Here is a 144,179-nt window from a genome sequence, read left to right as displayed (position 1 = left end):
ATTGGATGTGGCAGGTCTCATGGCCTCTTGAACTAATAGCTAATTCAGAGGCAATCAAGAAGTATAATCAGGTACTATTTGGTTTAAGGTGCTATCATCTAATCCAAAAATATGCAAGTTTCTCAAATGTTTTATGCTCAATGTAGGTCATGGCATTCTTGCTGAAGGTCAAGCGGGCAAAGTTTGCACTCGATAAAGCTCGGAGATGGTTGTGGAAGGTTTTCTTTTTTTTTTTTTTTAATAAATTTTTGGTCAGAGTGCTCTTCTATCATATAATCATTGTTTTCTTCCCAGGGGTGCACATTCACAAAGAACACATAGAGATTTTATTGTAAGAACCAATCATGCTGATGTCACTATTTCTGTGATGCATAACCTTATTCTATGATTATTCCATTTCCAGGACAAAGGCACCGTAAGAAACAACCGCAAGCGCCACTGGTTAGTGGAGCAAAAACTCCTTCATTTTGTGGATGCTTTTCACCAATACGTAATGGACAGAGTAAGAGTTTTGTTTGTTTGAAAATTGACAGAGCAAGAGTTTGTTTATGCTAATATTAGGTTGTTTTTAGAAGTTATTTTTCTGTATTTCTTTTGCAATTGAACATGTTTTAAAACTTGTATCTGCATTTAGAAAAGAAATTCAATGTCCCTATAATTACTCCTTTTTTTTTTTTTTACTCTTTTCCTTTTTGTTTCTCCTCTAAGTTCTTCTGCTCTTTGATTCTCTGGGAGACATTATGGAGGATTCCCAGTAATTACACGAACAAAAAATGAAAAGAAAGGACAATTAGCAAGCATCTTAGTAAATTAAAAATATGCTGTGAAACAGTGTGTTTACAAATAGCACATGGCATAACTTGAATGTCCATAATAAGGGATGAGTACATCTAAGACTGAGCTGTAGCTCCTGAAGTATTAAGGTATTAGCAACTTAGCAGATGTAGAACTTTAGAAACAACATATAAGCTGAAAAGGTGGATAATGTCACTTCATAGGCTAAAGGGAGTTGCAATCTTTAACTTTCATCCTTGTAGAATCACAACGCCACACTTAGCATGCTTACCTCACTCTTTAGATCAAAATATCACTTTTCAAAATTTCCTCAAACAAACTATTAAAATCCATTTTTGCATGGAGTTTTGAATTAAATATAGGTTAATAAAATTTTGAACTCCAGACTTGATAAATAATTGAATTTCTATGGCTCACAGAATAACTGGAATATGTCAAGATGTCACTACATCAAGAAAATCTAGTAAGGAAGTATAGCTGTTACTATGGTATAATATCTGATTGTAGAATTGTCTTTGCTTGGCCATATGCCTCAGTTGTTTGGTGATTTTATAGCTAGACGTGGTTACTGTGATTTGTCCATGGATCTCTTCTCTATGGACAGATGAGCTAACTCATCTCATTTGTGGCCTGAAAGAGGCTGAGAAAATGGAATTTGCAAGCAATGTTTAGCAGACCTCTCCCATAGTGGGGATCCATCTGTTTTATCCTAATACAAAGAAATTTGCTTGTGTTGTTGCATGTCTATTGGGTTCCATTCCTAGGAATTGTACTTTTACAGCATGAATAAATAATTGTAAACCTGAATGCGTGCATTAAACTTTCGGGTTTCAATTAAGTTTTGTATGATTTCATAAAACTATTGATACCTTCACTTGACCAAGTTTATATATTCCATGTCTGGTGTGTAGGTTGGGACATGTTGAGATATCTAATGTTGTGGTGCTCTTTTGGCTGAGAAGATGACTTTTCATGTCATAGCAGCTGGTTTCCATGCATAGAAAAGTTTGAATGAATTATAAAATATAACTGTGTTAGGGTTGCATTTTTTTGTAAACAAATCTTGTTATTAGATCAATTTCCATTGCATCATTGTGCAGAAATGGAAACAACTGTTATACTAAGCTTTGCTTCGGGAGAGAGAAATTTAATGTGGTGGAATCATATGATAAAATAAGTAAGAAAAATACTGAACTTTAATTGGCAGAGTGCAACTTATTAGCTCTATAGTACAAACTTTTGAAGTCATTGACTTGTAAACAAGAATGCTCTATCTCATAGTTTGCTGATCATACTAACTTTTGTGGCTTCTCTTTGAACATCACTTTTATTTTTAAGTATATATACATATATGTATACATAAGATCCTTCAAGTATTATTATGATTGCTTTGTCGCCGATGATAACAGGTTTAAAAAATGTGCTTATGTTTGGGAAAACATGTATTTACTGTTTTTCTGACAATTAACATAATTAGGCGTTTGGGCCATTCAATTTAAATGCCTTTATGTACCTTTATGGATTTTAGTGGTATGGCAGACTTTGGTGGCTTCTTTTGCATATAAAGGGTAAACTCTAAGCCTTTCAGATCTCTGACTAGCTTTTGGTAATCAGGTGTATCATAGTGCATGGCGTGAACTTTGTGAAGGAATGGCAGCAGCTGGGTCTCTGGATGAGGTTATAGAAGTACACGAGGCCTACTTATTAACAATTCATCGGCAGTGCTTTGTGGCTCCAGATAAGCTGGTAGGATCTCCATATATTTTCATATTTGTGATCTTTAAAAAATCTTGTGTACTCTTTGTAGGTTGAAAAGTTGGGGTGTTATGTTTAATTATTGCTTGATGATCTCATTGATTTTCAGTGGGCTCTGATTGCAAGCCGAATCAACAGCATTCTTGGACTAGCTCTGGACTTCTATTCCCTACAGCAGACTTTAAGCAGTGGTGGAGCAATTTCTGCAATCAAGGCCAGATGTGAAATGGAAGTGGACCGGATTGAGAAGCAATTCGATGATTGCATTGCTTTCCTCCTTAGAGTAGTCTCTAACCCTGCCTGGTTGCATTAGCCTTTTATTTAGATTCATAGTTTTTATAGTTTGCATCTCATTCAGTGTCTGCTGAGAATGTGAAATATGCATGTATAGATATAAATATGTATCCTTATATGCATAGAATATGCTTTTTTTACCCTAAGGGCAAAAAGAATTTTTAATTTAAGAGGCCAACAGTAATGTGCCCTGTTGGTAGTTATTGGACTCTTAGTTCCAGTGATAAGGGGTCAAACTCTGACTCCATCAATTATAAAAAAAAAAAAAAAATTAATTTAAGGGGTCATAGATATAATATCCTAAATTGGATTCTCTAATTGGAAGGCTTTGTCTTGACAACACAGGTCCTGTCTTTCAAGCTCAATGTGGGTCACTTTCCTCATTTGGCTGATCTGGTCACGAGAATTAACTATAACAATTTCTACATGTCTGATGGTGGACATTTGATGACTGCCCCTAGCTCTGAAAGTGCTACTGCAAGACTGGGAAAGGCCTTTGCAAGTTAAACAGACTTAATACCGTTGATTTCTGTTACTTATGGTGCCCTATCTGTAAACCAGGTATGATCAAGGCAGTTTGATTGATAGTCTCTAAAGCTGCTCTGACGTATGATCATTGAGTTTGTGAAAGACAAGGTGAGTTTGATGAAATCAGTTAGTTTGGCAGCAGGTATGATCTTTGCATCAAGATTTGGAGTTGATCAACAGTCTGCCTTTAGAGTCCAATTGTACAGTTTGGTTATCCAAATCCTGGTATGGAAAGTACACAGTTCCATTAGATTTTAGGTTTTTGATGATGTGCAAATCATAATGTGGTGTGTGGTTGATATAGGCAGTCGGCAGCATGTTGATATTAGTTCCTGCTTTTTACTTTCTCTTACATGTTCATGATAATCAATGCTTACTGTAATTGTTCATGGCATCATGAACGTTCTATCTTGGAAGTTCACTGGAAGTTGGTCTTGTGACTGAAAATTTGGTGAATGTCATGTTGGGAGATACAGTGAGAATATTGCCACCTTTGAGAATATATATATATGGAAGGGATCAACTTACTCCAAAAAGTTTCACTCTTTTTTAACCGAAGAGATGAGATTGAACTCATTTTTTCTCATTTTCATTAATCTCTCGTCTCTTGAATTTATTGAAATCAATGGTTAAAAAATATTTACATGACTAATATGGTTCAGATTGTTAATTATGGAAGCTTATTACTTCCAATTATTATATTACAATTAATTAATCACAATTCAAAATTGTATATGATCCATCAAAATATCATGTAATTTTATTTTTAGTGATTGGATAATTGCATGGTTGTAATGTAATGATTGTAGATAAAATGCGTATCATGTATACTTTTGTGAAGCATTGATGTATGAATGGATTTAGAATAAATCAAATTTCAAATTTAAATGAAATTTGTCATATGTACAACCATTAAAGCATCATTTGACAAATTTCACATGGGTTCAAATGATAATTTGAAACTCTGAACCATATTGTTGTCTACTCTTCATCAAGTCTCTTCTTCACTCTTCTCCAATTCCTAAACATATTAGACTGTATTAAACTTTTATACAGCGTGTCAAAAGTTACTTTTTAAGGAAGTAAACCCTTCTCAGTAATCTCAAGCAAAATGTTGCTATGGCTCTCCATTTCTGTATAATTCATTTAATCAACTATATATGAAAATTCAAATTGGGTTAAAATCGAATTTTAGTTGAGTTAATTTATGCAATTATTTTTATAAGTGTGAAATTTAAATTTTATCGATTATTTTTAAAAAATTATATTTAATAATTTTAAATTTTAAATTTTCAACACAAGCAATTCCTTCTCTTGATCCAAATTACAATCTTTTTGTAAATAAGAAAAATCAACTCGCATAATTTATCCTTTGTAGTCCCATACAAATTCAAAGCACCATTCGCATCCTTTATACTCCTTGGAGAAACAATTATAAGTTGCAGTTGAAGGATTGACTCCATTACTCACCGTCTCACCAAGCAACTTCCCGGCCTCCTCGAGCATTCTACACGATCAAAGACGCTTGATGAATGAAATAGCTACACCCGAGCAAAAATGCCGTTCTCCTTCACATACTTCAACTTATCAAGTGTTAACTCAGGCTTATGTGCCCTGCTGTACTCATGTAAAACGATTGAAACTGGTTATGTCAGGCTCAATCCCTCGTGCATTCCTTGTTGTTCTATCAAGCCTCTTATCAGGGTGTAAACTAACTCTTCTACCAATCCCGTTTCACATCGCTGTGTAGGTGACAACATTAGGTGTAGAGACCCGCACTCAGTTTGTGAGGTATTATTCACTTTGAACCGAAAGTTTCACGATTTTATCCTATAAAAGACGCCTCACAAGTTTGAGATTAAGTCTCTACATATATATCATTCCTTATCCATACATCCTACTGATGTGGGACGAAAAGCGAAAAAAGCAAAAAAAACGGAATCTTTGTCTAAAGAAAAAATGGTGGATGTATAGAAGAGATAGTACTTTTTCAATTCTCTCAAAATGGAAGCTATTACAAATATATTTACCATGATTCTTTACTTTGACAAGGTACAAATATCTAACTTTTTTATTTTTAGATACTTTTGAAGACGTATTGTCGATACTATGTAGCAGTAAATTTGTATCCCGTTTTTATGATATTATGGATGAATTATATATATCATGGCAAATTTTTCAGAAAAAATTGTGTCTTCCATAAAGGAATCTGATAAGTGAGATTTCGAGTAAGTGTTTACATAATTTTCTTCTGTGCGAAGAAATGATTCCGCGAAATAATGAGTTACCATTGATATTGACACATCTGAGATCGCCAAAAATGTTCAGGAGTTCTTCTATTCAATCATTTTCCTTCTTCTTGTTGCTGGATATCTCGTTTATACACATCTTTTTTTTTTTTTTCCGAGCCTACAGTGAGTTAGAGACAGAGTTCGAAAAGGTCAAATTTGATGATTCCATCTATCCTACATCTGAACTGAATTCTTTCTGGTTAACGAATCTTCTTCGAGTTCTTATGGAACAATTAGTATATTCTCATTCCTTATCCACACATCTTATTGATGTGGGATTGGGGACGTTACTCTCCCTACTTTTAATGCTTGACGTCTCTATCAAGTTGAGTCCATCCACAGGACCAAGATCACACCAAACTATCGTGTAACACTTAATGACTTCCACAATTGCGGACTGGTGACCGCTCTGATACCATTTGTGGAGATCCGCACCCAACCTGCGAGGTATTGTCCGTTTTGAACCGAAGGTCTCACGATTTTGTCCTACAAAAGGCCCCTCACAAATTTGAGATTAAGTCTTTACATATATATCATTCCTTATCCACACATCCTATTGATGTGGGATTGAGGGCGTTACAATCTCCTCACCTTTAATGCTTGACGTCCTTGTCAAGTCGAGTCCATTCACAGGACCAAGATCACGTCAGAACAGACCATCGTGTAACATTTAGTGATTTCCACGACTGCGGATTTCGTGTAACATTTAGTGATTTCCACGACTGCGGATTGGTGACCGTTGCAAGGTATTGTCCGCTTTGATCCGAAAGTGTCACGATTTTATCCTACAAAAAATGCTTCACAAATTTGAGATTAAATTTCTACATTTATATCATTACTTATCCACACATCCTCCTGATGTGGGATTGTGAGTGTTCCATTAGGTTCCATTCTGTTTTCGATCATTTCCTTTAAAACATTTTTGATGAAGTTATTGTGCAAAGTTGGTAAAAAACATTTTTGATGAAGTTACTGTGCAAAGTTGGTAAAAAACTGAATTGACAGCAAGGGCCAAATTAGAGGCTACAGCTCAGAATGGAAAGGAATTAGCAGCAGAGACTAGAGAAGGGCGCCAAGTACTGGAGGAGATAGATTTTAGAAGAATGAATAAAGACCAAGGAGCTGGCAATACCGTTGGAGGCACTGAATGAGTTGTCATTACCGTTTTAGGTGCAATATTCGATAAAATTGTTAGCCATCTTAGTGAATTGTGATGTGACATATGAATGTATTTGATTAGTCCTTGAATTCAGTGCATAGACAAGTGATGTATTGAGCCTACAAAAAAAATCATTTGTAAAGAATTCAAGGTATGAAATGAAATCACACTTTTCCTTTCTATTTCTATTTTCTACTCTTCTTTCCTGGTTTTTCTAAATTCTATTTCCTATTCCTTTATCCATAATAATATTGGTATCAGAGCTTAATGATCCAACCAACTTGGGTAAAAATAGAAAGAATCAAGTGATGGCAAAAGGCATCAGGTTCAACAAAGTTCAGGAACAGGTCCAAACGTTGCAGAACCAGATGAAGGCAACTGATTCCACTATCTGAGCATCATAAGATCAGATGAAGAACGTGAAGGCTAGAATGGTTTGAGAGTCAAGACTCTATCAGTTAGGTGCTAGAGCTGTTGAATAAAAAAACAAACAACTCAAAATCAGTTCGACTTAGGAGGCGCCACTAGTAATTAGCTTGTTCAAGTCTCATCAACAAAGGATACAAGGCACCAGTGGAGGTAATTGCCATTGATGATCAGGGTAAGTATGCTTACAAAGTTAATCAACCTGGCCTATCATAAAAATATCGGCATGATAGTAATAGCTATCTACATCAGAACTCTATTGGTCAATTTAAGAACACTGCATATAATTCTGGGCAAGGTTATTCATTTATTGTTAATACTTTTTCACTGAGACCTAAGATTGTTTTGATGGTAGTAACCTCAGAGGATGGCTTAATTGCTGATCATCAAAAAATGGAAATAACAGCCATGTATTAGTTACGAAAGGCGGAGATATGGTTTGATGGTTATGTTATGCAAAAACCTAGGGTGACTTGGGAGGAATTTACTGTTGATCTTTGAAAAAGGTTTTGTGATAAAACAAGTTGGTTCAAAAGGGAACAGTGGAAGATTATCTGAAATGGTTTAAAGAGCTCAGGCGACACATGATCCAATATAATCCTTATCTAGTAGAGGGTTATTTGGTTTCTAGTTTTGTTAATGGACTGAAGGAAGAGTTGAGACTCAGGGTTAAGGCTAATGATCTTGATAGTCTAGATTCTCTCTGGATTGGGAAGCTAAGAGATTAAGATAACCCAGCAGGCCTAGTGTTGTTACTAGCAGTGTTCCAAGTGCTTAGCTAGTCAATTATTCCTTTGGCCAGGCTTAACGCAGTTCAGCAGTATCTTCCCCAAATATAAGCAAGCAAGCCCCCATGGAGCAGAGAAAAGCATAAAACCTGTGTTTTTGCCATGGAGAAAAGTTTACATCAGGACAAATATGTAAGGCCAAACAGTTGAATTTGATTATTATGGAAGAATACAGTGTTGAAATAGAAGCTATGGGGAATGAACAAAGTAACGCAGAATCAGACGTGATGAAGGAATCTGAAAAGAATGAAAACAGCTTGGAAATTTCTATCAATGCTTTCACAAGCAATGCTGGCCATAGCACTCTAAGGATTCAAGGAAGCATTAATGGTAAGCCCTAAGTGTGCTTATTAATAGTGGCAGCACTCATAGCTTTGTTATACCAAGATTGGCCAAAGATGGGGTTGAATTAGATTATATGAACCCTTTAACCATTATAGTTGCCAATGGAGACAAACTTTACAGCACTGCTAAATGTAAACAGCTCGAATGGATCATTCAAGGTCATCGTTTTTCACATGATTTGAGGGTTCTGTCCATGGGAGGTTGTGATATGGTGTTGGAAGTGGATTGATAAGGAAATACAATCCATTGGTCTCTGGCTTCAATGACTATCTGTATCCTTTCAAAAGGACGAAAAACAAGTCAATCTTAAGGCTGAACAGTCAACTGCAACCCACAAAATCATTTCTAGCAAGAAGTTAGAGAAAATGGCTGCTAAGGATTTGGATTTGATAAGAGAAATGTATATGTTGAGTACTGATAGAGATGATTATGTTATACCAACTGAGTTGCAAGTGCTTCTTAAAGCATATTCTGATATATTTGATGAACCAAAAGGGCTTCCACCAGCCAGAAAGCGTGACCATTGTATACCCTAGAAACCGTGGTCTCAACCGTTTAACCTAAGATCCTACAAATATCCTTAATATCAAAAGTCGGAGACAGAAAGGCAAATTTCAGAGCTGCTATTAGGTTTTATAATCCATCTAGCAAGAGTCCCTTTGCTTCACCTTGCCAATCAGTGAGCAACAAGGATGAAACATGGATATTATGCATAGATTACAAGCAACTGAATGAGAGGACTATGAAGGACAAGTTCCCTATTCTAATGCTGGAAGATTTATTGGATGAGCTTAAGGAAACTAATTTTTTTTTTCCAAGAGAGACTTGAGGTCAGGGCATTAGCAAATTAGAGTCAAGGAGAAGGACATTCCAAAGACAGCCTTTCAAACCCACCAAGTTCACTATGAGTTTAAGGTAATGCTCTTTGGACTTACTAATTCCCCAGCTACATTCCAATCATTGATGAATGATGTGTTTTCTTTGTATTTGAGGAAGTTTGTGCTTGTGTTCCTTGATGATATTCTTGTCTATAGTACTTATATGACAGAACATACTAAGCATTTACAATTGTTTTTGAATTGTTGAGACAACACAAGCTCTTTGCTAAAAGAACCAAGCGTTTCTGTGGCCAACCTCAAATAGAGAACCTTGGCCACATTATTTCTGCTTCTGGAGTTTCAAAAGATCCTGCTAAGATTGAGTCTATGAAAGACTAGCCATTGCCTATCAATCTGAAGTCCTTGAGAGGCTTTCTTGGGTTAACACGATACTATAGGAAATTCATCTAGCATTATGGAGAGATTAGTAAGCCTTTAACTGATATGTTAAAAAAAATGGATTCACTTGGCACCCTGAGGTTGTAACACCATTTCAGCAACCAAAGCAATCCATGATCACCGCCCCTGTGTTAGCCTCGCCTAACTTTTCTAAACCCTTTTGTATCAAAACCGATGCTAGTTAGAGTAGGGGTTGTTTTAACCCAAGACGGTAGACCAATTGCCTATCTCAACAAGGCATTGAGGCAAAGAGAGGTGGACCTATCAATCTATGAGAAAGACTATTTAGCCATACTAATGGCTGTTTCGAAATGGAAACAATATCTGGAAGGAGGGCCATTTGTGTTTAAGACTAATAATGAAGCTTTAAAGTACTTGCTTGAAAAAAGCGGACTACCACCATACAGAAAAAAGGTTTAACTAAATTGTTGGGGCTTGATTATTCCATTCAATATAGGAAGGGCAAGACAAACGAGGCTGCAGATGCTCTTTTGAGAAAGATTGAAGATGAGGGACAATGCCACAGCTTGTCATATATAACAATCGTACCCGAATGGGTAAGGAATGTTGAAAGCAGTTATGAAGATGATGTGCAAGCTTAAGAAAAGATAATTGCTCTGGTTGTTCAACAGGTTGCAGGCCCAAATTTTTTTATGCCAATGGGATTCTAAGATACAAAGGGAAGCTTTATATTGGTTACCATGGAAAATTAAAGAGCCAAATTCTTCAAATTTGGAATGATTCTCCTTAAGGCGGGCATTCTGGAATTCAGGCCACTTATTACAAATTAAATTCTTACTTTTACTGGCCAAAAATGTTGCATCAAGTACAACAGTATATTCAGCAATGTGATCTGTGCCAGAAGAACAAAAGTGGGCATGTAGCTTATCTAGGAAAATTGCAGCCAATTCCTATTCCTAAACATAGCTGAGAGGTGATTTCTATGGACTTCATTGAGGCTTTGCTAAATTCTCAAAGGTATAATAGTATACTAGTTATCATAAATAAGTTTACTAAGTATGGCCAATTTTTGCTTGTCTCACATCCTTATACAGCCTTGGATGTCACCAAAATATACTTAACTCAGGTCCATAAGCCACATGGCACACCTCAAACTCTGAATTTAGACATGGACAAGATTTTTACAAGCTTAATTTGGCAGGAGTTGATGAAGCTATTGGGCATCAGTGTTCATCTTAGCTCCACCTACCACCCTGAATCAGATGACTAAATTGAAAGACTTATCAATGCTTGGAATAGTTCCTAGGATGCACATGTTTTCTAAAGCCTAAAACCTGGGTTAACTGGTTGTCACTAGGTGAGTGGTGGTATAAAATCAGTCACCATACAGCCATAGAAATGACACCCTTCCAAGCTTTATATGGTTGTCAGCCTTCAGAATTCTTCTGGGATGCAAGTGCGAGTGTGAAGGTTTCTACTGTTGAGGAAATGCTTAGAGAAAGAACAGATGAGCAAGTTGATAGTTGATCAGTTACAAAAAGCCCAACATAGGATGAAGTACAACACAGATAAGAGAGCAGGAGTTTCAGGGGGGAGATGAGGCCTACTTGAAAATTCAACCCTATAAGCAGACTTCCTTCACTTTTAGAAAAAATGTGAAACTTTCTTCCAGGTATTATGGACCATATCCTGTTTTAGCTAAGGTTACAAACTGCAACTACCAGTTTCTTCTAGAATTCATCCAGTCTTCTATGTCAGTCTACTTAAAAAGAAAGTTTGGTTCTAATGTAGTATCGAGAATAGCACCTCCTGAAGTTAATGAAAATGGCCAACCGTTAACTTGTTGCTGTGTTGGACAAAAGAATTGTAAAGAAAGGTAATCAGGATATGACTTAACTCTTAGTGGAATGGATTAATCTCGGACCCAAGCATGCAACGTGGGAAGATTATTTAGTCCTAAATTCTCAATTTCCTGACTTTGATCCTTGGAGACAAAAATTGCTTGGAGAGAGGGGTGATGTGATAAGTTACTGTACATAGCTGGTAAAAAAACTGAATTCACAGCAAGAGGCAAATTGAAGGCTACAGCTCAGAATGGAAAGGAAATAGCAGCAGAGACCAAGGAACGGAGCCAAGTACCGGAGGAGGTAGATTTTAGAAGAACGAATGAAGAGAAAGGAGCTGACAATATGTTGAAGGTGTTGAATGAGTTGTCATTACCGTTATGGGTGCAATATTCGAATAAAATTATTAGCCAGCTTAATGAATTGTTATGTAACAGCTGAATGTATTTGATTGATCCTTAAATTCAGTACATAGAAAGTGATGTATTGAGCCTATAAATAAAGCTATTTGCAATGAACTGAAGATCTGAAATCACACTTTTCCTCTCTATATTTTCTACTCTTTTTTCCAAGTCTTTTCTAAATTCTATTTCATATTCCTTAATCCATAACAAACGTGTCTGACTTATCGATTCTGCAGTCTTCCACCACCCGCTTATTAAGATTGTATACATTTTGAATCAACCCGAAACCCAGATTTCCTTTCGTTGAAAATCTCAGAAAACCAACTTGACGTAGCTGTATTTACAGAGTGTGTCGAGCAAGAAACAGAAGCAAAATGAACCGTTTTGACTGTGGCTGTCAGTGCCGTTTTCAGCAGTGACGAAACATCCCATATCATCGTAGGCACGAATGGATTGACGGGGAAGGCCTACGGCTATTTAGCGACGGATTAAAATCATGAAAGTGGAGCAATCGGGGGGGGGGGGGGGGGGATATTTGATTGATCTATTTCGAGAACGAGTTGCCAAAAGACGTCGAATTGGCGGACCTACCTCTGTCCTCAAGCAAACGCCATATCTAGTTTGATGATGTTCGCTTTATGCGAAATAGAACAAAAATATAAATAAATAAAGGGTTGGTCCAATGCAATTTTGGCTAGCTGTTTACGTGGCAGCTGACTTTCATGAGGCGCAGCAGCACCCCACGTGGGTAAAGATGAAACCATATAGTATAGCTACAGAGCTCTGGAGCTTATCTATCATCAATGGCGACTGCTGCTTCTTCCACTTGCCAATTCTTGACTCAATTTTGGTATCCAAGACCCCATCCAATTATCTTCTCTCCCATCTTCAAACCAACCCATTTTCAGCCCTACTTTGCTCATGGTTACCTCCAAAACAACTCCTCTCCAACTCCAACAATCTCCTTGAATCCTCCATTTCCGGTAAAGGCCCAAGCTGCCACTCCTGGAGACAGACAACCCATGCTTCCTCCATACAACGTTCTTATAACTGGCTCAAGCAAAGGTTTTTCTTTTTCTTTTTGGCTGCAACTCAGCTTACTAGTGATATTTGTAAGCATAGGGCCTGGATTTCTTGTTTGGAATAAACTTGTGAAGATAATAAAATCAATTTTTTTTTGTTGGAATAAAAAAAAAAAGCTTCGGAAACAGCTTAAGTAGTCCAAAGTACGCGTATTTAAGTGAGTTATATATTTTTTTAACAAAGCTATAAAACAAAGTTGTTGGTTTCAGGAATAGGGTATGCATTGGTGAAAGAATTTCTGAAAGCAGGTGACAATATCATAATTTGTTCTAGATCTGGTAAGAATTCTACTGCTTATCTCAACTTTTATCAGCAAAGCTTTATGCTCCAAAGCAATGTGACAAAAGTATTAGAGTAGTGGGGTCTTGTTAAAAATATGTAATGAGAATGGAAGCAGTAGTATTTGGTTACCTCAAAGATATCAAATTAAAGGGTATCAGAAAGAATTGAATTCTTTTCGAGCATTTTTCCATGAATACATTGTGGAGGGAAATTAAAAATCTAGCTTCATCTTCTGGTGACTGACTGATAATATCCTTTTGTATTTTGTCTTTCTCTGTTGATCTTTCCATCCATTAGTTTTGTTTTTGGATTTTCTTAATCAAGAATAAGAGCTTGATTTAAAGTTCAATTAGAGTATAAAGTTTTTGAAGTTTGTTTAAAGATATTGAATTTGAGATGCAGTGTAATGTTTTTCTATTCTTGGATAATATATTTGATTATCTTTCCATCATTAAATTAGCATTGTAATACTGCTCGAAAATTTATGATGACTTTGCATCACTTTGTGTTTGTATGTTCATTAATTCATTTATTGCTCTATGTGATGAATTATCAGAAAGTGGAGCTTTGATCTGAAAGATAATTGGATTGACTGGTTAGATTTACACTTGCTCAACTGACATTTTGACAGCTGAACGGGTGAAATCTGCCGTTAAGAGCCTCAGAGAAGAATATGGGGAGCAGCGTGTGTGGGTACCTCCACAATGACATGTTTTTTTGACTTTTCAATTCATCTTGCATTCTTGCTTCTTCATTTTCCATACACATTTCTTTTTCTGGTTTAAGCTTGATGCTGCTTTGAATAATCTCATTTACAGGGCAGTCAGTGTGATGTCAGAGAAGCAGAGGATGTGAAGAATTTAGTTTTATTTGCACAAATGAACCTGGGATACATTGATATATGGGTATTTATGTCTTATCTTGGTCCCTCTACTTGTCTGTTTCATGTTTCATATGTATTTTGGTGGAAAATTTCTGTCTGGAGAATAATTCTGATATCTCTTGATACTGATTGTCACGTTAGTCAGATGATGATTTATGAGATCTGTTGGATGTTCTTGATGAGTAAGATTCAACAAGCGGCTACATAACATTAATGTTTATGAAGTGAAGAAAGTAGGAAGTATTTACAAAGCGAGCTGTGAGCATGTTATCTATTTGAACTTGTACTAAAACATAATGTTTGCTACTGAATTTGTTTATCATTTACCTCAACTCTGGGTTCCATATCGTGGCACCTGCTTGCGTGACCATATGTCTTAATCAATCCCAAAATGATTTCTTTCTCTTTTACATTTGTTGTCTTTTTTATTTTGATGGCTTGTATTTTTTTTTCCGTAGAAAGCTTTACCTATTACTCCAACAATGTTTCTCTTCCACTTTTATAATCTTACCCTATGTTGAGAATGATGCAGATTAATAATGCAGGATCAAATGCCTATAGTTATAAACCACTGGCAGAAGCATCAGACGAAGATCTTATGTGGGCTTCCATATTCCATCTTTCTTTCCCTTTTGTTTTGGCTCTGGTTTTGGTTCTTTATTTCATTGATTTGTAGTTTGGGTTGTCCTTATGCAGTGAAGTTGTTACTACAAACACCCTTGGGCTGATGATTTGCTGCCGAGAGGTGAAAAAATCATTTTCATTTTTCTTGCTTGGCAATGTTTAGTTCTATTTTGATGAATAGTTGTCTCTCAGGCCATTAAGATGATGTTGAAGCAGCCTCGAGGTGGTCATATTTTCAACATTGATGGAGCTGGTTCAGATGGAAGACCAACCCCTAGGTATTTCTCTTTTACTTGGTTATTGTACTGTTACCCAGATTGTTTGGGTGCTATTTTGTTTAATTGCTACTGAAGTCTTATCGGATAAGATGTAAAGCAATCTGTTGGAGGTTGTTCTATGTGGAAGCATCTACCCTTTAAAAGATATGAAAGTGAATATCTCTCTATCTTGCATTGCGCACTGCCATAATCTTCACTTTTAGTGGTAATTTTAAATTACCTGATGACTGTGCTCTGCTTTCGTACTGCCATATATAATGCCTTTTGTTTGCCATTATCTTGCTTTATCACAACTTCACAGCAGGATGTTGAATTTTATGCTTCATTTAAGTGATATTATTGGTCTAGCATGACATGTTTCATGCAGGATGGTATGAGTCTTGCATAGCCTGTAGCTTATAGGATAGGAATATTGTATTCAAGTATTCTGTTATGCTTTTGGTCATGATAATAGACTGCTCTATCTATTATTGCAGCTTAAGAACCTAGGTTGATGTATTAAATACGTTTAATGCATTAAATTTGGTATTTCAAATCCTTCAGTCTTATTATTGATTGGTTTTTTCTTTCTTTGGTTATCTGTCTTCCCTTTCTACAGATTTGCTGCATATGGAGCAACCAAACGTAGTGTAGTGCATTTGACAAAATCACTACAGGTACATGTTCAACTTGTTTTGCATAGTTCCTTGCAGTTAATTTCATATAGAAGAATTCAGTCTGCCATGACAGTTTTTTCATCTGACATGTTATTCTGTTGTTCAATTTGTTTACTTTTCTACTTTGTTAGGCATGCATTCTTTGAGTAGCATGCATTTATTTCAATAATTTCGTATGAGAAAACTAACTGAATTATTTCCATTCTTTCATGTTGACAATTGAGAGTTATTGTAAGCCACCTATAGTATATTTTGTCTATTTCTCCTTTCCGAAACAACATCTAGAGGTTCTTTTTTTTTTTTTTTTTTTATGGCATATTTTCTAATTGGGTACAGAAAGCTTACTGTCAAAAATCGGGTGTATGCGTGTGACAGTTTACAAAATAAGTGCAGTAGTGCTTTAAATCATAATAGTAAGTTTTTTCATGATATATGCTTCTCTTTGACATGAAACTATAATCATTCAAGTTTTAAGGAGAGGATCTTTGTTTTTCTTTTATAAGTAGTATGAAGAGGCTCATAATTCATCATGATCACTGTCAAAGTGGTTATAATAGGTGAGTGCGTGTGCATGCACCAATTCTGCATGAATATAGCAGAATTCTAGACATGGAAATTAAGTAGGACCTAGGTACTATTTAATGCTCTATTTTCCTCTTCAGCACTTTTATATGTGAATGACAAATCATATACCATCTGTATTTGGTGCATGGTGGCTGGCAGAAAAATGTGCCTCAACCTGACATAATGTCTTCTGCAAAAGAACTTTTTCATTACATCTTTCTCCCCCAAAATGATCATACTAAGTGAAGTGCAGTTTGGAATTTCTCGAGTTGAAAGAGGATTAGTTTAGTTTGACAATATGAGTATGATAGGCATCACATATGTATTCGGACAATTCAATATTTATAACACATTCTTGTCAGTAATTTATTCATTCTCTCTTATTTTTACCTCTAGTTTTTTGATATGGTCAGTCAGATCAATTAATATACACCATATTCTAAATGTTCTATTATGTTTAAAAATCTTCTTTGGTAAGCAATTTTTTTTTTTTTTTTTTTTTTTTTTGTGGAAGTTCAATTGTGATACTGGGTTTTTTTGACCTCTTCACAGGCTGAACTGCAGATGCAAGATGTTAAAAATGTAGTATTGCATAATCTATCGGTACGTCTTACATTAAACAATCATCTAATTTCCAACTCTTAATGTTAAGCCAGCCACATTGAATGATGCTTGCATATTTCTCTGCTTTTGTTATATTGTTTTTTTATCTTAAATCTGCCTGATACATTTGTGCTTTAGGCTAAATTTGTTGCTTTCATATTAGTTATTCTCAGATTTTCCTCTAGATAGGTGATGCACAACGAACAATCAAAATAGAATACAAAGAAAAATAAACGTTATAGGAAGATTTTTTTTTTTTTTTTGTGAAAATTTAATCTGAAATCTAAATCCAATTGCCAAACCTCAATTTTCAATATCAATATTTAGAACCTCACTGTGTGAATCATCAAAAGAAATCTTCAATAGTCTCGCTCTAACCTATTTAAATATGAAAAAATCCATGTAAACAAAGCCCAAATAGCATAAAACAAACTCAAACAAGAACAAGAACAAGAACTGTATTTTCTAAATTTCTTTTCAAAATTTGTATATGCCTCAAAAATTTAGATGTGGTCTTCCATCTCTCTCTTTCGGTCTGAAGGAACTCAGTTCCAGAGAAGTGATTGCAAATATCACTCAAGAGTTTTGGGTCCAAGGTATGAAACTAATTAGAACCAGCAATACAAGAAGCATGAAAAGATGATTGACCTTTCCATTCAAAAGGATACCAGTGGAACTGACTTCTAGCATAAAACATATTAACCACAATAATCATGGAATCATGACATCTAGAAGGCTTAGATACTCTCCAGACACTAGTTCAAGGTTCATGAGGCAATTGAAAAAAACCACTGCTTTGTTTCTTAGCTTACGCAACAAAGCTAGCAAGTATGACAGTAAGACACTGGCCCTTTTATATCCTTCCTGAGGGAATGTCCAATAGTACCTACTACCTAGCAGCTAACCTCAGCTAAAGTAATGGTTTTATCTCATCCAAAATGACCATCTAACCACCTACATGCATTTTGCTAGCTAAAACTTTCCACCTAATGCCTGCTGTTCATGGTCCTTTGAATAGGGCCTTCCATTCAGCCCTCAGAAGGTCACTGTTCTACCATGGAGTCATTCTATAGCTGAAATAATGTCCTTGATCCCAAATGTGCCTTGGTGGTTAGTTTAAATGCTACCACTGATGAGATAAAAACGGATCATGCTGATTAAGTATAAATTAGGCTTACTTCTCGAGACCTTTCTAGAGGAATTACAGTTCAGGCAACAAGTACAAAGTTTTATTTTGATTTGTAATGCTTGTGGGAATCAATGGCAGCCTGGTAAATGCAAGGAGGCTAATCAACTTTGTTAACAATCATCCTTTCAAGACCACTCTTAGCTTATTCAATCCTCATTTTGGGTCCCATTTTTGACCAAGCAGTGAATGGATAATGATTTGAGTTTTGAAATGCTTTTGCCAAGACTTTCCGTGCAACTCTTTAAGAGAGTGCTTGGTATGGGGTGATTCATTTAAAAAGCACAATGATCTACACTTAATAATTACATCACTTTGTTTGGTAGTAATTTAAAAATCTTACATGCCAGTGATTTCAAATCACTAGAGTGATAAGGTCACCACCTAGGGTAGTGATCTGATTCCTAACCTAAAAGATAGGAAAGTTTTATCACCATGGGAAAGTAATTTTCAATATTTTTTTTGGACTAATCTACTCTTGCGAAAAATATAGTTAACATTACTCCAAGAAGTTGGTTTCTAAAAATTTTAAAAAATCGGTTTTTTTAATTGCTTATTCTAAAAAAATGTTTTATGTTATAAATTTATGTTGACTAACAAAATAATGTATTTATTTAATAATTTTTTAGAAATTATTTGTATCAAAGTTGATTTATACTTTGTAGTTTTCTATAAATTAACATTTAATTATTTTATAAATTGTTGATTCAATAAGTATTAAATATTTTGCCTTTTTTTTTTTTCAAGGTTAATTTGGATATTTTGTACTATATGATTTATTATTTCATATAATAGCAAACACAATGATTAAAATGCATTAGTGATTTATAATATTGTACCAAACATGGTAATTTAAGATCACTGGTGATCAAATCACCTTGGTGATTTTATCACCATGATGATTAGATTACTGTAGTGATCTTGAAAATGATATCAAACGTTACCTAAAGGTGATAATACATGCATTTCTTATGAGAGCAGCCACCCATGTGTCATAAAATTGTTAAGTTAAACAATTTGTCATCAATTTAATATATCCCTTGAAGGGGAGGAAAGAACTTGCACCTCTCACCACTTTTTGGTGAATGGGCAACTGGAGTGACAAGGTGCTCTGGAGAAAAGGAATGAACAGAATAGTTTTAAGCTTTGTTGCATAATTTGGTTTTCAGTGCTACCTTGGAAGAAGTATATCTGTACTTTCTCATCGTCCTTTGGGAGTGTATCACCTCGATGTTTTTTAAAATCCATGTGTTTTAGCTATTTGCACTTTGACCTTTCTTTTTTCATTTGATTTTGCAAGTTTTAGAAAAGAAAATTTCTGGACCTTTTTTATGGGGCGCCAAAGGTGAGATGTCATCTGAAGTTCCCCATTGTAACTAATTATTAGAAATGCTTCCCCTTTCCACAAAAGGAAAATTGAAAAACAAAATACTATTTACATCTTTGCTAGGTTTTTTTTTTAAATATTTTTTCACATGAATTAGGGGTAACCCGAATTGAAGAGAAGATGAGAGAGGGCCGTTTGCAATGGTTTGGACACGTGAAACGTAGGTCTAGCTGTGCATCGGTTAGGAGAATTGAGTCTCTAGATCTAGGAGAGATCTAAACATCTAGAGGTAGACCACAAAAGATATGGATGTAAGTAATAAAAAATGATATGATGGTTAAGAATTAGATGAAAAGGTGGTTGTTGATAGAAATGAGTGGCACAAGAAGATTCAAACTACAACCTAATCTGATTCTCTTATTTGGTTTTTTATACAACTGACCCCATAGTATGGGATATAAGGTTTAGTGTGTTATTGTGGTTGTTGTAAATTTTTTCATATGATCATATGCTCTTTTGCGATTCAGCCAGGAATGGTTACAACTGATCTTCTCATGTGTGGTGCAACCACGAAGCAGGTCAACTATACATCTATCCTTCTTGTATTACTTGCTCTAATGCTAGTTCAGTTTGGAAAATAAAATTTCTAATATTTGGTTATTTCAGGCCAAGTTTTTCATCAATGTTTTAGCAGAACCAGCTGAAGTGGTAAGATATATGGTAGTGATGTACATGCTTCATCTATGGTTCTTTATTCCTATCTTTTAGTGTTGACATGTTGGATATCACGCTTGATCAAATTAAAGGAAAACCATAGGCTTGAAGTGTCTATTTAAATATGTCGAAGACCTGAGCTTAAAATGAGATTGCAAGTATCCTCATAAATTTGTTCAAATTTTGTCAATTATGGGATAGTTTTTTATAGATAGTGTGTCAATTGGTAAACTTGATCAATGTAGCTTTTCTTGATAAGAAGGTAGCTTTTTCTTTTCTATATTCATTTTCTTAGGGGTGTAAACGAATGTAATGTTCGATGAATAATTTGTGGTTTTTATTTATTTATTAAGTTTAATAAACGATCATAAACAATATTTCAGGGTTCGTTAATTAAATGAATAGGTCACGAACATAACAAAATTTGTTCATGTTCGGTTCGTTTACACCCTTACATTATCTACGGTTTCTTTCATTTTTTTTCTTGTTCTGCTTTTGTATTTTGTAATCTTGTAGATATATTTTATTTTGTTCTCTGTTTTGGGGGATTGGGTCCTGTGGTTCATAGGTTGCAGAATACCTCGTCCCAAACATCAGGTCGATCCCAGCAAATGGATCATGGAAGCCAACTTATATTCGGTTCCTCACTGGATTGAAAGCTTACTCTCAGATATTTTCAGTTAAGAAATGAAACAAAATTTCTCTTATTTTATCATTTTTGAACTTCTTGTCATCAAATATTTTACATGTACTGTAGTAAAATAGAAAGTTTTCACTTATTTTCTCTTCTTTTACCTGCCCATATGATGCAGAGACTAGCATTTGGTGCAAGAAGAAACAGATACGTGCCTGAAGACTGAAGAACATCCTGTCTGTGTAGTTTCTAAATCTTAACATCCCCACCCCATTATTCTATGCGAAATTAGTGTACTTTACGAGAAAAATCCCGTAATCCATCATAAACAAATCGTGTTAGACTTTGTTGGTCTTGGCAAATTTTCACCCGAAGGCTTGGCCCCACGTATTACGTTCAATAGCTCCATTTTTTAAAAAATATATAAAATATTAAAGTATTAAAATTTCAATATATCATTAAATATATTCAAAATCAAAATTAAATATTTTTTTTCAGGAATTTTTAAAAATTTTGGGACGGGCTTGATCTGACCTTGGCTTCCAAATATCTTGTTCAAAGCTAACTTGGACTATCTTGATTTTTAGATAAGTTTATTGAAAAAACAAAAAAAACATTTAGAGTGGACATCTATTTGAATTTTTTTAACAATTACTAATTTTAGTGTAATTTTAGTTATTAAAATTTTGAATAATTTTAAGATCAAATATATCTTTTATTAACCATTAGTTATTTATTTATCTATTTTAATTTTTTATTTTACTTAAGACATTTTAAAACTACAAAATTAAAATGACGAGAATTTAATTAGTTTTAAAATTATCTTTAAATGCTATTAAATTTAATTTTAGTTAAGTTAAAGTCTAATTCAAATACATGTTAATTAAATATTAAAAATACTTATTTAATACATATTTGATTTAGAATCTAATTTTTTGGCATCTTTGATTAGAATATAACTTAATTAAAATTTAAGATGACAGCAAATAAATATAATTTTAAAGCTAATTAGATTCTCATAAGAAAAAACTAATTAAACTAATTAGATTTTGCAAACAAAAAAATCTTAAGTAAAAGAAAGATAAAGATAAAGAAATAAATAATTGATAATTAAAAAAAGTCTCACTTTTTTTTTATCTTTTCTTATTCAAATATCTCAAAATTATATATATATATATATATATATATTTTTCATCTAAAATTCTTACCTTTTATACTTTAAAATTATTTTTTATGATTTTTTTTTAATTTTTTGACGTTAAAATCATGAAATTTTAATTCTACAAAAATTTAAAATTTAATATTCAATACATTAAAATCAAAACTTTAATAAAATTCTTTTCAAAGTTAATAACACTAAACAATTTGAGATTGAGTGAGTAAATTTGTCTTTTCATTTTAAATTAGTTAACTATTGACACTTAGGAAAGTTAATAAATTTTTTGCCAAACCTTAATTGCCCAAAGGCTGAGTGAGTTAGGGCAACTTTGGACATGATTTTTCAAACTCGAGCATGGTTTAACTCATAATATTATTAAATTAATAAAAAATTAATTTAATTTTAATTATAAATTATATTTAATATATTTTTTTTATTTTTGAGTTTTTAGATTTGATGAGTCGAGCTTTGGACAAGAATTTTCAAAAGCCAATCAAGTCTAGTTTAACATAATCTATACTGATTTGTAAATATCAACCTGACTTATAAATATTTCTAAGTCCTTACAAGAGAGTAAACGAATTTTATAAACATTATAAATAAAAGAAATTTCCCTTAAACCTTAAAGGGTTTATGTTGTTTTTTTTCTAGATTTTAGTACCATAAATTTCAATATACGAAAAACATATGTAAAAAATTAAACGTCTCCAAAATATTGTATTAAAATACCAAATTTGACAATGAAAAGAAAGCTTTACCTTTGATATCTATACCTATATTACTAAAATTATCCCTTAAAGAATATAATGGTGACTTGTGGTAAGACATGCGATAAATCCTTTGCTTGTCACATGTCATTTTTAATTTATTTTAATTTAAAAAAAATCTTTTAAAACTCTTTATTCTTGATGTGAAATTTTAAAATTAAAAAAAAACTTTTATTTAAAAAATATTTTTATTTACTTAATTATAATTATAATAAAAAAATTAAAAAAAACATAATAACAAAAACAATAATCAATTAAAAAATAATTTTCACAAAAATAATTGAAAAAACTTACCAAAGAATAATAACAAATTCTTTAAAAAATTGCTAGATATAGAATTTAATTTTTAAAAAAAATTAAAAAAAATTTAAAAAATAAAAGATCTTAAATTAAACAAAGGCAATTACACACAATCCGATTGTCTCATTTTTAGCAAGTAATAATCAGAAAACAAATACAATTCACATAGAAAAAGCCATAAATTTAGGCTAAAGAATAATAATTTAAATAAATTTTAATCCATTTTTTAATTTTATTTATTATTTATTTTATTTTTAATTTTGTTTATAAATTAAATTTATCAAATTATATATTTGTGAAAAGAGTAAGATTAAAAAATAATTGAATAAATTAAGATTAAAAAATAATTGAATAAATTAAATAATAAAAATATCATTTAAGAAATAAAAAAATAGCTTTTTTTTGAATAATTAAACACTTAAATAAAAAATTTATTAAATAAATTTTAATTTCAAAAAATTAAAACATAGATAAATATAGATGTATTATTTATCTATATTATTAAAAATGTAGATAAATAATTTAAGAAAACATAGATATTTTATTCATTAATTATTACACGTTTGTTAAAAATAATCAAAACTAAATCATTAAAGGTTCGGGTCCAATTAGGCCCATCAATGTTCGAGCCCAGTTAGGCCCATTTGGGTTAAGCCCTAAGTGGATAGCTTGTTTATTATTATTATTATTATTATTGTTATTAAATTTTCTTTTTCTGTTTTTTTTTCCTTTTTTGCTACTTTCTTTTTCTGTTTCAATCCACATGTGCACAATGAAATCGGGATTAGAATCCTTGGGTCAAACACAGATCAAATTACTAGGATTTTGGACCAGAAATCACACTAGACAGAATGCAATTGCAGGGATTGATTCTGTTTGTTTCCTAAAATCATTGTTAAAGTTGCTTATAACTTGGATTAATTTTTATAGAAAGAACACAAAAAAAGATACAAAAAATTTAACGAGAAAATTGTGAAGAAATTTCAAGAAATACTAGGTAGAAAAGGTTATGGCAGTTCAATTTTGGGTTTTGGAGCTCAATATGGAATTGTATGATTGATTTTAGGTTTTTGTGTTAGGATTAGGGCTAAGGACGATTCTGGGAGGTTTTGGGAGTAATCTAGGCGAAATTGAAAAAATATGAGAAAAATTCGAAGAAATTTGAGTTTACTGGGTTTTTCTGGCTTTTTTTGGAAAGAACATAAATTTTTTAGTGACCTTTTAAAGTTTTCGATAAGATTCCGGTGAGATTATAGAATTCGACTAGATTTTCAAAAATCGATAGGTTTCGGTTGAATTTTTCGATAACTTTTCCAAAAATTGATGGAATTCTGGTTTCCGGTTAAAGTTTTCGATGGGCAGCTCTAGAAAGAAGGTATAGAAAAGTTGGGGTAGAGAGAGAAGGAATAGAAGGGTTTTGAAGAAAAACGTTAAAGCTTAGCTTTTATACGATAGTCAAACGACATTGTTTCGGATAAACTAGGATCTGCACGTAGATCCAACGACCCGTGTGTTGACCCGCGACTTGACCCTACCCGATTACAGGTTTTTCTGTTTTTCATTTTATTTTTATTTTTTGATTTGATTTGATTTTTTAACTTATTTTCCTATTTTCTAGTTTTATTTAAAAAAACAAAAAAAGGTTATTTATGTCACTTTTATTTCCAAAAGAAAAAGGAGAAATAAAAAAAATTCAAAAATAAATAAAAATAAATGATAAATAAATAAAATAAAAAAATCCTTTCAACAAAAAATATATTTTTTCAAATAAACAAAAATAATTTTTATCCTCTAAATTATTAAAAGATTGCTTTGAAGTAAACCCTACCAAACTATTGTGAGGTTTTTTTTTTTTTTCTGGGATAAAATAAATAAATCCGATGATGGTGTCTCTTCAAAGTGGGATACTAGTTTTCATGAATACTCTCGAAGTGAGAGAATTATCTTAAATTGCTACCACACTATTGGAACAATTTTAAGGTTAATTTTCAATATTAAATTTTTTGATAAATTATCAAAATGATCAAGGCTTGGATAATTCAAAATCAAACTGGTGTCATCCTTTGAATGGGCGTTGTAAGGGTGCTACAAACTTCTCTATGCGTAATCGACTCTTGAACCTAATATCTATTTTGCAGATAAGATTCAATCAGGTGGTCAATCACATCTAACAAAAAAGATTGGTAGCGACTCCTTTTAATTCATGTCTAGCGGTAGGTCTACGGATCTATACATTATGACAGTTTGGCAACTCCACTGGGGACATTGAGAGTCAAGCCAGTAAATAATTCTTTATTATTCAAGCCTTGCATAATAAGTTCGAAATTATTTTTTTCCTTTTTATTGCTTATATTTACTTTATTATTTACCTTGTATATTTCTACTTATTTAGTTATTCATAGTTGCTTAAGTATTTATTATTTAAATACATATATATCTATCATTTATCAGCATGTGCATGACATAAGCCCTCCACCCGGGCTCTACTTTTAGGATGAAGTGAAGTATCTATGCCCTCGTGAGATTTCGTGTCTTCGTATGGGCTGGCGAAACACTCTCACTCAGATTGAACTATTTTCGCTTGTAGTCTATGATGGGTGAGTATTGGGGTGCCTTATTAGTCTGTAATGGACCATGATGTAGGGAATAATTTGGAAGCCTTTTAGAATTAACCCAAACAGCATATAGTCAACCTTAAAAGCCCAACCATAGATAGAGCCTTGTCTTTCTACCCTTTGTAAACAATCCAAAATTCTAGGTCATGTTGTTTATGTTTTATTGAAGTGATTAACTAACCTCTTTGTTTTCTTTATTTCTTTTCTTGCACATTCATGAACATTTTTATAGATTGCATAGTATTTTTACCCCAAAGTTATTTCAACAAAAACCCTTATGGATTCCACAGAACGTCAAGTTTATGCCTCATCTATGCTGTTCAAATGTGACTATCCCATAGAGGTGAGGATGGAATCAGAAAAGAAACAGCTAGAAGAAGGAGATTGTTTGCCACCTGGTCATGTCCCTACACTATTAGGAGAAGTTTGCCTACTCTTCAAACATAATGATTTGAAATACTTATTAGATATATGGAATGGTATGACCCCTTTAAGGCAAGAGATTTTTTGTAAAAAGTTTGGGCATATTGCACGTCTCATGTTAGTAGAGGTTGACTACTCACTTATCAGGATGATGGTATAATTTTGAGATCCTTTCTACTGATGTTTCATCTTTAATGAGGTTGATCTAGTACTGACTATAGAGGAGTATTCAATTCTAGTGGGTATGCATCTATTGTATCCAGACAGAATATACATGAAAAAACACAAATCAAAAAGTCGTAGGAAGTTAGGTCGGATGCTAGGAGTGGGAAAGGAAACCATAGCTTCATGCATTCGAGAGAAAAGAGATCACAAAGGTATTCCATGGAAGGTTCTTCAGGATTTCATTATCAAGCATCTAGATAATGATCAGAGAATGAATGCATTTGCTCTAACGTTATATGGGTTGGATATTTTTTCCAAGGTTTTAAGACATATTGAGATAAAAGTGGTGGATCTATTTGAGCAGATTGAAAAGGGGTATAATCTTTCACCAGCTATCTTGACGAAAACTATTAGATCTTTGAATTTTTGTAGGCAAATGGATAAAGCATGTTTCATAAGCTGCACACCCTTATTATTTGTATAGATGAAAAGCCATTTTGAATATAAGAAAAATGCTTTTATCAAACTTTATTTCTACATTTGAAATTCGATTAAGGATTCTACCAGAGCACTTGACCATAAGCAAAAACTCAAAAAGAATGAAAATGTCTATTACAAGGACTTATAGCTAGTTAAGTAAAATGGTTAGCTCCGTGGATGGATAGGGAACTTATGTTGTATCAATGTGGAGATGAGACAAGGTTCCACTTTTAGGCCTATGGGGGTCAACAAGTTATGCACCATTGATGGTAAAGAGATAGCATGGAGCTGAACAGTTTATTCCTATGACCTGCAAGCTTGGCCAGTTTGACTACTCATATAAGGAGCCTGGAGCTTTCTAGAAGATTGATGGCATGATTAAGGCATGAAAAAAGCCTAAGAGAGTAAGCCCATGGCCATTCATTGATCGAGTCACTTAGGGGTAAAAATAAGAGAGGTCAATAAATTACATTTATGCCTTAAGGTCATCACATACTGGTGGGCCAAAAGTCAGATAATAAGCTTTTTGAGTTAGAGCATGAAATGAAAAAGGAGAAATTAAAGCAAGAAATTTTGAAACTATAGGGAAAAAAAGACTAGTGGCAAAATAAAGCAAAAAAATTAAAAACCTAAGTCCACAGGATTTCCACAGAGTACAATAAGGCTCGAAAAGTTATTAAAGAATGGGATGATGCCTTTAAAAAGTTGAAAAAGCTACAGTAAGAGCATAAGAGGTTGCACATATAGGTACAAGCCAAAGAAATAAAAAACACATAGTTGGTTCGTGAAAATGAAGAGTTGAAAGAAGAGCGTGATCAAATAGAAAATGCTTTCATGAAAGTTAAGTAGGAGAATCAATGGCTTTCAAACTACATTCTGGCCTTAACATTAAAGTTGAATGAACAAAAAAATCATATCAGAATCCTCACAAAAAGGCACAGAGAGTTATCTTATCAGGTGTGGTGTGGTAAAAGAGAAGGGTTGGGAAGACAAAAATACATAGAGCACCTCACTGCTCATATAGGCAAGGCTGTGATCAAAGCAGGTGAGATGGCAGAAAACAATCACCACCTGTTTGCTCTCCAATGTCTATTATATAAAGATAACAACACAAACAAAAAGCGATGTCCTTCTCTATACTATATTTCAACCAAGTAACATAATCTTTGAATCACGTAGGAATAAATGACGTAATGTCTTTTCAATTTTTCTTTGGGAAAAATTATGTTCATAAGATTGACATGGACTTTTTTTGTAAATAAGCTCTTCGAACCTTATCTTTATTATTAGCATTATCGTTCAAAATTTTTTCTCATAAACCGGGATCCAAAGAAAGATAGTTTAAATTTAATTCAACATGAACTTGCTTTGTACAATGTTATATGCCACTAGTATTGATTCCAAATGATTCTTTAAAAATTAACTTCCTCTTAATAAGATATTTTTTCATAACTAATTAAATTAAATAGTTTAGTGTATGTAATTTATAAAAAATAAGAACATATATTCAAAATACAATTATGCATATTAATAAAGATCAACTGACCCTATATTTAAAATATATGAGTAGAAATGCAATTCACATATTGTAACTATACTGCTATGCAAGAATTTTGATAAAACTTCTAACTAATTTTATAATCTTCATATAAAAATTAATTTTTACCAAACTTAAAGTTATTAGTTGAATGAGTAATAATTTAAAAAATAAAGAAAAATATAAAGCATAAAAATTTCAAACTTGATAAAAAAATATAAATGCTATGAATAACATGAATACATGATCAAATTATTTCATCAATATAACAAATTTCAAATAGTAAATAAACACTATATATAAAAATATATAAAAAAAAACCAATTGACTAATTATAAAAATATATAAAAAAAATAACTTACTTGAATATCTTGTTAGAAAAAGAAGATAACCAACTTGTAATTTGTTTTTTTAGTTTAAAGACTTTTTTTTTCTTTTTTTACTTCTTTAATTTTCTTCTCTGGTTCTTCATGTTTTTGTTTGAAAACCTGAAAGTTGCAAAAGTGGGGAAGATGGAGGAAAATGAAAAATCGGTTACTTTTATTTATAATCAATTCTACTTTTTTTTTATAATAACTTTAAAATATTTTTTTATTCACAAACCTATCACTTCCAGTTAATGTAAGTTTGACTTTTACATATTATATATATATATATATATATATATATTTGAGTGGGGCATTATAAAGGAATTAAACTTTTTAAAAATTTTTATAATATATTTTTGAAGGGACAGAGATCTCAGTAAGGGCAACTGTGTCCAGTGCCCTTACTGTACATTCATCCATAAGGATATCAATGGGTAGGATATAAAACGGTTAGAGTATTCCCCATCCCCATTATTGAATTTTTATATTATACCTATCCCTATATTCATATTCAATGGGTATTTTAAATCTACTTTCATCCCATCTCCGCTAGTATTTAATGGTTCTGAGTAATTCACATACCCATAGTTTTTTTTTTTAATAAAAACTAAATTTTATTTTTTAAGATTTTTTTTATCTTGTATATTTATGTAATTTTTTTATAAATATTTATTAATATAATTTTAAATAAAAAATTAATTATAATTAATCTAAAATAATAATTTATATTATTTAATAGAAAATCTATTTACTAAATATATATAAACATATATAGGATACGAGTATATAATGAGTACTATATTATCCGTTCTCATTCTTATACTCAATAAAAATTTAGAATCATATACACCATCATTTCTATTCTCACAATGTAATACTCATCTACATCATCATTCAAGTAAAAAGTTGAATTTTCTATTAGATATGGATAAAATTGATATCTCTATTTGAGTCATTGATTCCAAGGTCACTGAGGATTTATTATAACAACTCTTCTATGATATTCTTTTATGAGAATGATAAAAGTATAAGTTGTAATAGATATAAAGTATATTGATGCTAGAGGTCATCTAAAGAGGCAAGAAGTGGATATTTAACACACTAGCACTTGATTAATAGTTGTAGTTGTAGTTGCAATTCGTATTTTTATGTAGTGTAAAACATTGATAATTTATATATTTATATTGTATTTTACACAAAAATTATATCAGAATTCATATCGACATAAAAAAACAAAATATTTTTTTTATTAAACCCGTATATAATTTTACTAAAATTTTAAATCGTATTACTTTTATATTTTTTTTCATATTATTTTCACATCATATCACCGTATCATATTTTATATTTTTTGTTTGTAAATCCCACGACTAAAGCATACGTAGAACAGTTAAAAGTCAAATGAATCATATGGGACTAATTAATTCTTGTTATGTTGATTTGGCTTCTTTGGCATGTTTAATTTGTTATTCTTAGAATTTATGAACATGTATCATTTGCCCACAAAGTTTACATGTTTGATCGGACCTTGAATGACTAGGAAAAATTCATTCATAAAGTATTGACTCATAAAGTGCATTTTTAGAGAGAATCATGCATTGTAATACATGGAAATTAGAATGCTACCGTCATGATTCGTGTTATAAGACTCTTTAATTGAGTGGGAGTTTGGCTATAATAACCTATGGCCATACTAGATTTGGATTGATTCATCACTATTAAGTTTTTGTTGAGTTACATGGGTCATCTGCGAGAATGTTAAAAAATAATTATCTAATTATTATTTAGGAGATATTATGGCGGTAAATCTTTTTCACATGAAAATATTCGAGTGATAGTGGACATAAAGATATCTGCCCGTTATCTAAATAATGGATAAAGGAAAGGGTTTCTTGATAATAGAAAACTCTCCCGTGACCGACTACCTTTTTAAAATCTGCAATGAAACTCACAAGTTGTTGGGTCCTCTCAATTATTGTTTGTAATTATTTGTTGGATCATTGCCAAGTGGCTTTTTCTAGTTCAAGCTTTGATTTGCATGCAAATGCTTCTCCTTTGTCTTTCTAACTTGTTATGGGAAATGGGAATTGGGATCTTCGGAGCAAATTTTGGTTCACGGAGTTCATGTCCCGTGAACTCATTGGGCCTACCTTCCTTCCTTCCGCTTTGACAATGACAATTGATAATCGGCTGTGTATTTAAAATATTTTTGGAAGTATTTATTTGTAATATATAAAAAGTTGTACATAAAATTTTAAAATATTACTATATTATTATAATTTTTAGGAGGAATTTTTATATCTTGAATAAAAAAAGAAAAAAAACTATATTATTGTCAATATTAACAATGTGTTTTTGAACTAACAATCTTTTAATCAAGAATAAAAAATTTTATTTTGTTAACCATTTTTTAATAATTTTTTTTATTTGAGATCTTTCGATATTCGATAATCATTTTAAATCTCGATTAATCTAAAATCGAATCAAATTGAATCTTATAAGAAGAATAATTTTTTTTAAATTTATTTTTTTATTCATAAAATTTAAAATTAAAATTTTACTTTAAAAAAATCAAATTTTTTATCACTTAAATTAACAAGTATTTAATAAATTTATTATTGAAAATTTTGAGATATCCAAGATAAAATTTTAGAAGTGTCTAATAAAATTTTTTTCTTCAAAAAAATATTTTTTTGTTTCCAAAATTTTGAAGGTATGACATTTTTGGGTAGATAGATTACTCACCAAGTTAAGAATGTTACGTCTTAAAAGGACAACAAATACTTCAAAATTGCACGTCTCTTTCTTGGGACAATGTCATGTCGTCATGCCAAGACAAACCTATATCTAAATGCCTGCCTGCCTATTTTTGTTTCTTCTTCTAATTATTTGTGCACTTTTCTCTTTTTTGTGAATCTTTTATTTTTATATTAATATTATAACTTTTTGTCTTTCTTCTTTTTATTTTAATAATATAATTATTGTTTGTCATTGTTACAGACTCTGATGTGCTTTGGACAATGCAAATGGTTCCTAAAATTAATTTTGCGGTGTTAGCCTCTTTTTTCCCGTACATTCACATACTGTCGTTTTTCTACAGTGTTTTTAGCTAGAGAATATAAATCATCCTTAAGCTCAATTTTTTTTTAAATAAGTTAATATTATAAATTAATTTTAAAGTGACAAAAAATTTAATTCTTTTAAACAAAATTTTAATTTAAAATCTTATAAATAAAAAAAATATATTTAAAAAATCTTACTCTTCTTTATAAGAACTAACTCAATTCAACTCCGAATTAATCAAAATCTAAAATAATTACCAAACATCAAAGGATTTCAAACAAAAAAATATTTAATTTGATAAAAAATTTTAAAAATTTTTTAATATGATATTTAAATTATGATTTTATTAATTAATATTTTATTTATTTTTAACATAATTAATTTTAAATAATAATATTAAATGAATAAAAAATAATTTAAATATTATATTAATTAATAAATTTATAATTCAAATATTATATTAAAAAAATTTTAAATTCAAATGTTGTAATATTTTTAACTATAATACAAAAAATCATTTATGAGATAAATCCTTTTTAAATAGGAACCTTGAAATGATAAGTCAAATTAGAGAAAAAAAAAAAAAAAACCATTACATACGTAAAAAGAGATGTGGTCGCAATTATCATAGAACATGGTTATGGTTAATCAACAGGGATATATTAGACAGCTTCATGAAAATAATGCATTACTTCAATATTAATTTATTCATTGACAAGTTGATTTAGTTAATGATTTAGGTTGAGTAACTTATTTTAATACTAATCAATAAAATATAATTTAAAAAATAAAATTTAAAATTAGTTTAATTGATTTATAATTATTTTTTTGAAAGATTTTTAATAAATTTGAAATTTTAATTTTAACACTTTCTTCTATCCTTAAACTATGATTTTCTTTGTAAAAAAAAAAATGTAATTTTCAATATTTGCATAACAATATTATAAATTAAAACAATCCATCTCAAATTTTATTAAAAACAAAAAAAAAAAAAAATTCTTATATGAATTTACATTCAAATAATTGTCAATATATTTACAGTGACAGTATATCATATGATACCATCTTATAAATAAAAAATAAATTTTTTATATTTTTATTTTAAGTAATTATAAAAATTTATATTTACTTATTAATAAGGTTTTACTGATTGTTTATAGAATTATACTCTTCCGTCAAATATAAACTCATTTATTATAGTGATTATGATAGAGTTACTTGAAGTGGAATAATATTATGAAAGTGTAGATTAATTAAAATGAACAATCCATGAGCTTATAGTAAGTCTATTGTTACAAAGGTAGAAATAAAACAGAGTTTTTGTTTGTATTACATAAGCATTTGCAAGATTAATAAAGGCAATTATTAGGAAAATGCATTGAAACAAGATTAATTTTTTTATATAAAAAAAATGTCGCTGCCTGAAAATAAAAAAAGAAATTACGAGTATTGAAATTTGAATTATAGATTTAGTGAATACCTCTTTTAAGGACAACTGCAAGAATTAACTGAAGTAAACTTTGGATAATAACGATTGAATTTGCTAGTTCTTAAAAGCCAGCTGCCAAGGTCTAAAACTTTTGGTGCTTTTACAGTTTTACTCTAACTGATTATATGTAACAGTCTGATAGAATAACCAGATAGAAGCAAGAGGAGATTAGTAAAGCATATTTGTTTGTTTTAAATAGGATTCTTGCTTTCTGTCATTAATTTGGTTTGGTCTCCCATGCTTCAATCTTTGTTCCAACTACTAAATGATCATCAGATAGTTTTGATGGCAAAGCCAGTTTACTGTACTCTACTACTTGTGTTAACTCTTTTTCATTCTGTTCATCTCTCACGCCAGCAGCTCCAATCATTTCAATCCAATGCCCTCAGGGAAATCCAGTGGCTTCTCAACTACCCATCAGTTCTTGGCAGCTTCAACAAAACTTGGGACTTTTGCAGCATTGAACCAACACCATCTTTATCTGTTGTTTGCTATGAAGATAATGTCACCCAGCTTCATATTATAGGAAACAATGGGGTTCCCCCCTTGCCTCAAAGCTTTTCCATTGATGCTTTGTTTTCAAGTCTTGTTGTTTTATCAAATTTGAAGGTCCTCTCCTTGGTTTCCCTAGGCTTGTGGGGGCCTATGCCTGGTAGTGTTGGTAAGCTGTCTTCCCTGGAAATACTCAATGTAAGTTCCAACTACTTCAATGGCTTCATTCCAGTGGAACTTTCATATTTGAGAAATTTGCAGACTCTCATGCTTGACCACAACCAGTTCACTGGCCAAGTTCCTGGTTGGCTTAGTTCTCTTCATGCTTTGGCTGTTTTGAGTCTGAAAAACAATTCACTCTTTGGGACACTGCCAAGTTCCATTTCAAGATTAGAAAATATTCGAATCCTTGTTACTGCGAATAATCACTTGTTTGGGGAAGTTCCTGATCTTGAGAACTTGACAAACCTTCAAGTCCTTGATTTAGAAAGCAATTATTTTGGACCTCACTTCCCTGCCTTGCACAACAAGTTGGTTACTCTCGTACTCAGGAATAACAGTTTTCAGTTTGGCTTCCCAGCTGAAATAGTCTCCTGTTATCAGCTTCAAAAGCTAGATATTTCATTGAATGGATTTGTTGGACCATTTTTGCCACCTTTGTTTGCATTGCCTTCAATGAATTATATCGATGTCTCTGGTAATAAACTTACAGGTAGGCTCTTCCAAAACATGTCCTGCAATAAAGAACTAGCGTTCGTAAATTTATCCTCAAATCTTTTGACTGGGGATTTGCCTGCATGTCTGCAACCAACCTTCAAGAACAGGACTGTTATGTATGCTAGAAATTGTTTATCTGACAAAGAACAACAGCAGCATCCTTCTAGTTTCTGCCATAATGAAGCATTGGCTGTAAAAGTTTGGCCTCAAAAGCTCAAGAGACATAATGCTAAGGCAGTTCTTGCATCAAGTATAATGGGAGGAATTGTTGGAATAGCATTAATTGTTGGTTTGAGTTTTTTTGTTATCCATAGAGGAAATAGCTGGGTTGCTGTGAAAACACCTTCCACAAGGTTAATAAAGGAGAAAGTGTCAACAGTAAACACAATCAAGCTATTGTCAGATGCAAGTAAGATCCTCATTTCCTTCTCTTTTCCATTTGCAAAGGCTTCACTATTTTAAACTAGAATAGTAAGAACGTGGAGTCTAAATAGGTTCATGCAGTCACACTTAAGAGGTGGCATCTAACTGGATTAGGATTCAAATCTCAGTATCTCAAAGCTACGGCCTACTTTGTAAAAAAAAAAAAAAACAAAGAAGAATTACGCCTGATGGCCAAAAAAAATTAGAATTACTCCTCTAACAAGACATTTAGCCCGTAACCATGTAATGTGAAAGTCTAACTTCCCTGTGGAATTGTAAGAACTATCATTTCCAATACAATAATCTCTAATAGGATGATTTTTTTTATAATTCTTGAATAAATTTTCAGAATGTAGTTGAAATTGTAAAGAAAAATGTATTATTGGAAAACAAATAAAAAAGAACAACAGAATTAGTAGGATTTTTCTTTTTTTTTGAAGTGTCAGCATATGGCATGTAACATTTAGTAATTCTTTTATTCGCAGGGTATATATCAGAAACAATGAAGCTGGGAGCAAATCTTCCTGCTTATCGTGCCTTTGCTTTGGAAGAGCTGAAGGAGGCCACTAATAATTTCACTCATTCAAGCATCATGGGTGAAGGTTCACGTGGCCAGGTATGAACTCATCTAGATTTTCTAGTTACATCTAAAATTCCTCATGATAAAATATTTCACTGACCTTAATCAAGCTCAAAATGTCTCATCTGCATATATATATATATATATATATATATATATATATATATATATTACAAAAGAGGCTGCAGTCTAGATATAGGAAATGAGGTTGCAGGTGCTGATATTTGAACTTCAAAGCTGCTGAATACTACCTTTTGAGGGTGGCTGTATGAACCAAATGAACTAAATTTCGGGTTCACTGGTTGCTATTTATTATTGTTAACTTTACATGATTCAGCAAATATAAAAATAACTGGATAGTTCAAGAGCAAACTTCTTACATCATGTAGAATGTCAGATTTACAGAGGGAAGCTTGGGGATGGAACTGTTGTTGCCATTAGAAGCTTAAAGATGAGAAAGAAGCATAACGCCCAGACATATACACACCATATTGAGATGATATCAAAACTCAGACATAACCACTTGGTTAGTGCCCTTGGACACTGTTTTGAGAGTTGCCCAGATGATTCAAGTGTCACCATCATATATCTCATATTCGAGTATGTTCCAAATGGCACCTTGAGAAGTTGCATCTCTGGTAAGGTTGCTTTCTTATTCAATCTTAAAAACAATTATATGTACCATGAGGCAAACCAACTTGAACTTAAAGAAAGACATGTTTTTTACCACTCTTTCAGCACTTAAAATGCCTTTGTTATGGGGATAGTTACTAGTATTCACTTGTATAATATATATATATATATATATATATATATGTATGTATGTATATATAAAATGCTGCTAACACATTTATTAATTTTGTCGACGAATTAATAGAGTTTCCAGAAAAAAATTTTGAAAGTGTTCAAAAGAAATTTTTCATTCAAATTTTTTTATTTTTCAATATTTAGGGGTGTCCATGAACATCTGACCTCAAAAGGTGGATCTGCCTATAGTTGCCTCTAGAAATTTTAGTTATTACAGTGTTCTGTGAATGGGAAATGAAAATAACAGTATTTTATGATGTAAGTATGCTGAATAGCACCTTCATCTGGTGTGTTGAGTTTGAAACTTTCATGCATCACTTCTCTAACAATTGAGATTTGGCAGAAGGATTACCAGGAAAAAGACTTAATTGGACACAAAGAATAGCAGCTGCAATTGAGGTAGCAAAGGGAATTCAGTTCCTCCATACAGGGATTCTACCAGGAGTATTTTCAAATAATCTGAAGATAACAGATGTCCTGTTGGATCAGAATCTTCATGTAAAGATCAGCAGTTATAACCTCCCTCTTTTAGCAGAAACTAGGGGAACGGTATGATGAACCTTTTGTCTTTTTTTTTTAAACAAATTAAAGATGTTGCAACTTGGGATTTGAACCCAAACTCATTTGATGCCATCTCTTAAGGGTGATTACATATGAGTCAACTGAATTATGTTCCGGATTCAAATAACATTTGCTTAGTTACATTTGCTTCAAATAACTTCTTTGAGTTGATGGCTTGATTTTAACTATTTCAGGGGGGTGCTGGAGTTTCTTCTCCTGGACTAAAATCAAATGTTCGAGGAAGGTGCATAGTTCATTCTATTGGACATTGTGGAGTTGCCTTATCAATAACTTTAATTCTTTTTTTCTTAATCCTGTACATGAACATTTTCTCATGTTCTGTATTTAAATTCAGGGCAAATCATGAGGATAAGGATGATGTCCATGACATAGGCGTAATCTTACTTGAAATTCTTGTCGGAAGGCCAATAATGTCCCAAAATGAAGTCATGGTCGTAAAAGATATCGTGAGTTGCTAGTGTTCCCATAACTTCTACTTTCTGTTCTTTGATTTCCATAAGTATCTGCAGCTTGACTCTTCAGACAAGGAATCACTTCACTATATTCTTTCTATATGATCCATAATACAAAATAAGAACACTGACCTTAGCTCAATTGGTTCATATAGCCACATTCAGCAGGTCTGAAATTTGAATCTCAGCATCTGCAACTCCTCTTATTCTTAATCTGTGGCTTCTTATGTACCAAAAAATAATACAAAATAAGAACCAATTTGAATCCGAACTTAGATTTTAATTTTCTTTAGGTTTAAGGCACATGAATTCTCCAAAAAAAAGAAATTGGGATACCAATGAACACAGTTTGCTGAGAAGTTTTAACCAGTGCAAACATGAAAGAGACCTATATATAAATAAAACTAAGGGTGATGCTTGGTCATTGTACCTTCTGCAGATACAAGTAAGTAATAAGATGGATGATACAGCTCGAAGAAGCATTGTGGATCCATCAATTATCAAGGAATGCTCAGCTGAATCCTTGAAGAGAGTGATGGAGATATGTCTGAGATGCCTGTCCAATGAGCCAACTGATAGGCCTTCTATTGAGGATGTCCTTTGGACTTTGCAGTTTGCAGCACAACTACAGGATCCATGGAGAATTGATTCTAACCATTTCAATCATCAGCTTACAGAATCATCGTCTTTAGAAATGTAGCTTTTGTATTTCGTGTTTATCTGTGAAGTTTTAGTCCATCAATTTATATACAGATAATAACACAATTAATCTATCCACGAAACAGATTCAACAGAAATCACTTCCAGGAAATTACTTTCAATATCATCGATCATCTATGTTAAAAATATATATATATATGAATTACAAAAGTATTAACAATAATCGATTAAAATATCCTTAAAATTTTGTTGAATTAATAATTTATATCTTTACAAATTTTATTTATTATTAAAAGTAATTTTTAAAGTGACAATCATAGTAGAATTAATTAATGTATTAATTAATTAAGATAGCTAAAATATTTTTGACAAACTTCCATTTAAACATAACTAATTTTAAATGAAAATAGAATTATTATTACCTTGGATAATAATGTCAAACAATGTGACAAAAAATTATTATTATTAGATTAGATAATAATGTGAAAGGTTATCCTCTATGAGTCTACTCTTTTTCTTTTATCATTAGAAAACTAAACAAGTCTTTAGTTGTTATAAAAAATAATGAATTATTAAAAATAATTGAATAAATATGCATTTCTTATCTAAAAATAGGTAATGAGATACAATAATTTGCAAACAAATTGAGCTGCTAATGATTTTTTTATATATTCAACCTATTTGGTGATTTTTAAATTTTTCTTTTTTTAACTTAAAGTTATTAATAAAATGTTTTAGTATTTTTAAATCTTTTCATTTTAGTTCAACCTCAATTAACATTATTGTTATTTTCATTATTAAAATACATAACAAATTTTAATTTGAGAATTGTAATATTTACATGTTAAGATATCCATATGACAAAACTTTTTAATATTCACTGAATTGATAAGTAATTCTAACATGTTTCCACAGAAACTTATATTTGTTTAGTCATGATTGAATCACTTATTTGTTTGATTTTATCACTGTAGTAACGTATTTGTCTGAAAATTCGATCATAAGATGTAAAATATTTTAAAAATCATGAAAAATTATGAGAAGTTACCACCAATCTTTTTTAGAGGTGTAATTGATCATTTAAAAAATTTATCTTTTTAATAAAAATAATAAGTTTATTAAAAAAATAGTTTTAGTCTACGAAAACAAAATTAAATTCGATAGTTCATTACGTGTGAGAAAAGATTAATACCCCTACAATGCTCATATAATTAGTACTAATTAATTAGGCACTATTTATAATTTTGGATGAAAATTATTTTTATATGAAATTTAATTACAATTCCCTTTATTTTGTGAGAAATAAAATTAATTAAAAAAATTTTATTTACAAATATTAAGGAAATCTTTAAATTAAAAAAATACATTCAAAGTCTTCGACAAAAAAGCAGAATTCGAAAATAGTTTATCTATTTAAGATTTATCATAACATTCCTTCTAAAAATAATAAAATAATATTTTTTATAAATGATAATTATTGATGACTCTTTAATATTTAAGTAGAATAACGATCAATTATATTTCATATAATGTTATTTTAATTTTATTTATTCAAAACTAAAAATTTTAAGAAAACTTTTGATATAAAAAAATGACATATAATATAATTAATATTAAACATCCATAACTAGAGCAAATATATATGCGTTATAAATGAAGACATTAATTTAAAAATGAAGCATATGCAAAATAATGATCAAGTGTGAAATTAAGAATCAAATTTTCAAATATAAAGAAATCACCTAGATTTTTCAACATTTAGGCAGAGTTTGGGTGCAAATTTTTATATTTAAAATCATCCAATTACTTTTTATTATTTTACATTTGTTAATTTAATAAATTTATTTTGAGTTGTGGAAATGTATAAAAATTTTTAATGAAATAAAATTTCCTAAATACCATAACATCTAGACAATTTTTGGAACAAATTATTACATAAAAAATTTTCATGCAATTTCTTAAAAATTTAAAATAGATTTAGGGTTTTATGAAATTATACACACGACAAGAACAAATTTCCTTAATGCCATTACTGAATGCATGATAAAAGCATGACATAAAAAAAAAAAAAAAACTAATTACAAGCCTATGCATTTACAAAACCAAATTACAAACAAGTTTCGTATGAAAATTCAAGAGAAAAAAATGTATCAAACATAACAAACTTTTGAAATTGGTTTGAATGTTTCACCATTTTGTTTTTTAAAAATCTAACCAAACAAACATAAAAATCAACCAAACAACTCATTCAACTATCATTTTTTCATTGAAAAATTAATCCAATACATTGAAAATTTAATAAACATGACAAACACAAAAATCAAATACATAAAATCAAGCAACATTTGGCCACAAATGAATGAGCAAGTTTCGATCAAGCAAGAAAACAACCTTGGTTGAATACTCTATGGCATTTCCCTAAGCAATCAACACTTCATTTCATTCAAATATCCATTGAACATCATAATTCTCATCATATGAAGGCATCTACAATACATGAGGAGTTTCAAGAAGCATATAACTAACTAAAAAGAAAAGAAAACGTAGAGTTAACATTTAAAGCCAAACAATATCCTCATATCACATTCTAGCTAAAATTTATGTGAACAACAAATAAACTTGTCATTTAATCATCACAAATAACTTTCAAAAGCAAGAAAAACATCAATGGAAGACCAAATAAGGTTCGACCAAAATAGTGGATTAAAAATTCTTTGTTGCCAGGTTTTCTTGTTTCAATCCAAACTACAAACTAGTTAGTAAGTCGATCCAAGCTTAGTAAAAAATAATCAAAGAGGAATTACGACTTTATTTAAAAAAAAAAGAAACAAAAAATTAAAAAAAAAAGTAGATGATATAGAAGATGTGATGCAATGTTATGAAATAGAAAGAAGAAGGAAAAAAAAAAAAGAAGAATTCTACATACTCAAAGCTTTTCATAGCTTTCTTTCTTTTTTTTTTTTTTTTTCTCTTTTTCCCAATTGCCTTCCCTTTTCCTAAAATTGTAGAAAACCCTCCCTCTTGCAAAGAAAAAGACCTTCAAAAATATATCTTTTTCTTTGTGAGTATAAGCCCTTGGATCAAATCTCATCCAAAGGCCAAAATTTTACATACTCCAAGCTTTTCATAACTTTCTTTCCTTTTTTTTTTTATTTTTTCTATTTTTTCCAATTGCCTTCCCTTTTTCTAAAATTGTAGAAAACCCTCCCTCTTGTAAAGAAGAAGACCTTCAAAAATATATCTTTTTCTTTGTGAGTATAACCCCTTGCATCAAATCTCATCCAAGGGCCAAAGTTCTTTTTTTTTTCCAAGGAGCAAATTTTAGCCATTAGATCAAGATTCAAGAGGAGATCTAATGGTCCACATTATTCACTACAAATTTTGGATTTTTATAGCATCTCTATCATATGAAAAGACTATTTTACCCATAGAATAAAGTTTTCAGTATTTAGGCTATTTTTTTTAGAAATCAATATTTTCATGTTTATTTTGGGAATTTTTTAGCACCAAAAGTCATGAAATATTATAAAATTCAGATTTGAAAAGTTTTGTGAAAATCCGAGCTCGAAAAGACTAAATTATGAAAATACCCCTAAGGGGTATTTTCGTAATTTCACACCTCTCGGGGGTACTGCTATGATTTCAAATGCACTAAAATTTATGAAATATTATAAAATTAAGATCTAAAAAGTTTCACAAAAATCAGAGCTCGAGAGGTCAAATTATGAAAATACCTTTTAAAGGGCATTTTAATAATTTTGTACTTCTCCAAGTGCAATACAAATTTTTAGTGTTTTAAAAATCTCCAAATTTATTTTTAAACCACATTGATTTTAATTAGGTTATGAATTTTGAGAATTAATAAGCTTTATCCATTTTGACCAAATTTTGTTTAATTTTGGCTTTGTTTGATCGGATTTTACCCAAGTTGACTTTAGGTCTCTAAATGAGCTAATTTTTAGGCTCTTTATAAGTTATAAATGGTCCTCCTAAATGGTTACTGTCCATGTTGGTAAATGAGCCCCAAATCAATTATGTTAAAATATGTTCCGAACAAAATTCGATGTTTACAACCACTTTTAAATTATATTTTATATTTGCCACAAGTTTTTTTAATCATATATGTCAATTTATTTAATAATTTAATAATAACTTCTTTACTTATAATTAACTAAATGGCACATATACACATATATGGGGATTAAAAAATTCACTAAAAAAAACTTTATAGAACTTTTAAATTTTTTTCTTTGAAAATTTTTTTAAAATAAATAAATATTTATGAGAATTGAAGCTAGCATTGAAATTTCACATTCAAGCTTTCTAGTATAAATTATGTTTTGTTGTCTTAATTTTGAGGAATGTTTCCTATTCCCAAACTTGAATGATAACATTATTTTTCAAAGTCATTTTACATGATAACTACAATTATACTTCTTATACACACACACACAAGCATGGTATTCATATTTTGTTAATTGTGCATATTTAGTAATAAAATTTTGGTAGGGATAAGTTTTGCCACTTTATGTTGTTTTTTAATTTCTTGAGAGTGGGTTAAGTTTAATTTTTTATATTTGTCTTAATTAAATTATGTAATTTTCATTTTATTTGAATCTCCTTATGAAAAACAAGAAATATACAAATGTGGGGCTTACTTGGTCAACCAAATGAATTAACTTTAGTTCAAGAGTCACCTCTTGGAAAGTATTATGATTCATGATATATTCTTTTCACTTTTTATTTTAATTTGGTTATTTTATGTGTTTAGAATTAAGTCAAAACTAGCAATTTTTTACTTTAGAGTTCCCGATCAATCTATACATGACTAATGTAAAAATAAAAATAACGTATAAGATATAATTTCAACTTATCAATGTAACTCTCATAAAAATTTTTAAAAGGTTTAAAAATGAAAGAAGAAAAAAAACAATAGACTTCATAATTAAATTTATATAAATATTACAATAGTTAACAATATTGACATTTAATTTATTTTATTTTTTTTCTATTATTAATATAGAAAGAAAATATTATATTGACACTCTTATTTATTGACATTCTTAGTTGATTTCTAGAAAAGAAATATTATATTTAATTGATTTTATAACATAAGCATGCTTATAATAAGTTGACGTATCATAATTGATGTCATTTATTTATTTGATTGAATGAGAAGAAAATTTGTTAATTTTACAAAGTAAATTATGTATAGTAGAATAATGTTTAATAAAAAAATTAAAGAGAAACAAATTATTAATGGGGTAACTAAGATAATTAACAAATTTATCATATAAATATTTTTAAAAATACCTAAATTAAATCAATTATAATTCAATATTAAATAATTGATAATTTAGTAAGTAATCATTAAAAACTTAAAAGCAAATCAGTATAAATAAGTTACAATCATCGATAACTTAATAATTAATCACTGATAATTTAATAGTAAATGAATGGTAATTTAATAATAAATAATTGATAACTTAATAATAATCAGTGATAACATAATAACAAATGTATAATAATTTAGTAGTAAATCAATTACATCGTAGTTAAAAATGTATAATAGTAATAATAATAATAATAATATAGTATTAAATCAAGTATAACTTAATAAAAAATAAGTGATAACTTAATAGTTAATTATTGATAATGTAATTATAAATCAATGATAATTTAGTAGTAAATTAGTGATAAGTTAATAATAAATTAGTTTCAATTTAATAGTAATCAAATGATAAATTTAGCATTAAATTATAAATAATTTAGTTGTAAATAAGAGATAATTTAGTAGGAAATAATCTATGATTTAATAATTAATTATTGAAAAATTAAAAGTAAATTAGTATAATTTAATAGTAAATCATTGATAGCTTAATAGTAAATTATGGATAACTAAATAGTAAATCAATAATAAGAGTTATCCATAATAATTTTATAGTGAATCATGGATGATTTAGTAGTAAATTAGTGAGAATTTTGTAGTAAATAATTGAAAATTTAGTAGTAAATCAATGATGAAATAGCTGTAAATGCATAATAGCATAATACAAAATCATTAATAATTTAGCAATAAATTATTAATAATTTAGCAATAAATTATTAATAATTTAGTAATAAATTACTAATAACTTAATAGCAAAATCATTGATAACTTAATTTTAAATCAGTGATAATTTAATTATAGATCAATGATAATTTAATAGTAAATTAATTAATCATTGATAAATTTGTAGTAAATCATTGTTAATTTACTAATAAATCAATGATAATTTTATAATAAATCATTATTATTTTTTTTTAAAATCATCACTAATTGATTAGTAAATTGTTATAACTTAGTGGTAAATCATTCATAACTTAATAATAAATGAGTAATAATTTAGTAATAAATGAGTAATTTAGTAGTAAACCTTTGATAACTTAATAGTAAATCATTAATAATATAATAGCAAATCAATGATAACCTAATTATTAATCAGTAAACTTTTTTACTAAATTTAGAATTTTATTTTAAATTTTTTATTATGGTAACATTTTTTAGAAGTTTGATAACATCATAAAAGTTTGGTAACCTTTGATATAATTTTGTAACATTTGATAATATTTTGATCACTCATGATATAATTTTGATTATTATTGTTATAATTTTAGTAACCTTTTGATAAAATTTTGGTAAATTTAGATAACTATGGATGCAATTTTTGTAACTTCTGATATGATTTTGATACTTAGATTATAAAAGTTGTAGTAATTAAGAAAGGAAATACAAAGAAGTACAATAATGTATAAAGATCTAAAAATTTTTTAAAATTAATCCTCATTGATGAACATGTAAAAAATTTTGACCATTTTCTTAGTGTAATTTTGATATAATATTTGAATATTTTAGTACAAAATATAAACTTAATTTTATTTATAAACTACATGAACAAAAAGTTCAATTGTGATATTTAATAAGACAATAACAATTTTTCAAGTTTCTTTGGTGAAAAACAAATCATACATCATATCAAGCGCATTTGTCAAATTTATTAAGAAGAAATATTTTAATGTTAACAAATAAACTGAGTTAATAATTATGTCATACCCCATCGTTAAAAAAAGTAAAAAACATGTAAGTTTGGAAAAATAGTGTTTGATTGTTAATCAAGTTATAATATAATGAATTAATTTTAATATTTTTTAATAGTAATGAAGTTAAAATAATCATCATGATATTAAATTGAGTGTCCTTATGTATAATATTTTATTTTAATTTGTGATAACATTTTTTAGAAGCTTGATAACATTTGATAAAATTCTTGTAATCTTTAATATAATTTTTGTAACCTTTAATATTATTTTGGTAGCTTATGACTTAGGTACTCATTAAGACAATTTTGGTAATTTTTAATAAATTTTTAGTAAGTTTGATATAATTTTGATAGCCTTTAATACGATTTTGGTAGCTTATGATATAATTGTGATAACCATTGATACAATTTTGGTAACCTTAGATATAATTTTAGTAAGTTTTGATATAATTGATAACCTTTTATATTATTTTGATTTTGTTAACTTTTTATATATTGGGATGATCTTTGTTAGAAATTTGATAACAGTTAATACAATTTGGTAACATTTAATACTTTTTTAGTAATCTTTGATATAACTTGATAACCATTTATATAATTTTGATTTTGATAACCTTTCATATATTGTGGCAACTTTTATTAAAAGTTTTTATAACAATTTGTACAATTTTGATAGCTTTTACTTTTATCTTTATAAGTTATGATATAATTTGGGTAACTTTATATAATTTTGGTAAATTTGATAAAACTTAGTAAGTTTCATAAAATTTTGGCAACCTTGAATACAATTTTGGTAATCTTAAATACAATTTTAATAAGTTTTGATATAATTTTAGTAACTTTTTATACAATTTTGATTCTGGTAACTTTTCACACATTTTGGTAATTTTTATTAGAAATTTGATAAACTTATGATAAAGTTTTGTAACCATAATAAAATATTGGTAACATTAGGCATTAGTTTGGTAACATGATATAGTTGTAGTAACTATTAACACAATTTTGGTAACTTTTGATAAAATATTGATAATCTATTGATGTAATTTTGGTGAACTTTCATACAAATTTGATAATTTATTAGATACTTTTAGCAATCATTGATACAATTTTGGTAATCTTTGATAGCATTTTGGTAACAATTCCTAAAATTTCAGTAATCTTTAATACAATTTTGGTAACATTTTACTTTTATTTTGTAACTTATGATATAATTTGGGTCACTATTTATATAATTTTGGTAATCTTTGATACAAATTTGATAAGTTTTTATATAATTTTAATAACTTTTGATACAATTTTGATTCTAGTAACCTTTTAGACATTTTGGTAATTTCTGTCAAAAATTTGATAAATTTTGATAAAATTTTGTAACCATCAATAAAATATTAGTAACATTAGATATTAGTTTGATAATATGATATAGTTTTAGTAACTATTAATACAATTTTGGTAACTTTTGATAAAACATTGATAATCTATTGATGTAATTTTGGTAACCTTTCATACAATTTTAATAAGTTATTATATACTTTTGGTAATCATTGATACAATTTTGGTAATCTTTTATAGCATTTTGGTAACATTGGGTATAGTTTGAAAACTTTTGATACAATTTTGATAAACTTTGATATAATTTTTATTTTGATAAAGTTTGACATAATTTAGTAATCTTAGATATAGTTTTGATAACTTTTGATACAATTTTAGTAACCTTCGATATAATTTGGTAACCAAAGAAACCCTTTTGATAACTTTTGATACAATTTTAGTAACCTTTGATATAATTTGATAATTTTTTACATAATTTGTTTTTGATAAACTTTTATATAAGTTGATAAGCTTTGATATAATTTTAATTTTGATAAAACTTTGATATAATTTAATAATCTTTGTTAGAAATTTAATAACCTTTGATAAATTGTTAATATCCTTAGATACGATTGATAAATTGTTAATATCCTTAAATACGATTTTGGTAATCATTGATACAATTTCTGTAACTTATGTTATAATTTTAGTAACCTTTGATATGATTTTGGTAACTTTGATAAAATTTTGGCAATCTTAAATATAATTTTGACAATCTTTGATATTATTCTAGTAACTAATGATATAATATTAATAACCATTAATACAATTTTGGTAACTTTTGACAAAATTTTGATAATATATTGATATAATTTTAGTAAATTTTAATAAATTTTGATAAATTATGATATAATTAATTAGTCTTACATACATAAATTAATGATGTGCTAAAATAAATAAAACTAATAATTTACAAAAGAAAAAAATGCTAAAAGTTATACAACCTTAAAAATAAAACTGTGAGCTTCAAAAACAAAGGCATAAAAACCGTAGGAAAGTAAATTATATGAATATCTATGCTCAATATTCATAGCAATTGAACATTTCTTAATTATATTTTATCAATCTGGAAAGAAATCATTTTGACTAAAAAAAGACAAATAATAATAATCGTCAACATGCTTTGATTGGAAAGACATGTAAAATTTAAGGAGTTAAAGATTTTTACATTTAAAATTGATCAAATTAAGAATATAAATTTAAAGAATAAAAATGTTAACAACTCATTAAATTCATCATACAACTAAGAAAAAAACAAATTATAAATTTTAAAACTACCAAAATCAGAAAATTAGATATGAAAAATTAGGGCGCATTGAGATTTTACAAAGTAAAAAAAGGATAAGCATGGGTTAAAAATATATCAAGAGTCAACTTAATAGTAAATCTATAATAGTAATAAATCAGTATTAAATTAATAGTAAATTTATCAATAACTCAGTATTATATCAGTTATAACTTAGTTGTGAATTAGTGATAACAAAAATTAACAATAACTTAGTATTAAATTAATGTTAATTTAATAATAAATCATGGTTAATTTAGTGGTAAATTATGATAAATTAATAGTAAATTATTTATAACTTAATAGTAAATTAATGATAAGTGTTAACTTAGTGATAAATCATCAATAACTTAATGCTAAATCAGTTATAACAGTAAATTAATGATAACTTAATAGTAAATCAATATTAATTTAACAATAAATTATCGATAATTTTGTAATAAATAATTGATAACTTAGTAAATCATTGATAATTTAATAATAAATCATTCATAACTTAATAGTAAATTAATGTATAACTTAATAATAAAATGTTATCTATCTATTTCTTATTAACTTGAACTCTTTAGTAAAATAAATTGTTTTGATGTGTGGTATCCTTTGCAACATTGGTAACAATTAAATAAAAAAATTATCATCCTTAGAGATATGTTTAAAATGAAAGAGAAATTAGTCTAAACTTATTGAAAAAAAATCATAAAAATTATATGTAAGTTATTTTATTGGGTATATACTATTTTTAAATCAACTAATAGTAATTGTCATAACGTCTAGATCCGGAGATCCATCGCTAGACATTGATTTAAGGAGTCACCACTAATCCTTTTTATTTAGGTACGATTGGCCACCTAAAGAATCTATCATTTCAGGGAACACCTAAGTTTAAGGGTCCCTAAAAAAATAGGTTCAAGTCCATTGACCAAAATAGGGTTCGAAAGTTCGGTTACGTGTGAGGAAGGTTATAGCACCTTCACAACGCCCATCGAAAGATGGTACCAGCTTAATTTTGTGTTATCCAATAAGCCTTAAAAATTTATCAAGTAATTAATTATTGAAAATTATTCTCAATTGACTCTAATACATTTAGCAAAAAATTAAAAAAATTCTCTCACCTCAAGAGTATACAAGAAAATTACTGTTTTCCTTGCAGATGCTCTATCGTCGGATTATTTAACATTAAAGAAAAATTCAAGAAAATAAAAAGGAAGAAAAAATGATTGCTTTTGTGTAGAGAAAATTGATACTTTCAACTTTTCTCCAAAATATTTTTAATTTTGAGGAAAATTGATACTTTCAACTTTTTTCCAAAAAATATATTTTTTTTGGAAAGCTTATTTTCAAGGAAAATTGATACTTTCAACTTTTCCTCAAAATATTTTTTTAGGAAGCTTATTTTCAAAGAAAATTGATACTTTCAACTTTTTCCCAAAAATATTTTTTAAAAAGCTTATTTTCAAGAAAAATTGATACTTTCAACTTTTCCTCAAAAATATTTTTTTTGAATTTTATTTAAAGAAAATAAAATAAAAAAATAAAAATGAAAATGAAAATAAAAATAAAAGAAAATAAATAAAAATAGAAATAAACAAATATTAAACAAATCTAATCTAATAAATAAATAAATAATAATAATAATAAATAAATATAAAATAAAAATGAAAAAAAAACTGGAAACGGCTCGACTTGAAGAAAAAAAACGGCTCGAAGATGCGGCTCCGGGTGTCAGCTCGGCTCGACTAACGGCTCGGAGACGTGGGTCGCACGCGAGTCGAAAGTGTGTTGGCGCTCGGGTAAGGTCGGATTTTGGCAAAACGCACGAATCCTCTAGGTTACTAACGCAAAAACAATGTCGTTTTGAGGAGGGTATAAAAGGCTAATTCTTTTGTTTTTTCAGCAGAACCCTATTTCTGTCTCTCTCTCTTCCCTTCCTCTTCTCTGTAAAACCCGAAGAACTTCAGTTGAATGCCCGTCGAATTCTGAAAATTTTCGTTAGAATCTGGGTTTTTCACTGAAAAATTGATCGATTTTTGGAAATGGTTGCCGAAAACGGGAAAGTTGGTCGAAAAATTCAAACTTGGCCGAAATAGTCACCGAAAAATTCAACTTTCATAAAAAAATTCAACTGAAACCTGGAAATTTTCTAAAAATTTCCAAAAAAATATTCACAAAAAATTCTCCAAAAATTTCTCACTGATTCCTAGAGCTATTCTAACGCACCAAAACCCTTTTAAACTTCTGTTTCTTCACTCTATTTGTGTTTTCTGTGTGTTTTCTTCTATTATTCCAGCACCTATTTATAGGGATTGATCAGAAGAGTTTCTGATTAATCCCAACTCTTTTTGGGATTTTGATTCAATCTTTAAATCCAATCCCAACTCTGCCAATTTCTAAATCACAGCCAAATTCATTCCAATTTTTTTATCCTAATCTTAACCGAAATTAATCAAAATAAAAAGATAAATATATTAATAGATAACAAAGAAAGAATAATTAGATAAATAAAAGAAATAGATAAATAATAATAATAAATAATAAAAGCAGATAAATAATAAAAATATTAATAGATAAAAAAATAAATAAAAATAAAAATATATATATTAAATAATGAAAATAAAAATAAATGCTTATTGGGGCCAGCTAATTGGATCCTAAACTAGGTCCAATGGGCTTAGACCCAAATCTTATTGTACCAGGCCCAATGGGCTTGGGTCTGGACTAAATAGGGTATCTACAACTGCCCATCTTTGCACATTTTCTGCGAAGCAAGAATTGTACAAAGACGGAGACACCCATTCAAGACTCAACTTGACACTTTTTTTGTTTTTATTTTATTTTTTTTGTTTTGTTTTGTTTTTTTTGTTTATTAAAATTTTGATCAAAGCTCCTCTAAGCAGAGGGTTAACAACTTTGAGAAATATAAACAAAGCTCCTCTAATCAGAGACTCAAAGACTTTTGAAAAATAAACAAGGCTCTTCTAATCAGAGGCTCAATGATTTTGAAAAAATAAATGGCTCCTCTAATCAGAGGCTCAACAACTTTAGAAAAATAAATGGCTCTTCTAATCAGAGGCTCAACAACTTTGAAAAGCAAATAGCTCCTCTAATCAAAGGTTCAACAACTTTAAAAATAACTAAAGCTCTTCTAATCAAAGGCTCAATAACTTTTAGAAAGTAAATGGCTCATTGACAATCATGTCTAAAAGAGTTATAGATCGTGATTGAAGAAATTTTGTAATGGGAACTCAAAGATTCATAATTTGAGTTCAACATTCATAGGTTCAGATTCGCAAGAACCTTTCAACTTCATAAGAATTTACTGAAATTTGATTCTCAAAATTTCATTTTCGTTCAAATTTGTAAGATCTCAAGATTTGCATTTGCAACTTGCAAAACTCGCATCAAAGATCCTCATTTGAATTTTGGAGGCTCACATCCAAAAGTTCAAGGTTTTTTAAAGGTTCGCATTTGGCAAGCTTGGGATTCACATCCAAAATTCAAAGCTTCTCATTTGAGTTTAAAGGCTCAGCAATAAAACTTAGAGTTTCACATCTAAGTTCAAAGGTTCTCATTTAAAAAATTTAGAGATTCATATTCAAAAAGTTAAAGCTTTGTATTTTGGAGATTCACATCCAAAAGTTTAAAACTTGTCATTTTAGTTCGAATATTCACATTCGACAAACTTTAGGGTTTCACTCCTCAAAGATTCTCATTTTGAAACTCAAAGATTCTCATTTGAGTTCTCAAAAATTCTTATCAAAATATTCATAATTTTTTTCAAGTGACTCAAAAATTTTACATGAATGAATGTTATAACCAAAGATGCAAATGCCTTCTTAATGATACAAATGCGGTAACCTATATTCTCATAGTGCCATGCATGTCTAAACAAAATTTAATTCATCGAATTATATGCATGTATTATTCAAGCAATGATGCCCCCATGATGCATGTAATGTAGACATCTATGTCACAAAATTCTAAATAATTATGGTAATATGGCTCTCAAAACTCCACCATTTCGCATGTCTTCCTTGTTTAGTTTCTCAATACTTTGGAATAAGTTTCATCAATCGATCATCACTTGACCACCATTCATGGACTTCTCAACACTAACAAATTTTAAAATAAGTTTCATCCACCATCACTAGGTCATTACTCATAGGTGTCTCAGCATTAACCATTCCAAAATAAACTTTGTCCACTGATTATTTTCATCATTCAATCATAACTTGCAAGTCATATCAACCAATTTATCCTTATACTCATCACTTAGTTATACCACTTTTCAAGATTTGCCCCATCTTCATTTTATTGTCCAATCCATCATCATATTCTCCATTTGATCACATCATATATTTTTTCAAATCATCTCTTTTAGGTTTCTACCATTTTTTTCATTTTGTTACCACCATCATCTTAGATTTCTTTTAAAATGAATGCAAGACTCTTTTAAGCACATACTCATTCATTTATTATCATTTCAATTCTTGACAAATACAATGCAATCAAGCATTTTTTCAATTCATTCTAAGGATGTAACAATAAGAGAACACAAGGTGAATTATGGTAAGATAATCAATGAAGATCTATTTTGGTACAAAACAAATAGGAATGGAAATAAATTAGATACATGTTATTGGGATGAATGGTATGTCCAAACGATGAATATTCAAACAACTCTCAACATTAATCTAGGATTCTTTTTTAAAAACTCATTCCATTTACTGTTGAAGTCATTTTGAGCTTGGCGAACTTTGCCCCAGTCTTTGAGGGATCTTCAGTCGTCTTTGATCCTTCCATCTATATGAATCGTTTGACCTAGATCTTTTTCTACCCAAATCACCTTTTCAAGTTTTCAATTTGAATTTTTTTTTATTTTCTCATTTTTTTCTTTTTTTTTCTTTCTTTCTTTTTTTCCATTTTTTCCATTTTTCTTTTTTCATCATCTCATTTTCTTTTCCTCATTTTTCATCCATTGTTGATATCTTTCCACACATAAAACTTTAGAGTAATGTAGCATGATTATGTTGTTTCATCATGAGCATGCCTTCACCTAACATATGATCATTCAAGTTGAGCATTCACACTTGATCCAAATGGGCTTTTCAAGGTTGTAATGTTGGTCAAGGTGAGGGGTCATAAAAAAAATGGATACAATAGGCTCAAAACATGTATTAAAAAGGTTCAAGACTAAAGGATAATTTGATGCAACTTGGCATTTTGCCCCCACATCATTTCACTACTTTTTCTTTCCTTACACAAAGAATTCTCATTATTTTACCCCAAATCATGTATGGCATTTATTCTTTCTTTAGCTTTTTTTTCTCTTTCCATCTTTGAAACCTTTTGTGATTTTTTTTCAAAAATTACCCCCTCAGTATAAAAGGTGATCCTTGGTTAGGGTTCTTTAGAAAAAGAAATCATAATAGGCTTAAAATGGTAGCAATGAATGATTTTTCGAATGGTAAAAGAAAGATGACCATTTTTCATTTTAATTGTGAATACTTTTCTCGAACATCATAAATTGAACAAAGCTCATGAACCTGTATAAAAGATTGCACATCTTCAAGACATATCTATTTCACCTCTGGTAATAGCTTACTTTTTTGCTCAAATCATCTCCTCATATTAATGTGGATGAGTTCTCAAAATTAAATCTCTGAATTATTATTATCATTGTCTAATATTCATCATCTGAAATTTAAGAATGGGAATATAAATTTATGAAAGGTAACAGAACATGAAGTAATGGTCGAGTGAAAGAGAAAATGTAATGAAATGCATTAACTTACCTTTATTAAAATGATAACAAGTGAAATCATATTGCAAAAAGAAATAACATTACTCGAAAAGAAATCCTAAAATAACAAAAAAACCTTCAACCAGCTTTATCTCCATTCTTCAAAATTGTCCTCCTATGCAATCAGGTGAAGAATCTCTATTGACATCTTGCCCTTCAGTTCATTGTGACTTTTCGGACCCTTTCTGACCAATGTGTTCTTGATTGTCATTCAGAGCACTAACATCAGGTGTTGTTGCTTTTCTTTGATCAAAACTTACCATTCCATCATTGATCAACCGTTGCACCTTATGCTTTAAAGCAGTGTAATTTTCACTAGAATGGCCAGTAATTTCATAGTGGTTGTTGCAGTGGGCTGTAAGATCATACAACTTAGGATAGGGTGGCTTAAGTGGCTCTATATGGCTGGAGGCAATCAAATGGCTATTATAGAGTTCTCGATATAACTTCATATAATTCATGGGGATTGGATCAAATATAGGTTTTTTTCGAGTAATTCGTTGTTCTTGTGAACCACTTGCTGGGTTAGTAGAGCGAATTTGGGTTCTTACAAGAGCTTGAATGTTAAGGCTATATGTACGATCTTGAGAGCTAAAAATTAATCGGTGTGTGGATAAATAAGGTGATTGTGAAACTAGCTGGTATGGGTAGGATGAGGCATTATTCACAGTAAAATAGTACGAAGAGTAACCTTGGGGTGGATAGGGTTGATAACCCCTGAATTGTTATTTATCAAAGCTCATAGCTTGAGCTTCAGTTTCTTTCTTTTCTGATGCCTTCTTGGTTTCTCCCCTTTTTAACTTGCCATTTTTTATGGTACTTTCAATAATTTCTTCAGATATCACCATATCGACGAAATTCTTTGTTATATTCTCTATCATCTTTTCATAATAGAGAGATTTCAAAGTACTGACAAATAACACTATAATTTTTTTCTCAGTCAGAGGAGGTTGTATTTGAGAAGCAATATCCCTTCACCTTTGGGCATACTCTTTAAAAGTCTCATTGGCCTTTTTCTTCAAGTTTTATAAAGACAACAATCAGGGATCAAATCCATGATATGTCGATATTGACTGATACAATCATGGTTCATGTCACTCCAAGAACGGATGCGATTTTTGTCTAACTGGATATACCACGGAACAGCAGAACTAGTAAGATTGTCTTGGAAAACATGCATTAGTAGCTTTTCGTTATGAGCATAAGCTGTCATCTTTCGACAATACATGGTAATATAAGTTTTTGGGCACTTTGTGCCATCATATTTTTTAAATTCTGGTACTTTGAACTTATGAGGAATAACCACATTAGGGACTAAGCGAAGCCCAACATCATCCATTAAACCATAGAAACCAATTCCTTCCACAGCCCGTAGCCTTTGTTCTAGCATACTAATTTTAGAGTTTTCTTGAGTTTTCACTCTTATCTTTTCTTTCTCTTTCTCTTTCAAATCATCTAGATCAAAAATTGGTTCTACTGTCTTTTCAGTAAAGACAAGATTTACAAAGCTATGATAATGCCCTAGGTTGAAAGCTGATGGCATTCCAGGATATATAGGATATATGAAATGTTACGGTGGAACTTTTTGTACAAACTGGGCTTGAGGTGGACCAAAACCTGAAGGGTATAGGGGGTCAGTCACTTCTTGCGATGCAGGGCCTTGTTGGCTTGTATTCTCTTATACTCATTTCCCCTTATTTAATTTGTTGAAAGCATCCAAAATTTTACTTAACTCATTCTCAATCTCTTTCTAAGCTTTCTAGTTTTTCAAATCAGTGAGAATTTTTTTGCTCCATTTGTCTGGCTCTAGATCTTATGTTATATCGATGGACAGGGTTCTCACTAGATGGAGTTATCCTTGAACCTTTAGCATCATAATTATGATTAGAAACGCTATGTTATGCTTTATGTATGATACGTTGATGCATGAATGAAATGTACATTTTCATGGATGAAATCTAATATGAAATAGATGCAAATAAGAATGTTAAAACATGATCATGAAAATAATACAGATGCACAAAATCAAACCAACAACATAGTTAGTTTCATAAATGAACTGAAAGTGATACCGATGCATAATGTTACATATGATAATGAAAATGATGCACAAAGTCAGACTATCAAAATGATTAGATAAATACCCTTTTTGTGTCCTAGTTTCAGGGTATATCTATTATTGGGTAAAAAAGGGCTCTATCTTAGGGTTAGGCACTTCTAAGGTTCACTTGTATGTAGTTCAATGCTAAAGTCTAAAGGTTCTCAAACTACTCCTTACATCATTATCCATCACAGACTAGTAAGGCACCCTAATCCTCACCTATTACAGGCTACAAGCGAAAAAGGTTCAATTTGAGTGGGAGTATCTAGCCACTGCGGAGGCATTAGACCTCACGAAAGTAATAGGTACTTTACTCCCTCTTAGAAGGACGGAGCTCGGGTATAGAGCTTATGTTATGCATATGCATATAAATGTCATAATTTATAAAGTAAATAAACATGAATGAATAAATAAAATATATACAAAAAGGTTAAATTTTATTAGGCTTTTGGATAACACGAATTTATTTATTGGCCTGACCCTCAAACGTCTCCAGTGGAGTCGTCAAGCTGTCATAACATCTAGATCCAAAAATCTATCGCTAGACATTGACTTAAGGAGTCGTCATCAATCTTTTTTATCTAAGTGCGATTGGTCACCTAAAGAATCTATCCTTTCAGGGAACACTTAAGTTTAAAGGTCCCTAAAAGAATAGGTTCAGGTCTACTAATTAGAATAGGATTCTGGAGTTCGGTTACATGTGAAAAAGGTTATAACACCCTCACAACGCCCATCGAAAGATGGTACTAGCTTAATTTTGTGTTATCCAATAAGCCTTAAAAATTTATCAAGTAATTAATTATTGAAAATTATTCTCAATTGACTCTAATACTTTTAGCAGAAAATTGAAAAAATTCTCTCACCTCAAGAGTATGCAAGAAAACTACTATTTCACTTGCAGAGGCTCCATCGTCGAATTATTTAACATTAAAAAAAATTCAAGAAAACAAAAAGGAAGAAAAAATGATTGCTTTTGTGTAAGAAAAATTGATACTTTCAACTTTTTCCTAAAATATTTTTAATTTCGAGGAAAATTGATACTTTCAACTTTTCCTCAAAAATTCATTTTTTTGAAAATTTATTTTTAAGAAAAATTGATATTTTCAACTTTTCCCAAAAAAATATTTATTTTTGGAAAGCTTATTTTCAAGGAAAATTGATACTTTCAACTTTTCCTCAAAAATATTTTTTTTGAATTTTATTTAAAGAAAATAAAATAATAAAATTAAAAAAATAAAAATGAAAATAAAAATAAAAGAAAATAAATAAATAAAAAATATTAAACAAATCTAATCTAATAAATAAATAATAATAATAAATATATATATAAATGAAAAAAAAACTGGAAACGGTCAGCTCGGCTTGGCTTGAGGAAGAAAAACGGCTCGGAGATGCAGTTTGGGGTGTCGACTCAGCTTGGCTAACGACTCGGAGACACGGGTCGCACGCGGGTCAAAGCGGGTTGGCGCTCGGGTCAGGTTGGATCTTGGCAAAACGTGCGGATCCTCTGGATTACTAACGTAAAAACGACATCATTTTGGGGAGAGTATAAAAGGCTAATTCCTTTGTTTTTTCAGCAGAACCCTCACTCTTTTTCCTTTCTCTTCTCTCCCTTCTCTTTAAAACCCGAAGAACTCCGGTTGAATGCCTGTCGGATTTTGAAAATTTTCGTCGAAATCTAGATTTTTTGTCAAAAAATTGATCGATTTTTGAAAATTATTGCCGGAAACGAGAAAGTTGGTCAGAAAATTCAAACTTGGCCGAAATAGTCGTCGAAAAATTCAATCTTTGTCGAAAAATTCAATCGAAATCTGAAAATTTTTCAAAAATTTTTAGAAAAAAATTCATAAAAAATTCTCCAAAAATTTCCCACAGATTCCTAAAGCTATTCTAACGCACCAAAACCCTTTTAAGCTTCTATTTCTTCACTCTGTCTGTGTTTTATGTGTGTTTCTTCTGTTCTTCTAGCACCTATTTATATCCCAACTTTTTCTGAAATTTGGATTCAATCTTTGAATCTCATCCCAACTCTGTCAATTCTCAAATCACAATCAAATTCATTTCAATTTTTTTTATCCTAATCTTAACCGAAAATTAGTCAAAATAAAAAGATAAATATATTAATAGATAACAAAGAAAAAAATAATTAGATAAATAAAAGAAATAGATAAATAATAATAATAATAATAAATAAAAGCAGATAAATAATAAAAATAAAAATAAAAATATATATTAAATAATAAAAATAAAAATAAAAACTCATTAGGGCCAGCTAATTGGATCCTAAACCGAGTCCAATGGACTTAGACCCAAACCTATTGGATCAAGGCCAATGGGCTTGAGTCCGAACTAAATAAGGTGTCTACAATAATAATAATAATAATAATAATAATAAGTCAGAAATGAAAAAGAAAATATTATATATTTATTTTATTTCAAGTAACAAAAAATTTATGATAATATGATTTTAAATCAAAATAAAGAATTTAAATTTTCAATAGCAAATAGACAAAAAGTAAAAGCTTGAATGAATTCAACAATGATTAATTATCTTATAAATTCATAAAAATGAAAATAAAAAATTCATCATTAGAAAAACTAAAAAGAAATCTCGAGAAAAAATATAAAGTAAGAAAGAAGTAAAACACAAAATCTAGTTTAATTGTGATAATCTAAAAGATGATCCTCTAGAGTTAAAAACTTAAAAAATATATACAAAAATTAATGAAGATGATTAGGTAACACTAAAATATTTAGGGGAAAAAAAAAACTTCTAAATTAAAAAGTCAACATAGAGAAAAATTAGATATTTATTTTTATTAATTCACTTTAAAATTTTTGTTATATTTATTTACTTTTAAATTTAAACTTATATTTTCAATTTAATTTGATATTATGGTGATTATTTCAATTTCAAAACAAATACTAAAATTATTTAATTATATTATAATTATAATTTAGTTAAGAATCACGTGCAAAGCACGTGTCAGGAAAACTAGTTTTATCATCATAACTATGCCTCGTTGATGGATCTATGGGATTACATTAAAAAACCATTCATTGGAAATAAAAATTATATTATATCCGAGCATTTGACTTAGTAATTGGGGCAAGATCCTATACTCAAAAGAGTAAGATTCGAAGCTTCCTTTCTCAAATAATAATAAAAAAATTATTATTTATTTCGTTGAACTAATAGAACAGGAACTAAAAACCAAAAATGACTAAATCAGGAGCTTGAAATGTCAGCCATGCATATTTTCATTCATTTGCCTTGGCTTCTCTGGTTTCCTACTACAATCACAAAGCTTTGACCCCTTCATGTTTTCATTTGAACTTGCAGCTAACTCCAAGATCTTGGCCATGCATGTTGCTGTTACTTGTTTGACATAATCAGAGATGTAGATCTTACTCTATATTTTGATAATTGCCCCCCATTCCAGTTTCAAGGTTGGTGTTTAAAGATTTTAGACAGCAAGATGATTTCTACTCATCCAACTCAATGATATTGAGAAGAATGACAGCTGATCAGGATCTCTTTTGTCCCGCAAGAAATGCAACAACTTGATGAGATTGAATGAACTGAACTAAGTTTTCTCAGTTTGGATGGTGTCAAGGAGATATCTGGCATCATTGGTAATTCCAATGTGATACTAACATCATTGATCACAAGTTAACAGTCTAAGTCATACTCATCTCTTGTACTAAACGAACCAATTAGTGAATCCAAAACTTTGCAGCCACTTTTAAGAGGTAGCTTTCAGAAAGTCTGGCATTTAAATCCCAGCACCTGCAATCCTTCCTCTATTCCTAAGCCATGATATTCTTTGTACCAAAAACAACAACTGATATTAGTAGTTCTTTCAAAAATGATTTAGAATTAAAGCAAATCTAAACAGCCCCTTATGCTCTAGTTATAAATGCAAATTCAGTCAATCAAGAATGGACAACAAAAAGTGGCAATAAAACTGTATTCATTGAAATTTTTTTGTATGGTTCTCCTTGTTGTAAACCATGCTAATTTACATTAAGTAATTTTATAAGATATAACAACTTAAACTACAAACTTATGGTGTACTAATTCTATCCTTTGGATAGCAAACAATGATAATCCGCCAAAGAAGAATAATACTCTGCAGAGGCCTAAAGCATATGATACTTTACAAAAGGAAATAGGGGTAGACAAGGAACAAAATCACCTTTTTCATCTCCTTGGAGGGTCCAAGATTGGATTCATTTCTATTTCTACAGCTGCAGACTCACTCAAAGTCCGAAACTTTTCAGCTTCCCTTGCAATCTGAACATCGCAAGGTGTGTATAACTGATAAAGAACCTTCACAACAAAACGAGGAATTAGCGCAGCTACAATGATGGCAAGCAAACACAACCAAAACTTTCCAGTCTTCACTATTTCAAAGATGGCCCTGTCAAATCACATCAGTTGGCAAGGGTTAGAAAATATATACAATGAAAATTACAAATTTTAATGAATCATTTACTAAATTTACTCACTATCAGTGTAGCATAGAATCAATCAAGGGCATTTTTACCATAAACAATTATTGCAATATTCCTAAGGTCAACAGGACATAATTGAGATGTCCTAACCTCAGGGTGGCAGATGAGTACACAGAAACTCCAAGACTTGGGGATGACCATGCATACATGCATATTTATAGGTTAAAAATACTAAAAAAACCCCTAAATTATTTCATTTTTCTTAAATAAGGCCCCATACTTTTATTGTACCTAAATAAATCCTTCTCCTTTGATTTGTATTTAAATAAGCTCTTATTTTAATCGAAAGATTGACTTATGTTATGGGTTAATTTAGGTACAAATGAAAGGTTAAGGGATTATTTGGACGAAAATTAAAGATTAAGGGTTTATTTAGGTGCAATAAAAGCATAGAAGCTTATCTAAATAAAGTGATAAGGTTTAGGGTTTTTTATTTTTTATTTTTGTTATTTTAGCTTAACTATGCATATTCTTATGTACACACACAAGTGCATATCTACATGTTATATAGAGGCAGCAAAATAAACCTGAATCCCAAAACCCACCCAAAGGAGCCTGAACATAGTCTAATCCAACATGAATAAAAAGTCAAAAGACCGGAACCCAAATAAACCCAAAGAACCTGAGACAACCAGAACCTGAAGAAATCTGAATCTAAAATTATTCAAATCCAAAGTTGGTCTAACCCAAACTCGCTCAACACCTATTTGCCACCTCTATACATACATATACATATATATATATATATATATTTATGTATGTAAAACAAAATTTTTTTGTGTTACCAGGTAAGGAAAAAAACCAAATGTTTCAAGGTATGTTATGGGGGAACTGTTAAAAAAAATTACCTCATCCTGCTTCATCAAGTTCAACTGAAACCTACATGCTCAATTAAAGTAAATAAAACTAAAGAAATAAATCTGATGATAAAAGGGCTTACCAGTAACCAACTAAAGTTGGTATAGCATCAATAATGATGACACAAATAAAAGTTGCAATTATAGATCCCCAAATGGCTACGTGAGTTATCCAATTCCAGCGGATGACATCCATGGCCAAGTGTAAATTAACCAATATAACAACTGCAAGAGTCCAAAGATCTCCTATACTTGATGCATCAATGGTGCCGCCCCAGTATGCAAGAAGAGGAATAAAAAAGGCAACTGCACTTTGCCAGAAAGTATCAATCATTGTTATCCAAAAAAGTCTCTTGTTGTAGCATTCTTGTCTGTGCCCAGCCCCATAGAGCTGAGGATACTTTAAAAGAGTTCTTCTATTTAGGTCCTTGTCAAGAATACCAACAACTATAGTAGGCACTGATGTGTAGATTACAGAATACAACACACTGCTCCACTCAGTGATTGCAGTGGTCAAAGTGAAACACGTAAAGAGCACATACCTGCAAAAGAATATAGTGAAGTTAACATTACTCATCCACAGAAAAAATGTTATTTTAAGTCGCCAAAATGTGATTTAACTTCTATTTTGAATTAAGAGTAAATAATTATTTTGAACCAACTGGGATCAAAATTCATTTATATTTTTATCCTAAATGAGCAAAAGAAGAATTTCACTTTTTTATGTTTTGGGGAGGTAGGCCACTCTAAATCTCTAATACAAGAGGGTATACAAGCAAAAGATCAATCAGATATATTTCTAAACATGCAATGATGACATTATATAGCATCAAACACCCCCCCCCCCCCCCTTCCCTTTTATGGCCCATTGAGTAAGTACCAAAACATACAGTCCCTGTTAGGTTAAAACCAAGGTTTGCTTAGATACCAACATGCTGAACCATGTAATGTAGGTTAAATATCTGCATTTAGTACAAGTACCAGAATAAGTTATAGATGAATCTGAGGCTTAGTCCAGTTGGTTCATGCAACCACTTTTAAAAGGTGACATCCAATAGGTCTAGGATTCCCAGGCTATGGCCTTCCTTGTAAAAAAAATGAATAAATTATAGATTTGAACAAGCACCCTATCTAAAAATAACTCACCAAAATAAAACAAGGACAAACACTGCATTCCTGTAAAAATTGTATAGTATCATGTAGCCCATCCGCTGGTAATTCCAGTGGCCATGCACCAACAAAAGAGTAACTAAGAATCTGAACTGCCCCATTGCAAAATCTGATGCCATTACAGCTTGCCTACCCTCTTGGCCACTAATGCCGACTCCCACGTCCGCCATTTGGATCATTGAAACATCATTAGCACCTGTCAAGCATCCAGTATTATTTCTTAAATCAGCCTAAACGGCCAAAAAGAAAGCAGATAAAATTTTACAATATTACACTTTTTCTCTTTATTGATCATAAGATGGTGATTAGAAAATCAAGAGAATGATGATTACCATCCCCAATGGCAAGTGTCATATCCACAGTCCTTTTCTTTACAAGGGAAACGATTCCAGCTTTTTGTAACGGGGCCACCCGACAACACAAAACCACAGAACAATTACAGGCTAACTGGAAAAGCTGCAAGCAAAGATGAAAAAGTAAGTCACATCAGCATGCAGGATATCAGAAAGAGAAAACAAAAATCTAAAGCAAGTCTACAACTCTTTACCCTTTCTTCAAGTTCACTGTCAAGAATATATACAAGGCTGGTACCATCAATAATCAAGGCTACTGGAGTTAAAACAGTTCCTAAAGTTCCTCCAGTATTATTTATATTGCCTGATATAGTAGTGAGTTTCTTAGACATGATGATGGCATCTTCTAAACTCTTTCTGCATGACTCCATAGAGTTGCTGTTAATTATAATTTGCGTCATTTTACTCGTCAAGAGCTTCGAGGAGTACCCAATTGATATAGCAGTTTCTTGCTTGTCCCCAGTCAACACCCATACTTTGATCCCTGCTGTTCTAAGAGACTCAATCGCTTCTGGCACTCCTTGTTGCAGTTTATCTTCAATACCAGAGGCACCCAGTATGCAGAGATTGTTTTCTATATTGCTTGCAACCTTCCGAAGCAAACTGGCTCTACCCATTAGAGCAGTGCTTGCTGCCTCAAATGCAGAGTGCCAATCGTCAAATTCTGAAGTACTCAATTCTCTCATTCCAACCACTAGTGTTCTCAAGCCCAATGAGGAGTAAGAATAAAGATGGGCTTCAGTTATGCGTTTTACATTTATATTCATGGATCTGTCCATGACACTAAACATTGATGTGTCAGCACCTTTTACAAACACTTTTACAGATTGGTCAGGGAACCCCAATATAACAGACATCCGCTTCCGATCACTATCAAACTCGTGTAAACCCAAAACATTGAACCTGCATGGCCCAAAACATTGTTATTCAATAACGAAAAATTAATATAATTAAAGTCCAGGAGTATGACACCGGCACAATTATCGGCACATCTTTAATAGGTATTATCATAGTAATGAAGTTAGATTAGCAACTCTTCCCCCCCCCCCCTTTTTTTTTCTGTTCTTCTTCCAAAGCAAACGAAATTTAAATGTTAATTCTTTAAACTAACATTATCTTAACCTCTGAATGTCTCAGGTCTCAACAGATTTTTCCCCAACCTTATTAGTAGGTAAATATGCAAAGACTGTAACATAAAATGATGCTGATAACCTCCAATAATATAAAACTATAATTGTGTGATGAAAAATACAACTCATTTTCACTTGTACAGGTTAAGAATTTAGTTCAAACCATCATTCTTTTGGTGCAAAGTACTAGATGAAACTTCCAAAACGAAACTCATATATATATATATATATATATATTATTGATTACCTAAAAAAGAAAACTCACATATCTACCTTTTGGTAATATGTTCCACAAAATTTAATGCTCTAAAAGTTCCTATAACAATTGAAGCACCCCACCGAAGTATTTATACTAAATACTAACACCAAAAACTCATATTTAGTAGCAATACTAGTACTAATGCAGGTGGAGGTCATCATAATATAACAATATAACAGAAATGGTGTAAATGAATTCAAGAAGATAGAAGTCAGCACTTCAGATTACCTTTGCCTAACTCCTTGAATGTCAATAACAACATGGCCAGAGGTTCTTTCTATCAGCATAAATCCATATGATGCAGCAGCATAAACCAATGCCTGTTCATCTGGAGACTCCCCTTGGTAATCTATCAACTTCACAATAGGATCAGGCGTATCAAGGATTAGAGGTACAATTGTATTGCAAGCTGCTAGTGCAAGGAAGAAATCATGGACATGACAGCCATCTTTTGTCTCTTTTCCATTCTTTGCAATTTGTAGAAGCTCTGGGTCAGTCTTTACCTTCATCTTAGGCCTCAAAACCTTCCCATCCACTGATTCAAAAAAAGAGGAAAAGTTAATTCAGAAAATTGCTACAGAAACCTCAAAAAAATTCCTTTCTAACACAGAAGTAGTAAAAATATATTTATTGTTTACCTTCGACAAAGTAACCATCTTCCTGATCTTGTGAAGTGGCCTTTCCACCACTGTAATCTACCCCCCAAATGCTGGCACACTGAAATTCCATTTTGTTCTCAGTAAGTGTACCAGTTTTGTCAGAGAAAACATATTTTATTTGCCCTAGGTCCTCATTAATATTCAAAGCCCGACACTGAAATCTTGAATCTGAAGATTCATCATACATTTGGGTATCTCGAATCATGAAGTAAGCCTGACCAACCCGGACTAGCTCCATGGAAATATACAACGAGATGGGGATCATGATCTGGAACACAATTACCGACATAAGGAATGTGAAAAATATTTCCAATCCCCATCCATAATAATTATAATTTTCTTCTTCTGCCTCAGAGAAGTCCTTTCTTCTGTAAAAGGGCAAGTAGTCCAACTCATCTCTGTGGCGCCTCAACCAAACAGCAGCACAGACAGAGACAACTGTACACAGAGCAATAAGAAACAGTGAGAGGAAGATGATCTCCGAGTTCATATGAGTCTCAAGCCGGCTCCTCTTAGATGGGGCTCCTGAGCTGTTAAGCATCACTTTGGTCTCACGGCCAGCATAGACGGCAACCCCAACTGCCCAAGCAGTATTTTTGAGCTCACAGCCACGAAGTATAATATTGGAGGGACCAAGCGACACCCGTTTCCCATCAATTTCCATGTTAGCCTGAAACCCATATATGTTCCTGTTGGGTTTCTCACACTTAATCAACCCAGCAATCTTCTCCTTTTCAGTAATCTTTAGAAGGGTCTCCTGTTTTGCATATCGTGTCTTCAAATTGGACTCTCCATCCAAATTAATAGTCTGCACGTATGCAACCCCAGTCGGATCACTAGTTGAGAGCAGAACCATATCACAAGGAATAGTTTCATTTGCATGAATCTTGATTATCTCACCAACCTGAATGTTCTTCCATTTCTTTTGTTGAAAGTGGTCATTTACCAAAACTGATGCTAGCCTATTATTCTCAATCGTGTCCGACCTATGGCGCCTGTAGTCCTCATATGCATCTTTAACTGCTGTAACCAGAAGGACAATTGCCAATGGCATAATGGAAGCTCCACGGCCAAAAACCGCAAGCTGAGGCAGCTGATTAAGCACGGCAATCACAAGGAAGTATATATAGGCAACTCTGTGAAACTGCTCAAACAAGTTCCTAGGCAAAAATGTTAAGATTGAGTACTTTCCAGTCCGAATGGAATTCCCAGCAAACTCAAACCTCTCATTTGTCTTGACAGGATCATTTATTTGTACCAACCTAGCATCTTCATCATTGATCTCTTTCTGTGACATGCTATATGTCTCTGACTCAGCACCATGAGATCCATATCTCACAGGTTTTGACCCCAAATCACTAAAATTCACTTCCCTAATGGAATTCCCACTCGAAGCTTTGGAATGAGTAGAAATGCTCCTTCTTGACGAGGAACTTAGAACGGGTTCAATACTAAACAAATTCTCAACTGGGATTTTTGAATCCATCCCCAAAACAAATCCAGGATCCCCTTCAACTTTCTTCTCTTAGATCAGAGGAATATAAAATACAGTAACAAAATCTACAGGAACCACTTTTGAGGCTATGATCTATGGATCAAAGACATCTCCAACAGCTCAAAAGTTAACAAATCAACAAAATTCAAGAAATACCCAGATTGTGATTTCACCCAAATTTGCTAAAAAACCAAACTTCAGCAACAGATATTAAGAAACAAAAAACAACCCAGAATTCCAAAAGCCACACCTAGTACTACAAAATAATTTACAAATTAAAAAGAAGTATGTATACATATAAAACTATGGTACAAATACAAATACAAATACAAAGAAGCGAGAAAGAATGAAAGAACCTGTTGTTTATGATCGTCGGTATATAATCTAAAAGCAAGTAGCTTTAAGAACAAGACATTGAAAGGGATAACAGAGTATCTGCATAATGAAAAGGAGATGTGTTAATTATAGAGCTTGGGGTTGGAGGGTTTTCTATTCTGTTGTTGTTGTTGGAATGGCGTTTTTGAAAGATGGAAATGTCCAAAGTCAAAGGCATTGAAATAAAAATGAGGACGTTCCCATTTCCACAGAGGCTGCTACGGCCTGCTTTGTTAACAATTAAAAAAAAAAAAAATAGAGGACGTCTTTTGCAAGAAAAAAGCTCTGAGGAAGAGTCTTAATGGGGTGGCGACAAGGAAAGATGACTGAATCAAATATGTTTCATTTCATTTGAAAAAACCAAACCCAAATTTTCTTTTTTTATTTGAACAGGAAGAATGAAAAGTCCCGGACTTTGGCAGCTCCTCACGCCATCGAGCGAAGAAGGTTCTTGGATAGTAATGGGAGAAAATTATAAAAAAATAAAAAAAAAGGTTTTTTTTTTTTTTTTTTCATATTTCTGTTTCTAGAAGGTGAGGACTACTCAAATTAAAAAAAAAAAAGGAGAATTTGGTATTATTGCAATCAGTTTAAGGGTGTTAAATGAGGCGAAAAGGTAGACTTGTTTGATGTTTCTTTTGCTTTTTTCCAACTACTTTGGCTGAATTTGAATGCCACTGGAGCCACGTTACAGTATGATTATTACTTTTTTTATTTTAAAATTAATTTTTATTGAGTTTAAAAAATTTTTAATTTAGATGTATTTAATACCAAAATTCAATTTTTTTTATAAAATTAAAATTTTATGATTTTTAATATTAAAAAATAAAATAATTTTAAAATATAAAATAAAAATTTTAAATATTTAAAAAAATAAATAAAATATAATTTTAAAACATCTCAAAAAAATAAACAAAAAAATTTTCGTGCAATCATATTTTTAAAAAAGAATTTGGGTAACATGCTGTGATGCTATTATCATAAAATTTTTCTTTTCTGTTTGGTGCACTTTTTTCAGACCAGAGGGATAGGATTTTGGAATGATTTCATTCCCACGCAAACCCTTTTTCCTAAAAATCCCTGCTTCAATTTTTTTTTTCTAAGTGAATAATATACTTTTGTTATATTTGAATTCAAAATTTAATTGGTATATTATATTAATTTAATTTTTTATTTTTAAAATTTAGAATTGGATTAATTAAATAAATTTAAATAAAATCATAAAATTATTCCAAAAAATTCATAAATTAAAATATTATAGAATTAACTAGTATAATTCCATTTTCCTTTCTTTGTTCGCTTGTTTATTTTTATGAAGTTTAATTAAGATTTTTTTTAAGGAATTAAAACTTATTAATTATTAAGGAAATTTTATTCAAAATAATCTTTTTACAAGTAATTTAATAAGGAGGCTTTGGATTTAGTAGTTCAGCATTATCTGCCTCTTAGAATAGGCATATTAAATTAAATGAATCTGAAGAGAAAAGTTTTACCATTATTTTCTTTTTAAAACTACAAATAAAAAAATCATAATTAATTTAATTAATTCATGCAATTATTTAAAAAAATTTAAGCATTTAGAGTTTAAATTCTATCACATGCAATCCATTTTTTTATTTTCAAATTGAGATATACTTTATATAAAAAAATTAAAAAACAAAAAGAATACTATAATATTTGGCTTTCAATGATTAATGTTGGTATACGATTTTAGTTAAACTCAAGTCAAAGGTTATGTTGTTATTAATTATTAATTTAATCTATTTTTACCAATTTATGGTAGGTACTAAAATGCAGCATTTTTTTTTTTTATCACGACTGTAAGAAATGTAGTACAAATGACTTATAGATTTAAAAGTCTTCAATCACGGTCGGAGGCAGAAGGAGGAAGTTGCTTCTAGATTTAAAGTCTTCAATCAGGGCATAAAGGAGCGGCCTTTTTTTCAATTCGATGGTTCCAGGAAAATAATGGGGTCAAGTTTTCAACTTTCAAGCAAACAAATAAAAAAAACAAAAATGCGAATGGATCTTACTTGAATATAATTCTTCAATTTTATGGTGGAAATACACGTGTCCATGGGTTGGATTATGGGTCAAACTTATGTGTTTGGACATAATTAAATTTAGATTTGAAATATTATTTCTATTAAAAATAATTATTTAATTTTAAATTTTAAATATATTTAATATATTAGTATAAGTTTTTTTTTTATATAGTTAAATATTTTTATTTCAATTTTTTTGTTTTTTTTAATGTCTCAAAATTATTTTTTTAATATCTAGAACTCTTATTTTTTTTATATTTTAAAATATTTTTTATTTCTAATACTAAAATCATAATATTTTAATTTTATAAAAAATTTTAATTTTAATATTAAGTACATTAAAATCATTTTTTTTTCAAATTTCGTGAAAATCATTAATATTTAAACAATTTAAAAAACAATAAACAATAAATATAAATTAAAAATTTTACTTGAGTTGAATTTAAATTTTTTGTATAAAGAAGACATCAAAATTTTAAAATAAATAAATAAACAAAGCTCACAAGTGTTGAAAATCAAAATTTAATCTTAATGAAATTTAATTTTTTTAAAAGAAATTGATTAATCATTTAAATTAAAATCCATGATCAACATTTTAAAAATTTGAATCATGGGACCAACTGATCCACCAAAGTCATGGAAACTTCTAGTTGGAATTTAGCAATAAGAAAGGATTAGGATAGAGTTTCGAAATTTCAAAGGGAAAATAACGACAAACTATGGAATCACAAATTTAATGTGTTGCAGTATATTGCAACCTTTTTTCTATTTTTTGGGTTTATTTATGAGTTACAATATATAATTATTCAGGGATAATTATATTGTTAATAAGTTGAGTATCCATGTTTTCTAGAAACTTCTGGAACTTCTGCCAATAACTTAACATGAGAATATGTTGTTTATATATATATTTCACAATATTTTTTATCCAAGGACAAATTCAAAATGGATACAGTAATTAGGTCAGTAAAGCAACAGCACTTTTTTTCTTTTTTTAGGTAAAAAGAATTTTTCTTACAAAAATTTAAGCAAGAACATCATTTATAATCTCTCCTACAATGAAATTGGACAGAGTGTTTAAAATTTGATTTTAATTGAATTAATAGATCGAATCGATTTAATTCAATTAATCAATCTGTCATCAAATTAATTTTGATTTGTTATCAAATTTAATTTTTAAAAAAAAAAATTTATTTTTGATTAATTTTATTTAAAAATCGAAGTAATTGAAATATAGTAAAACCTACATATAAAATTAAAAATATATGAAACTACCCATTTCATTTTAAGTTATTAAAATTTTCAACTTAATACTTTGATATTTAAATTTTTTATTAGATGATTTTATTTATTTTGTTTTAAATATAAAAAATTAAGAATTTAAAATATAATTTAATTTAATATATTTTATTATTTAATTAATCAAAAATATTAACCGAACGAATTGAATTAATTAATTTTTTAAATTAAAAAATTTGGCTCGGTTAACAAAAATAAAATAATTTAATTCAATTTTGAGTCATTTAATTCAAAATTAATTGAATCGAACGAATAAATACTTGTAAAAATAAGTTAGAGATAACATGTAAACTGCAATTAATTTAGTAGATAATGTTCAAAAACTAGTAAAATATAAAAATATAGTTTTTTTTATTTTTTTCATGTAATTATCAAGTTACGTTATTCATTATTTTTTATATAAAAGATTTTTTTTTAACAAAAGAGGTTACAACTTAAGAATAGGAAAAGAAATTGTAGGTATTAAGATTTGAATATCAAATTTACTAAATTTTATTTCTTAAAAATAATTACATGAACTAATTAAATTAAACTCTAAGTTCAAGAAAACATACAAACTACTTAACACCTTTAGCCAAAAAGAAAAGCAAAAACTGCTTAAGATCTACAAGCCCTAGGCTCTAGCCAAACCTTATTGTATAAATCTAATTAAACCATTTACAAGCTGATAAAGCCTTGAAATCTCAAAATTTTAAGCACTCACCTATTGTATATATTTTAATAATAAAAAAAAACATATATATTTTTTGTTGTTATTGTCGTAACAGTTTTGAAGGTTGTTAGACGAATTTGAAAACAAAAAGAAGTTGCTACCAATTTTTTTTGATTAGGTGTTATTAGCCACCTATTAAAACTTACTTTTTTAATAAAAATTTTAAAATTAATTAAAACTTTATCAAAAACATAATTTTTAGGTCTATAAAATAATTTATGTTCAAGAGTTAATTATGTGTAAGGAAGGATTAACAACCCTATAGTGTCTGTTAAAAATGGTACCAATTAATTATGTGTTATATTTCAATTTTGATAAAAAATGTCTTAATCTTGGTATTTAAAATTTAATTTCCTTAATTTTGTTTAAAAACATATATTTATTTATTTTTTTATTTCTTCTATTTTTGAAAAATAAATAAGAACCTTGCATGTTAAAAAATTTTCAAAAATATTCAAATGTTTTGGCAATATTAAAATAAACTTTTTTACCTAAGAATCTTTTAAGAATCACTATTTAAAATTTTCAAAATTCTCGTAATTGACGGTTCTTATTTATTTTTAAAAAACATTTGCAAAATAAGATAACTATGATTTAATAAAATAATATTTTTTAAAATTTATATTTTTATACTAAAAAGAAAAATCGTTATAAAAAATTATTTTAAATGCCTCAATATGTTAGTGATGTTTTAGATAAATTTTTATGGCTAGAGATTCCCAAAAAATCAATACTCAGATTTCTTTAAGAGCTTATTCTTGAAATTTTTTGTTTACTTTAATATTTAAAAATCATTTAATAATATTATTATCCATGAATAAAATTACAAAAAAATGCATATTTTTATATAAAAAGACTACTCAAATTAAAGAAAATAAAGAAAAAATGGAGATTTTTCGTATTAAAAAGAAATTTCTAATATTTCAATATTTTGGTAATTTTAAAAAAATCTTTCTCACCTAAAGAATTCTCGAGTATCAATACTAGAACTTCCTAAAATTCCATCATCAGAAATTTCATTTACACTTAAGATCATATAATGCAAAACAATAAAGTAAAATATGCACCCGAAAAAAATATATATTACTTATTATTTTTTTATGTTACATTTTCTATTACTCGTTTTAATTTTGTTTTAATCTTTTTAATTATTTCACAATTATAATTAAAAATTTTTAAAAGGAAAAAATAAATAAAATTTTTTATTGAAAATTTTTTTAGATACCTCGATACTTTGGTGGTATTTTAGAAGAATTTTCTCATCTTAAAATTTTTTAAAAATTTCTACTCAGATTTTCTTAGAATTTCATCATCGAAATTTTCATTTATCTTATTCTTTTCTTATTTAATTTAATTCTAATCGTAATTTTTAATTTCTATTATTAATAATTATTATTATACTTTTAATTAATTAATTTAATTCTTTTCTGAGAGATACAAATAGTTAATCATAATATTCATGTATCACTATATTAATTTTATTCCTAAAAAAGTAATTATATATTATTTTATCATTATTTAATATAATTTTAGGAAATGAGTGAAAATATTTTTATTGAATATTTTTTTAAATATTCCATTACTTTAGTAATATTTTTAGAAAAATATTCTCATATAGAGATCTTAAGGAATCACTATTCGTACTTCCTTAAAATCTTATCTATGGAGATTTCTATTACTATTATTATTAACATTATTATTATTATTATCATCATCATCATTATCATTATGTTTTTTATTTTTGATTTTATTTATTTATTTTTTACATGAAACAAGAGTGCAAACAAAATAAATTGCCTCCATAACAATAATAATAATAATAATAATAATAATAATAATAATAATAATAATTTATGATATGAAAGATCAAATTGTGTGAAATTAACTTAAGTATAAAAATTTAAACATTAGAAAAAAATTATAATGCATGTCATAATTTTCACCATACTAGGAACCTTTGCCTTTCATATTCTCTACTATATAAACCTATTATAAGCATCTAATATCTCTGTAGATCTCTACATCCTCTCATTTTCCTATAGTAGCTTGTATCCACTTTTCACTGTGTAAATTCCTTTGTTATCATAATGCCATACCACTATATCAAGGGAATCCAACTTACTAATCGATAAAGCACAAATAATTGATGCATTTCTTTATGTCAAGTTGCTTTAGATAAACTCCTTGCACAATTATTTTGTAACAAGGTCTATAAGGTTACTAACTTTGATGTCCTTATCCAAGATTCATCTGTTTGACTAGATCATAAAAGGATTCAAAGTTGGGATCCATCTATCTTTCCAAATATTTATGTTTTGGTCATTTTTTACTCTTCATCGCACCCTTTTCTATAATATCGATCAAGCTCCCCATATATTTCACTAAATTTGTGATGGATTGTGTTTAATGCCAGCTTTCATAAAAGAAAAATGCAAAAAATACTTTGCCTTGAAAATATGGCAAGCCAATATATAAGTTATTGATTTAGTCTCTATCATTGCTTACTTAGTAAAGCCTTGTTGAATTTTTCCATTTCTCTAAATCCTAACTTTCTTTTTGTTTTTGGTAAGCATATTATCTGCCATTTAAGCCCTCATTTGCTTTATTTCTATCAGTATTTTTTAATAATGTTGTTGATGTCATTACATAGGGTTTTTGGTAACATAAAATGGTTCATTGCATATGACAGAATTGCTTAAAGGATTACTTTAATAAACACCTCATTTTAACTTTATGACGAACATCTATTTCTTCAACTATGCAACTTGACTTTTATTTTCTCTTTAATTTCTCTGAAAGCCTTAGGTAGCCCATTTCCCACCATCATAGGTAGCTCAATGTATTTTTCTAAATTTGTAATGGCTTGGACCCCTAACATAGCCTTCAACTCCACTCTTTGTTAGTTGTTTGTGTTATTATTGAAATACAAAATTGATTTGTCATAATTTATTTTCTTACTTGAAACTTTTTAATATCGTTGTAGCATGTGTTTTACTTTTTCACTTTCCTTCTTATTTGTTTTAACAAAAAGTAGGTTGTCATTAACGAAAAAAAAAGTGACTTTAGGACTATTTTGAGTAGTTTATGCCCCTTTAATTTGTTTGTCTTTGTTAGCTTTCTCTAGCAATGTTGATAGACCTTCACTACATAACAAAAACAAATATGGGAACAACATATCTTCTTACCTAAGACCTTTTTCAGGATAAAATTTATTAGTAATGTAACCATTAATATTAATAGAATAAGAGATAGATGTTATGCAGTACATGATAAGTAAAATCCATCTTAGGCTGAAGCTTAATCTTTTCATCATTAAATTCAAAAAAGCCATTCAAATATGTCATAAGTTTTACTTATATCTCATGTTAAAGCAATCAAATTATTTGACCTAGTCTTTTATTTTTTAAAGAGTGTAGTAACTCATAGGAAGCAATTATGTTATCTGTTATAAGCCTACAGGTACAAATGCACTTTGGGTTTTATTGATGCAGAAAGAAAAAACTAATTTAAGTCTGTTCACTAAAACTTTAGCAACTAACTTGTAAAGGACATTGTATAGGTTGATAAGTCTAAACTGGATAATGCTTTTCAGGTATTTAATCTTAGGTATAAGGATAAACTCATCTAGTTCCATTTTTCCATTCAAAAAAGATAAACAAAATTAAATCACAACATTGCCCATTATATGCCAGAATTTTTTATAGAAAAAAATAGGTATACCATTAAAACCTGAAACTTTAATAAGATGTATTTGTTTAAGGGCCATTAAAATCTCATCAACTTTGATTTTGCAAGTAAGAGTTCATTTTTTGCAAGTAGAAGTTCGTTCATGTTGTTTGATACTCGTCTTTCAATAGCCTGAAAGATTTTTTAATGTGATTGCATCTTTTGAGTTTGAAAAAGTTGTCTAAAGTAACAAGTGGTAATGCTTCAAAACTTATTTTCATTGTTATACCCAATCTCATCATCTTTCTCTAGACCTCATATTCTTTTTCCTCTGATTTGCCTTAGCATGAAAAAATATTGTGTTTTCATCCCCTTCTCAAAGCCAATCAACAAAAAATCCTTGAGCTCAAAATATTTTTTCTTATTCCTTTATTAAGTTCAACTCTCCTCTTATTGTTGTGCACTTTTTCAATTTTTTTTGGCTTGGTAAAAGCCTTTTAACATTGAGCTTTTTCTTCAACTCCCTAATCTTACTTCATAGACTTTATAATTCTTAGACAAAGAAAAGTGTTTTGGTTTTTGAGTGTTTACTCTCCTATAGGTATAGAATTGTAGAGCATATTACGAAAATATAGATGGCTATTGTATCTTAGAGGCTACATACTTTGAAAGCTTACTGTACTTGTTGATACTATCTGCAAAGGCGTGAATCATCTTAAAAAAAAAAAGATATCCATGCCTCAATTTAGTTCTTCATACTATCAGTGAAAACAATTTATTTTCCTTTGGTTTATTATTTTTGTTGCTAATATTTTCTTGTTAATTTTAGTTTCTAGTAATAATAATTTTAAGACAATTCAAAATCCTCTAAAAATGGCTTCAACTCAAGAAAAACCTTTCGAATTTACCAATGTGTTGAATATGCTATTCCATTTTAGTAGAGAACATTTTAAAGGATGGAAAGAAAAAGTTTTATATTATTTAAATTTATTAAATGTAACATGTACTTTCTGATAAAAGTTTAAAAGAGATTTCTACTAATGGTATGAATGATGAGGAAAAAGAGAAACATGAAGAAAGAATGATGAAATGGAAAAAAAATGAATATAATTATTGTTATAGCTTGCTTAATTATCTTTTTGATCAATTTTATGATTATCATACGAGTACTTGTGAAACTACTAAAAAGATTTGGAAAGTTTTGTAAAAAAATATGACATGGAGGAAATTGGTGCAAATATGTATATAGGTAACCGATGGTTTTGTTATCAAATGGTAGATAAAAGTCAGTTATGGAACAAACTAGAGAATTTCAAATGTTGGCCCATAAACTCATGTCTAAAAAGAGTAAGATTGATGGCAATTTACAAATTACACTTTCTTGAAAATAATTTCAAAAAGTGATTGACCAAAAACAAAGGAAAATTTCAATTGAAAAATTCATTACTCAAATTCGAATTGAAGAAAAAGTAAAAAGCTAAAATGTAGCAGGTACATGAGAAGGCTATGTCAAAATTTTACTAATGTAAATCTCATTTCTTTTAGTGAAAACTTCTTTAAAAGTCAAAATTTTAAAAACAATGCCTTAGTTAAAGCCTAGGAACAAGGCTATAAAAAATAGGTTCAATAAAAAAAATGCAAAACAAATCCAAAATTCAAAAACCAATTTTAGCCCATCATCTTATGTTCAAATTGACCTTTATCTTATGTGTGAAAAAGTAAAACACAAACAAGAGTTTGTAAATTCTAAAAAGTTAGGCATGTACCTTGTCACGCTTAGTCGCCAAATTAACAAAGTCGACTATCATACTCGTCAAGTCAATAGACATTTGATTACCATGTCAAGACTCAGGGCTCATACTTCATATACCTACTTGAATTGCTTGCCTACTTGGAGCACTTCAATTACATGAATTGTTTACCCACCAAGAGCTACTCACTTAACTACCCTCACTATTATCCCATCATTGAGTCATCTCACAATTGACCAACTTGCTTAGGATCATTAAATGTTATTCACTCTTAATCCACGTGGACCTCTTTGATTTTCATATGGATTTTTTATTAATTGTCACCAAATCACATCCCATCACCGTCTTATGTCTTATATATAAGATAAAAGGATATCCAAATATATTATTTTAAACTTTCTCTCTTAAGCTTTTTTCTTTGCTCTCTGTAATTTTTTTTTAACCCTAATTTCCTATACCTTATTGACCTAAGTGTTGAAACGTACTTTAAAGACCAAACTCTAGTGTCTTTTAATCGTGCTTTCCTTGTTCTAGGTATAGATCTCTTTTAACTCACATTTTAACTCATTATTTAACTCACATTTACCTAAAATACCTTCAACACACCTTAAGCTAGCATAATCGGAGAGCCATTTATGGTAATAATAATTGAATTAACATGGTTAATGGACTTAATAGCTGGTGGGTAGATTATAGGTGTTGTTAGGCACGTTTTATACTATTAAAGTTATTGGCCAAGAATACATTGAATTAAACTTCATTTTTTGGTAGAACACTTATTTTGAAAGGTGTTTTGCACACACCTTACATAAGAAAAAACTTGATGTCTAGTTTTCTTATTAATAAAGCAAGTTTTAAACAAACCATGAATCTGATCAATATGTTATTACTAAAATTAAAATATTTGTAGGCAAAAGATATGCTACTGATGGTATGTTTAAATTAAGCATTAAAGAAAATAAAACTTCTCTTAACTCTATTTATATTGTTTCTTATGTTAATATTTGTTATGTTTGTTTATGTTACATTAATAGTAAATATGTAAAAAAATATGAGTAACCAAGGCTTAATTCCTAGTTTGACTTACGAATTTAAAAAATATGATCCTTATAATATGTCAAAAATTACAAAAATATCTCATAATAATGTGGAAAGAAATATTGATTTATTAGATTTGATACATACATATATTTGTGAGTTTGAAGATGCCTTAACATATGAAAGAAATAATTATTTTATAACTTTCATAGATGATTTTCAAAAATATTCATATATTTATTTAATTAAAAATAAAAGTGATGCTTTAGTTGCTTTTAAATTTTTTTTTAATGAAGTTGAAAATCAACTTGACAAAAAGATAAAGACATTTCATAGTAATAGAGGAAAAGAATATGAATAAATTGATTTTAGCACTTTTGTTCAATTATTTTGAATAATTTATGAGGTTACACCTCCTTATTCACTTGCTTCTAATGGGGTAGAAAGTGTAAAAATAGAATACTAAAAAATTTAATTAAATAAGATATATTAGTTCAGAGGCTCTAAACAACTTTTAGGGTGAAGTCATACTAACAACCTACTATGTATTAAATAGGTTTCCTAACAAAAAATCTCTTAAGATCTCATTTGAATTATAAAAAGGTTACAAACCAAATTTAGATTATTTAAAAATTTGGGGTAGTTTAGCTTATATGAGATTGACAAATCCAATGAGACTTAAATTAGGTGCTTAAACTTCAAACTTTCACTTGTGGATTCGTTGGATATGCTTTGAACGATAAGGTTTATAGATTTTTAGACATTGAGAATAATGTTATTATATAATCTTTAGATGTTATTTTACATGAATACAAATTTCTTTGTAAACAAAAAATTCTTCAAGATCAATAAATTGTTAAACAAAATTTTTTTTGTTTTTTCATTATCTACTAATAAGCCAATGGTAAATGATGATTTCAATCAAGAAGGAGTAAAAGAGCAAGAGTTAAAAAAAATTTTGGTACTAATTTTTATGTTTATAATGTAGATGATTTAGTTCTTTTTCAATAAGCTTTATTTTTTCATGATTTTGAGTTTTGGATAGAAACAATTAATGATGAAATGATTTTCACTTTTTCTATAAAACTTGAAAATTAGTTGATTTATCGATGGGTTATAATACTATAGATTGTAAATAAGTTTTTAGATAAAAAAAAAATTCAAATTTGATGGAACAATATATAAGTATAAGAGATGGCTTATTGCAAAGGCCATTAAATAAAAAGAAGTTATTGACTTTTTTGATACATTTTCTTTTATTATTAAAGTAACTTTCATTAGATTTTTAATAGTTATTACAACTATTCATAATATTATAATTCATCAAATAGATATTAAAACTATTTTTTTTTAAATGGAGACTTAGAATAAGAAATATACAAAGACCAATTTGAAGGTTTTGTGATCTTTGGTTAAGAAAATAAGTTATGCAAGTTGATTAAATTTTTTTATGATCTTAAACAAGCTCCTAAGTAATGGCAAAAAAATTCTAACATTTGTGTTATAGATAATGATTTCAAATCTAGTAAACCTGATAAATGTATTTATTTTAAATCTTTTAAAAATTATCTGATACTTATTTGCTTATATGTGGATAATCTTTTAATTTTTTGAAGTACTCTGAATGTTATTAATATTGTTAAAGACTTGGTCAAGAAATATTTGAAAATCAAAGATTTTAGTGAAGTTAATTTTATACTTGACATGAAAATTACTAGAAATAATGAATGCATTTTACTTAACTAGTTTTATTACATAGATAAAATATTAAAAAAAAACTTAATTGTTAGCATGTGACTACTTTTATTTTTATCTCATGTATGTTTATTTCTTACCATTGATGATAAATATGTTGTTAATTAAGAGGAATATGCAAGAATAATTGGTAGTTTGCTTGCAATAAGTGTTTTAAGTAGATTCTCTAGCAAGCCTCACATAGAACATTGGAGTGTGCTAGATTATCAAATGAAATAATTGAGTTGCATTAAAAATTATGCATAATATTATAAAAAACAACCTATAGTACTTCAATATTTTATTGAAGTTGATTGGAATATTTTATTAGGTGAGTTTTTATCCACAACAGGTTACATTTTCACTCTAGTTGGTAATGCTATATGTTGGAAGTCTAAGAAACAATAAGTCATTACAAAATCCACAATACTAATTGTCTTAGCTTCAATTAGTAAAGAGGTTTATTGCTTAAGAGATTTACTATATAAAATCCAAATGAGAAAAATCAATACCATTACAGCATTGCTGCAATTGGTAGAATGCATAACTATTATTACAATGGTTAATCGAGGTTTATTAGAAACAAACACACTATAATGAGGTCTTATTTAAGTAACGAGATATAAGTGTGAATTGTATAATAACAAATGATAACCTTGTTAACCCTTTAACAGAAGTTCTAGTTAGAGAAAACATTTGGAGTACATCGAGAGGATGGGACTTTTGCCTAAAGAATTTGAAATCTCATGAAAAAATCCAACCTAATAATCAGAGATCATGATACTTAGGTTCAGTGAGAAAAAAGAATCATACAAAAACTTTTTGGTAAATGATACACATTTAGAGGATTTAAACTCATTTATCCATCCCTATGTTGTAAATGTATTTATCCTATAATGTTTAGAAAGCCAACTTTTGAAAAATTTTAATGAAATCTATGGCTCATTATGAGTGGGGCATGTTAATTACAAGAACACTCTTGATAGATTTCATCTATATAAGTGTTAGAGTTGGGTTGTTCCTACAAAATTTGATTGAGCAAGTTTCTAGATCTTTGTTTTTACAATTTTCATTTTGCATTAATATTAAAAGTAATAAAATTTATGTTACTTTCATATATTTTGTATATGAGACGAACTTTACATGTTAATATGTATTTTATTAATTATAAATATTTACAATATACAATTATATATTCAATATATATTATTATTTAAATATAGATAAAACAATATGTATTCATCTTATTACATAGAAGGCATGAGATAACCAATAATAGTTGTTTATATATATATATGCAAAAAAAAATCTTATAAAATTGAACTTCATTAATAAGATAAAGGATTGCCAATATATGTCAAACATATACAAAAGGGATCAACTTATATAGTGTAAAATTAAAAATGTTTTACATATTTTTAATATTCAACTTTAATAGATCCAAAGGGTAAGAGAAAGTAAAAATAAAAGTAAATGGTTTAATCTCATCTTTTAATCTATTGAAATCAATAGTTAAAAAAATATATAAAACTAAAAAAGTTTACAATGTATAAGTTTATATATATATATATATATATATATGGAAAGATTAACTTATACTAGTGTAAAACTTTTTGTTTTACACCTTTTTTTAAACTATTAATTTTAATAAATTTAAAAGATGAGAGTGATCAGTAAAAAAGAAAAAAAAAGTTTAATCTCATACCTTAAGGTCATATTTAGTGCATAGGATGATGAATATGATAAGACGATAATCATCATCTATTATGTTTGGTTTATATTTAAAGAAAAGGATAGGATTGTAAGGAGAATTAATTATCTTATTGGAACATAATGATTCAATCTTCCTAAAGTAGATAAGATTATTTTTAATCAATGGGATTGATCTTATATGTTCTATTATACACTTAAAAATTACATCAATAATTTAAATTATATAAATTTTAAGGAAAGATAATTTTAACCAATAAATAAATTATCCTAGTTTAATTTTTACATACATTAAACACAAAATAGTATAATATTATTTAATCTAATGCTAATCATGATATCATTTTATCTTATCCTATTATAACCTTATATATCAAACACATCCTCATCTATTAAAATCAATAATTAAAAAAAGTATATAAAAAGTGTAAAACTTTTTTTGTATAACTTGATCCCTCCTATATAAATATATATATGACAATTTTTTTAACACCACTATTTGAATTTGACTCTAGATTCTAATTTGTATTGCAAACAAAATCTAAGTACAGATAAAAAAAAAATCTCATACACTTACAATGAAAATTTTAAATTCAAAAAATAAGATTAATAGGTTGACATGTGTTTTAATAAAGTAGATTCGTAAATATTATAAAATTAATTAATTAATAAATAAACGCATACTTTTTAATTTTGCTTTTGGAGTCTTTTTTTTTTAGTCACATTGATCCTTCAGAGTTTAAGGTGCATTTGGATTGAAATGGAGCTATGTTTATCATGACATTGAAAACTTATGCCAATTGTACTGTATAAGGCAAAAAATATGCATTTGGCTTACATGAATGGTGTAGTTAGGAAATTAAATGATTCATTAGTACTCGCAAGCTACTTGAGTTCGATTCAAATAAAACTCGAATTCAGCTCGATTATTATCAAGTCGAGCTTGAGCTCGAGTTGCTCGACTCATCAATCGAGTCGAGTTCGAGCATTCTTATACTTGACTCGAGTAGCTTGCGAGCCTAATCGAGCTTTTATATTTAAATATATTTTTATTATTTTAATTAATAAAATATCTCAAACTCAAACTCGAGCTCGAGCTCGAGCACAAATAATCGAGCTTTTGTCAAATATAAGAATTGAGCTTATTTTTATATGTTAATTGAGCATAATCGAGCGAGCTCGAATAGCTCGATTTTTATCTCAAATCGAGCTCGAGTTAAAAAAATAAAACTCAATCAAGTTTGAACCGAGTATCGAGCTTCAAATTTCGAATCGAGCTCAAGCTCGAGCTTAATACTGTATCAACTCGAACTCGATTGATTATACCTCTAGGTGCAATAGAAATGAATGTCAACAGTGTTGCATAAAGTTGGTAATATGGTGGAGTAGGTTAGATTTTTGCTTTCTCTGCCTTCGACCTGAAGCTTTAATAATTTTACTTAATACTTGACCCACCTCCGTTCAGAGGTTTTAATTGAAAAACCCAACCTCGACCTTTTAAGAATATTATTTTCTCGAATCTAACCCTACCCGGCCCGAATTCAATGTATTACTAATTTAAATTTACTGAAAACTTAACAAATCATAGTCTAAATATATCACAAGTATTAACAAATTTAACCAATTTTTAATTAAAATAGATTATTCAAGTTATTTTTTGTCAGAAAAATGCCTTGAATAATCCTTACAAAAAATTAAATGAGATTATTCCATACATTTTGTGGCAAAAAATGCCTTGAATAATCCCCTTCAATTTTTATGAGGGGATTATTGAAGACGTTTGTGGCAAAAAACATCTTGAATAATTACTAAACCCTAAATTCATAAAAATTTAAGGGGATTATTCAAGACATTTTTGCATAGGAAAAATGCTTTGAATAATCTCTTACAAAAAATTTAAAGGGGTTATTAAAGGTATTTTTGACCAAAAACTCCTTGAATAATTCTTAAACCATAAACTTTAAACCCTAAACTCATAAAACTTGAGGATTATTCAAGGCATTTTTATCCAAAAAACGCATAGAATAATCCCTCCAATTTTTATTGGGGATTATTCAAGGCATTTTTTTGGCAAAAACACATTGAATAACCTCCATTAAATTTTTTGTAGGGATTATTCAAAGCATTTTTAGACAAAAATATCTTGAATAATCCCTTGCCATTTTTTTTGGATTATTCAAAGTCAAAACAAAAACGCCTTGTATTATTCAATGTGATTTTTGCCAGAAACATCTTAAATAATTTTTTGCAAAAAATTTAATAAGGTTATTCAAGGTGTTTCTGGCAAAAAACGCTTTTAAAAATTCACTTCAATTTTTATGAGGTGATTATTCAATGTGTTTTTGGTCATAAATACTTTCAATAACCCCATTAAATTTTTTGTAAGAGATTATTCAATGTGTTTTTTTGGCAAAAATGCCTTGAATAATTTTCAATAAAAAATTGAAGGGATTATTCAAGGTGTTTTTGGCAAAAACGCCTTGAATAATTACTTCATAAAAATTGAAATGGATTATTAAAAACATTTTTTGCTGAAAAACTTTGAGTAACTTTATTAAATTTTTTGTAAGGGATTATTTAAGGCGTTTTTGGTAAAAAATACCTTGAATAATCTCAAAAAAAGGGCAAGAGATTATTGAAAAGCGTTTTTAGCCAAAACACATTGAATAATCCCTTACAAAAAATTTAATAGAGGTTATTCAAAATGTTTTTGCCAAAAAATACCTTCAATAATCCCCTCATAAAATTTTTTTTGAATTATTCAAGGCATTTTTGGATAGAAACACCTTGAATAACACTATTTAACTTTTTGTAAGGGATTATTGAAGTCATTTTTATGCCAAATGTCATATATAAACCAAATTTTTTTCATTAGAAACCTACAACTGACTTACATTTATTTTCAGACATGATTTTCAAATGGTAACGACTATTTCATAATTTTTTAGTCTAGTCAAATTTGAAAATAATGCTACTTTCTCCCTCGAAATCCTAAAATATCTCATGAAGATGTGAGTTTTTGATTCTAAGACTTTGGGTACTGTTGAGAATTTGTCAGTTTTTCTCGAAATCATATTACCTTAAACCAAACATTAGAATCAAATACCCAACAATAAGATTTTAGGAGAAAATAACCAAATGCCCTCTTAGTAAATTAAAACTCATAAATTCTCATCATAGATAATAAAATTATGAAATATATAAAACTTAGAAAACTAAAATTCAAACATCAGATAAGTAAAAGTTAATAACTAAAATTTAAATATAGTACATGATACAAGATAAACATCAAGGGTATTTTGATAAATATACCGGATCAGGGTAGGTTTCATATAAACCCGACCTTGACCTGAATCCGTCATTTAAAAAAATAAAACTGACCAAACCCGACTCGAAACCCGTTTTTTTTAAATTTGACCCTAGATGATCTGATCGGGTTGATTTGCTATCCCTAATACTGCAACTTTAAAATCTGACTGATACTTTAAGCTTCATATAAAAAAAAACTCATCACCAGTGGACCTATCTTTCTAAATAAGCCCTTGTTTTTGTTGTTGTATTTTTTTTTTTATTTTGTAAGATTTTAATGTAACAATGAAAATATATTTAATCTATTCTTTTCCTTTTTTTATTTCGAGTTTTTTATTTAAAAGCTTTTTCCATTTCTTTTCATTTTTTATTTTATTTATTTTTTAAATTTATTTTGAATAAAAATAATTAATATTTTAATATAAAAATAATTTTTATCAATTTTTAAAAAAATCATTTTTATATATTATTATCAATTTTATTAAATTTTAAAATTTATTAACAAAATTATTATTTGAAATAAAACTATTTTTAGTAATTTTTAATTATTTATTAATTTTATGAATGTAAAATTATTTAAAATTTTTATTTTATAGAAATTTTAATATAATTTCTTTAATGATTATTTTTTATTTTCACTATATTTTACCTCATTTTTACTATTATGATTACGTTCAAATGTATATTTCATCACTAATTTTAATTTTATCATTATAATACTCAATCTCATTATTACAATAATTAATCTCATTATTACTACTGATTTTAATCTCATCAAAACTAATTTCACCTTCCAAACTCATCAAAACTAATTTCACCTTCCAAACTCATATAAACTGTATAATGAACTAACAAAGACTTGTTATTATAGCATGCATAACTATCTTGAACCAACATTTTTTTTTATTTAAGATTGTCAAAATTTAAACTTTCATATTTGAAATTAAAAGCATCATATGACCGTATAATCATTCCATTTAAAAATAACATATTCGTTTCTCAGTAAGTAGTAATCAGAATAAAACTTTGCCCAGCCACCTTCAAAAAAGGCATTCATCCATAATTTAATAAATAAAGTCATATTTATTAAATTCTTTACATAGTTTACATGCACGTACATGCAACCATCGGCTTTTAATACAGTCAAAGCTTATAAGAGATTTACCTTACTTATACATCATGAATTTTATAGAGATCTTGATTCTCTTTCACCAATAAGTTCATACAACTGAAGCAGAAACTCTGCCCTTCCTCTTTCAAGGCCCCCTAATCACTGTAAATCTCAAACGCTTTAGATAAAGAATTGATGACACAATTGGAGCTGTAATCAACACTGGATATCCAGAGTTCCTCTTTGTTTAAACCACAGATCCCAGGCCGCCTAAACACATGCCAAAAATAAATAAATAAACCTATCGGCGTTTTGATCTTCGACGCTTCCCAAGAAGTTTTAGCATGTTGTCAGTGACATCAATAGGGGAATCATCTTCATCACGACTGTTGTCAGAGGTATGAGTTAACCATGCCAATGCCTCTATAGCAGCATCCCTTTCAGCAAGCTGCTTGTTTTTCCTAGGCTTTCCCACAAACTGCATTCCTTTGAATTCCACTAATGCCCTAAACTCATTTGTCTTAAGATGCTTCGTCTTGTATTTTGGAGGTGAATGCCCTGCCCTCATCAACAAAGTTTGTAGCAAGCTCTTTGGATTTGTTCCATCCCTAGTGAATCTACTGTTGTCATTGGGATCCTTGGGCTTCCTGCATTCACGGCCGAAAACAAATCTCCCTTCACATAGATCTCCTGACACTAGCTCTTGAACTGCAAGCATGAGGTACTTTCCTTCCTTGTGAATATCAATGCTAGGATCTTGAAGCTGCATATAGGAAGGCAGCATATCTTTTGAAACAAAGGACAGATCGAGTAAAAGCCAATACTAAAACCTAAATCCAGTAAGGTGCTCTTATTTCACACCTAGCATGGAGCTGAAGTATAAAATTTTCATAAATGCTCAGTCCTAAAAGCCAGCTATTGGAACAAACATCTATTTACAATCCTGAATTGGTGAAACCTTGAATTTGGTTTGATTATGTGTAGAAAGAAAAAGAAAAAGGAAATCAACTATCATAGAATGAATTCTATTTTTCTGTTGTAAATAACTATTCAGATATTTTCCAAACAATCAATAGCTTTCCTAAAATAAAAGATATATAAAGAATTGACAATTCAGCAGCGCAAAACAAAGTACACTAAAGAGATTGACATGCAAGTTGAAGCAGTATATATTATGCTAATAAAATAAATATTGCAAAGACACCAAAGTGAAAGAATCCGATTTCTGGCAATTTATTTCAGAACCGGTATTGGAAAATCTAGGTGGTTGACATACAGCACAATGAATCTAAAGAACTTTACACTTGAAATAAAACTTCTCCATGAACTAGCATCCATTAATAATTATTTTGCTTTTAAATAAATGGAACTATTGATCATAAAAAATAAACACTATGACCTATACAAAAGGACAAAAAAAAAAGTAAACATGCTAAAGGCAGTGAAAAGATATCATAACCGTATAAAAAGTGCATCAATTTTTTTTATAAAAACATTTACATCATGCAAAAAAGGATGCACTTTGATAGAATCCATTGCTACCCCACCCTTGATTACTCAGATAAATTACCTGATAAAGGCAGAAAAAGCACTTTCAAAGTCACCCATACACTTTTGATAGATAAGACAACAGAATCCAGCACAGCACTAATTCAAAACATTTTCTAATCTCTAATAACAAAAAAGAATGCATCATAAGAGTTTCATACGCATCTTGCCAGAGTTTCATAAGAGTTTCAGGAATCCTAGCTCACCTTCTTCTGAATAAGTCTATCAAGTTCTTCTTTGAGCTTCAAGTAGCACTCTGCCAAGCTAGAATCCATGAAGAAATCAATATATCCTTGTAACATTTTCAAATGCCCAGCCTGGAAATAACCAAGAGATTAGTTAGAAATTCCTAGCAGTTCAATTCCTTAGGATTGAAAATAATATGTACTTGTCAACAAATGAAATCACCTGTACCCCACAGCTTAGAGCACCACCAAAGAGCATCAATATAGAATCAGATACACCAGTGGAATCACGTATGAAAACTGTATTGACCTTTACTTTTTCACCAAAGACTAGCCATGGGTAAGGAATTGTCTGGTAACGTGCATTCACGGAATTCTGAAGCAAAAGTAAATAATAGCATCACACAATAGCAGTGACATTTGGAATCTAAATTCGCAACAAGAGAAAAAAAAATCTTAAATTTGCAGTGGAAGAGATAGCCTGTTTATTTACCAGGTGAGTTTTCTATAAATGTGAAAACACTGTTATAATGGTTTGAAGGTTTCCTAATTCAGGAACTGCTAAGAGATAAGTAGAGGATTGATCAGAAATTACTAGGATGCATATGTGTGCATGTGAAAGAGAGACATTTCTTTTAACAAAAAAGTTCTCTGAAGATTGTCATGCAAACTAAAGTCCTAAATGCAAGCTTGTAGTTATGGGATATATCCACCCTAAATTCTCCGTTTTCTTTTTTGGTAATAGGCAATAACATTAAATACAAAATTACAAGCTTGTAGTTATGGGATATATCCACCCTAAATTCTCCTTTATATGGCATTATTCACTAACCACAGATGTGTTAAATGACCCATAAAATTGTATCCATGTATGGTGAACAGGAAATAAATAAATAAATTAATCAAAATAATTTCTAAAACTAACCCCTATTTAGGCAATGGCAAGTATTTGCAAGATAATCTATTACTTTCCAAAATTTCTATAAATATTTTCTATTTTTGGGGTCAAACTTTTCAAATTTTAACCCTTGTTACTTATATTTCTGGACTTTATATATAATTTAAGAAAAATGAAAGCCTGTTGATTAAAATTTCTTAAGATCTTTTTCCGGCTTGTAACTAAAAGTAAATTAGAAAAAAGGTCCAAGACAAAGATTTACAGCAAAATATAAGAAATATGGGACAGAAGCAATAACTTCCTTGCATAAAGGAGTTAAAAAAGTTGAAAAAAAGAATCATTTTTCTATTTAATTTGCAACTGTTGTCTCCCATGATGAAATAAGATGCTGCCAAAACTATTATTCAGGGACAAAATATACTTCTTCAACTTCTGGTAAAGCAAAAAGGCAATCTCAAGACAAGATCATAACTTTGCCAAGCTTCCTTAAAAAATGCACAAATGGATTATTGATTTTTTTTATTGCCAAAGATAGGTTGCTTAGGAGAATGGTATAATTTTGATCTTCTTTCGGAACAACAGTACATTATCTCATTAATTTTTCTTGATTTGGTGTTTTCACTTACAGCGTATAATAAAACCTGGCCGTCGTCCATTGTTTTAAAAGACATCGATGTCTCTCTGTGCTGCACGTAAGGCACGAAAATGGTAAATGTCATCTCATATAATCAATATGAAATATTGAAGCTGCAATTGTAGATAATAAAGATGCCTCACCACCACAGATGCTATTCCAGGAAAGAGTCCAGAGCATATGACAGCACGAACCAGAGACTGGTTGTGACTTAATTTATTGTTGGAGCCAGCATCAGCATCTACCAAGCCAGCTTCTCTTAGAATGAAACTAAATTGTTTCCGAAGAGAATGAATAGCCTGAAGAGTTTGTACAGACAGGAAGTTTCTCCAACAATACTCATATGCTGATCCTTCTCTTTCTGCATCTTTCCAGCCTTCATAGGCACGGACAAGAGCCATGTGATCACTGTAGTCTTTCGCAGAAAATCTAGACTTTGCTGTCCCAGCTAACTAAAACATAAAAAGGATCATTAGTCAAAGAAACTTGATAGATTAAAAGAAACTTGATAGATTAAAATGACCAAGCAAATTGAGAGTTCAAGCAATGATGTATTAATATCAACAGCCTACATTGTCAAATTATTAGCTTGGTAACTGTTATCTCATAGAAAATTAAATTAGACAAAAACGTAAATAAGCAATTAGAAGAAAGAAGCACCAGATACTATACTATAACATTAAGGCTTAATACCCAAATAAGCCTTTGAGTTTTACTCCAAAATGCAAACAAGCTCTCAAATCTTTTATTGCATGAAATTAAGGCTATGGAACTTTTATTTCATTATAATTATACTCACTAAATCTTAAAAATTGGTGAATAATGTCCGATTGACAATTTTAAAATAGCATTATCTTAAATATTTGTCATTCAACTCATCCAAATATTTTTTTTTGGCTGATTCATCCAAATAAATTTAAGTAAGCATTTTCTACAAATTAAACCATCCAAGTAAAAGAATTTTAACCAAAAAAAAAAAAAATGAATGTTTTATACTGTCAAGAATCTAATTACAATAAAATAAAAGTTTATTGCCTAGGTTTCAAGCAATAAAAGATTAGAGACTTATTTCCATTTTTGAGTAAAGTTCAAGGGCTTATTGGGGTATTATCCCTAACATTAATAAAACCACAGAAGAGATGGACCTCAAATAGCAATAACCAAGAGATTTGTGTAGGTTTACTATGAATAACAGAATACACATCAATAATTTACAGCTCAGTGGGGATACCAAGTGCACCGCTCAAATTTCAACTCAGGAGATTAAGCTTATAAGACCCATCAAATTTCAGGGTTAAAGTTCAATCCACTATTTTGATGTTTAACCGGTATGACCTTTGAACATATACAAATGAAGCAAAAGAATGTGTAAATGGCTAAGATTTATTTGAGCCAACTAGCCAAGTTCAGCAAAGTTGGCTATCTACTTTAGGAACTCCAATTATATTATTCAAAGCAAATTCTTAATTCATAAACCTTGAAAGCTTTGTAGCTACAAAATGTGCCAATATCACAGTTATTTCCATTCCCAAGGCAACAAAATGATTATAGACAATTTGCTTTCTTTCTCTATACCTAAAGCAGTCACCATTGTATAAAGTTTCTACTTCCTAGTTTTTTTTTCCCTGGCCAATCACTTCCTAGTTAGATTTCCAGAAGCATTTATGACATGAGATGTTTACGTATATCCCTCTAGTTGTTCCCAGTCAACTTTCTGTCATCAAATATCATATTCGTGGTTATCACTATAAAACTAGTAGTTCTCCTTTTCAACTTGTGCCTTAAAATAGCACTATGATGGATAGATACACAAAAATCATTCAAAGCAACCAGGGGTTTCATTCATGGAGATCAGGTAGCCTTTCTAGCTTAACTTATCACCTATCCTCCCCCCTCCCCCCCCCCCCCCCCCCCCCCAGCCCTCAATCTGCAATTTGGTTCCTGCCAAACCATTTTTAAACTCAAAAAAGATAAAAGGGAAAACCAAAAGAAAAAAAAAAGAAAAACTAGTGATGCAGGGCCATTGCATACTATCACTGCAGAATTAGTTAGGGTTTTCAAAGGACTCATTTCTCTTTTCTCAATCTTGATTTGCCGGGAAAGAGAGAGAAGGGGGGCATAATTTAGAGAAAAAATGGAAACCATTATAAAGTTTGATATGAATTTCTATAGAAACATATGATAGTATCATACCAGTTCAGGTCTTTGTCATACTTCGCAGTACATATAGAGCAATATTAAAAGTTACATAAGCAAAAGAACACAGTTCAATATACCGTCAAGAACTGATGTTTATGTACTTACATCCTTCTTGTCTTGAGGCAAAAGAAAAGGATCCCTGACACTAAGTCCTGATACTATTGTTAATACAGGATCAAAGCAACGGAAGATAGCACCCATGATTAGCATTTTCCCTAGCTTGGGATCTACAGGAAGCATCGACAAAAACTTTCCTGATTGGAAAAAAAGGGAAAAAGAACAAGAAAAGGAAATAAGTAACAGCACCAAAAGTAGTAATGCCTCCATTCCACATTGAACATCCACATTTGACTTGCATGGAGTTTCAGAAAAAAATTAGACTCATGGTTATTTATTTTTAATTCTGAAATATCTTATAAAATTGATGCTTTATGATTTTTATTCCAAACGCTTGAAAAAAATCATTAAAAATAAATGTAGAATACAGAGAAGTCTTAGGTTTAGATGTTCAAAAAAGAAAACATTAATTTTGAAACTCCCCAAAGAGAAAAGATGGACATTAAATTTGTTATGAAGGAATAATAGATACAAAGTATATGTTGCAAAATACATCTACTCAGCAAAGTAATAGCAAACTAACCAAGATTAGTGAGATTTTCCTTCTCATCTAAAGCCCTGACCATTTTCAGAAAATCAACAGCATTTTGGACCTGTCATTCATTTTGTTTGTCGATGGCTCATAAAAATGAAAACAGGAATACCAATAGAGAGGCATGAATGAAAACAAAATTGCCAAACCAGAGCATATAAAAGGATAGATGAACATTGCATGCACAAATATAAAACAGTATTCATGCAAGCACAAGTAAGAAATTGCTTTCTTAACTTTCTTTTAAAGGACTTTAACCACTTTTACCCTGTCTAGAGTCAAACATCCCCCCATTCTCACCTGTTTGCCGCAAATTTATACAATCTTGTTCTTTTACCATTTTACAGAAGAAGTATCAGTGTATTTTATCTGAATTTCCATGTTGCTGCTCAAATGCAGTAAACAGAATCATATGGTATAATCTTGTCACTGGACTATTACTCTCATTCCTTCTTCAATTGCAACTTTGTTCTCTTATAAGAATGGATAATTTTGTAACAAAGATAAGAAATCAATCAAAAATCAAATTTCAATCATGTAGGAGACACTCAGATACTTAAAACTATACATAGTAAAAGGTTAAAACAATACTTACAGCCAATGGTTCTGGTGCTTGCAAAGCTGCTGACAAGAATTCTCCAATGCTTTCTACCTGCAAACTTTTTATTTGCAAGCAGAGAGAATTCAAGGGAGTTCTTAAAAGTTCAGGAAGTTGATACTCCGAAAAAGCTTCATAAACACATCTGGGATATAGGTGGTAGCATTCACCTGGCTGCACACGACCAGCCCTACCCCTTCTCTGCAAACCAAAATATCACCCAAAACCACTTACATCAGCCATGACAAGAGAAAAGAAGGCAACATAAACACCCCCCAGCCCCAAAGAAATTCAGATACTGTCTGATATAATGGCGTTAACAACAGAGTGTTCACCTTTTTTTTTTTTTTTAACATCCCAATAGTTGTTAAAAAACACACTCATCTTTGAAATCGTCTCAATTGAATAAGTCTTAGAAAAACCAAATCATACTCTCAGGCAAGCAAACACAAGAAGCAACTCTTGAACAATGCCTATACAGACATGGGCAAACAGGATATTGAAAAACTTCATATCACAAAACTTCTATATCAATTGACCTGGCAACTGATGAGGTCAAAATTGTATAATAAAGGTAAATATGTACATAGTCTACTCTATATATAAAAGGACAATCCAAATGATATAAGTCTAGGTTACAAGGATACATACTTGCCGAGCTGATGCTTGAGATATCCAGGAAGGTAGCAGACAGGGTGTATTATTCAAAGCATCATAAGTGGTCTCTTTTGCTTTTCCACAATCTACTACAAAAACTATATCATTTATGGTAATGCTTGCCTCTGCCATATTTGTAGCAAGAACAATCTTACGTACATTAGTAGGTGGTTTGTCAAATATTAATTTCTGCGGAAAATAAAAGAAGACAGTCAAAAGAATGGCATTGTATGAGAACATAAAAAACTTCCAATGAGGTTTTCCTCAGCTTTATTAAGTGTGCAGAACAATTTAATAAACTTCATTTAATGGTAGCTTTGCTTTGAAGCAGTTCGAGAAAGTATGTTTTTTTTAAGTTAATGAGCTACCAAGTTTGAGCTAGTGGCAAAAGGCTGCTGATTCTCTGTGTGTGTGTGTGTGTGTGAATGCGACTATATACACAAACTAACACTATATTAACTGCAATTCCTCAACCCCTCAACATTGTGCTCAAAGGAATCAAAAGATTAAAGTGATTGATAGCACCAATGAAAGAATTTAATATAACTCAAGTTTGGTTCCAGCTAGCTACTTAGCTGCTACATATGACATTGCTTTATCTATATTGAAATCAGCTCAATGCTAGCACACTTGGCTCTGCAATAAACCTTGATTAAAAGTTAAAGATTTCATAGTGATTTAAGTAAAGGAATGCAGAGCTTATTAAGCTTCTTCATCCATGCCCACCTTAGCTATGCTTTAGTTTCCAATTTCATACTATAAAAATCACCTTTTGTATTTTTCTTTGCAAAATCAAATGCTCAACACCCATTAATTAATGATAAAGTGCTTGATTTATTACAAATGCTTAGCTCTTTAAGGTGAAAATGTGAATGCAATTTTCTTTAGTATAATGCCTTTTTATTTTTGATATCATAGGACCATTGATGCGGAAATCAATTCTAAAAATATTTTAGTAGAATATACTCTGAAATCACAAGAAAACAATTGAGGAAGCTTTCCAGTTAAAAAAAGAACCTTAAAAATAAAATGGAAGATGACTTTTTCAAAGATCACTTTGCTAAATAGTTTTCATAAGACCTAATAATCAATGATTTCTACCAAATGAAAGAGACTTGACCCTTTTAAAAAATGAATATTGAGAAGTCATAGCTATTTTTTCTTGATTTTATAGTATATATTTTAACCAAAGGTGGATACTTTAATTAATATAAACAAAATATTCCTTTTGCTATTAAAAACTATATAGTTAGCTCTATTTCATATGTTAGAAAATGCTCCTTCTATAAACTTAATTTTCATCACCTAATCAAATGACTCTATCTTAGACCTTTTCTTCAGACATTGTGTCTCATTGCTTTTGCAACTTCTAAGCATAAATTATATCCAAAACTTCAGGTGATTCACAGAACAGAAATAAACCCACCTGTTCAGATGTTGCCATGGAACCATGGCATGTTACAAGCAGAACCCTGTTAGGATCTCCCAAAAGGGGATGAGCTTTAAGTTGATCCCTTAAACAACTGATATCTTCCCAACCAGTCATAAATACTAGCACAGCACCTGGTCTTTCCTTTCGGCATATATGGCATAGAACTGCCTCAATAAGATTGAATCCTATGCAATCAGGCATCCAACATGCTAGAGAATCACGTGCCCTTGAACTATAATTCTCAAAGCTTGGTTTGTTCAGAGCATCCTGCAGAATTATGAGATAAGAAGACCATACATTCAGAATTATAATCTGAACCTTTTTTTGTAATTTTCGCTTTAGAGGGTTTCACTCAAACATGTTACCACACACAAGTATTAGCACCGAAGAAAACTAAAGGCAAAAAAATAAAAAACTAAAAACAAAAACAACAACAACAAGAAGAACAATTCCATGCCTTAAAGTAAGCAATCATATCAGAATCCCACAAAAAAAAAAAATAGTGGTGATTAAATGGATCAAGTAGAAAATCAAACTGCTAAGGTAAGTTATTTAAAACCATATCAGAATAAAAAAAAAGGATGTAAAGAACATTACATGATATAACGCTCTTCGCTGGTCAGAGAACTCTTTACTGACGATTGTGATGAATAATTGCAAAAGCCTTAATGCATTGAGTAGGTCAAATTCAAGTAAAGCTCAAGTCATTTAACCAAATTATTAAATGGCTACATTTTACAAGAAAAGACTACACAACCTTGTTTGAATGACAAAGTTCAAACCTAATGCAAGGAATGGATAATTTAAGTCTGATGATCATCATCCAGTCCTGGTTATTCTAAGGTAGTTTCCTACGAGGGTTGACATGGAATAAACCTTTTCTTGGGACATTTCAGCATCAATAGCTATTTAGCCTCAAGCTAGTCACTTGTATTTGCAAAGAAGCACAATTCCAACAGTATGCAATACAAGTGGGATTAGAACCTCCAATTTAAGGACACATACATCCAGACTTTCCATCTGTTTGGGGGCCGGCCATTTGAGCAATAGAGCACTCCATGAAAAATCAACCACAATTTCAACATAAGATTATGTAGAAATGTATTTTGATGGTTCAGAACTGCTTTCAAGCTATTAAGAACATTATTGTAATTGTTTGGTTCCTCTAAAAGTTACTTCAAGATGAAAAGGTCAAGAATATAGAAGCCTTCTTACAAAAGCAATTATTTATATATATTATTACCAAACACAATTAACTTTCTTTTACATATCTTCTTCTAAGCACATCAGTCTGAATCTGAAAAAGAGAAAGCCAAACATTACCAAACTGACCTAGTTGCCTTTAAAGGAAATAACTTTGATGAAGCTGTATTAACCTCAAACATGCTGCCCACCCCCCACCACCAACGAGTAAGGGAAAAAAACCCTACGGGTCAGATTAGTAATATCCAGTTGCACCACTTAATTCAAACTACCCTACCCCAAAGTGGATGTCCAAAGTCCAAATCCCCTTCCTCTATCTTAACCTCCAAAGTCTAAATCCCCCTCCTCTATCTTAACCATCACGTGTTCTTAAATAATTATACAAGATCCCAATAAGAAATTGCAATATAAATGTTACATTTGCACAAGATTGGATCAGAAGCTAAGAAAACGAGGGAAATAGTTTCTTATGCATTAAGGATTTTTAAATTCCAGAACATCATCCCATTTCGAAATTGAAATCAATATGGCAATCCACACTAATCACCAAAAGAGATTCAAACGACAAAAAAAAAAAAAAAGAGGAAGATCGAAACCCCATATGAAAAAACAACAATCCTACAAATTTTAGATTGCTTAAAATTAAACATTACCTTTCAATCAGCAGGTTAATTTGCACTATACCAAACAGTGATGTAAATTTTTTAGCCCCTCCCTAGCTGATAACCAAGTAATTGTAGCATACCTCTACAAGAGCAGTAATCTGGTTTTTCCTTTTCCGTGGAGCAAGTTGCTTCTGCATTTTCCACATTTTTTCTTGGCCATAATCATCAATTTGGTTGAAAGAAGTCAACTTATATCCAGTAAATTCCAGCACGTCTTCCAGAAAATGTGCCCTGACTGGATATGTAAAGCCCTAACATACGTGAATAATATTAGATTTGAAAGAAAAAAGAGTTTGGGTAAAAAGATCTCATTACATCCAATCCAAATTTAAATATATCTAAAGCATGGACTAGTTCAAGATAAATAGATGCAAAAATAAAACAGAAAAACATGAAAATGAGTAGGAAAATGCCTGCCAGAATTACAAGTACTGTTTATACAAGAGCAATAACACAGACGCACGCAAATGCACCCATTTTCTCATCGACATGCATAGGTGTGGGATAATATCCTTCTAGTTATCAAATATCAATGTAGTTACCATAAGAAAGAGGCAAGTGGCAAAAAGATGAAGGTTGGAAACAAAAATAATTAACTCCTTCAGGAGACAAAAATTGATTAACTATATGCAGCAATCAAAATTTTGTTATTACTATTTTTATGTTTAAACCAAGATTTATTATCAATTTCTTAAGTTTTTAATGTCAATCCTCTTAAAGGTTACTTTTGTAACAGCAGTGACAAATTTCATCCTTCAAAGCCATCAATGAATTCCTTTATTTAAGTGTGTATTTGGGTCTGTGTAGGAGAGACAGCTTTTTCACTGACCGAGAGACCCAGGAAATTTGGCAGATTTTGGTATGAAGATAGAAACTCCATTGGGCTTTCAGAGAATATAGAACAATTTTGTCCTCAAATAGATGTACAATTTTAAAAAATCCACATATAACAATTTAAAATCACATGAAACAGAACTGTGACTACCAAAACTCTTAATTTCCAACTGAAATAGAAAGGATACAGATGATGAAGCAAAACATATTTGTGGGAAAACACTTATTTACAGCTGGTTGTAATCTTGTAATCTGTATATTTATATTTGTATCTCTAGAATTAAGTATTTGTATCCCTAGAATTAAGGAAGATTTAGTTTCCTAGTTTAACCCCTAGTTAGTTGTATATAAACCTAAGATTCTTGTATAATTGAATAGAAGCAGTTTTTCAATATACATTCAATTTCCACATGATATCAGAGCTTTAGGCTCTTCTTGGGAAGAAAAATTTTTAGCCTTCATTGTTGACTTTTTTAGGCCTTCATTGCCGACTTTTTTAGGCCTTCATTGCCGAACCCTTTCAAAGAAAGATATCACTATCACCCAATTTGAGGAAATGTTAACTGGAAAAATCACTGGAGTACTACAGATGTCTCAGAAACAAGGAGAGTTCAACAGGGAAGAGATTGAAAAGCTGAGAAACTTATTGAAAATCCTTGAAAAGCCTACTATGGTATGTTCTTTGGGTAAAGTTTCTAGTTCAGGTAAAGCTTCCGGTTCTCATGGATTAAATGTCTCGGCTAAGCCTATTACGAGTTCTTGGATCATTGACTCAGGAGCCACAGACCACATGACACATTCCCCACAAAAGTTTAGTACATATAACCTGTGTCCTAGTAATAAGAAAATTGTTTTTGCTCATGGTTCACTTACCACAGTGGCAGGATTAGGAGATGTTCAAGTTAATCCCTCGTTTGTTATCAAAAATGTTCTTCATGTTCCTGAATTGTCTACTAATCTGATATCTATACAAAAACTTACCAGAGATATGAATTGCAAAGTAACTTTTTATCCCTTTTATTGTGAATTTCAGGACCAGAGTTCAGGGAAGATGATTGGACTTGCTAAGGAGAAGGATGGACTATACTATCTTGAGACATCAAATAACACAAGTAGTATAAAAAATAGTTTACCTTTGTCATTTCTTTCTGAAAAATCTTCCAATAAAGACAAAATCTGGCTTTATCATTTTCGTCTTGGACATCCTTCTTTTGGAACCTTGAGAAACATGTTTCCTTCTTTGTTCAAAGAATTAAATGTTGAATATTTTCATTGTGATATTTGCGAATTTGCAAAACATAGACATGTGTCTTTTCCAATCAATAACAAAAGAAGTTATACTCCCTTTTACTTGATTCATAGTGACATTTGGGGTCCCTCTACAATTCCTAATATTTCTGGTGCGAGATGGTTTGTTTCATTCATAGATGATTGTACTAGGGTCTCTTGGGTTTTTTTACTTAAATCCAAATCAGATGTGAATAATGTGTTTTTAAGCTTCCAAAACATGATCCAAAATCAATTTGGAGTAAGAATCAAGAGATTTAGGTCTGATAATGCAAGAGACTACTTCAACCAGAGTCTATCCACCTATTTCCAAAAAGAGGGGATTATCCATGAGTCATCTTGTGTTAATACTCCACAGCAGAATGGAGTGGCAGAGAGAAAAAACAGCCATTTATTAGCCACAACCCGAGCCTTTCTTTTTCAAGCAAATGTACCTAAATCTTATTGGGGGGAAGCTGTTCTCACTGCCACACACATTATAAATAGGTTACCTTCAAGAGTTTTGAGATTTAAAACTCCTATGGAACTACTCTCACAATTTTATCCCAACCTCAATACCACAAACAATCTCACACTTAGGATATTTGGTTGTAAATCATTTGTTCATGTTCACAGTCATAATAGGGGAAAGTTGGATCCAAGAGCGATTAAGTGTATTTTTGTGGGGTATTCTTCAACTCAAAAAGGATATAAGTGCTATCATCCTCCTACCAAAAAATTTTATGTGTCTGCAGATGTCACTTTTGAAGAAAATAAACCATTTTTTACTCAACCTTATCTTCAGGGGGAGACTTCATTCATGGAAGATAAGGATAAAGACTTCTTTTTGCTTGATTTGCCCCCTTCTTCAACATTTACACCCATTAATTCTTATGAGTCGAAACCTGTTTCTGCTGAGCCCAAGTCAAACATTGAATTTGAGTCTGAACCCATTCCAAATACGGAAGATGTGACAAAGGATAATATTGTTCTTGATTCTATGAAGGAATTACAGGTGTACTCAAGAAGGAAAGTTCCAGATCCTGAACCAGTGCCAGTCTAAGAACCTGATCCTAACTCTGGAAATGAGGTAACTACAGTTTTTGACTCTGTTTCTCAAAATGAGCATGAATCTCCTAAAACTATAACTAGTGATTATGATTTGCCTATTGCCATTAGGAAAGGAACCAGAGAATGTACCAAGCATCCACTATACCCAATATCTAATTTTGTGTCATTTGAAAAATTCTCACCATCCCACAAAAATTTTCTTGTGAGCCTAAACACTATTTCTATTCCAACTACATTATCCGAGGCATTATCCAGTGAGAAATGGAGGCAAGCCATGAAAATAGAAATGGAGGCCTTAGAGAAAAATCAGACATGGGAATTGGTAGAATTGCCTAAAGGAAAAAATCCAGTGAGGTGTAAATGGGTTTTCATTGTAAAATACAAGGCAGATGGTACTATTGAAAGGTATAAAGCCAGGTTAGTGGCTAAGGGTTACACTCAGACCTATGGAGTGGATTATCAGGAAACCTTTGCTCCAGTTGCCAAGATGAATACAGTTAGGATTTTGTTATCATTGGCTGCAAATTACAATTGGCAGCTTCAACAATTTGATGTAAAGAATGCTTTTTTACATGGTGATTTGGAAGAAGAAATATATATGAAGGTTCCACCAGGATTTGGAGGTCATCTAGAAGCAAACAAAGTATGCAAGCTAAAAAAGGCTTTATATGGCCTTAAACAGTCTCCTAGAGCTTGGTTCGGGAGATTTGCCAAAGTGATGCTAGCAATGGGATATAAACAGAGTCAAGGAGATCACACATTGTTTATCAAGCACTCTGATTCAGGGAGAGTCACAGTTCTATTAGTGTATGTTGATGATATAATTGTAACTGGAGATGATGAAAAAGAGAGAGAATCTCTAAAACAGTGTTTGGCTAGAGAATTTGAGATAAAAGAGCTTGGGAGATTGAAAAACTTCCTAGGAATTGAAGTAGCTCACTCACGGCATGGTATTTTTATCTCACAACAGAAATATGTGATGGATCTTCTGAAGGAAACTGGGAAGCTTGCATGTAAACCTGCAAATACCCCTATAGATCCTAATCATAAAATTGGAGAACCTAATGAAGATGCTGCTGTAAATAGAGAGATGTACCAAAGATTAGTTGGAAGACTCATTTATCTCTCACATACTAGACCTGATATAGCATATGCTGTGAGTGTGGTAAGTCAATTTATGCATAGTCCTAAAGAAGTGCACCTACAGGCTGTCTACCGTATATTGCACTATTTGAAGGCCAATCCTGGGAGAGGTATCTTATTCAAAAGAGATTCGGGGTTAGTTCTAGAAGCATATACAGATGCTGATTATGCAGGTTCAGTAACTGATAGAAGATCTACCTCAGGTTACTGCACTTTCTTAGGTGGTAATCTTGTGACTTGGAGTAAAAAACAGAATGTGGTGGCAAGATCAAGTGCTGAAGCAGAGTTCAGAGCAATGGCTCAAGGAATTTGTGAACTACTATGGTTAAAGATTATCCTAGAAGACTTGAAGATCAAGTGGGATGGACCAATGAGACTCTACTATGATAACAAGTCTGCAATAAGCATTGCACACAATCCTGTGCAACATGACAGAACAAAACACATTGAAGTAGACCGGCATTTCATAAAGGAGAAACTAGACAGTGGGTTGATTTGTACACCTTATGTATCAACCAAGGGTCAACTTGTAGATGTGTTGATTAAAGGTCTCAACAGTGCAACATTTCAAGAAATTATTTCCAAGCTGGGAATGGAAAACACCTATTCACCTGCTTGAGGGGGAGTGTGGGAAAACACTTATTTACAGCTGGTTGTACACTTATTTACAGCTGGTTGTAATCTTGTAATCTGTATATTTATATTTGTATCTCTAGAATTAAGTATTTGTATCCCTAGAATTAAGGAAGATTTAGTTTCCTAGTTTAACCCCTAGTTAGTTGTATATAAACCTAAGATTCTTGTATAATTGAATAGAAGCAGTTTTTCAATATACATTCAATTTCCACAATATTATTCAGATAGATGACACTCCAAGTTTGCATATTCTCTGAACAACTAATATATCAGAGACACCACATATCGGTACACAAAGTGTAAGCTCAAATTCTAACTTACCGGAATGTGAATTTTAGGTGCCCCACCAAAATAATTGGAGAAGAGCTCAGCATTCAAGGTGGCACTCATTAAAATTAATCTCAAATCTCGACGGCGTGGAAGAAGATCCTTCAACACAATAAGTAGGAAATCTGGAATACACAAATGCCAAAACATACAATTATTAAGAATCACACTGGACAGCTTTTCGAGAGAGAGAAGACATAAAACGTAGGTAATTAGGATGGCACCTTCATTCATTCCTCGCTCATGAATTTCATCAACAAAAACATGTGTTATACCATTCAAGTTCCGGTCGCTTAGCAGCCGGCGAAGTAAAATACCACTGGTACAAAAAAGCAGATGGGTATTTTTCCCTTTCATACCCTCCAACCGAACTTTATAACCAACCTACCAAAAAATATCTGTTGGAGTATGGAAGCAAGAATAAAGAAGTTTTCAAAATTAAAACTATTTTGAGCAAAGAATTGTATATTATTTGTCCACATGCGCTTGTTTATTGAGAAGGACAAGACTCACTGTTTCCCCGAGAGGCTCTCCTCTTTCAGCAGACACTCTTTCTGCAACTGCCATAGCAGATATTCTTCGAGGCTGTGTGCAAATTATGCTACAGAATGCTCCACGACCAGTTTCTATTTCTGACTCCAGTATGTATTGTGGAAGTTGAGTGGTCTTGCCACATCCAGTCTCCCCTGATATCACTATGACCTACCATTGTATCAAACAATTTAGAATGATAGTAGAGAGCACAGGCATGAATAAGATCAGGCATCTCATAACCCCTAAAGAAATTCCAATTGTATTGTTTTTTTTTTTTAGTAAATTGTCTGCAGAGTTGAATACAGAGTAATCATTTACACAGAAAACATGTTATAAATTCATGATTAGTGCATCGAAGATTTATGATGTATCATGCTAACAAGCAACTAAAAAATTGTTAGTTGCCATTCTAAATAACACACAAGTAAAGGTACCTTATCTGTTGTTTCGCAATAGATTTGAAGAAAGAAAATAAAAGACTAGAGGAAAATGACAAACACAATAACCAGGAAGAATTTACAATACGCAACAGTTATTCCAAAATTTTTCTTCATCAAGTAGGAATAAACACATATACCACAAAATCTGTTAAATCAGGCACTCCTTATGAGGTGAACCTTCTCCCTTTGATTCTCATAATAGATATATATCCTTCTATATTCAATTTGTTTCTTGTTTCATAGACTCCTAATGGACTCCATTACCATCTTTTAATAGTCTACACTTAATTGACTTGCTTTTTCCCTGAAAATTCCATCATGTAGACCTAATGTTCTTCTCTTGTATCTCACTACATAAAGTTAACACCATCATATTATGGTTGAGTGACTGAACTTTTACCTTATATATGTCAACATGTACGCAGCCACTCAGTCTTTGTAACAAGCAAGACATCTACTTGACAGGAATTATTCTTACTTTTAAAGCTTACGAAGTGGCTTCAATTTCCTTAACATATCTATTTGCTAATACAAGTCATAATTAATATTAATCATGTACTAGGGCCAAAACATATCTTAAGATATCTATTTGCTAATACGAGTCACAATATTAATCATGTACTAGGGTATGGCCTGCAATATGGCACAGTTGCTTTCATTTTAATGAAACAGGGCAAAGTTTGGTAGGAGCAACTTTTGGAGTTGTGAAGAAATAAAAATTGTAAATTTATTTCTCAGCTCAACAGCAGCAATACAAACTCAAAAAAAAAAAAAAAAAAAACTGAAGCCCAAGCAGCTCAAGAAAGCAAGTATCACGGACAGCTGTCAAGCAGGAACCAAATGGACACCTTTTTAATATATTGGTATAGATAGACTTGCTGCTATAATACTTATAATATAATTAACAGAGCAGAAAAAAGCCATCTCAGTATAATAAATCAGATGCATAAAGAGGACCAAACCAAACAAATGCAAAGAAATGAAAAGCCAGAAACTTCTCAAAACAGAAAAGTGAATAGCACATCTCTTGGCAACAATGTACTCTGGTTGGATATGCTTAGCTCCAAATAAGAACAAAAGTTCCATGCTCAAACCTGATTACGTGCAATTGCTTGAAGAAGCCTTTCCTTTTCCTTGAATGCAGGCAGAGATTTCCGAAATTCCATCATCTTCTTGCCTTCAGGTGATTCCTGAAAATGGGAAGGACAACTGATAAAAAAGATAAAAAAAAAAAAAAAGGTGGTTCTTTTTCCCTTTTTCACTTGTTCCCATTCTTCAGCAAGTGCATGATACGGAAAGCAATGCAAGTGCTTCCAACTTTACAACAAATATGCATGGAATCCCCAACAACAAGGAAAGAAGGAAAAAAACAGCTACTTATAGTAGAGGGAAACAATCAAAACCAACTAGCCATGTCATTGACCCAAACAAGGAGGAATTTGAACCTAGAGGTGGTACCCAAAAAACTTCCAAGTCAATACCAAGTTAATTAATTCAGATTTAGGCTCCGTTTATTTCATGGAAAATGACTTTCGAAAATTTATTTTTAATTGACAGAAAATTGACTGTAAATGGAAAATAACTTATTGGTTAACGGAAAATGAAACAATTTTTTTGAAAATTATCTTCCTCTTTTGAAAAGGAGAAAAATTTTTCCAAAAAATAGCTCTATATGGGTAGGACTATTTATCAAGCTCACAAGTACAATTCTACTCAAGTTGGACCTTGAATACGATTTTTTCAAACTCAGACTTAATTTGACCCCATACAAAATATTATTATATTAATAAAAATATTTTTATTTAATTTTACATAAAAAAATTAAAATATTAATATTAAAAATCTTCTAATATTTTAATTTTAAAAATATTTATATAGTACTACTCAAGTAAGACCTTCAACATTATATTTAAGCTTAAGCTTGATTTAAACCAATATGAAATATTATTATATCAATAAAAATATTTTTATTTAATTTATATTAGAAAACTTAAATATTAACATTAAAAATCTTTTGATATTTTGATTTTAAATATTTATATTTTGTATATTATTAAACATAAATATTTTTAATATTTCAATAATAAATAATATTATATTATTATTTTAATAATAAATAATAATATATTAAATAATAATTTTATTATTTTAATAATTAATATTAAATAGTATAATAATACTATTATTTTCATAAAATGAATATTTTAATAATTTATTTTTTTCAATTTAAAATATATTATTTTATATTTTATTTATTAATGCATTTATATTATTATTTTAATAATAAATATAAATAAATAATTTTTGTTATGATTTACTAATAAATACTTTCAATATAAAATATAATTATTTTAATAGTATAAATATTTTTAATATTTTAATAATAAATATTACTAATTTTATTATTATATTAAAAAAAATAATATTTTAAGAATAGTAATACTATTTTAAATATTTTAAAATATTATTATAAATAATAAATAATTTTGTTCTAAGTGCTTTTGTATTAATATAATATTTTAATATTAAATAGTATTATTAAATATAATTTTTAATACTAATAATTTTAATAATAAATAATTTTAATATATTGTAATTATAAATAATTTTCAATATTTTAATAGTTATGTCAATAGTATTTGAAAGAAAAATAGATTTTTCAAAAAATAATCAAATAATAAAAAACATTTTTCATTAACTCATTCAAATAATAAAAAATATTTACTTTTCAATAAAATGTAAATATTTTCCAAAAAATATTTTCTGGAAGTCAACTTCCACAAAACAAATGGAGCCATAACTTAAAATAAATGGGCCAAGGCAAATCTAAGATAATTTGAAAGTAACATGCCAAAAATCATGTTTGATCTGGACTATTCCATTTCAACACAAATTGACATACATTTGATCCTTAGTGATCGACCAAAGACAACCTATATAACAACCCAACCCATTTAACATGTTTTCACCCACTTGTCATATCATCAAAAACAACAGTTTAACCATTTAAAAATTTAGATTTGACAAATAGATTGCAACTAATTGATTATAAGGTAGACAAAATAAAAGAAAAAAAATTTTTCCAATTAACTGTAGGTCCCAATGATGATATTAAATTTGGAAATTAAGAAATTTTAATAATGTAAACACTCATAAAGCAAAAACAGGAAAGGAGAAAGACTGAGAACTATTGCTAGGGAAAAATAAGTAGAAATGAGAGGTTTTAGCATTGTACTTATTAAGTAACTACTTGCAATAGAATCATGATAAACAACACTATGCTATTAATGCTTGATCACATTTGTGACATTTCAGGTACTGATTAAAAGACAACCATTTTAGTGATAAATACAACATCACAAATGCAGATGAAAACTTATACAAAGTACAGGGGAAAAGACCTCACATATAAGAAAACAACATCTATAGTAAGAGAATGGAAAATTGAATATGCTTTTGTAAAGATAAAAGTTAGAAAGCAGAAAACCATGAAAGTATATCTTAAGAAAGCAAAAAGGGAGAAAATGAAAGTCAGAAATGCTAGCCAAGTAGAACGAAGCAAATTTGATAACATAAGAAAAAATTAGAGAAAGAGTTAATAAGCCAGTCACACCTATCAAACTCTTGCCGTTGCGCAAAGGAAAAGAAGAAAAAGAAGAAATTGAAAGAAAGGTAATACCTGCCAAGCTCTTTGCATATTACGCAGTCGCAAACTCCTCCTTTGAAGAACCTTTTCCATAACAGAGTTATCCAAGAAAGAATCTGGATTCTCATCAGGGTTCAGATATTCAGCTTGATCAATGGAATTCACATCATCTGAATTCTTTCTGACCTTCCCAGAATTTAACTGCAGTCGATCAAGGTATTCTTGCAGTAAACCCTCAACCCTCCTTTGCAAGCCTAATGGTACAACAACCTACAAAATTAAACCATCATAATTTTCAATTCTCCATTCTGGAAAGAATTATTCTTAAGCTACAATGAGCGTAAAAACTTATCAAGCACTCCCAGAACTTGTTACCTCCCGTTGTGGCCGTTTATCATCCAAATCTGGCCTATAGTTAGGCAGTGGAACCTTGCTTGCAACAACCACTTTCCCATACATTTCACTAGTACAGCAACCAAAAAAGAAAGGGGGGGAATAATCAGGACAGTAAATCATTCATTCTCATGACGTATATATATAAATATTAAAACATATATTTCTGCAAATCAAATACAATGTTCTAAGCATGTAGAGATGGTATATACCTGTAAAGTCCCATCCTTTTAGCAAGGTTGGAAATCTGTTCATAGTCTCTCCTATCTCTTTTATCTCTAGAAACAATTTCTTGGTCATTTTCACTGCGTAACAACATGCTAAGCTTCCATTTCCATTCATCTATGTTGGCAACAGAAGACGAGGCCTAATAATATCAATCAATTGTAATCATTGCCGTCAATTAGCATTCAAACAAGCTCTTTTCTTTTCAATTTCCATATAAATTAACTGAAAAACAAACACATATTCAAGAATTGGGGCGAAAAGGAGTGGCGAGAAGGAAGCATACCTTGTGGCTCTCAAAATCGCACTCGTATTCATCATCTGAGAATTGCTCTGCAGCGTACCCGCAGAAACGACGTCTTTTAGGGAGACAAAACCTTGCATTAGAAGAAGTAGAAGACGAAGAATTTGTGAGTAGGAAAAGGAGTGAATCAAACAAGGTGGTGGTTCTGGCGTTAGTGAAATTGAATCCCAAAAGGAGCCCTCTTAGCTTTGGGTTTTGCATTGTAAGCAGCAGAGTCTTATATCTCAAGCATTTGAATAGAATAAATTGAACAAATTCAATATTTTCTGTCCAAAATAAAATTTATCAAATCAAATTGAGAAAATGAATCCTTTTTCTTGTTAGGGTTTTGCCACTCAATTTGTTTGATGGAGGCATGCCGGGGAAGAGGGTTTAAGGATTGGGTTGTGAATGAAATGAAAGAAAATGATGGAAGGGAAGGGGATAAAGCCCATTAAGGTTTGGCCTATTAGACCCATTTTATTTATGTACTAGCATTTTTGGGGGTGGGGAAACTAATGTATTGACTGGCAATGGCAAAACTAGCGCTGTTGTTTAGTCTCGAGGAGTTAGGGATAGTTAAGTAATTTACGTCTAATAAATTTTGATTCGTTTTAATGTGATAATGGTGATTTTTAATTTTGAAATTAAAGGTTAGATTGAAATTAATTAAATTTTTTTTAAATGTCAAAGTTGAAAAAAATAAAAATTTATTTCGATTCAATCTGATTTAATCTGTTATCATTTTTATAAAAGAAATTGATGGGAAAATAAAGTGAAAATACAAAACCAAAACTTAAGGAAATGGAGGATATGAAGGGAGAAGGTTGGAAGATGTTGGCAATGGTTTCACCATCGTTAGGAAAAGGTGTCTTATGAACAAAAAGTAAAAAAAAGTCTCATTTTAGGCTGAATTTAATTAACTTTGGACTTTTGGTGATGAATTTTAATAAACCTCTTATATATTGAAAGTCATTTAGCCTTTTTGTTTCAAAATAGAATTTTACAAAAGCTACAAGTAGTAATTTAAAAAAATTAATCATAACACTAGGTTCTCATTTTGGTTTTTTTTTTTTTTTTATTTCTCTCTTCCATTCACAAAAAGTTGAAAATTGTCAATTTTTTTCAATAATTTTACTTTGTTTCTTTTTTTTTTTTATCTTTCATTTTTACCAAGATATAACCAATCACAATTTCTTTTTCCAATTTTAGAGTCCAAAAAAAATATTATTATGTGAGAAAGTTCTTAATTAGATTATTGTAAAATAAGCCATTAAAATTGTGTTGTTAAAATTAAAGATCACAAATGACACCACAAAAATTTTGCACTATATACAATCAACACTTTTAATCTTATGCAATTGAAGTTTGAGGCTTCACACAACTAATCTCGCTTAAGTTTAAGACTGCACTACAAATCAAAGGTTATTTTTCTAACTTTGAAATCAAATGTTGGATCAGAATCGGTTAAAATTTTTAACAATTCAAAATTGAGGAGATGAAAAACCTATTTTGATCAGAGTCATTATCAGCTTTATAGGGAAAAAAGTTAATGAGATAGTGAGGTGAGAATATGCAACTAAAGCTTGAGGACAGGAAGGAAATAAAGGAAAAAGATTGGAGGATGTCAATAATGAGTTTTTTTCTTTAGTGAATGAATGGCTTAAAGGTGTTTCTTTTCTATTAAATGAAAGATTTGAAATTTGTCTTATGAAGTAAAAGAAGGAAAAGTCTCATTTTAGGCTAAGTTTCATTAAGTTTGGGCTTTTAGGGATGAATTTAAAAAATATATATTATTTGATACACTGATAGTGGCTTTTATCAATTGATTAGGTATTTTCATTAGATAAAAAATAAAGAATTAGATAAGAAATAAAGAAAATTGACGAGAGATTGAAGGAAGGGAATAGTTCATAAGGAAGAGAAAGGCTAATAACAAGAGAAAAAAGAGATGGTAACACTTAAATGGAGAGAAGTAAAGAAAAGAAAGGAATGAACAAAAGAAACTATCACAAAGCAAAATGATTAACACTCACAATACGAATAACATAAAAAAATAAAGTAAAACTTTAAAGAGATATGATCATTAAAATGTTGTCTTTTTCAAAGGAACGAACAAAAGACACTATCACAGAGCAAAATGATTAACACTCACAATACGAATAACATAAAAAAAATAAAGTAAAACTTTAAAGAGATATGATCATTAAAATGTTGTCTTTTTCAAGTATTACAGTGTTGAATTCAACAAACTCATAATTATAAGAAATTAATAGAAAAAAAGACAACTGGGAGTATCTGACAACCACCAATTACAATGCTCAAATTTAATTAACGAATGAATAGTTATCAATTCAATCATAACCATTATGTCAATATCCTTGTTCTCATGCCTTGCACTAAATGCTTTCTTTCTCAATTTCTCTGCAAATTAAATATATTCATTAAGGTTCAAAATTTTATAAAATAAAATTTGCATTGTAGAAATGAAATGTTCAATTAACTTATATTATATGTTCACACCTTTGAAGGTGAGTTATATACAAGGTACCAAGATTTTATAGATAAACCCTTTTTATTTTATTTTTATTGCTTAGGATGAATTTCTATCATAATATATAAATATTGTCATTCAAACTATTTTAAATAAATGCTTAAATAACTAATTAAACAAATTGAATTAAATAATACAAAAAATATCATTATTGAGAACAAAAATAGTAATCGTAAAGAGTAATATAAGATTTCACTGGTTAATAATATGACAAACACCATTTTGTCCAAGGATTGGACTCTTTCTTTGCATTTATCATGCACGTATAAGTCAACATATCAATTATCTATAATCATATCTAAGTTCTAATTAATCAAAATTATTGTAAAAAAAAAAAGATGTTATGTTATGATGAGCATGGCAACTTATTACAGAATTAATTCAAACTTTCAATTTCAATGTCATCATATCAGACCTTAATGCATATGTATCAGTGAAATTCATAATAGTATTGTCATTGCATGTGTAAAAAAAAATTTAGAAAAAATTTTCATAAATGAAAAATAAAGTAAGAATATTCAGTAGTACCTATTACTCTTTCGATGATCATTTTCATACATACAAATATCATTTACAGCTTCAAATGATTTATAAGGTGATGAAATAGTTGGATTCCTAGATTAAATTTTTATAATAAGATATTTACATTTCGTGTAATTGTTTATTTTTAATAATAATAATAAACAAAACTAAAGGAAACATAAAATTAAAGTAAAAAAAAATAATTTAATTACAATAATTTATGATTAAAATGCTTTAAACATACACCTCTTAATATGTTTAGCATTAAGAATAACATTGTATGATCTAAAATTGAATATTTTATTTTTTTATTTTATGTATTCTTTTAATAGAATTACTATAATAACGTGATATATATGCTAGGCTAGAATAAGTTTATTAATAGAATGCATTTTTCATCTGAGATGAATAAGAAATTTGATTTGATGTTAGCCCAACATCATAATTCTATAGAATTCACAACTTATAAGATGTACTAGTATCATAATTGAATTTTAAAAAATTAAGCTAATTTTAATTTGTTTATAACTTAAAACTCTAGTATATAAGTAAGCATATATGTCAATTTAACTTTATATGATACTTTTTTACAATTTTTTTTTACCTTCCTTTTAACTTGAAGATTTTGAGATGGTAAACATTTCTTATTCACTAATTTAATCATTGAAGATGCCACTTTAATTAGGTTCTTTTTTTGTACTATTATTGGAACTAATATCAATAGTTGGATCAAATTATAAAGCCTTATAAAATTTATTTTAAAAAAAGTACTATGTATGAAAGTTAATTTTTTTTTAAAAAAAGTTGAATTTTAATAAAACAAGTTAATAATTGTTATATATAATTAAATCAAAATACACATTTATGAGTATTGAGATTACCTTTATATTTAACTTTCATATAATGTCTCTTTCACAAGAGAGAATGGAAATGAAAAATCTTTTTTTACATGCGAGATTAGAAATGAAAATCTTTTCTCAAAGGAGATATCGTTAGAGATAAAAAATCTTCTTTTATAAATAAAAAATCTTTTTTTACATGAGAGATTGGAGATGAAAATCTTTTCTCAAAGGAGATATCGTTGGAGATGAAAAATGTTCTTTTATAGGAGATGTTTAAAACTCTACTAGAAACTTTTTGAGACATTCATTAGGAGACCTATAAATACTCTTTTTATTGTTCTAGTTATTATGAAAAATAACAAGAATATAAATTTTATATTAAGTGTTCCTATGCTATGTGATTGACTTTCACTTGAACCATTGAAGAAATGTTCATATGTTGCACATACAAAGTTTCTATTTAATTGTGTAAAAAGATCATCGTAGTTGCAATCATGACAAGTAGTAAAAATAAATTTCAGACAAAGAAACTCTTGTAATCAAATGGTTTCAAGAATTTCATCTTACGTTGAACATAAAACATTTTTAAAATAAAAGATGTTAAATGATTTTTTTTTATTTTATTAACATCATCCTTAATATTCACTATGTCTTTCTCTATGGTAACATTATCTTGTATTGATCTTATTTCTTCTTTAAGTCATTTATTTGGCATTCTAAAAAAAACCTGAATCTACTTAATCTCTTTTTAAATGACACATTTTAACTCTTTTTTTATTTCTTCTTTCATGTGATCAACATGCTCACATAATTTCTACAAAAAAAAAATGTATAATTACCTTATTTAATTAATGTAATAATAAAAATTAAATTTATATTCACATTCTCTATATTAAAAAGAGAAATGAGCATTAAAAGACAACTTTCCTACTAACTTCGCTTAAAAAGTTTATGTAATGATATATGCCTAATTATTCAAACATAAAATAGTATATCATTCAAAACAAAAAGTATAAAAAAAAAAAAAGAAAACAAGTGTATTTAAAGGAAGCTTGATTTATATCACCTTCACATTTTTTGGTTTTCAAAATCTTTAATATGACAAAAATTAGGTCAATATTTGCTTGATTCCATTCAACAATCCTAAGTTTTGAATTTAGAATATATTCAGTGTTGAATTGCGCCATAAATACATAATCTAAAAAAGTATTTATGCAATTACAATTCATGTAACAAATCTTAGATATTTTAGTTTAAAAATTAATATTAACCATAAAACCTACAAATAACTAGATGTGTAATTAATGTTAAAAGAAAAAAAAACTAAAGAATCAAAACACATTCACACAAAATATTTTGTTTTCTCATTCCTTTTGATGCTTTTGTTGCAAAAATTATGAATCTTGATAGCAATGTTTCATAAACATGTTTTACCAAAATAAAAAGTTTACTAGATCCCATATTATATAGGTAACAAATGTATTTTTTTTTCTTAGTATATGCGACTATTAAAGGGCATAGCAAACAATTTAATGCATATAAAAGAAATTATGCCTTAAACTCATGCAAATTAGAAGGTAATGTAGGAATTTCCTTTTTCATATTATCAAATTTCATGCAACCTTTTTTGGAATATGAAATTGCTTACAAATACTTAAAATTTTTTACTCATATCCAAAATGCGTAACAAAAAGGTCTCCAACTAATACACCAAGAATAATTGACAAGATTTCAGTTATTACTCATGATCATTCAAATTCAAATAATGATCGCTTAGGTCTATTTTAACCAATCACAAATAAAGATCCCTTTTAAGTTTATATTCTAGTAAGTGAAGCTTCTTAACCCAAAACTATGAATTGAATCATAAGATTCTAAAATAATTTTTTTCAATAACTTATAAATATAGGAAATGTTATAACTTGTATCCTAACAATCATACATTTTGAAAAATAATAAATTAATATGCTTTTAAAAATATATGTTATCACGCACCTATTAAAATAATAACCAATAAAACATTTTTATCAAATTATTTAAACTTTTTTGCAATCTTCAAAGCTATTGTAAAAACATATAAATTAAAAAATATAACTATGAAAAAATGACTAGCTTAATTTTAAAATAATAAAATAAAAAAAAAAGTTTTATAATAAATTAAAATAAAATAAATAGAGAAGATATCTATAACTATATATAAAAGGAGTCCCTAACTCCAATTTACTGACCACATAATAAATGTCATAAAAAATAATTTGAGGATAGATTTGGATATCAACAATCTTTGCTTTAATTTTTACCTTTTCACCATTTTACAAACCAACCCTTTAAGGGGAGAGAATGGAAAGAAGAGAAATAAAAATGGAGAGAGAAAGTGAGAGAGAAAGATGAGAGAACATCGGCTTGGATGAAAGATGAATGAGAAAGGGAAAAACAAAAGAGATAAAGAAAAAGAGCTGACAATAAGTTAAGTCATTGATGAAGAAAAGAAAAGCTAGAAAAAGGGCCAGCAAAAAATGATAAATAATTCTTGATGATTTTTTTGGTATTTTTCATGTTTTAATTTTTTATTATTTTTTATTTTTTGCCAATTTCTTTTTGGATATGATTTTTTTTATTTACAGATTTTGTCGAAGAGGAAAAGCTGAATAGCTTTTTATAATCACTTAGTAGGTTTTTATATTTTATGATTTTTTATTATCTTTTGGGTTTTTAAAGAATTTTGTTTTTCATTTGATTTTTTCTTTTGCATTTACAGATTTTGATTTCATTTTGATATATATATTTTTTGTTTCAATTAGGTAATGTATTTGATTTTTTACTATTTAAAAATTTTTCATTATTTCTTACATAACATGTGAATTTGCATGAAAAATATTTATGCTTATTTTCTATGAGTGTGGTTCAATTCTTTAAATTTTTAGGTTTTGTTTTTTGTTTTTAATTTTTGAGGCGCATGTTTAGGATTATTAAAAGAAATAAGTTGACTTTTGGTTTTTGTATTTGTTGTTAGTGTTTTTTTTAATGGTTTCAAATAGAAATACGAAATTTAAGGTTGATAATCATATTAAGAGCTTTGGATTAAATTATTTTGACCAACAAAAAAAAAAATAGTTTGCTAATTTTAGAATGTATAATGAGTTAGATCATAATTTATTGCTATACATATATTTTTGACTGAAATAATATCTATTAATTTCAATATGCCATAATGCTTAATATTTGATTGAAAGTGATTCCAAATCCATGATGTGAGCTAGTAAAAAGCATGGTGATTAGTTTTTATAGGTCTAAAGTTGAAATAAAATAACTACAAAAGTTGAATCTAAATCAATCAATTTAAAAGAAGCACCACTAGAATTTGATTGGGAATACCAATAATTAACTAAATGTATGAGGTTGCTAAAAAATGTTTTTTTTTTTTTTTTTTGATAGGAAGTTTGATGGAAACATAAAACTATAAGTTAGTACTCAAATTGTTTAGTGAAGTAGTTTAACTTCATGCAGACACTAACTTTTAGGTTTTTTTTTTTTTGTTTTTTTATATATTTGACCTTGAAACTTGCATAAAATGAGGATTGTAGGTTGTTACTGTAGTTATTACTTTTAAAAAGCACCCAAAGCCCTAATATTTTGGTTTGTCAGGTGCATCAAGGTCATGTAGAATGATTAAAGCAGCACATAAAAGGACTTAGTTATGATCCAAAGTATTTTAAGTATATATATTGTTAATACCTTTGCATTTTAAAAAGAGATTTTTATTAAATTATTTTTAAATGCAAAGAGGAGAACTTTTAAGTTGAAAGATTTGAATTTTCAATTTGAGTTAGATGACAAATGTATTGTTAGACTACAAGCATTGTGACTTGAAAAGAAACCGAAAGATAAGTAAAAAAAGGTACAATTCTACTTCTTACTTGATTTTAATTGAGTTATGTTGTTCGGATATTATCTTTCAAAGAATTTTTGTTGGTTCTAGAATAGAATAAAGGGCTTTTCTGATTTGTTCAAAATTATTGATATTAATATTTTCATTTATCGAATTCTAAGTGATACCTCTTGAACCTTTTATCCCTTTTACGGAGAAGGAGATGGTAGAGGTTTCCTAAGCTTTTTTTGTAAAAAATTAGTATGTAACAATGCATGTGTTAATGTTTAATTATTTGATTGGATATCACTTGTGTTGTAATGTTTTTGCTTGCTTTTACAAGAGGAAGATTTAGTCTTTCATGATAACTCAAGCATTGATATTAGAAAAGAAATTTTGCAATGTTTCAAACTAGGTGCATGGTTGAATGATTAAGTCATTTTCAATCACTTTTAGGGTTTTATCTCGTGTTATGTATTTGTAGATAATAGTCACCGAAAGGATTTGTTAATTTGTCCCCATTCAATTAAGACTTATTGTAATTAATAAATGAATTAGTAATTTGGCGTTGACACATGTAATTTCTCTTTTGTAGGTCATTAATCTCTATATTGAATTATTGAAAGAAAGTGAAAACTAAGAGCCAAATAAGTTTTTGAAATACCATTTTTCAACTTTTTTTTTTATAAAAAGGTAGTTGTTTGCTGGTCTACCTTCTTTAATTTTTGCATACCTTACTATGTTCTTTCATGTAAGTTTATATAGCTATCAGTTTCTCAACTACTTTTTTCCTTTAAATTTTGATACTTAGTTAGTGAGTTCAAATAGTGACTATAATTATAAAATTGTAAAAAGATGGACTTTACAAAAGAAACTGAGGTAGTACTTATTTGACTATGACAAAGTATTTATTTATTCTTTCTACAATCATTTTATTTGGCATGATAAAAAGGATATTTACCCTTAAATCAATTATTTCATTTTACTCATATGTTTGTTCCCATGCATAAAGATATACATTAATGCTCGGTAGTTATCAATAAGAAAGATAAAAAATTTTGGTATGATTTATTAAAAGGAAAAGATACTAAAGTGTTAAATGCACTGGTATGATTTCCAATGACATGTTTTTTTATTTAGATGTCATATATTTTTTATGCATGTAATGAATTAATTCAAAGTGTATTAAGTAATTTAAATGTACGAAGATTGGAGTTTAGGATCCTTTTAGTTGCAAGACTTATTTCCTAGTTTCTTTTTACTATAAATCTTTATAATTTGTAGGGTTTGCTTTGGGTTGTAGCCTACCCTTCTCATAGTCCTACTCTTCCCTCTATAAAAGAATAGTAGTAAAAAGAATTTGCATCTTTGATATCTTTATATAAATATTCAAAATATAAATAGTTGCACGACTCTTTTTCTTTTATACATTGTTCAATATTTAAATTATTAATATATAATTTTATTTTACTTTTACAACTAAATCACAATTATATAAATTTATTTTACTCTCGCAGTGAAGCGCGAACTTGAATCCTAGTATTATTAACAATTATAGTCATTAATTATTATTCAACACATTATAATAATTTTAATGATAATAAAATAGTCAAACAATTATTTTTGCAAATGATATTAATAACTTATTAAGTCTTGAGTTCAATTTTTTTCCTTTTCACACCGCACATGGTAAAAAACTACTAATTTTTCATAAATTAATTTTTTATCATCAAGAAATGATGAAAATACTTTTGTAATATCTCTTTTAACCTATCAAAAATAGTACTTTTAAAAAAAATTATAAAGTCATATGACATTAGCTTATCTACAATTTGCATATACAATGACAATTAACATTTTTTTCATCTCATTTATCATTTTAATCTTATTGTCTTTTTTCTTTTCATCACAAGCTAATGCACTGTAAACAAATAGTTCATTATAAAAACTAAAATTGATAATCTCTAACACAAACACCAAGTACATGATAAAGTTCTAAATTTATTAATAGTAATTACTATTACTAAAAGGATGTCGGGCTTCATTTTGGGTCTATTATTAACATTTGATGAAATTAAGCTATAAAAATATGAGAACATTTAAAATGATAATGAAATAAAATAAAGTATTGAACAATTAAAATGATGTGAAACAACTTCATTTTTTCATAATGAAATGACTTGTTTTTTTGTTCAAAGTTTGTGTCTTGTTTAATGTCTTATCTGTATACAAACATTAGACAATCCAAACTCACATACAGGAAAAAAAATTATGATCAAATAGCTATGGTGAAATTAATTATGCAAATAGATGAAGGACATCAAGTTTTATTATAACTATTTTATGTATCTGGTAGTCACAAATTTTACACTTCTGCAAACCTGATAAACATAAACTTTTACCATTATCCATGTCAAAGATAACCAGGTTGTTCATGTTTCTTGCACTAAAATGTACTATAGATGGATGTACCTATTAATAGAACAATAGCACTTATAAATTATGAGTCCTAAAGAGCTATAAGTTTGTTCTAAACAAGTTAAAGGGAAAGGGAAATTACAAAGTTGCACTAAACCAAATAAAAGCACAATTAAAACATCATTATCATTTAGAAAAGTAATTGAGTAACAAAACAATGATATTATATGTTAGGGTTACACTAGTAAGTAAATATATTTATATCTATTCATTCTACTTATTGAGTTTTCACATGAAAATGTTTGAAAATGTATTTGATTTTTATCTATGATTGCTAGACACACCTAAAGCAAGGTCACATTCTAAATAATAACTTTTAGCTAACAAAATTCAATAAAGGAATCAACTTCAAGATTCATATAATCTTTATATTACCTGGATTAGGAGCTATCATATCTTTTTTTAATATTTAGAGTATCTCCATATATGAAAGGATACCCTAAATGAACATAAATGTCCTCACTTAGGCTTTAATTTATGAAATAAAAAATTATTAAAAGAAATAATCTTCAAACAAATTGTTAAAACTTAATACAATTATTTTGGATGAAATAGAACGTCATGTGTTTCATATTAATTATTAAATTTGATGAGCATGCACATTATATTTTTTACTTAGTAAAATTTCATAACAACAAGACTATAAGATACTTAGATCTCATCATATCTTAATACATCAATAAAAACTTACTTGTTAGTTGTGTTAGAAATTGTAATAAATTAATACAATTTCAAATCATGATATCATCTTTCAAGTTTGTTCCTCTGCTATACTTGTTTATCAATTCATATTATAATAACAAATTTAAAGATTTTGATTTTCATGCCTTATATGCATCTAATAGATACCTAGAACATCAAATCAATCCAACAAAATATTAAAAGATATAATTCCAAACAATCAATAGCATAAAATAGAAAGGACAATAGTAAAATGTTAAAAATGAAGAAAAACATATTTCAAGGTGTGATTGGACTCTAACTTACAGCTTGTAATCCATCTTCATGCATCAAAAGAGCAATAAGTTCTCTATAGCCATAACATAAAAAGCATCAAACAATCAAGTGTTTGGTTTTTAATGCCTCAAAATCTATATAACACAAGTACAATTGAAATTTGTTCAAAAAAAAAAAGAAAGCATAACATTTATGAGTAACACATCTAAAAATTTTAATAAATTAATACAATTCCAAATAAAAATCTCATCTTTCAAGTTTATTCCCCTATTATATTTGTCTATTAATTCATATTATAATAATAGTTGTAGGTTAACTACAATAAGTTCTTTGTTACATAAATTACTATAGATTATTCAATATTCAACAATGATAAAGAGATTACAATAAAACTCAAAACTATTTTTAATTTTATAGTGAACAACAACAAGTATTATTTAGTTTTCTACAACTAAAAAATTTATTAACAAAGTTTTAGAAAAATAGTACTAGGATTGTTTATGCATTTAGTTTACCAAGTCATTATCATAAGAACATGTGAAACAAATACCATAAAATTCTATCTACATCACTTATAAGCATGATAAAAAGCTTATCTTCACAATATTTGAGATACTTCTATTTAGAAAAGAATGAAAAATTGAAAAATAAATTTTAAAAACAAATGAGAGTTTATTTCATACCTAAACTTTTCTTTCATCAGAAATGAGTATTACCTTTCACATCAATTAAGATTTTAGTTGTAACCTACATAAATAAAAGTAATATGACAATAATTACAAAATTAAGAAAACCAAATAACATAGCTTACAGTTCTTTTCTTGTACTTTTACGTAATATTCATTATTGGTTTAGACCAAATGGTGAAAGATTTTTAAAGCAACCTATCAAGGACCAATATTGCCATAATAAAACTTGAGATTTGTGTTTGTGTGTGTAAGTGACTAACAACTATAAATTTGAGTTCATTAGAAACTAAAATGAGGATATTCAAGTTAAGACTAATGTTATATTGCAGACCAGCAACTCCCTGTTAATTACAAATAACCAAAAAAATGAAATTAAAAAATCAAAGATGCAAATCGAACTTAAAGACTTAAAAAAATTTCAAAGTAAAAAATATTAAAAATCAAGCCATGAAAACAAAATTGAAGAACCAACATTATAAAAAACATGCAACCTCAACTTCATTTTTCAAAACTTAATTTCAAAGTGAAACAAAACATATTAAATAATAATCTTTCAAATAACTTCAAACATTACTAAAGTAAAATTGTAAATTTCACATGTGCAAACAATAATAACAATGGTTTTGATAAGATTAATAAAAAAATTAATAAGAAGAAGTAAGGCAAGAATCAACAAAAATATAATTGGCTTGCAAATCTTTTTTTTTCTTTCCTTATTCCTAATGGTTTATTATTTAACTTGGTTTGCATAATGTTTTCCACATATTTAAATGAACTTTAAACATTGATATTGAATAAGTCAGATCACAATGGTGAATTTTGATTAATATAATGATACTACTAATATTCAACAACATTACTAAAATCATGTCAAAAGAAGAATTTGACCAATTACTATCAAGTACTCTTGAATTTCTTTTTACAAAATATAAACATTTTTTCACTTCTTTGAATTCAAAAAGAAATTTGAAGAAAAATTACAAAAAAAAAAGAGAAAGTTAAAAAAAAGAACGAAAAGGCTAGAGTAGCCTTGTGTTTGGTGATAGTCAATGGATCATTTAAAGATATATCAGTAGCCTAACATCTACAATGCTCTATGACATAGAGCTGTATAAGGCCAAATGGGATTACTTTTTTTTTGTTATAGCCTTGTCACTTTCTTTTATATAACAGCCTTATGTTACTTTTTTTTAATTTAAATTTCATCAATGCAAAACTATATGTTTCAAATGCTGTTGATATTTTCAGTCTAGAAGACTTAAGAATTCTATTTGTTAAAAATGGTGAACCATGTGATTTGAGAGACAACCAACTAGCAGCCTCTAAGAAAAATAGTTTAAAGTCGTTATTGACTCACCCTACTTGGATTATTCATTACTTGTAGAGAAAATTTGATGATAGATTCATGAAATCAATTTTTATGAAAAAGGATTTGTTCTATTTGTGCCCGATTCACCCACTGGTACAGCTAGTGAAATTTTAGGAACCTGATGGATATCTATAAACATTAAAAAAATTTATATTTTTATCTGTTGATGATGGTATAATAATTGTTTTTCTTGTCACACCATAGTAAAATCTTAGTCAATTTATTTTTGTAAAGTAGTGACAATGTGATTAGCAAAACATCATACCACAAGTTTTTTTGTTTTTTTACAAAATGAGGTAATAATTTAGAGAAAGAGAAAATGGCTGTAGATATTAGAATTAAAACTTGAAATATGTTGAATGTTATCTTTTAAAGGTGATTGCATAAATCAATTAAACTAAACTTAAATTTAAAATAAGATAATTTACCTTGTTATAAGACTGTAATAATGATTGTACCACTCACGAAGCCTGCCTATCACATTATAAATTAAGAATTCAAAGAAATAGTTCTGCAACCTCTTTAATCTTTTTTTGATAGGCTATCAACAATCTTTTAAGTAGTTGAATCAAAAAATGGGTCAATCAATAATACACAAATAGTTAAAGTAAGTAGAAATAAAACATTATAATTGCCTGCTAATAATCAAATGGATAGTGGTTATAAAACTTTCAACAATGCCAAATTTGTTGTAGAGAACTTGTCACCATGTTTAAGGTTTGTTATTACCTTGAAGATAAAAGTATTAGCCCAATGCTTCAAATAAATAAAATAAGAATTATTATTATTTTAGCTAATAGAACAAGATAGTTAGTAGTGCAGCTTGTATTGGAAACAATATTAAAGTCAGGTTTGTATTCTTTCTCATTAACATCGATAACAAAAATGAAGGCATTTTTATTGGAAACAAAATTATCACCTTTTTTGCACCACCTTAAAATAAAATAAAAAAAAAAGCATAACCAAGATAAGGATATAAAGCATAACATGAAAATAAGCCAAAAAAAAAAAAAATTCCAAACATATAACTTTCCTTGTGTCTTCATAAACAAAAGGATGTTAATTCTAATAAATTTTTTTCTTATATGGCCATAAAACAAACATATGATCAAATTATTATAAGCTTACTTTTATTGGTTGCTAATACTTTCATTTTGATCATGTTTATCTGGCACCATAACTATTCACCAATATTTAGACAACATGCAGGTTTGAAGGCAACATTATAGGGTGAGTAAGAGAATGAAGTTTTGCAACCATGTAGGAGTAAAACTTCATTTAATCAACAATGGCAATAACATTTGAGCTTTTAAATGTTAACTTGTTTAATTTTTTTTTTACCTTTTTTTTTAAAGAACATATGCTAATCAAAATTGTAGTATCTCTTATACCCTTCCTAATCATTCAAAAGATGTGAAATATTCTTGCATTTTTTCTGATATGGGTTTCAAACTAGCCAGTATTGTTATGATCAAAAGCCATTTCACCCAATTACCCAATTTTTTTTTTTAAAAAGTTAAAACATGATTTAGTGGTACAAAAATATAAACTTTTTCTTAAACTTTATGGGTGGCTTTAGATTTTGAAGTTTTAATTGTGTAGATTGTAAAAATAGTTATAAATAGCTTTTTTTTCATTTTATCCAAGTTGAATAAGATAGCAAAGTTGAAACATCAAAGGAATATCAAATTATACATACAATTTTGAAAATTTCATAGAAACATGAATTTTTTTCATAAAAAACACATGCAATTGTCTTTTGAATTCGACAAAAAACTTTTCTTTGTATAGATTCTTCTTTCCTTTTATAAAGCTTAGCTTTTGCCAAAAATTGTCAATAATTTTCAAAAAAATAAATAAATCAACAATACCTAAAAAAACAAAATCTAAGCTGCAAAACCCTAAAACAAAACAAAAAAAGATTCAATCGAGCCAATCAAAGAATGAGCAAAAAGACCATACCTAGAAAATGCAATAATATTTCACATCTACAAAATTATAAGAAAAGAAATTGATTAGATAAAAAGGCAAAATCGAAAAAAAAAAAAAGAAAAGTTCAAAATAGGAAAATAAAAATAAATTAAGGAAAGAGTAAAGGAAATAGGGGATTGAGATTTTAGAAAGATTTATAGGTGGTAGCGATTCAAGTGTTGGTCCATTGACAACCATTCTTCCTTCCCCCCTTAATCGTTCCCTTTCATTTTCTTTATTGCTCTGTTCCCCTTCCTTTTTGTTTTCTTTTCTTCTTTATCTCTGTCTTAAAAAGTCTAAAACCTTTAATTTTTACTCATCAATTTACCCATTGATCTAGAATTTTCAAGTTTTATCTACTCACATATCATTATAAATTTGTTTTAAAAGACATTATTAATGTGGATAATAAATTAGAAAACAAAAGAGTTAGGGGATAGCTTTAATATTAAGTTATAGATATCCAAACTTTCTAATAAAATAAAATAAACACTAACTAAAGAATGGATAAAGCACTTGTTTTTAGTTTATTTAATAGAGGATAAATTATTGATAAAAATATTACTCTACATCAAAAGAATTGAAAAGTGGTTAAACTTGAATCAACATGACACGACAACAAAATCATATTACTCTTAGTCAAAGCAAGCGCATTGTTGTTTTTAGTTAAAAATATTCATCTGTTACACCAATATCTAATTAATTTATATATTGTGATTTATATTCTAGAAAAAATTATTTTGAATTAATTACTAGAATTTGTTCAAAAGATGATTTTTTTTTCTTGAATCTAAGGAGAAACATTACACATGATAAAATCAAGTGCGAATTAGATCATTTATTCTAGTGGTTAAAAACTCCTTTTAGTTTTATTTAATAATTAATAATTAATATTAATTAATTAAATTTATGTTAATAGCTTAATAAATAATTAATTTTACAATAAAAAGATAGTCAATAACTTATATTAATTGTTATAAATGTAATCGTTATAATTTAATAACTTTACAATAAGATTAAAAATTTTAAACTTACTATAAAAGTCACCATTTAAACGTTAAACTTTTTTTAACAAGTTTGTCCTATTTTCCAGAATTAGAAGCTTAAATCATTGCAATCATAAATTAAACTAAATAAATCAAAACTTAGTATAACCATTGCTCTTGCCTAACCACTTTTTACAAAAAATCAATAGATCAACTTACTATGTGCTAATAGCTGCAATGGTATCAATGCTGTCCATTACCATATTGGGCTTCAATTCTTCCTTTAAAATTTTAGCTGCAATGTCCATTACCATATTGGGCTTTAATTCTTCCTTTAAAACTTTTTAGAATGTTAAATCAATTAGCTTCAACTGAAAATCCATAATCCCTAAATATGAAAGCAAAAGAAAAAAGGCAAGTCTATGATAAACATAAAGAATCTCAAGTAGGGCAACTTGCAAAATGCAAGTTGTAAAGGAATCACATGGTATTAGGTTTTGCAAGTCTCTTTGACTGAATACATTTAAAATATTTTTTGAAGTTCAATCAAATTCTAAGGTGTCTTTAACTTAATCAAATATAAGCGATAAAAAACTATGCATTTAGCAATCCCTCGTATTGAATTAATTTTTAAATTTTTTTTTCATATTATTTAAGTTACCATATCAATATGACTTTAATATGCATTTAAGTAAGAAAGAATTATGATGGCTTAATAATCATCAATTCATGCGTCAAGCTATGGTTAAACAAACAACATTTTATTACGACTAAAATATAATAATTAGATCAAATAAAAAACTAAAAAAATTGATAGTTTTAATGCATGAATATTTGATCAATGCATGAATCCTTGAACATGGATATGAGTTAAATTGATTGATTTCTTTGAACATGTTTATTGATTAAGATTAATGAAATAACATATACCACATTATGTTTAAATATTTGTATCTTTATTGGTATATCATTATATGTGATTTGAAATATTCTTGCATATGCTTGTATGATTTTGATTGAAATATATATTTAGATACTTACATAGTTTAGATTAAGTTCATTACTATGCATTGAAATAAATAGGAATATATTTGAATAATTATGCTTTCATTATTTTTTCTTATAGTATATAATGTTCATCATGTTTGAAAAATCATGTTTGTATAATTCTTTGCCACAACATGATTAAATATTTGTTTTGGATAGGATATGCTTATGAAAGAATGCTATTATACATGTTTTGATTGAACTTTTCATATGCTTAAAATATATGGTGATTCTTAAAAATTTATGAATAAAATAGCAAACAATTGTTAACAATTGATATCAAAATTGCTAAAATTTTTTTTAACTTCATGGATACTTGTTTATGTGCCTATCCTAGATATAACTTGTACTTTTCATGCAAAATTGTGTGTCTTAAATTGATTAATCCTTATTTTGAAAAAGAAGTGAAATCTTATAATATAATTTTGCTTGATTTGTTTTGTGATAACAATTAATATGCTTTATGATAACATATTTTGAATAATTGGTATCCTTAACAATTGGTAGTAACTTGTATGCATATACTTGAATTTATGCTTAATTGCTATTGATGGTTTAGCTTCAAAGTATATCTTATAAATTTCATGATTTATGAGTAGGTTGCATATAATTTATTATCCTTTTACTCTTAAATTTCATGTGATTAGGTTGAATGAATGATTTTATGCTATAACATTTAAATTAGATACACTTATGCTTTTATGCTTGAATATATGTATGTGAACTTTATTGTGCATATTACACTTGTTTACATGCATTCAAAATACTCTTGATAGTATTAGTATCAAGCATTTTATTTCATGTCTTGAATTGATCTCTTTTTCTTTTGACATAACAAAAAGGGAGAAAGTTTATGGATATTTTTTCTTGTATGTTTATAGTAATTGGTATAGGAGGTTTCACATTTGTTATAAAGAGTTTAAATAAAAAGGAAAAAAAATACTTGATGAATGTATTTTTTAATGAAACCTCTTTGTGTTTATTTTATTCATTACTATGCTTATATCTTTTTGCTATGACAAAAAAGAAAAAAAAATATCATATAGATAAATTTGCTTGTGTTTGACATGCATATACTTGATTACACTTATTTGATATATTTGACTAACATATGTTTGTTGAGTTGTATTGGGTTAGGATACATTAATTCATGAAGAGTTTTGCCATGCAAAGTTTAAGAGGAGTTTTTTAAAATATTTTTTAAAAATCTTCAATGTTTTAAAGAAAGTTTTTCATCAACACATTTATTTTTCAGTTTTGTAACATCAAAAAGGGTGAGATTATTAGCCTTAAATTGATCTTTTTTTTGAAATGAAAAAACATTAAGTCAAATAAGTTTGATCAAGATTTTGAAAAATATTTATTTAGTACATATTTTTAAGTTTTCTTATTATGATTTTCAAAGTTTAAACTAACATTTCTTTATATTTTATTATTTCTCAATTCAAAACTATTTTTAAACATTGTCTATTTGAGCTTAAACGAAAATTCAATTGTTATTTTTAAAGTAAACTTATTCATTTTGGACTCAATATAATTTTGATAATATTAGTTTTGAGAAATAGATCAACTTAAGAAAGTTGTTTTACAAAAATAAAGTTTTTCAACATTGAAATTGTTTTATTCTTTTGTATTAATTCACAAAGTTTTAATATTTTAATTTTATATGGTTGGAAAGCTATTTGAGTTTACTTTCTAATGGATCAAAGAAAATTAAAATCCAAATTTTTTAAAAAAAGATTTTAAATTTTTACTAGATACTATATAATTGTCTAAAAACTACACAATAGGCAGTTTTAAAAATTCACTATAATTCGAATACAATGAATTAGATGATAAATTTTATGTAGATAGAAAACTCTTTAAGTCTAGTTTCTAAATCTCAAACGGTTTTTTATTTGAAGTTGTATATCTCAAGATATGATCAAATTAGTGAATAGAGTGCAAAACAAGAGACAATTAAAAACACTGCTCATCCAAAATCATTAAGTATCCAAAATCTGGTTAACCCAATCAATTATGTACCAAAACCAATAGATCCCATCAGTTGTAATGGTAAAAAATTAAGTGAAATTTAAGAACCAATAGATACCTTATTAAACCAAGCAATTCCTTCATCCTAAACATGCTTCAACAACTAGTTTCAAATGAGAAAATCATGTGTTTTCATTTCTCAAGCTTTTCTAACAGCTAGTTCCTCAATTCCTCTATAAATTGGGCATTCCAAGACACTGAAAAAGTTGAAGAACAAGAGACCAAGGATCTATAAATCATATTTTCATTCTCTCAAAAAAATCAAGAGTTTTAGAGCCAAAATTCCATATTTGTTGTATCTAATCCATCTTTGTTGTATTAATTCATCAATATCCTTGTATTTCATTAGGCAAACACTTAGTCTTTGAGAGGTGTTCTAGTTTGCATTTCAATTGAGTGGTTTTGTAATCAAAAAGTGAGGTGTCCTCTTGTATTTGTGAGATTGAGAGGTTGCTACTTAGCCTAAAAAGTAGAATATTAGGTTGCTATCTAAGCCTTAGGAAAAGATAAAGTTGTAATCTTTCTTGAATTAGTGGATTGAAGCCTTGGTAAGGACAACCAAGGGAAAAGACGTAGGTGCCTTGAGGAAAAAGATAACTTTTATAAATCTTTATGTTTGATTTCTCTATCTTACACTCTTTACATTTATTATTGTTTATATTTGTTTCTAGGCTTATTAATTATTGTTGTTTGCATCATATTTTCATTAAAGAGCTTATTGTTTTAATTCTTCATTTAATTGTTTTGAAATTATTATTTGGAAAGTATTTGAAGAAATCTAATTCACTCCCTTTTTAGATCACTATCTTACCTAAAAAGCTAACAATATATATGTATTATATTAATAAAATTATTATTTAATATTTTAATTTAAGATATTAAGTTAATAAAAATACTATATTTATTTATAATTAAGATATAATTTATATTAAAAAATTATATTTTATAAATATTATACTAGATTAAAATTATTAAATTATTAAATTTAAAATAGGTCAAATGTGAATCAATGAATAATTTTATGGTCAAAACTATCAATTTAAATTGATTTGTTATTGTTCCCAAATAGTACTTTAGTTTATTCATTATTTGAAGTCCAAAATAAAGTAGTTCTTAGAAAAGCATTTTAAAGTGTAATTTGTAATCCAAACCTTATAATTAGTTTATTTAATTTTTAAATTAAATTATATATCAATTAGATAAATAAAGTATGTTTGAAAGTTGATAATAAATAAAAACATTTAAAAGCAATAATTTACTGCATAAAAACATATTTAAATAAAGAATTTTGAATAACTAATGACTTAAATAATGCTTCAATGAATAAAAAAAATTTGTTCAAAACAAGTCAAATCATTCCCAAGGACCATTATGAAGAGAGCTTGCCATACACCATAATAAACATGTATGAAAACACAACACAATTTAAGTTAATAACCTTATTTGAAACTTATTTTAGAAAAGAAAAAGGAAAACTGTTTAAAAAAAAAAGGAATAGAAAACATAGGCAACTACATTATCGAATTGGTTTTATTGGATAGAGTTTTTACCTATTAGCAAAACACTTGCAATGGACTAAAAACATAAAATAAATTACAAATCATGTGTGAGCCATTATATCAAAAAATAAAGAGAATATACAATCATAGTTGCTATATTTATTAAATTTAATTTGATACACAAACTAGGTACATATTTAACATGGACATGTCTTTATACAAGAAATGTTACACAAATTTGTAATTAAGAATAACACGAGCTTTTAGAATAAACCACCTTGTTAGTACAAGAGTTTTGCATACTATAAAGTTGTATTCGAATTTGTGATTGTGTGGATTGTAATTAGTGGTTGAGAACCCTTGTGTCTAAAAGTTAGATAATTTTGTTGCAAGAATTAACGTGAAAAGTGCTCTACTCATTTAAGTTATTTACAAATCTATTTATGCAAAATTATATCTTATCAAATTTATTCATTTCTATTAACTTTCTTTCAACATAATTAAATTAAACATGGCTATAGACAACAGCACTGCCACATGAAAATTTTGGCATTTGCAAACCAAGTGAAGTACTTATTGAGTCAACAATATCAAAGATAACATCAAAGAAAACAATTAACAAATATACACTTTTTACTCCTATCATTGAACTATTTGAAAAAGAAAGAATTTATAAATTTGGCCTCACACAAAGGCCATAAAAAACAATAAGCTTGGTTACAAAGTATTTTACTATTAAGAGCCTAATAAATAATAAATCGAATAGGCTTTGATAACTGAAAAAAAAAAGGTGAAGTTGTAACATCAAGCAAAGTATTGTAGCACCTTGAAATGACTTTGATTGTTCATTAAAAATAAATAGTTTAATTCTTCTAATTCAACATCGAGATCCAAAAGTGGAGCTCTTAAGGTTCAATGAGGGCTTAAGCCTTCATCAAAAAAAAATTCTTAAAACCCAAACAAGAATTTTATTTTGTCTTTTATAATGGGTGTTAAGAAAATAAATTCATAAAGTATTGAAAATTTCATCTTCCTTTCCTACATAATTAGATGTTGCCCCTCTATGTTTTACAAATTAGAAACCGAATTAAAATTTTTTTAATAGTTTAGCATTGGTTAGTAACATAAGAAAAAAATTCTTATTTTTTTCTTCCATGTTTTTTCATTCTTTGTTCTTTCATGCTTGGGTTATCCATTTCTAAGCCATTTTTAAATAATCAACACCTTTATTTTACAATTACAACTAATCAATATTATCACGTTTAATTCTATTTCAAGGTCATTTTTAATTCATATTCATAGTTTGAAACCATTTTATTAAAGTTATTTGTAATTTTGTTATAATACTTGATAATTGATAAGTGAATGGTGATTGTATATATAATGTAATACTTGATTATTTGTGTTGTGATACTTTATCTATTTATTATTAAGACCTCAATATATTTGTTTATATTTGTGTTTTAACAGCAAAAACTTTTTTTATTTTTTATCTTTTTTTAAATTTCATGTATAGTTAGGGATCCCAAAATTACTCAAAACCATCATATTTCGACTCAATTCGATCCTATAGGATTGAATTTTTTTGAAAATTGAAGTTCGGTTGGGTCTGTGTGATTTTTTTTTAATTTAAAAGTCGAGTAAAAGGTAATTTTAGATGAAATTTGCCTTGACCAAACCCAAAATATTGCCTAAAATACCTTTATATATAATATTATTTTGGTTAACCTAATTATCACTTTTTCTCATCTTTTCTTTTAGTCTTTCTTTCTTCATCTACCTTATTCTCTAGTTTTTAAAGTTAAGTATTTACTATCTCTATTTTTTTTTCTCATTTTACTTCCTCATCTTGTTCTAATTTCTTAATTTTAAGTCTTAACTCCCTAGCCCAAGCTAAGCAACCATCAAAATTATTCATCCATCCAGCCAACAATGCCATTCTCACCTATCCAGTGACAACAACATCTTCGTTAAAGCTTTAACAATACTAGCACTAGGTATTCTTCTAGATTGCTAAGTTTGTTAAGTAATTGAAATCAAGTAATTTATTTAATTACTTAAAAAGAAATAGTAAGATCCTGCCTTTATTAGGTATTGTTTGTTTGTAAATGTTAAATGTTCAGTTAATCTTTATAGTTTTACCCAAATAGACTCACAAACTTTTGAAAAAAACTAGAAAACTTCAAAGCACCCCTTTTTATGCTATAGTTATTTGGAGAGTGGTAGCAATTTTATCCTTTGAATTCCTAGCATGATTATAAAAAACTATATAATTGAATCTTATATCATAGATCTACTCGAATGTAGTAAAAAATTTGCCATTCGACCACAAGTACTACTTTAAACAACTTTAGGACAAAATATGTTAGGAAAATTTTCACTTTTTGTTTGGAACAGAAAAAATGCAAATGAAAGAGGAAGTGCCACTGCAAAATGTTGTTGAAGCATTTGCTCATGTTGATTAGTCCACATAACAAACAAAGTTCGGGATAATGAGGATAAAGTTGAGGTGGCTTCTCTCTTTTAAAGTTAAAGTTAATTTTAAAACTCAAAACTTCTATAAAAACTGGTCAATGATGCTATAAAAATCAAAAAAATTTAGGTCAAAGGCAGGATAAGCAAAAATCTATCCCATCCCGACCTGTTGTCATCTTTATGTATAGTTTATGAGTTTCAAGTAAATAGAATATCTACTTGATTAATTAAATATTTAATAAGTTAATTAGCTATCTAATTAATGGGTAAATCAACTAATAAATTAATTAGTTTAAAAAACCTCTACTTTCTAATGTCATTTGTTTTATCGATTTATCAATGGTTAAATAATAGTTTAGTTGTGTATATTGAAAAAAGATGTGTTCAAAAATACTGATAACGAAGTTATTATGCAACATTTTCGAAATATAAAATTGTATCAAGGATAATTATAAAATTTTTAACAATTATGACTATATATAGAAGTTTTAATTCTTTTTATTATTACTATTATTTGTTATGTTGTTTTTTTTTATAATTTAGTATATTTAAACTAATCTCTCATTAAGTAAAATTTTTAACTCTGTCACTATGCAAACCAACCCACCATTTAAAGTTAGCATTAGTTTCCAAGTTCACCGTCAACAATGCAAATCCCATAAATTTATTCCTTAAAAAATCTTTTACAAAAAAATAATAATAAAAACCAAGAAATCAATAGGTAAATTTCAAATAACCCTTTATTTACATCAAAAAGTTATTAGTTCCTCTGAATGTAACTTCTTATTCTTTTATACAAGGGTAAAAAAAATATAGAGGGTTGAATTAACATATCTCAAATTAAATGTATAATGTTATTGACTTTTAATTATTACTTTAACAAGGATATTGATTTCAATCCTATTTTTAGATAAAATCAGTTTATAAAATTGATATTGATAGTGTTAAAAGATAAGATAGATTTTTTATTCTTTTATTTATCTTTCTAGATTTATCATTTTCTTATCTTTATTTTTTTTTTTTGTAAATGACAATGTATATTTCTTATACTCTGCAATAATTATAAATAGAACCAAACTTTCACTAATATAACAAAAGTGAGATTTTTTTCACCATTTTCCTATTTCAAGCCAATACGTTAGTCATTTCTAAAACTTTAACATGACATCAGAGCCAACTCTTAAAAATTTTATTTCTTCTTTTTTCAGCACCCTTAACTCCTTATCTTCCTTATCTATTATGAACACCTTGTCCCTATCTTTATTTTTTTCTACCTCTACCAATTTCAATCATCCAATTTTTGTATGGCGTAATAGAAATAATTTTCTTCTTTAGTGATCATAACTCTTTTCAATTATCAAAAGGCATGACTTAGTTGGCTACATTAATGAAACTTTACAATGTCTTTCACAATTCATCTTAACCACAAATTTTTCTACTACAAATATGAATCCAAATTCTAATAATACTTTATGGCAAAAACAAGATCGACTACTTAGTTGAATTCTCTCATCCTTTATGAAACTTATTCTTTCTCAAGTAATTAGTTGCACAACTTCATATTCTTTTTGGTCTTCCTTTAAACATCTTTTTGTCAATAAATCTAAAAATCACCTCATGTAACTAAAACTATAACTTCAAATACTAAGAAACGTAACCTATTTTTCTTTAACAATCGATCTCAATGATCATTTGATTACAATCGTAGCTCATTTTCTAATTTATTTCTTTTCGAAGTAAGAGATGAAGCTGAGCTAAAACCTATCATACTAGATTCTCTATCAATCAAAACACCTCTATTCCTTTTATCAATTGCCTTCAATATTAGGTTTGCAATAAAATTGGATAAACGTCTTTAAACTGTTACCATTAATTTGATCATGATTTTAAGGAACTATAGTCACCACCTTATCTACCGTGTTAGTCTCAACATTTTCTATTATACATGATAATGATTGGTTTTACGATTCAGATGCAAACAATCATTTAACTTCAAACCTTAGCAATATGTCAATACATTCAGAATATTAAAAACATGACTGTGTTAAAGTAAAAAATGAAACATGTTTGCACATTAAAAATATTGGTTCATCCAAACTTTTTTTTTCTCAACCTTTCTACTTAAATAATGTTATTCATATTCCTTTTACTACTAAAAATCTTTTTAGTGTTTCTCAATTCACTTTTGCTAGTAAGTTCTTTGAATTTCACCCTTCCTTTTGTGTTATTAAAAATTAATTCTTGGGCCAAGTCTTTCTCAATGGAGTCTTAATCAAGGTCCATATAACATCATTTTTAATCTTACATCCATCTTAACATTTCAACCTAACCTTTTGTTGGTGGAAAAGCTTTCTTAAATGTATGGTATCAGTGTTTAGGTTACCTTACTTCCAAATTGGTTCAAAATGTGATCTCTTCTAATAATCTACCAATTAGAGGCAATAAGTCAATGTCTTTTTGTTCATCTTGTCAATTGAAAAATAGATTACCTTTTCATTTATTTAATTTTGTGTCTAAAAGTCTTTTTAGCTTAGTCCATTCTAATGCATAGAGACCTTCTTCAGTTTATTTTAATAATGGATATTATTTTTATGAGAGTTTTGTTGATAATTTTAGTTAGTATACCTGGCTTTTTTCAAAGATATAAAAATCTAAAATTTTTTAAATCTTGCAAAGATTTAAAATACAAGTTGAAAACTTTTTTTAGCTAAAAACTCATAACTTTACAAATAGATTGAGGCTGAATACTGGAATGTCTTAAATTTCTTACAATCAAATGATATTTTTTGCAAAATTTTTTATCCTCACACTTTGAACAAAATGGTAAAGCAAAACGAAAATATGACATATTTTGAAATATGACTTGCCTTATTATTTAATGCCTCAATTTTTTTGTCATAGAGGAATGATACTTATAATGCAACTATCTTTCTTATTAATCGTTTACCCTCTACTACATTATATCATAAAAGTTCCTATGAAAAGTTATTTATTAAAATAGTTGATTAAAAATTTCTTAAAGTTTTTTGTTGTACTATTTTTCTTATTTTAGGCTATACAATTCAAATAAAATGCAACCAAGATCTTTAAGATGTGTTTTTTTGGGACATAATTTTTCTTATTGAGTTACATCTATCCTCAAGTAAAATTTTTGTTTCTTAATATGTTATTTTGATGAAAGTAGTTTTTCATTTTTTGAAATTAAACAAAACAAATCTATCATAACTTCTCTACTTACTACAATTATATTTTCAAATAGCAACATTTCATTTGTGTCATCTGTTCCTGTTACTTCTACACCCCCTTCTTTTTTCACTTTTATTATAGCTACTACATGTTCTCAATCCTTTTTTTTTTATATTATCCAATGCCAAACATTTTTTTAAACTCTAGACAAAATATTTCGATGATCAATCTTTTTGTTAAAAGGCATCTATCTATGTCCACTAAAACTGATAATCATAGTACAAAATCAAAAATAATCTTGATCATATTACTTTTTTTCTTCTCATCATCTTAGTTTCTTATCTTTTTTATCTGAAATAGAGCACACTTGTTTTTACACAAACAAACAAAATTTTTACTTAGAAGTTCGTCATAAATGATAAATATAATGACTGATTAATAATTGAACTTGATCTTTAGTTTCCCATGCTTCAAATATGAATACTATTGATTGTAAATGGGTTTATTGAATAAAAAAAAAAGCATATGGTTCAGTTGAAAGATATAAAGCAAGACTTGTTACCAAAGGATATAATCAAGAAAATATAGATTTTACTAGGACCTTCAATCCAATTATTAAACCTATCATTATCAAAATTGTTATTACCCTTACTCAATCTTTCAAATGGTTGGTCTTTACACCAACTAAATGTGAATAATGCATTTTTATATAGTTCACTACAAGAAATGGTTTACATAAGCCAATCACTAGGCTTTATTCATCCTACACAACCATATGTTGTTTACAAACTCCACAAAGTCATCTATGGTTTAAACAAGCTCTAAGGGCATGGTTTCATAAACTTAGCATTTGTTTACTTAAATTTGATTTTGTTAATTCTAAGTCGGATTCTTTATTATTTATTCAACATACCAACATTGATATACTCATTTTACTTATTTATGTTAATGATATCTTAATACCTTTTTTAAATTGAAAGATATTAACAAATTATATTACTTTCTTAGCATTGAAGTTCAACAAAATTTCACCAGTTTTGTCTTGTCACAATAAAAATACATATAAGATCTACTTTTTAAGACAAAAATGAAAAGAGCCAAGCCTTAGACCACTCTAACTATCACTAGTATACCTTTGTCTTAAAATGTTGGTGAACTTTTCCTTTAATATTTAGTTACGTAAAAGTATAGTTGAAACATTTCAATATACCATTATCATAAAGCCAGAAATTGCTTATTCTATTAATAAGATTTGTCAATTCATGTATCATCTTACTTAAGTATATTGGATTATTGTAAAACATATTCTATATTACCTCAAGCAAACTATCAGTCATAGTTTTCATATGCAACCATTCAATTCTCTAAATTTACATGTCTAATATTGATTAAGATGGCTACTTTAACAAAAAAAGTCCAATAACTAAAAATTATGTTTAATCTGAAGAAAAACTTAGTCTTTTTGAACTCTAAAAAATAAATCACAATTATTAGGTGGAGAACAAAGGTTGAGTGTAAAGGAATTGCATATGCCACTACATGATTAATATAGGTTCAAAATTTATTCAAAGAATTTTATGTATTTATATCTAATCCTCTTGTTTTGTAGAGTAATAATCAAAATGCAACCTATCTTATAGCAAACCTAATTTTTCATGCAAATACCAAACATTTTGAAATTGATTACCACTTTGTTAGGAAAAATATTGTCAACAAATCTCTTGATGTTATATTCATAGTATCAATTGTCAAGTAATTGACATTCTGACCAAACCTTTATCTTCTCACAAATTTGTTGCTCTTAGAAATAAGCTTATAATGACTACTTCACACATTCACTTGAATGAGAGTGATAAGGATATTGATTTCAATCTTACTTTGTAGATAAAATTAGTTTGTAAAATTAATATTGATAATGTCAAAAGATATGATAAAATTTGTTTGTAAAATATTGATGGAAGGCAAACTTACTGCAACTTAGCTCATCAAGATATGTTTTCAAACACCTAAAATTCTTTTTATATCACTTGATTTTTTAAATTGGTAGTTGTTTTGATGTTGATAATGGGATCACTTGGAGCCTTGATTACACTAAAATTTTAACTTTTTTATGTTAATTTTAATACAATTTTACACAAAATTTAACTTGTTTTTTATAATTTTTGGCAAAATTACTTTTAAATGCACATCTATCTCATATGTAGGTAAAAATATGAAATTGAGAAATTTTGAATATTTTTTATACAAATTTGGAGGATTTTTTGTGCAATTTATGCAAATAACCTAAACTAATGTCAATAGGCAAAATTGACATTTAGAGAGTTTTCTTGACTTTTTTTGCATTATTTTTTGGTATTAGTTTCACAATTATTTTTTAAGTAAAATGTAAGATAAAATGTTCATAAAGCATTTAAAAATTTTTTTACAAAAAAAAAAAGAAAATAAAAAAGACACAAAGATGCTTGGATGTGCATAGTGCATGGGAGGAACACCAAAGTTACAAAGTTTCACAAGCTGGATCAAGAACCAAGAAAAAGATGCTAATGTGACATTTTCAGGAGCTATGATTGGTCTTTAATTTGACTTCTTGAAGCAACAAATACATGAGAAATAAGAAAGATTGCAAGTTTGTTGAAAAGCCAAACAAATTAATATAAACTAGAGCTATAGCACCAGCTGTGCACCAAGGAGAAGGCTTTAAGCACTTAACCAACTAAAAATCTTTTTAAAATTTTTTTATGACTTTAAACTCCTCCTCTCTACTTACAAATAGGGGGAAAAGGCTGGTTATTTAGAGAGAGTTAGTTTAGGATTTAATTTTTTTTCCTTTACTTTCCTACACTTTTTTTCTGCACTTTACATTTTCTTCTTCCAAACGCTTTTTATTTTTAGTTTTTTTTTTATTTGCATTGCAATTTTATTTTTTCCTAAGCGTTTTTCAATGCTCTTTTAGAATAATTTCCATTTGAATTCATTTTCTTGCTTAAATCTACTAATTTCTCGTTTATATGCAAAACTATTTTTGAATCTATTTGCTTTGACTTACCTGCAGTTTTTTTTTATCATATCTCTATCAATTTGGCTTGTTTTAACTAAATTTTTTTTATAGTTTCCTAAGTCATAAAGCTACAACATAGTAAAAATTAAGCTTCAAACTCACACCACGATATTCTAAATCAAACTTGAAAGTTTTGGTTGGATACAAGTGATAGTGTAATTCCAGTTTTGAGCAACCAGTTTGGCATTGATTTCTCGTCACTTTGGTGATTTGTTTGCATTCTTTTCTTTTTTAGATCTTTGTTTCTACTTCTTACCTTGCTTATTTTAATTTTGTGTAATTTATTTCATGTTTTTTATTATTGTTTGGTTAATTTTCTTTGATGAGATTCTGTTTTTTTATATTCTAATTATTTTTGAATTTGAGTTCATTGAACTAATTTCTTTATTGATTCATGTTATGTTCTTGTTGATTTAGGTAGATAACTTATAGATCTAGTTTTCTTTTGTTTATTTTTAATTTATTCCTTCTAAAAAATTGTAAATCTAATTTTTCTTCCATGAATTGTTAGTTTCTAGCTTACAAAATCAATTTTGGTTTCTATTTTCTTTTGTTTAATTTTATAATTTTTCTTTAGTTTTTATTCTTCAATTTGAACTATTATGATGTTCATTAAGTGTTTTTCCAATTTACAGCTTGTATCCATTTATTTTTACATGATTTGGTTCCATTTGCTATCAATCCATTTGAAATTTCAAATTTTGGCATTAGTTTTCAATTTTCACTTTTCATGTTAAATCTTGAATTTTCTTTATTATTTGAATTTCATACTTATCTTTACTATAGTCCTTTACTTGATTTTACAATTTTTGAGCTTTAGTTCATTATCTTATTACCATTTAGATTTCATATTATGTTGCAAGTTATAGTTTAGCCTAAGTTAGTTTAAAATTTTTGTTTTTGTAATGTTATTTGTATCTTGCATTTTTATCACTTCAAGTTTACTTCAAATTTTTTCCCTAGATTTAGCTACTATATTTTACATTTTATAGCATGCATTTATTTTTTGTTCTTGTCCATTTTCTCATTTACTTAGCTTTTATATTTTTTATGATTTGTTCACTTTTATTTTCTTAGTTAATTTTCATATTTATTATTTGATTGAACCAACTTTAAAAGGGTATAAGGATAAAAGGTACTTAGTGTAAAAAAATTTTTAATTAATTCTCGTGAGATTGACATTTAGATTTTTATATTCTTTACTATTACTTGTATGACTTATGCGCTTGTAGGATTTTTTGATCAAGTTTTTGACGTAATTGTTCGAAAATAGGTATAAATAGTCTTAGGCTAATATCATGCCTCACCATACTCTTTTATAGATTAATTCACCCTTAGTTTTGTTAGGCTAGTTACTAACTTGTCTTTTTTTTTTCTTAGGTTGTTTACAAACTAACTTCATTTGTGTAGGTTTTTGTTTAGGATTTTTTTTTCACATATAGGATTCAAATTCTTCTAAGGTATTCGAGTATCATGTGAATCATGCTAGATCTTATTATTTTAATGACTACCTAGAATCATAACCTAGTTAAGAAGACTAAGCTAAAAGAGAGTCATCCTTTAAAGCTTTATTCGAAACTTTAGACTTTCTAGAAAGTCAAGAAAATGCTATTAAAGTTAGGTATGATTTGAAGCTTACTTATTTTCGTAACTTTTCAAGCCAACATGACAATGGTGAAGTGTATGGTGAAGTTTACCTTGGTGATAGGTGTCCATGTGACCAACATTTCTAATCTTACACAAACACAACACTACTCACACTTGGGTGAGTTATCCTAAAGACTTATATGATATTAATTCAGGGCATTCTTTTAGTTCATGACCTTAATGCACCCCAACTTATCTTACCAAACATTTGCTTTCACAATACCCTCCGTCATCCCAATATTCTTCACCATCACTATAAGTTTCTCAAGTGCCATATTATGTTCCACCATAACAATATTTTTTTTCATCACAACACCATTCTTCTTCACATCACTTTTCATGTACTCTATATTCATCATTACTTTTTATACAAGAAAAAAAATCATCCCTTAAGGAAATGCTCACTTACCAATAAGACAAAGGCATGCATTAAAAATTTTAGGCAATATGGTCATAATGCACATATCTTAAATACTTACTTTTTAAATCCTATGCTTAGGACTATAGAGTCAAAACTTTATTGAAAAGAGAATAAAGAGCATACATTAGGGAATCATTTGAGGATAAGAGGTTTGATGTAGATTGATAATGATGATGATGAGTTCATTGTGTGGGAAACACCACATTTTGTAAAAATTATGGAGATAGAGAGAGTGGAAGTAGAGGACATGTTTATGGTTAAGAAAGTTGATCATGATGGACCATTTAGGAGAGTTAAGACAGAGTATAGTATTCAAGAATAGATTGAGCTTGATATTCCATTCGAATCATTTTTTGAGTTCTTTGATGATTACTTACTTGATTATGTGGAGATATATGAGATGAATGAGTGTATTAATAAGGCAAGCTTACTAGATAAATCACTTAAGCATTTAGGTACATTTTTTTTTTGAATCTAGTATTAAGCTTAAGGATGAAAAAAAACGCATTAGAAAAAAACTTACTTGTCTAATAGCTTTTCTCTTCCTTGATTTTATGCCTACAGTTATAGACACATCATTTTTAGAGCTTTCTTTAGATAGACCATTTATGGAGAAAAATTCAATGATATGAATTTTGAAGATGATGGTTCAATTCCCTACCTTGAGTTGTAAGAAGGTCTTAGCAATGGTCCTAATCACTAAAAAAGTGAACTTCATAATATAATCATGCTATATACTCGGTTCTTTGAAAATCCATTATATGGTGAGTTGAAAATGTATGTTTTTGAGAACCCACTATTTAATTATTGTGATGAGAGTTGCTTGACTCCACTATTAGATACAATCTTTTTTTAGTGTACAATTATGCTATCCATAGAAGACTTTTTCATCTTAGATCTTAAACTCATATTCTCCATAATGGCACCTTATTCGTTGATATTGAAGCCATTGACCAATTCTGTTGATTCTTATTGCAATATACTTAGATTATTCCTAAAGGTGGGATACAGATATTTCTTCAAGCACTAAAGTTACTCAAAGCTTACCATTACACATTTGGTGCAAAAGAAGAAAATGAAATGAGTAGATTCAAAAAGAAAATGTAGAGTGATTTTTAGCATCAATGATAGTCTAGCTTTTGACTTTACATAAAATACTTCTTGGGAGGCTACCCAAGCTTTATATTTTATGTTTTATTTTCATATATTTTGCTTATATTTTCTTATACATATTGATTGAATTTTTTTGTGTAGATTATTCCTAAAGGTGGGATACAAATATTTCTTTAAACACTAAAGTTACTCAAAGCTTATCATTACACATTTAGTGCAAAAGAAGAAAATGAAATGAGTAGATTCAAAAAGGAAATGTATAGTGATTTTTAGCACCAATGATAGTCTAGCTTTTGACTTTACATAAAGTACTTCTTAGGAGGTTACCCAAGCTTTATATTTCATGTTTTGTTTTCATATATTTTGCTTATATTTTCTTATACATATTGATGGAGTTTTTTTATGTAGTGGTTTTATTTGTTTTATAGGTTGAATAAGAACTTAAAAAGGATGCACTAGTTTTGGCTAAGCTTTAATGGAGATTCAACCACCATGCCTCCATGTCAATAGGGGAGTTCTCGTGTTCTTCTATTTTTTGTGCTTTTATTGCTTGATGCTTATACATTGAGGATAATATGTTATTTAAGCTTGGGGGTATGGGAAAATTACTCAAAATTTAAAAACAAATTTTAAATTTTCCTTGATTTTGCCTTGAAATTAAGCTTCACATATGGTAGCTTGAATTATTATTATATTTTCTTTGATTAGTTCTTTATGAAGCAAATGATAGGTAGAGATTGAGAATGAATATAGCTTTAGGAAAATATTGACTAAATGTGAAATATGAGATGATACTTAGGTTTAGTGAATTCTTGAATATGGTATTCGTTAGTGAGTGATGCTTTTGAACATTGAATTGTATTTTTTATCTAGTATTGATTATGTGAGTGTGAGATTATTTTTTAGTTAGTCTTTAGAGTTGTGTTCATGATTCTAAAATTTATTTTAATCATTTTTCGTGGTAAAATCCTAGAAGACACATGATTAGGGAAATGATATAGGATATTTTGGTTCGTTTAAGCCTTTTAGGTCATTATTGACATAATATTTTCATAGTCACCCCATTTGACCGTTCTGATATCATTTTTTTTTTGTTTTGAAACCACATCACAAGCCTATAGCCTTGATTCACTTATTTTCTATTTTTTTGGTCATTTGCCTTATAAATGCATTAGGATATTCATCCACCATTTGTGAGCTATGCATTATCTAGGAGAAAAGGTGAAGCTTGAAAAAAGAATGAAAAGAAAAAGGGAAAAAAAAGTCAAGCTTGCAAAAGAAAAGAAAAGCAAAAACAATAAAGTGGTGAAAAAGCAAGGAAAAAAAAAAGAAAAATAGGCAAAATCAAAGTTTGAGGGGATGATTCTTTAGTCAAGCTTACGTTTTCTACCTTGAGAGCTCAATGATGAATAATCCTTGACATATGATGCATTGTTAGGGTACTTGAGCCTAAATGACTTATTATAGCTTAACTCTAACCTTATATTACAAGTCTATTAAAGTCCTAAATGATTCTTGGTCATGTGTTTGTCTACATTAATGGAGAGAGATATGATAAGCAAAGTTATGGAACATGAACATACTTTATTGATCTTTGTTATTAAAGTTTCATGTTTTAACATTATTAGATTTCATGTAACGATGTGTGAGAAGTGTTACTTGCTTGTGGAACCATAGTTAGAAATGATTTTAGCATAGGTAGATTCTTGTATCTTAGCACTTGTTCATGAGTTTGTTTAGTTATACCTATTGTTCAATTCATGAGGCATTCATGTTAAATGAAGCATTGAGAGTATAGTATAATTCTTACTCAATCTTGCTTTGTTTGTGGACAAGTAAAAGCTTAAGCTTAGGGATTTTATTACACTAAAATTTTAACTTTTTCATGCTCATTTTTAGTGCAATTTTACTCATATTTTAGGTTGTTCCTTAGGATTTTTAGCAAAATTACTCCTAAATGCACATTTATCTCATGTGTGGATATAAATATGAAATTGAGAAATTTTGGATGATTTTGATGCAAATTTGAAAGATTTTTTATGTAATTTATGCAAATAGCCTAAATTAGTGTCAATAGACAAATTTGACAAAGGAGTTTTCTTAACTTTTCTTGCATTATTTTTTAGTATTATTTTCATAATTATTTTTTTTAGTAAAATATAGGATAAAAATGTTCATAAAGCATTTGGAATTTTTTTTGCAAATATATACATATATATATGAAAGACACAAGGATGTTTGGACGTGTATGGTGCATGAGATGAACACTAAAGTTACTAGGTTCCACAAGTTGGATCAAGAGCCAAGAAAAGGATGTTGATGTGGCATTTTCAAGATTTGTAATTGGTCTTTAATTTGACTTCTTGAAGCAATAAACACAAGAGAAAGAAAAAGGATTACAAGTTTGTTGAAGAACTAAACAAACCAACGTGAACCAGTGTTGCAGCACTAGCTGTGTACCAAGGAGAATGCTCTAAGTGCCCAGCCAATTGGAGATCTTTCTAAAATTCTTTTAGGATCTTAAGTTCCTCCCCTCTACCTATAAATATGGGGAGAGGGTTGGTCATTTGGAGAGAGTTAGTTTAGAATTTAAATTTTTTTCCTTTACTTTCTTTTATGCACTTTATATATTCTTAACTTTCAAACACTTTATTTCTAGCTTTTTACCATTGATTTTCATTGCAATTTTATTATTTCTTAAGTGTTTTTCAATTCTCTTTCAAAATCTTTCAATAAAATTTTTATTTGAATTCATTCTCTGGCTCAAATCTACTGATTTGTCATTGATATATAAAACTATTTTTGAATTTGTCTCCTTTGACCTACCTACTGTTTTTGGATCATATCTCTATCAAAGCTTGCTTGTTTTTCCTTAATTTTTTTTTCATGGTTTCATAAGTCTTAGAGATAAAACATAATAAAAATTCAATTTCAAACTCACTCCACAGCATTCTAGATCAAGTTTGGAAGTTCAAGCTATGCAAGTGATAGTACAATTTCAGTTTTGAACAACTAGTTTAGCATTGAAGTATCTCCACTTTGATGATTTGTTTACAGTCTTTTTTCTTTAAATCTTTGTTTCTACTTGTTACTTTTCTTAGTTTCATTTTGTACAATTTATTTCATACTTTTCATTGTTGTTTGGTTAATTTTTTTTTATGAGGTCCTGTTTTTGTATATTCTGCACTGTTTTTGAAGTTCATTGAGCTAATTTCTTTGTTGATTCATATTATTTTTTTGTTGATTTAGGTAGATAACTCATAGATATAGGTTGCTTTAGTTCAATTTTAGTTCATTTTCTCTAGAGAATTGTAGATCTAATTTTTTTCCATGAATGGTTAGTTTCCAACTTACAAAATCAATTTTGGTTTCTACTTTCTTTTATTAAATCCCGCAATTTGTCATTAGCTTTTATTCTTCAATTTGAAATCTTATGATGTTCATTGAGTTTCTTTCAATTTACAACTTATATCCATTTAGTTTTACATGATTTAGTTCCATTTTCCATCAATCCATTTGAATTTCTAGATTTTGGCATTAGGTTTCAACATTTTTCATGTTAAATCTTGTTTTTTTTATTATTATTATTTTAATTTCATACTTGTCTTTATTATAGTTCTTTACTTGATTTTGTAATTTTTGAACTTTAGTTCATTACCTTGTCACCATTTAGATTCCATATTATGTTGTAAGTTACAATTTAGTCTAGGTTAGTTAAGAATTTTCGGTTTTGTAATATTATTTGTATTTTGCATTTTTATCACTTTAATTTTATTTTAAATTTGTTTTTTTTTCCTTGATTTAGCTATTATATTTAACATTTCTTGTCCATTTTCTTATTTACTTAACTTTATATTTTTATGCTTTTTTTACTTTTATTTTTACAGTTAAATTTTATACTTATTTTTTTTATCAAATGAACTTTAAAAAGATGCGAGAATAATAAATACTTAAGAATTTTTTTAATTAATCCTTATAAAATCAATATCTAAACTTTCAATGGACTATGCGCCTTGTAAGATTTTTCAATCAAGCCTTAGTTACTTTCACATTGTTCACAAAATGTAGACGTAGAGCTAAACTTGCTTAAATTTGAACTTCCATCAATCTGACCTTTTGAATCGATAGCTTCCTCGTTTGTTGATAGTAGCATGATACACAACTTTTCTGCAATGAAACACGAACACTCGTCTAGTTTTTATGTATACATAAATACATTCATTCCATCCTTCAAAATCAAAACCATCATTTTACATTTAAACACTTTGTACTATTTTTTATACATTTTTTTGAGCTTTTTGACATTAAAAAACATTACACTAGATAGAACAAAATTTTAAAATTTTAATATAAAAAAAAAAAAAAATTTAAATCATTGTTCTTTGCTCATATTTATCTCCTAAATCAAAATTGGACAAAAATTATGAAAGCCACTTATGCGGAGTAAAATATTTCATTCCACTTGATTACGGTGAACGTTGTCAATATACATAGCCAACTAATATACCCAAAGAGAGAATACAAAAATAGAGAGCAGAATCAGCAGCACCCACTAGGACTTGGATTCTTTGATTGAAAGTGAATGTAAGATGCCTTCATCCAAAATGAAGGTTCAAAGGGCAATCCACCATTTCATAACATGCTCAAAAAGCTCAAAACATATTTTTGCATCAAACCATAGGAAAAGGAATGATATTCTCCTCCACACTACTAAAAAGCAAGGAAACACCTATAATCCTAAGAGCAAGAGGCCATGCTTACTTTCACTGCTTATAAACGCTGCCAAAATTGTAAAATGTCCACTCTAATACTCACTTCTCATCTTTTTCTCTTCACTCCGGCCCCTGAACCACGCCCGCCTTTCTTTTCAGCAGATCCCTTCCCACCTTTTCCTCGACCAACCAGCCCCTTCTTAGCACTTGAGTTTCCTGTCCCTTTCAACTCCATTTGTACTTCAATTCCTGGGGGGGGGAAGGGCAAAGCATTAAAAACAATTAACTGGTAAGATTGGAACAAATTTACTATTATACAATAATCACTTGCTATTCAAAAACAAAAGGATGAGAGAATATCAACAACCTCTGGAATTCAGACTCTGAAGTTCCGCCTGCAACTTCTCACCATTGGTAGTGTCTTCTGGTGTGTCAAAAGATAAGGCAAGGAAAAAACATAATTACTTAATGAACAGTACATATTCAGATATTCATTTGTAAATATAACAACTAGAAAACTGTGTACATTTCCCTTTTCTTGTCTTTTCGGAGAAAACTACCCCAGTCCTTAGGAGACTTGTTACAACATACTTCTTTTGTGTTACCCATATTCCCAACCTATTAGAGCTTAGGACTTTCAAAAGGAAAGTCTCAACTCTCAAGTTTATACCTTGAGAAAGG

General features: G+C 29.0%; 6 protein-coding genes across 15 annotated transcripts in view; 3 read left to right on the top strand and 3 right to left on the bottom strand.

Moving 5' to 3' along the window:
* Positions 1-3,908, top strand: part of EMB1427 (Spc97 / Spc98 family of spindle pole body (SBP) component) — an 8,198-nt gene extending 4,290 nt beyond the window's left edge. For 2 of the 3 annotated variants that reach the window (XM_089748599.1, XM_089748598.1), the window contains 6 exons: positions 15-71; positions 147-218; positions 404-502; positions 2,410-2,541; positions 2,660-2,833; positions 3,190-3,908. In XM_089748599.1, coding sequence (XP_089604725.1) covers positions 15-71; positions 147-218; positions 404-502; positions 2,410-2,541; positions 2,660-2,833; positions 3,190-3,351 — 696 coding nt within the window. In that variant the 3' untranslated portion in view covers positions 3,352-3,908. Of the gene's footprint in view, positions 1-14; positions 72-146; positions 219-403; positions 1,973-2,409; positions 2,542-2,659; positions 2,834-3,189 lie in introns of all 3 variants that reach the window. The other variant, XR_016330406.1, reaches the window with a different exon arrangement.
* A 2,820-nt stretch (positions 3,909-6,728) lies between these two features.
* NOL (NYC1-like protein) lies at positions 6,729-21,039 on the top strand. 2 transcript variants are annotated; one of them, XR_016330405.1, is made up of 13 exons: positions 6,729-12,932; positions 13,160-13,228; positions 13,864-13,925; positions 14,051-14,137; positions 14,648-14,715; positions 14,812-14,860; positions 14,932-15,017; positions 15,616-15,673; positions 16,790-16,840; positions 19,885-19,931; positions 20,020-20,061; positions 20,636-20,746; positions 20,880-20,909. XR_016330405.1 is itself a non-coding variant. In XM_022909886.2 (13 exons), the coding sequence occupies exons 1-13, from the start codon at positions 12,671-12,673 to the stop codon at positions 20,925-20,927; spliced, it is 1,044 nt and encodes a 347-aa protein (XP_022765621.2). In that variant the 5' UTR covers positions 6,740-12,670; the 3' UTR covers positions 20,928-21,039. The 2 variants fall into 2 exon arrangements, 1 of the variants encoding a protein (XP_022765621.2); XM_022909886.2 differs by having other exon boundaries at positions 6,740-12,932; positions 19,881-19,931; positions 20,880-21,039.
* A 12,247-nt stretch (positions 21,040-33,286) lies between these two features.
* Positions 33,287-37,917, top strand: LOC111309916 (putative inactive leucine-rich repeat receptor-like protein kinase At3g03770). Its single transcript, XM_022908937.2, has 7 exons — positions 33,287-34,685; positions 35,185-35,315; positions 35,677-35,917; positions 36,430-36,635; positions 36,842-36,891; positions 37,003-37,114; positions 37,560-37,917. The coding sequence occupies exons 1-7, from the start codon at positions 33,305-33,307 to the stop codon at positions 37,818-37,820; spliced, it is 2,382 nt and encodes a 793-aa protein (XP_022764672.2). The 5' UTR covers positions 33,287-33,304; the 3' UTR covers positions 37,821-37,917.
* Positions 37,918-58,562: 20,645 nt separating this feature from the next.
* ALA1 (aminophospholipid ATPase 1) lies at positions 58,563-66,750 on the bottom strand. Of its 2 annotated transcripts, none has more exons than XM_022909882.2 (8): positions 64,339-66,750; positions 63,929-64,235; positions 62,506-63,214; positions 62,291-62,414; positions 61,935-62,154; positions 60,872-61,330; positions 59,613-59,837; positions 58,563-59,238 (listed from the first exon to the last, which is right to left on the bottom strand). In XM_022909882.2, the coding sequence occupies exons 1-7, from the start codon at positions 65,843-65,845 to the stop codon at positions 59,618-59,620; spliced, it is 3,546 nt and encodes a 1,181-aa protein (XP_022765617.2). In that variant the 5' UTR covers positions 65,846-66,750; the 3' UTR covers positions 58,563-59,238; positions 59,613-59,617. The 2 variants fall into 2 exon arrangements, with proteins under 2 accessions (XP_022765617.2, XP_022765618.2); XM_022909883.2 differs by lacking the exon at positions 58,563-59,238 and having other exon boundaries at positions 59,371-59,837; positions 64,339-66,110; positions 66,211-66,657.
* A 17,782-nt stretch (positions 66,751-84,532) lies between these two features.
* On the bottom strand, positions 84,533-106,483 carry ABO6 (DEA(D/H)-box RNA helicase family protein). Of its 2 annotated transcripts, XM_022909880.2 has the most exons (19): positions 106,074-106,483; positions 105,775-105,929; positions 105,545-105,632; positions 105,203-105,439; positions 102,618-102,713; positions 101,063-101,251; positions 100,774-100,933; positions 100,544-100,674; positions 95,353-95,523; positions 93,399-93,671; positions 91,967-92,161; positions 91,313-91,516; positions 90,709-90,778; positions 90,174-90,322; positions 88,013-88,321; positions 87,862-87,921; positions 86,561-86,713; positions 86,359-86,469; positions 84,533-85,367 (listed from the first exon to the last, which is right to left on the bottom strand). In XM_022909880.2, the coding sequence occupies exons 1-19, from the start codon at positions 106,290-106,292 to the stop codon at positions 84,906-84,908; spliced, it is 3,432 nt and encodes a 1,143-aa protein (XP_022765615.2). In that variant the 5' UTR covers positions 106,293-106,483; the 3' UTR covers positions 84,533-84,905. The 2 variants fall into 2 exon arrangements, with proteins under 2 accessions (XP_022765615.2, XP_022765616.2); XM_022909881.2 differs by lacking the exons at positions 90,174-90,322; positions 90,709-90,778 and having other exon boundaries at positions 84,770-85,367; positions 106,074-106,448.
* Positions 106,484-143,207: 36,724 nt separating this feature from the next.
* RFC1 (replication factor C1) overlaps positions 143,208-144,179 on the bottom strand; it is a 14,738-nt gene continuing 13,766 nt past the window's right edge. For 3 of the 5 annotated variants that reach the window (XR_016330403.1, XM_022909875.2, XM_022909876.2), the window contains 2 exons: positions 143,866-143,922; positions 143,208-143,747 (listed from right to left, as the gene is read on the bottom strand). Coding sequence is in view for 3 of the 5 variants with exons in the window: in XM_022909875.2 (XP_022765610.2) it covers positions 143,605-143,747; positions 143,866-143,922 (200 nt within the window). In the remaining 2 variants the exon portion in view is untranslated. The remainder of the gene's footprint in view (positions 143,748-143,865; positions 143,923-144,179) is intronic. The other 2 variants (XM_022909877.2, XR_016330404.1) reach the window with 2 other exon arrangements.

The sequence above is a fragment of the Durio zibethinus genome, chromosome 19 (assembly GCF_047325235.1).
Source record: "Durio zibethinus cultivar Kanyao isolate XHJ-2024 chromosome 19, ASM4732523v1, whole genome shotgun sequence".
Taxonomy (NCBI): Eukaryota; Viridiplantae; Streptophyta; class Magnoliopsida; order Malvales; family Malvaceae; genus Durio; species Durio zibethinus.
This window is presented reverse-complemented; position numbering and strand designations above follow the sequence as displayed.

What these genes read in the sequence shown, in the direction of transcription:
- LOC111309916 (XM_022908937.2), top strand. Translation starts at nt 33,305, where the DNA reads ATGCTTCAATCTTTGTTCCAACTACTAAATGATCATCAGATAGTTTTG. An exon ending in CTTGAGAAGTTGCATCTCTG is followed by an intron (nt 35,918 to 36,429) that starts GTAAGGTTGCTT and finishes GAGATTTGGCAG; the next exon opens with AAGGATTACCAGGAAAAAGA. An exon ending in TCATGGTCGTAAAAGATATC is followed by an intron (nt 37,115 to 37,559) that starts GTGAGTTGCTAG and finishes TACCTTCTGCAG; the next exon opens with ATACAAGTAAGTAATAAGAT.
- ABO6 (XM_022909880.2), bottom strand. Translation starts at nt 106,292, where the DNA reads ATGCAAAACCCAAAGCTAAGAGGGCTCCTTTTGGGATTCAATTTCACT. An exon ending in GAGAGCCTCTCGGGGAAACA is followed by an intron (nt 100,934 to 101,062) that starts GTGAGTCTTGTC and finishes ATTTTTTGGTAG; the next exon opens with GTTGGTTATAAAGTTCGGTT. An exon ending in ATAGACTTATTCAGAAGAAG is followed by an intron (nt 85,368 to 86,358) that starts GTGAGCTAGGAT and finishes TCCTATATGCAG; the next exon opens with CTTCAAGATCCTAGCATTGA.
- NOL (XM_022909886.2), top strand. Translation starts at nt 12,671, where the DNA reads ATGGCGACTGCTGCTTCTTCCACTTGCCAATTCTTGACTCAATTTTGG. An exon ending in TGGGATACATTGATATATGG is followed by an intron (nt 14,138 to 14,647) that starts GTATTTATGTCT and finishes AGAATGATGCAG; the next exon opens with ATTAATAATGCAGGATCAAA. An exon ending in GATGGAAGACCAACCCCTAG is followed by an intron (nt 15,018 to 15,615) that starts GTATTTCTCTTT and finishes CCCTTTCTACAG; the next exon opens with ATTTGCTGCATATGGAGCAA.
- ALA1 (XM_022909882.2), bottom strand. Translation starts at nt 65,845, where the DNA reads ATGGATTCAAAAATCCCAGTTGAGAATTTGTTTAGTATTGAACCCGTT. An exon ending in ACAGTGAACTTGAAGAAAGG is followed by an intron (nt 62,415 to 62,505) that starts GTAAAGAGTTGT and finishes CTTTGCTTGCAG; the next exon opens with CTTTTCCAGTTAGCCTGTAA. An exon ending in GACACTTGCCATTGGGGATG is followed by an intron (nt 62,155 to 62,290) that starts GTAATCATCATT and finishes GATGCTTGACAG; the next exon opens with GTGCTAATGATGTTTCAATG.